At 35.8% G+C, this 132,832-nt stretch overlaps 4 protein-coding genes across 5 annotated transcripts; 2 read left to right on the plus strand and 2 right to left on the minus strand.

The window, feature by feature from the left end:
* Positions 1-34,428: 34,428 nt before the first annotated feature.
* On the minus strand, positions 34,429-39,812 carry LOC140148990 (uncharacterized). The gene is made up of 5 exons (XM_072171121.1): positions 39,629-39,812; positions 39,434-39,512; positions 37,842-37,893; positions 37,071-37,319; positions 34,429-35,914 (listed from the first exon to the last, which is right to left on the minus strand). Exons 1-5 carry the CDS (start codon positions 39,658-39,660, stop codon positions 35,850-35,852), a joined length of 477 nt encoding a protein of 158 aa, XP_072027222.1. The 5' UTR covers positions 39,661-39,812; the 3' UTR covers positions 34,429-35,849.
* A 16,862-nt stretch (positions 39,813-56,674) lies between these two features.
* LOC140148992 (uncharacterized) lies at positions 56,675-78,708 on the plus strand. The gene is made up of 15 exons (XM_072171124.1): positions 56,675-56,749; positions 57,596-57,683; positions 58,539-58,613; positions 58,997-59,159; positions 63,457-63,533; positions 64,500-64,583; positions 65,296-65,366; positions 73,598-73,675; positions 74,304-74,364; positions 74,558-74,633; positions 74,961-75,247; positions 75,851-76,057; positions 76,531-76,593; positions 77,038-77,172; positions 78,014-78,708. Exons 1-15 carry the CDS (start codon positions 56,706-56,708, stop codon positions 78,143-78,145), a joined length of 1,641 nt encoding a protein of 546 aa, XP_072027225.1. The 5' UTR covers positions 56,675-56,705; the 3' UTR covers positions 78,146-78,708.
* A 389-nt stretch (positions 78,709-79,097) lies between these two features.
* LOC140148991 (uncharacterized) lies at positions 79,098-94,334 on the minus strand. 2 transcript variants are annotated; one of them, XM_072171122.1, is made up of 18 exons: positions 93,467-94,334; positions 91,197-91,273; positions 90,392-90,512; positions 89,965-90,024; positions 88,169-88,243; positions 87,277-87,439; positions 86,584-86,657; positions 86,301-86,384; positions 85,622-85,692; positions 85,072-85,149; positions 84,806-84,866; positions 84,374-84,464; positions 83,474-83,862; positions 82,665-82,806; positions 82,267-82,325; positions 82,061-82,138; positions 80,504-80,641; positions 79,098-80,101 (listed from the first exon to the last, which is right to left on the minus strand). In XM_072171122.1, the coding sequence occupies exons 1-18, from the start codon at positions 94,070-94,072 to the stop codon at positions 79,931-79,933; spliced, it is 2,538 nt and encodes an 845-aa protein (XP_072027223.1). In that variant the 5' UTR covers positions 94,073-94,334; the 3' UTR covers positions 79,098-79,930. The 2 variants fall into 2 exon arrangements, with proteins under 2 accessions (XP_072027223.1, XP_072027224.1); XM_072171123.1 differs by lacking the exon at positions 89,965-90,024.
* Positions 94,335-117,199: 22,865 nt separating this feature from the next.
* On the plus strand, positions 117,200-122,144 carry LOC140147445 (uncharacterized). Its single transcript, XM_072169221.1, has one exon. It carries the CDS (start codon positions 117,759-117,761, stop codon positions 122,142-122,144), a length of 4,386 nt encoding a protein of 1,461 aa, XP_072025322.1. The 5' UTR covers positions 117,200-117,758.
* Positions 122,145-132,832: the final 10,688 nt, after the last annotated feature.

The following is a 132,832-nucleotide window of genomic DNA, read 5'->3' on the forward strand; positions in this document are numbered from 1 at the left end:
GTTGACTTTCCAACAAGGCTCACCAACACATTGGATTTGTTCCTGACAAATAAACCATCACTTGTCAATAAATGTATTCCCCTCGCCATATCCAATATTCGTGCGAAGCGGCAAAAACCAGTTTGCCGCCAAAGACTGCTTTGGAAAAAAGCTGACATGGACTGCATCAAGTCAAAGCTGAACGAGTTTGCCGACATGTTCCTCTTTTCAAACTCTGTTGACACACCAGTCAATGACTCATGGACTATGATCCCATCTAAGTTGTCCACCACCAGGTTTAGTCAACCTTGGATTAATCGTCACCTCAAAAGTTTGTCTAGAAGAAAAAAGAAAGCTTACAAAAAGGCCAGTAAGTCTAAAAAGCAGAGTGATTGGACTCAATACAAAGAACTGAAGAAAACAATGCAAAGAGAATGTAGATCAGCATACAATAATTACCTCATTGGTGAATGTTATGTGATGATGTGGACAGTAATTCAAAAAGATTTTAGTCCTTCATCAAAAGCAAGCGCTGTTATAGCTCTGGTGTAGCGCCCCTTATGAAGGATGGTACTCTTCAAAGTGATGGCACAGTTAAAGCAAACCTGCTAAACAACCAGTTTGTCTCAGTGTTCACTCACTGATGATGATACATCTTCCTTACCTGACCTTGGCAGAAGTCCTCACCCTCCTGTTCCATCCTTTGAAATCAAATGTGAAGGTGTGCAGAAGCTTCTGTCGCAGATTAAACCACACACAGCGTGTGGCCCAGATAACCTGCTAGCATACATGCTGAAAGAGCATGCAGAGGAGTTAGCTCCTGTTTTCACCCTGCTCTTCAAAGCCATGAGTGAGTAGAAGTCAGCCAATGTATAAAGTTTGATGACCTCTATGGTGGCCATATTGGACAAAATATTTTTGGCCCTCCCCCTAGAATTGTTCACCAGACTGAATACTACAGCTGAGCCAAATTTCACACTTTTCACAAAAATTTCACACTTTTCACAATTTTTTTGCTAGCCTATGATTCACCATTAATATGCCGCACTATTATATCAGTGATTATTTAGATGATTTTTTGATGTGTTCTCAAAATTGGGCAAGTGGATGTAAGGGGTTTTGAAACTAAGCTCTTCATAATCATATATATATTGACAACATTTTAAAAGAAATTTTTCAAATCTCTAACCGGCGTAGGCCTATCGTATCTGCGCAAATCGTTTAGTGTGGACATACAAAATGGCGTGAGCCAGTCCCAAATAAACATAGGTACGGCGTATATAGGACTGGTAGCGAGTCTAGTGTAGCACATCTGCAGCTATTTATCATTTTTAATAAGCTTACCATGTGATGTCCATACTGCATGCAGTGGACTGTCGATCGGCAGGACCAGACGGTATAAAATATCCAGAATTCCGGTTATAATAATATCTGCATGCCAGGACCGACTTACAAGAAGAAGAAGAAGAAGAATGCCCTGGCCTTTCACTCTTGGTTGAATTTTTTATCAAAAGACGGAAGTTTTAACTTGGAAGAAAATGTTTGATAAAAAAAAGTCTTTCGACTTTCAATTTATTTGTGATTGGCACTGATTGCACTCTGCGCATGCGCAACGTAGCCTGTAGTCCTCCGATAATGTGTGTGGACAGCTTGTGTGACTGTAATTGATTGTAGCGCCATCGGTTGGTTGATTATGTTTATAATGAACTATGAAGTCCTAATTTTCGATCTCAAAGTGGAGGATCAAACAAAATCAGTCTTTAATATGGGGGAGGGTCAAAATGCACAATTCCAAAGATGGATTCAATTGTGTACTCTCAAGCTTCATATCAATAAAATTTGCGCACTTTACAATTTGGATGTAACACTACAGATATACCGGTATATCTCCAACGGTCATTTGTAGCTAATGAGTTAATATATATGTTGGGTTTCTTTTTTAGGACATGAAGGACATAATTGTAAGTCAATATCAATAAGTCTAACGTAATGATTTTTAATAAGGGCGGTAGATTAATTCGTCAACATAGTTTTAAATATGGTAATTGTAGGCTACTGAACATTAATGTTACTAATGAATACATGTATTGTTATCTTGGAATTATTTTTGTACCTTCTGCTCACTTACAAAAGCAAAGAGCCGACTTTAAGAAAAGGCTTTGAAAGCCTACTTTAAAATACGTCGTAATTTATTTGATAACTCAACAAAATGTGGTTTTAAGTTATTCCAAACATTAGTGAATTGGGTATGGCTGTGAGTTCATTGGCTCCATTTCTGTTAAATAAACTTAATATTAGTAATTTTCTTTCATTATGTGATAAACTACCAGGTGAATCTCTTCATATTAAAAATATAATAATCATGCTGTTAGAGATGAACTTTGTAGTTTCCCTTTACTTATTCATATGATTAGTTTATCAATTAAATATTGGTGGAAATGAAATGTTAAATGCCATAAACGCAGTAATGACTTTTGACAGATGCATTAATTGATAATAGAAGGCTTCACTCATCAGGTATATTTTCATGGTCATCTGGTATCTTTAATAGTTTTAAAATGATTAATAGGCTGGATATATGGGATAAACCCAATGTTATTACTTTATCTAATTTTGATGATATTGTACATTGTGTTATTAAAGATGTATAAAGTGATTTATGGGTTAAACAAATCACTTGTTACCAGGCTAAACTTAGGACTTTTTGTCTTTTCAAAAAACCATTTTCTTTAGAAAATTATGTCATGATGATGAACCGTTCCTCTCGTGTGTCATTTTGTAAATTAAGAATTAGCGCACATCAGCTAATAATTGAAAAAGTTCGTCATTTTAATATTAAACCTGAAGACAGGATTTGTAAGTTATATGATAGTAATGATGTTGAAGATGAGTTCCACTTTGTTATGAAGTGTTCTTTTTACAATGACTTGCGGATAAGATTGCTTGATAATCTTAGAAGCATCTATGACTTGGACAGTCTATCTGATAGAGATATATTTATACTTATTATTATTCATCAGGTTATGCAGTTTGTAAACTCATCTTTTGATAAACGTACAAGGTGTCCCATAAGAAGGTTACATGCAGAAAATGAAGCGCATTTTGTGATGGTGCAACAAAACAATGTCATTTTTTCAGATATTATTTATTGATCCTTCTTGTAACTGTTTGCTAAGTTTCAATTCCATATCTTTAAAAAAAATGAACTTATGAGTGCAAGATGACAGGGTGCAAGTGTCTAACCATCAAAATATCGCACAACGAAAGTTGAACACAAGCACAACTTTGTTTTCAGATTTTTTCTTTATTACCTTCTATGTTTCTCTTATTTTTCATTGTTGAACTTATTGAACAAAAGAAACATTGAAAAATAAAATATTGTACACTGAAAATAACTCAGTTTTAGAACTTCTTGACTCTTGGTGGTTACAAATAAAGGAAGGGGGTCATTAGAGAAGACCACGTTTTTGGTGAAAGCAGTTCTGCACGCTGTATTCATCAACATAGTGAAATGAATAACAATCTTTTGGATTTTGTTAACCTGAAATCGCTGCTGTTTGTTTTTACATTTCTGACTTTTCATTCTTTGTTTATCAGAATAAAATACTGCATCTGCCATGCTATGGCTTGGCCCGTACTCAAGTGTCCCGCCAAATGCACGGTGGCTCTGACGGTGGTATAATGAACCTTGTGTTGCATTATGTCACGTAAAGAGCTTGCTCAGGAATGCGGATTAAGTACGTAGTTTGTGAACTTGACATTCACAGGGGTACTAGTAGAGGGTATATACATAGAGTATGTCATGAAAATAATATTTATATTTGTTAAGATTAACTTAGATTATTTTCAAAAATCTACACGTAACCTTTTTTGGGACACCCGGTATTATATGATATTTAATCATTTTGTTGTAGTTTAATTATATTGTTTATTTTTACCTATTTGTATCCGTTACGATGTATTTGATTATATCTTATTGTAAGATGAATATCAAATAAATAAATCTTGAATCTTGAAGGGAGATCAAACAAATTTCAGACCATAAAACCTTTTTTAGGGGGATCCAAAAAAATTGATGTCGGAGGTTTAACTTTTCCACCCCTCCCTCAACCAAAGTGAACACTTCCTAAATGAGTTTGGTTAATTTGTATCTAATTTTTTGGCATATTTGTAATGTTTACACATGTCCTAACTTTCAGCCAAATTCATTGTGTTTTTAGGACAACAAAGCAAGTTTGAATGATTTTATATGCCTAATTATGACCCATAGGCTATAGAGCCTCGGTTAAATATGAGCTTTCATTTTACCACATTTGGAGCTATTTGGCAAAGAAAGAATAACCTAATTAATTTCTTTCTTTCTTTCTTTCTTTCTTTCTTTCTTTCTTTCTTTCTTTCTTTCTTTCTTTCTTTTAAAAGCGAAATGTAGATATCCAACTAGTTAATTTGCCCGACAGGACTACAAAGATTATTATTATTATTATTATTATTATTATTATTATTATTATTATTATTATTATTATTATTATTATTATTATTATTATTATTATTATTATTATTATTATTATTATTATTATTATTATTATTATTATTATTATTATTATTAAAGAAAGACAAGATACGCATGTTGAAGTTGCTCTATATAGCCAACTTCATATATCCGGATTTTATCAAAAAGTTCAAATATACCTTCCTGCGGAAACAATTGTACCAAGAAGCCACATCCTCATTTCCGACATTTAACACCAAATTATACATGTGACACAGAAAATGCATTCGTCGTTTTCCAGATTGTAATTGTTATGGAATACTTAGGCATTATGAGAAAGTTAATATTTATATGACTTGCTCTACTTATCAAACACAATTTTTTTCTTATATACTGTATATATCCTATACTAACACTGTATCCCAGCACCTTACCCGGGGTAGGACCGGCAATTAATTAAACTACAGCCCTTATAAAATTATTCCAAGAGCTACTGACTTTTTACTTGTAAGGGAGGTTGAAATAGTCATTTTCTTTTATATTTAGGAGAAAATTTGGTGAAAATCGGATTTTCGTAGAATTTTTAGCCGAAAATCAATTTTGGTATATCGATGGGTGGGTTTTCAGTGTAGACCAATGCGCCTAATTGGGGGGCATTTGGGCAAACACATATGCTCAGCGTGCTTCAAGAATAAAGGCAAAAGACAAAACATGATAATGTAAAAGCCTGTAATACAGAAGAGACATTTTTAGAATTACTTAGTATCAATATACAAAATGCAATACAAAATAATTAATATACAAAATTCTAAAATATAAAATAATTTTAATAATTTTATATTTTAGAATTTTGTAAATACCGTTATACAAAAGCCAATAGTAGTTCTGTTATGGTGTGTGAGATGTGGATGCAACAGAAACGCAGAGTGTGTAGAATAATCACCCATTTAAAAGTTAATCAGAACAACATACCGTAGTCTAGCATTATTAACTTGGTTACATGTACTTGTAAAACAGAGACATGCAGTGAAAGTCGAGAAGCACTAAATAATTTAAAAAAAACTAAATGCAATTAACCATAGTAATGGATGCGATTGAAGGAAAAATATTGAATTCCATGACGATATCTACTCTTTTGTTACAGATTAATTCAAATTGCAAATTTATTTCCAGGATAATTATGCATAATTTAGATAAAACATGTATAATTATATATCTTGAACCTGGAAGTTTTCAGTATATAAAGTATCAGAACAAACATCCTTGACCACATGGTCATGTAGAGAATATATTAAAGGGAACACTGACCTGGCAAGTTTTTTAGTGCAACTTTTGAATCTCCATCTTTTTTAATTTTTTTACCAATTTTGAGCTATCCAGACAAACGACGTATCAAACTTTGCTGAACTCATAATGAGCTTCTTTTTGCTAATTTTGAGTAAAGAGGGGGGGGGGTAATTATTTTAAGTGGTGTGTTTATTATTGGTCCTTAAATATAAATGGTCCCCGCTTCTACTCCCGTCCAATTTCAGCTATAATGTTGGGATGCACAATAATATGCTCATCATCAGCATGATCACTAAAAATGTTCTCCCAACATTGATTGCGGTGGCAGTGCCGCCGAGAGCCATTACGGACCCGGGGCAATGTGAACGCACGGGCCTCTCAGTGATGACGGTGCAGGACTTCATAAGTGTGTGTGTGTCTGAGGGGCATGGGGGGGGGCAGCAGTGGCGTAAATTTCTTTGTGACATAGGGGATGGAGGTTGGTGTAATATCTCCTAGCTGCCAATAATCAAATATGAACATTGAACTGAAGGGCACAAATGCGCGCGAAAGTGGCATTTTGCTCCCAGATTAAGTTTCTCTTAACAACTTTCACGCGAAGTGCAAAAACTTTGCCAATTTGAAGCTAAAATGATCCAATTATGAACCGTTGAATTGGGCAAATGCGCGCGAAGCGCGCGAAAATTTGCAATTCGAATTCGCGACTTTTATTCCCATATTGAACTTTAAACAAACTCCGTGCGAAGCGCGGAAAAAATGCCAATTTTAAGGTAAATGATCAAATAATAATCTGAAGGGCACAATGCGCGCGAAAATTTGCAATTTGTGTTCCCACGATTAAGCTGCATTTCCCTGATTTCTCGAAGATTTCATTATATCGAGGATGATCATTTTGGCAAAAGCAAACAGTAAATTCAAGTGAAATATTTATTAGATTGTGTGCTTCAAACTGCTATCTTGTACTTTATTTTTAAATGCACGTCTCTTTTCTTTGTTTTTTACGGGCCAGGCCCGCTATTTTTAATTGCTTCGGGCTGTAAAAGAGCAAAGAAAACATACCGGTACCTTATAATGGACCCGTAAAGGCAAAGAAAAGAGACCGTAGTGGGCCCGCAAAAAGCAAAGAAAAGATACCATAGGCCCGCGCACGTAAAGGAAAGAAAAGAAGAGACCTTAGTGAGTATTTAAAAAAGCTTAATAAGCACTGAAAAGATACCTTAATGGACCCATAAAAAGAAAAAAAGAGACCTCGGAGGGCCCTTAAAAATCAAAGATGAGATACCTTTGGCCTAATGGACAAGAAAAGAGACCTTTATTGGCCCGTATAGTAGGTTAAAGCAAAGAAAATATGCCTTAATTACAATGTATCTTTTCTTTACCTTTTACGGGCCCCTGAAGTACCTTTTTGCTTTTACTTACCCATAGTAAAGTATGTTTTCTTCACTTTTACGGCCCCCTAGGACCCCGAGCCCTGGGGTAACGTACCCAGTTACCCCCCCCTTGTCGGTGGCACTGTGCGGTGGGGAAAGGCAGTGGCGTAACCAGGACTTTTTTTTTTCAGGTGGAGGGGTTCAAGGGGTAAGGCAACTTTACAAAGGTTTATGAAACTTGGTCAAAAATCTTTTATCAGGGCGGCCACCATCCCACAGAGAGGGTGGGGAGAATGCTCACAAGGGGCAGCTGCCCCCTCTTTTTTACCCCTGGGCTGCGCTGTGGAAGAGGAACATTTGAGCAATTCTTAGTTTCAAGTCACGCAAATAGTCGCATAGTCAAACACATTTTTCTGGAAACTTACCGCCTGAGCCTTCTGCGTTCCCAGCTCCGGGTCCAAAACCTGTCACAAACCCCTGTCCATCAACAGTTATTACTCCTGTTGGATAAACTCTTAAACTATGTGCCTCTAGAATCACATGGCCTGAATCTGAAGACTTCAAAATCAACGTTCCTCTGACATCGATATTACTCAGTGTCCCGCCCAATCCTGGAAGATCAATCTGGCACGACGTACCATCAGGGATGATCAGATCACCTCCAGAGACAGGATCAGGAACAGAGCAAGTTGTTTGGCATGAGACGCACTGCAGAAGAGCGATCAGCAATAAACAAACCACAACATGTTTTGATAATAATTGCTCTATATCAACAGAAATTGTATTCGAATTGAAGCGCTGTTGTCGGTCTCCGAATCTCACTTTCTTTCGCATTGTGATTTGTCAAAGTCCTCATCCAGTACAGGACTAATCGGTGATATTAATCATCATGGTGGAGAAAACTTGAACTCGTTTGCACTATTTCCTTTTATTCGTCGATCAATGTGTGTTGCCTTTACGAAGCGCTGTTAAAAAGTGTCGAGTTTCAAAACAATTTTTAGTTAATACCGTGCACTTCCTTACATACTTTGGCGTCGAGTACCATGGTAACTGCATGCTATCCTAATGATAACCGAATAATTAATAAGATAAGATATATTCAGTGTGAAGTATAATAGACTGGGTAAATACTACAAGACACGTGATATTAATATATATTGGCCTAATCATTGGTAATAGCTTGTATTATTACACAATCTCCAGGATAAGGAGTCAATTTGAGTTAACCAGACCACCAGGTAAATAGAGTATATCACTGGTTCCGGTAACCGTTATTATGTATGTCAGGCTAACTTTTTATCTGACAATTGTCGACTAGTGTTTGCTAATGCATAAGAAGTATATCTGTATAGTCTGTAATTTTATGGTTGAGTGAGTACTATATTAAGATCAGGCCTGTTAAAAAATGGGGAAAATGACTCAATTTTATATAGCTGTAGTTTTCCATTCTTTCCATCCCAGGGCAGTCTTCTCTGTCTCCTTTTATAGTATGTTTACAAAATGTAGTTCAGTGAACTTTGTCGAAAGAAAATCATTTTAGTATTTTTTTTTTCATTTTAAGTGGAAATTAACAAACGGTACGTATATAGAACTTTATGATATCCTCAACAAAAAAGATCGACCCTAAAATTTCCGTTTAATATTTTGCTGTGTGTTACCCAGTAAGATATATAGTATTACTATTTAGATATATTGCAAACATTTTGTTACTAATTTTTATAATAAACAATTACTGAGTCGGAGTCGGAATAAGTTTTTGACCAGTTGGGCCGTTTTACTTACACTCTAAAAAATATAGGTTCTAGATAGAACCTTTTTTTTCCTCTCTGGAGAACCCTCCGTCTTGAAAATCTAAAAAGGTTTCTTTAATTTTGGAGAAACCTTAAAGGTTCTCTAAGAACCGAAAACTGTTCTTGTTACATTTCGGGGGCCATTTCGATGGTTTTGTAACCATTTATGGTTCTTTAGAGGACCTCTAAGTGTTCTCCTGAGAGGAAACTTTAGATCCTATTTAGAACCTTTATTTCTTAAAATGTATTTTAGAACGGCATGTTGCAGGTAAGTGAAACTATACTTTTTCTGAATCTTTACGATGGATGAAGAGAAGTACATGGATGGTTTCAAACAAAGTTTGAGCAACTTTGAAATGTTTGACCTTTGAACTTTTTCAATTGTTGTTCTGTGGAATCCAAATAATGACATTTGACCTTCTCCCCCATAACTCAAGAAATGTATATCGGAGATAGGTCAAACTATACTTTTTCTGAATGACGAAAGGAATACATTGGTATTGATCTTTAACAACAATTGAACAAATTTGACATTTCACCCCTGCATAAGCGGCCATTTTGGATTTATGCAAATTAGGCACTGTTCCACTACTTGGACTGTTGGGGACTTTTAATACTAGTAATTATGTTCTTTAATACACTTTTCTGAATGGTTTTTAATTGGTTTCTGTTACAATTAGCGGTGGGTGATTATTTGATTCACAATTGATTGGCCTATAGCTAGTCCTGGCCTACATTTAAATGTTGCACTGGAATGTAATGATAATGTTTAGTTCCGTATTTGTTCACGATCAACACGGTGACAAGAATTTACGCCATGCACGTGACAATGCAAATGCAATCATGCAAGTGGCATTCCCACAAAACCCGGACATAAATCCATGGATAATGTCAGAAGGCCTAAAAGTAATTATATGTACTCAGGCCCGTACGCAGGATTTTTTTAGGGGGGGGGCTGATTTGGAAAAAGTGGACTTTTTTCCAAGGGGGGGGGGGCAATTTTGTGAAAAGTGGACTTTCTTCCCCAAATTTGGACCTTTTTTGACGAAAAAAGTGTAAAAAACCTGATTTTTTTACTCGCTTCGCTCGCAAATTCTGAAATTTTGGGACTTTTTATATACTTTTGCAAATTTGGGGAGGTGCGGTCGCACCCCCCGCACCCCCCCTGCGTACGGGCCTGTATGTACTTAAAGTGTATGTATAGCTAGGATGAAAAGCCGATGATCAATTGAAAATGTTAACCTGTATTGACGATATGGATTTTTTTCTCAAAACACCAAAACATTTTTAGGTCTTTTGGGGAAAAAATATATTTTCAATATTAAAGGTCAAAATTTTCAATTGATCGTCGGCTTTTCATTAAATTTATAAAGTTTACTTCGAGGACTGTTAAACATTTTTTTTTAAATTAAATATTAAATTTTAATAAATTTGTCATAAAATTTGGATTTTATCGCGAATTTAAAAAAAAATCAAAATTATTTGATATCGGAAGGACATTCCTCGTATTCAGAATGCAATACTCTCAGCATCCACAAAAAATACGTGAAAACGTCGCTAAACGTGTATAATTATGTTGCCTTTATTATGACTTTGATGAAATTACAGGATTTACACGTAGCTCCTTTACCTATACCTTGATTTCCCTGCTTATATTTCACGAGTATTTCCGTGGGATGTTCCGATGAGTTCCTGGCAGTGGTGATAGTGCATGGTCAATGATGATAGTGGTATGATGATATACAGATAAAACGTATTATTAATTTATGCCAAAAAAAACCTCAGATTAAGATCATGCAGAAATCAAAACCTGTTTTAGCCGGCAAAGTGGCAAAAGCTGACAAAACCTGTTTTCGCAAAATATGGCAAAAACTCATTCACTCAAATATTAAAAAGTAACACAAGAAGCTCATAAACAGTAACACAAAACTTTTAATGCATCATTCAACATATATTTTTTGTCTCATCAAGTCCTTAAAACGTGATGTACCACATTTCAGTTAAAAGAAGAACATGGTGCCAACTCAATCTGGGCTGAAATGCCTCAATTGGCACTGGCCGATATACTCTCAAAAAGGGGGTTATCTAAACACCGCAAATGTGACCTGCGTATATGGAACTGAACCACAAACCACTAGAAGCACCTAATATTGCGATGTTCCCTATTGGAGCAAGAATGCAAATTTGAGGACCTACAGGTCTTGGAAAAAAAGCAGGCCTACTTGGAACACTTGACACATCTCGCGAAATTCTGTACGAAATTTGTTGATTTTGCTCCCCCCTGAAATTCACTTTGCCCCCCCCCCCTGGCCGCCAAGCCCCTCCCCCTCCCCCCGAAAAAACTCCTGACATCGCCACTGATCATGGAAATGACGTATAATATTATAGTGTATTTGGGAACATGACATTGACATCTGCAACAATGATTCACCCTTCCCCTCCCCATCAATCACTGTTGGAACACATTTGGAAAACGCTGGAGACATTGACATTTCTCAACCCCACTCTCAACATTGTACGCGGGAGTAAAGACACGCAAGCGTTCCAAGACTTATTTCCAATATTGTAGCAGGCAAAGAACAATAATATTGCTAATAGTTGTGCCCACCTTTGGCTGAAGCACAATCTAGCATGTGGACACGATAAAAACTAAGAAGTTAAATGCACTTAAGTGAGCAATTAAAATCCATGTCTTAAATTTCTTAATAATGTTGCTTATAATTACAAAATCTGACCTTACTCAGGAAATTGTTTTTGTAATTTAATCATTTGTTTTGAGATGAAAAAAAGGTGAATTATTTATCACTTTTTTAGTTTTTGCCATTTTTGCTGGCAAAAACTGTTTATTACCAAACGGTAAAAACCGCGGTTTTTACCACCTGCGGCAAAAACGTGCAAACCCTGCTACCATGCCTATATGCCTATGCAAATTCTCTATGGAATGATAGGGATATTGATATGACATGAAACCCTATCAGCAAAAGACTCTGCTTTTCTGATCATGGAACCCGAGACCATAAAGCCATAATGTACAATCAATAAAATGAGTTTGGTCAATTTTGTTTGAATCCGGGTTTTTTTTGGGGGAGGGGGCACATTTGTAATGTTTACACATGTCCTAACTTTCACCTAAATCAGGCAAATTCATTGTATTTTAGAACAACAGATCAAGTTTGAATTAAAGTCATAATTATGACTTTAAATCCCCCATAATAGTTATTCCACAAGTGGCCTTCAGGCCACGAGTGAAATAAGTTACTTGTACCAGCCCAAAGTGAGACATGGAAAAAGAGACCATCGTCTGGCCAACACCTGATAATCATATACGGTAGTGAGGTTTCTTTCATTTTACCTCATTAGTTTGGCTTCAAATGACCAGAAAACTTTCCTGGCAGTTGTTCGAAATATTTTTTGCAACATTTGGTAAAGAATAATTAATATTTTACCGAGATCGTATATTAAGGTTCTAATTCGCTCCTAAAATTTGATATATATCGCCTCAATTTTGAATATAGATCTATAGATTATTGTCAATGATCGCGCTTGTAATGAGAAAAATATTTTGACTACATAAATAACAAAACGTGGTCAAATGAAGACTGCGATAGAAAAATACTGAAGTGTTCAGAAATAGTATTTGAATAAACAGGTCAACTTTCTCATTTTGTGTTCTAATTTTCACATTTCAATTTCCTAATTATTTGTATAGGCATATGATGGCACAAGAACTGTTAACACCATAACTAAATCCTTTCAAAATAGAGCCTACAATGTAATTCGCAGAACTGTTTTTAAACGTTTTTTTTGGTCCAGAGTTAAAATTAAGACTTATAGATTAAAATAGGTAGAACTCGTTTTTTAAAATTTTTGTCGTGAATTCTGACCAACTTTGATGGTTGAAAAATGCTCGATTTAAAAAAAATCACAAAAAGCCCGATTTTGCCCAAATTTCAACCATTGGGTGCAAATTTCTCAAAGTTGGTCAAAATTCAAAAGAAAAAAACCCAGGTTGTCCTAGATGTTTTATCTGGTTTTTAAAATTGGGCTTTTTTACTCATGAATTTTTTGTTACGTGGCCCGAAAAAATTTGAAAAAACAACAACACGGTTTGGGGATTTTCTCCAAAATGAGTATTTTTGCCCAAATTTGACTTCACAGAGGAATTTATCAAGTCTTTCACCTTTTCGAAAAAATGATACCCCGATTTCATAGGGCACAGGCAAACATTTCGTCAAATTGTGTAAAATTCTGGCCCCGAGATACAAATATGGGCCCAAAAATGTGTCAAATTTGCTTAGAATAGGAGGCCTATTGGTATAAATATGGGTCCACCGTCCTTCAGATTCTCTGAGGCACATCCCATACCCAAACCAAATTGTAGTTCCACGTCCTATATTGCCCCTACATGATGTTTGATTTCAGTCATATGCAATAGACAAGTAAGTCTACCTGGATTTTTGCATATCGAAAGAACTTTTTTGCACTCTTTTCGTTTACTCGTCGATCAATGTGTGTTGTACGGTGTCTGATCTCCATAAATGCCCCCTTTATTATTAATTCCCCGATTTTTACTTACCCCCCCCACCTTTTTACAAATAATTCCCCCCTTTTAATTTCCCTGTTTGCAAATAGTTCCCCTTTTTTGTAAATAGTTCCCCTTTTTATTTTTACCCATTTTGTAAATAGTTCCCCCTTTTAACAAATAATTCCCCGTTTTAAATTTCCCCCTTTTTACTTTCACCCGTTTTGTAAATATCCCCCTTTTTTCTTTCACCCGTTTTGTAAATATCCCCCTTTTTACTTTCACCGTTTTGTAAATATCCCCCTTTTACTTTCACCCGTTTTGTAAATATCCCCTTTTACTTTCACCCGTTTTGTAAATATCCCCTTTTACTTTCACCCGTTTTGTAAATATCCTCCTTTTTACTTTCGAGCTAAATAAAATGAATAAAATGATACTTATTGTGTAATTTATGAATTCTATAGGATATAGATCTACATTTAAGAAACATCATAATCTGAATTATATCATGCAACTAAATATAGACCCAGGAAAAGGCCAGGAGCCCGGGGCCAGGAGTTTGGAATTCGAATCAATTCGATTGGCTTATTAATCGTTATTATTTTGGACTTGTCTCGACTTTAAAAAAAGACTAGGCTTAATTGCTACTTAATTCTCCATCTAACATAATAGGGCCTACTAATTCTTTTTTGGATTTTTGAGGCGTGCACCACTGACCGAAGTCCCTGGTTCATTTGTCTGGTCAATTGAATATACGCCATAGAGCCTTTGATTAGAAAGCACATTTTTATTGTTAACGGAATTGTTGACAAACAAAGAATAGCGAAAATTACTCGGAACTGGCTTAAAAATAAAGTTGCATAAAATCACACTGCCACACTTGTCATAAATATGCAATGCCCATTTTGTCCAGGCCCGTTTTATAAATGTATGCTTTTATTGTCATTTCACTGTTAAGACCGCTTGTTTTAAACTTTGGTGCTAACTTAAAAAAACCTTTTGAATAATATAGCACAAACAATTCTTATTATCTAGGCTTCTGTAACAATGGCAGCCAGTTGTTTGTTGTCTCTGACATATCCCTGTTTATAGACAAGTTCTTCACAGACTTTCAAACATCATTGCTATGAATTTGACCAGCATAAATATTTATGCATGCCAGTTTCACCCGTTTAACATTCTGAACATCATTTGGTTTATCAATCATATCGGATTTGCTCTTTGTACAGCCCCTCTATAAACGTCCATAAAAGTTGACGGATCCCTAACCCATTGAATTTAGCGGCGCTTGCACAACAGGCTATAAATCTACCCAAATTCATATAGAACGCCTTTCCAATAATGGATGTAGCGAAATGAGCTGTAGTGAGTGCACGGTACTCTCCAGGGTCCAGGCTTACTGGTAAAGCCTACGCACGGAAAACGGGGAGTACCAAACAAAAGGGAGTATTAAAAACAAAAAGGAGTATTATTTAAAAGGGATAAACTATTTAAAATGGGAACCTATTTGTGAAAAGCGGAGGAAAGTTAAAGGGATTATTTGTAAAAAGGGGAACTATTTACAAAATGGGTGAAAATAAAAGGGTATTATTTGTAAAGGGGTAATTCGAAAACGGGGAAACTATTTGAAAAGGGGAAATTAAAAAGGGGGAAACTATTTGAAAAGGGGGCAAGTCGAAAAGGGGGAAACTATATGAAAAGGGGAAAGTTGAAAAGGGGAAAACTATTTGAAAAGGGGGGGAGTCGAAAAGGAGAAACTATTTGAAAAGGGGGCAAGTCGAAAAGGGGGAAACTATTTGAAAAGGGAGAAAGTCGAAAAGGGGGAAACTATTTGAAAAGGGGGAAACTATGTGAAAAGGGGGTAAGTCGACAAGGGGGAAACTATTTGAAAAGGGGAAGGTCGAAAAAGGGGAACTATTTGAAAAGTGGGAAAGTCGAAAAGGGGAACTATTTGAAAAGGGGGAAAGTCGAAAAGGGGGAACTATTTGAAAAGGGAAAGTCGAAAAGGGGGAACTATTTGAAAAGGGGAAAGTCGAAAAGGGGAACTATTTGAAAAGGGGAAAGTCGAAAAGGGGAACTATTTGAAAAGGGGAAAGGAAAAGGGGGAACTATTTGAAAAGGGGGGAAAGTCGAAAAGGGGGGAAAGTCGAAAAGGGGGGAACTATTTGAAAAGGGGGAAAGTCGAAAAGGGGGAACTATTTGAAAAGGGGGAAACTATTTGAAAAGGGGAAAGTTAAACGGGGAAATATTTGAAAAAGGGGAAAGCATTTCGCAAAAGGGGGAAACTGAAAATTTGGGAGATGAATTATAAAAGGGGAGTTTGGCGGAGATCAGACACCGTAGTGTTGCCTTTACGAAGTGCTGTCAAAAAGTGTCGAGTTTCAAAATTGATGTTTTATATACTGTGCGTTTCCTTACACACTTGATGGCGAGAAGCTGCGAGAGCCATGGTAACTGAATTTATATGAAGAGCTTATTTCCAAACCGTGATAAGTCCACAACCCCATGTGTCTCATTTACTTGTGTGATACAATCACAATTACTTTGACAAGTTTGACATTAGCAACAAAATGTTGTACTGTCAACAAACTATTATTTACCATAACAATGCGGCATAACAATATGCAGACTGTTGTTCTCATTTGGGAAACAAAGGCCTACACAGTATTTACACAGTATTGTTACTGTGCGTTTGCTTTATAATAGTGCTGCAGCCAACTAAACTTATAATACCTATAGCATTGCAATATCGCACAGGAAAATCAGATACATGGGTTTGTGGACTTAACACAGTTTGGAAATAAGCTCTTCATATTGTGATATTATTAACCGTATAGCCGTAGATAATTAAGACAAATCTGTGTGGAGGATTCGAATTGCCAGTGGCGTAGATTTCCTTTTGACATTGGGAGGGGGGAGGGGTGGATGGGATTGGAAAACAATTCTTAAAGTATAGTGAATCCAGACTTGTAGTGACTCGACTCGACTCGACTCGAGTTTTGGTGACTCGATGACTCGACTCGAGGCAAGGTGACTCGACGACTCGACTCGACTCGAGGGTTGATGAATCGATGACTCGACTCGACTCGAAATTTAATGACTCGACTCGATGACTCGAGGCTTGTGACTCGAGTCACTGTGGCTGAATCGACTTTTTAAAAATGACTCGAAAATATAAATTATACCTTACTTCTAATAATGCCTGCACGTTTTCTTCCACACATCTCAGTGTATTGTGATTCTTATTGGGCTTACTATCTCTCAGCATCTTTATAATAACCTATATATAAATTATATGTATGTGTGTACAATGTACATGTATGATTGCCTGTGGATCTGGCTAAAGGATCCACCATTTTTTTTACATGCTTCAAACTTGGCATGGTGGAAAAGTCCATTGTCCATCATTGCTGATTACCAGACTTATAATAGTGTTCGTACCCGTACTCGAGTCCCAATTTCCATACCCGTACCCGTACTTGTACCCATGGCTTTGGACCCGTACTCGTACTCATGCCATATTTTGTCTTCGGACTCATGGACTGGGACCCGTACCCGTACTCATGGCCTGGGACCCGGACCCATACTCATGGCATGGGACCCGTACCCGTATTCATGGTCCGGGACACGTACCCGTACCCATGGGTACCAGTATGGCTACACAAATGCAGGAAATCCCACTGTGAGTCCTCTGATCATAATCAAAACAAATAGGTATGGATGGGGTTGGGTGGGGAGTCACGCATGGATCCAGATAGCAAGCTATAGCAAGTGCCCTTAATTTTATTTTAGCCTGGTCCTGGGCCCTGAAACAGGTAAATCCAGCCGTGGCTACACAAAATGTACATGAATGCTCTGATGAATGCTACACACATGTCATTGTAACAGCCTGTGCACACACACCTACATGTATGCTGCATGTCTCATTCACACAATGACTGATCAATACAGAAAAAAAAGCAGCAAACTGGGAAAACATTTTGAGATACTTTCTTTTTTGTGGTGACTTTCAAGTTATCATGTTAAAATATCATTATTATAGCTTTTATTAATCATTTTGATTATTCCCCATCCAAATACACTCCTCTACATGCTGCACACTAGTCTCCTCCGCAGCCAGTTTGGTTACGCTCCCTCCACACAAACAGTCTGCCAATTGCCACTTATAACGCCGTTTCTGATTGGCTACACGATTGTAGCCGTAGAGCTGTACATACGGGAACTTGATTGACCTCACTCAGCTGGCGAGATGGCAGGTCAAAATTGCTCATGAATAATAAAGTAGCCGTCTACCCGATCGACCAATTGAAAGCTTTGTTTGACGTCAAGCTGGATGACGTCGGCAGAAAACCGTTAGCGAATCAAAAAGGACCAGTTCGTGATCATTGGCAGACTGTTTGTGTGGAGGGAGCGGAACCAAACTGGCTGCTGTGGAGACTAGCTGCACACATGCAGAACTACATTGCAATGTGTTGAATCAAGGTGTTGAATCAAGGCGTTGAATCAAGGTGTGAATAAGACTGTGAAAAAAGCCGTGCCTCCAGAAAATGTTAAAATCAATTTGCCTTCAAACCACAGTGAAGCTGCCACAACCAGTCAAGATGAGTTTAAGACTAACAACACTGATGTATCTGGCGTTGACGTCGTCAAGCTGCCTACAAGCTACAGTGATCAAGTCACCGTGTTGAATCAAGGTGTGAATAAGACTGTGAAAAAAGCCGTGCCTCCAGAAAATGTCAAAATCAATTTGCCTTCAAACCACAGTGAAGCTGCCACAACCAATCAAGATGAGTTTAAGACTAACAGTAACAACACTGATGCGCTGGGCGTTGATGTCAACCAGCTGTCCGCAAGCTACAGTGAAGTCACCGTGTTGAATCAAGGTGTGAGTAAGACCGTGAGAAAAGCTGTGCCTCCAGACAATATTAAAACCAATTTACTTTCTAACCACAGTGAAGCTGCCACAACCAATCAAGATGAGTTTAAGACTAACAGTAACAACACTGATGCGCTGGGCGTTGATGTCAACCAGCTGTCCGCAAGCTACAGTGAAGTCACCGTGTTGAATCAAGGTGTGAGTAAGACCATGAGAAAAGGTGTGCCTCCAAACAATATTAAAACCGATTTACTTTCTAACCACAGTGAAGCTGCAACAACCAATCAAGATGAGTTTAAGACTAACAACACTGATGCATCTGGCATTGACGTCATCAAGCTGCCTACAAGCCACAGTGATCAGGTCACCGTGTTGAATCAAGGTGTGAGTAAGACTGTGAGAAAAGTTGTGTCTCTAGACAATGTTAAAACCAATCTCCCTTCAAGCGACAGTGAAGCTACCATGACCAATCAAGTTGAGTTTAAGACTAACAACACTGACGCGCCTGGCGTTGTTGTCAACAAGCTGTCTGCAAGCTACAGTGAAGTCACCGTGCTGAGTCAAGGTGTGAGTAAGACCGTGAGAAAAGCTGTGCCTCCAGACAATATTAAAACAGATTTGCCCTCCAACCACAGTGAAGCTGCCACAACAATTCAAGATGAGTTTAAGACTAACAATACTGATGCATCTGGCATTGCACCTGATATAGCTCTTGATATTTCTGAAGACGATAGCTTCTATGATGGAGTAGTATCACCAGCAAAGGCAACAATACTAAATACACATCCAGACCACCATCATTTTTTATGGATGACAAGCCTCTGCAAGGACCGCTGGAAAGAACAAGGGGCGCGACCCAAGATGCATCGCATATCAGAATTGCAACAATAAATATCCAAAATGTCATCAGCAACATGGTCTGCCTTATTGATCTGTTTGGGGAGCATGATGTGGTGTGTGTACAGGAGCACTGGCAATTTGAGTTTGAAGCTGCCTCAATGAACAATATCTCGAAATCCCATAAGTGTTTTGCAAAATGTGTTGACAGCAATGATCCTATTGACCCCTCAAAACGTCCTAGGGGACATGGTGGTGTGGCCATCTACTGGCCATCTGCATGGGATAGCATAGTAACAAAGCAACCTGATGGTGACTGGAGGTTTTCTGTGATTACAATCAAAGGTAAAAGATCAAACCTCTGTATAATCTGTGCATACATGCCCTGCAGAGGAAAAGGCCATGCAAGTGCTGAATATGAACACTACCTTGATATGCTGTGGGCAATCATCAGCAAGTACAGCTCCAAATACATTGTCATTGTCTGTGGAGATCTTAATGCAAATCCTGTCAACCCTAAGGACTCGCGTGATAAGGCCCTTGCTGGCTTCTGCGGTGATCATGGCTTGGTTACCACCAAGGACTCGCGTGAAGAGATTATGAAAGCACAGTAGCAGTGTCGTCGCCTATCTCAGACATATATTTTTGGTGCTTTGGTCAGCATATATATATTTATATTTATTTCTCGTCAAGCAGATGAACTTTTTTTGTTGTTGATGGACTTTTATGTTTGATGTTTCTTCGCCCAATTCCCCCCCATCTACCATGGCAACATGGGTGCGTCTACAATAGACGGGATCTACGTGAAGAATTGAATTGTGACTGACTGGTGTGAGCATTTCCACCAGCCACATGTACTTCCCAGGCTTGGGCTTGTGCATCTGAGTCAAATGAATAGAGAGGTTCTTACCATATACAGAAATTTGGGATGTATATGAATTTTAAAATATTAATAAAACATGGATATAATTATCCAGATGTGCATAATAAGACTCGAAAGCTACATAATTGCTAAATATATGTTGAAATTAGTATTGCACAGTCTGGCTGTCCATACTGTACATAGACATAGTTTTTTCACTTGCATCCCAAAATATGCCACCTTTAGGCTAGTTTCACTATGACCACGAATATTTGATCTCTTTTGTACTTGATTAATTAATTTGTTTATACCCATACCCATAATAGGACCCATACAAGTACTTGAAGTCCCAATTTCCATACCACTACTGGACCAGAACCCGTACTCGAGTCCCAATATCCGTACCCATACTCGCACCCGTACCCATGGCTCCGTACCCGTACTCGCACCCTATTTGGGACCCGTACTGAATACTCATGGCTAGGGATCCGTACCCGTACCCTTACCCATGACCTGAAATCCGTACCCATGGCCTGGGACCCGTACCCGTACAAGTACTCGTGGTCCGGGACACGCACCCGTACCCATACTCATCATAGGGCCTGCACTTTGGCTCGTTTTTTGCAGGTTTACATGGTCCAATAATCACAAGATGACTGACATGTGGTAACAAAGGAAGCAGTCACTGCAATTTGATTATGTCCCATATGATTGGCCATTCAAGACACCCCTGTGAATATACTATAGCGGCCTTTTCAAAATATAATACCTGTTTGCTTGACTGCATTGACAATACCTGGGAACAATACACACAGTATATGCATTGGACAAACTTTTTACAATAAGCATGATAAGTGATGATGTGACCTCCAGATTTATACATCGTTCGTCTCGCACACTGACGACATTTGATTGAATGGACTGCGCCGTGATTACGGTGAAGGACACCGGTTCAAATCCTTTGTTTGGAGCCAATCGATAAAAGCATGCAGGGCCTCTATACCCTATACCCATGTACAGTTTATCCCTTACATAACCTATGTCTTGAATACGCTGGCAAAGTTATGTAATAATCGGATTAATACTATATAGCAGTAGGTAAAAACAAGTTTTGAATAATCCGCGCTACAAAGTCCCATTCAGTGATCCCAGCGAAAGTGAAAAAAAAATCAAATTGTTACGTGTATAAATTTTTAATGAAAAACAAATGGCAAAAAAAAAAAACAGGAAAACGACAGTATTGACGAAGTTGAAGCCCCATTCAAATACATGTAGCTAATTTATATACTGTCAGTACCGGTATATAAATTACAGACTCACGTAAATGCATTTTTTTTTTGTCTTAGACACACGGCTTTCGGCTGAACCACTACACTAGCAAGCTATGTTAGCACATCTATGACAATGACGAAACGTACAAAATCAGCATGTAGGCCTTTTATGACCTTTGACATTCTTTTGTGGCGAGTGACATGGTCTTTCAATTCACGCCGAGTGTCCTTGACAGGTTCGACTATGCTTCAGTGGTCATGAAAGAATTCAAAAGATAACCTCTGCCTCAATAATCCCAGGCAATTATCTGAAACTGCTCCTCGGATCATAAGAACTCAGTCCTCAAATGATAGTCATAATAATGTCCAAAATATAAAAATTACTGACTATCATTGAAGACTGAGTTCCGCAGTCTAGTATCCAAAAGCTGAATTTTGATGATTTTTACGATCGTCGGGATGAAAAAAAAATCAAAAAATCACTGAATGGGCCTTTAGTTCCCTACTCTCCTTACCCTGGCAATATAAATCAAAGAAAAAAAAAGAAAAAAAAAGAAAACAAGGAAAAAAAAAAAAAAAAAGACAAAGAAAACGCATTCTGAATACGAAGAATGTCTTTCTGATATCAAATAAATTTCATTGTTTGGAATTCACGATATAATACAAATTTTATGACAAATTATTAATAAAATTTGATATTTTTCACATTTTTGATATATAACAGTCCTCGAAGTAAATATCATAAATCTAATGATATATTCGTAAACAGTCCCTGGCATACCATACATGTATAGGCCTATGTCTAGTACATTAGTCTGCTTTATCTGTTTTGTGCTGTTTAAGCAAATTTAAACATAATTTCCATAAAATGTAAGCTTTTACTGTCAGATATGTCCCCTTTTAATTTTGAGCAGAACAAGTGAGGTAAAGCAAAGAAAATTGGAATTTACTACTACTAGCGCCAATGAATGTTATACGATTGTAAAGCGGTACGATCCTCTGGGTGTGTGTGTGTGTGGGGGGGGTGCGTATGTGTGTCCTGCACGCGTATTTTTCTGCAACTATAACGGGACGCAATACGATACCGGTATGTTATAAGAATCAAACTTACAAGAAAGATGGCTCTTGTCAAATCCTACAATTCTGTCAGAGAAAATATGCATATTTGCATTAAATTGTTTATTAATTGACATAATTGATTAATTAATAAATATTTTATTTAATGATTTACCATAATTCCAAACATGTCAAACAATATGTCAAATTAAAGCTAATGAAATGCTTTATAAATTGGTAAGAGCACATTTTGCAGAATGCATTTAGTATTTTAGTTACATGATTCCAAACCATTACTCGTTGACTGTCGATAAAACGCGCCGGCCAGTTAAAGTACATGCCCTATCACACCACTCCACACCATACATAAATTCTCCCAGTCACATTTCCCAAATATGAAATTAAAAAAGTCAAATTTTAATTTACTTCTTTTAAAGTTTGGCAGAGGCGGGGTTCGAACTCACGGCGCAACGCTTAGTACTCTATGAGCCTAGCGCCTTAGAGCACTCGGCCACTTGTCTTGTTGTTATTCATTTGAAACTTATTTAAAAATATAATCGCTACCACGTGACAAACAAAGACAGAAAACGTATTATATTTTGGAATTTTATCATTAATGTGTATTATAATAGAGCTACCATTATTTATATTGTTGAATTCTCAAGCGCATCATTTCGAATTGGGTTTTTATTCCTAAAGCCCGATACTGACTCCACCTGTACATTTTAATTTCATCGCGGGATGCTGAGATGTTTGAAAAGCATCGCAGCATCGCATACCGCTGCGAAGTGGAGTCAGGATCGGGCTTAATTCGAACCACCAGCATCCATGGTTCGATGTAGAGAGTCTTTCCTATTCAGAGGAAATATTGCAATTACACACCTTATTGCCTTTTAACAATAACCAATGACACTAGCACGTAATTCCAGTCAAGCACCAATCATTAATCCTATTGTTGAAGAGGATAATAAGCTTATACTTATGTATAGCATTCATAAAAAAGCTTAAGTCTTTGTTTGCTTTGGTTAATTTGAAATTTTTACCCCCGTATAATCCTATGGGGTCATTTTTAACCCACCCCCTCCCTATGCATTTATTTGGGAATGGGTAGGCACTGCAGCTTGATTCACCATCCACAACATGATGATGTGTGCACATGCTACATTATAATTTATATACACTTGTAGGCCTATGTTGTTGTTGGTATATAAGTAATGGGCCTTGCAATTGAAATGCCTCAAGCTTTTAATCCGATATGCAGATTATCTATTTGTTTTCATGAATTGGAAGACATTCTTTGATGTATTACTGAGCTCAATGATCTGAAATTACTGGAGTGTGAGGTCAGCATAGTATTTTATTAACAGAAAGTATAGAGGCCCTGCATGAAATTATCGATTGGCTCCAAACAAAGGATTTGAGCCGGTGTCCTTCACCGTAGTTATGGCGGAGTGCAGTCCATTCAATCAAATGTTGTCATCAACCTATTTGATTGCAATCATGCTTTTGTTGAATGCATTTGAGTAGTCCGCCATATTTACGGGATGATATGTCACATGCAAGGCCTCTATTCTCCAACTTTTCCTAATGTATGTGAGAATGATACAACAATGACATGATGAACATAGTCATTGATGCATCAGTTTTAAAATAGACTAGGCGGTTACCATATTTGGCGGTTCTCGGCTGGGCGCGATTACCAGGCTGATGGTGACATGTCCATATGACAGTTTTTACTCATTTGACCTCAGATGACCCCTGGCGACCCCAAAATGACCTTCCAAAAATTTGGGTCTAAATGTTGACTGTACCCACCAAGTTTCATGCCCATATATGAGTTTTTACTAATTTGACCTCAGATGACCCGTGGTGACCTTGGATGACCCCAAAATGACCTTCAAAAATGTTGTTTTAAATGTTGACTGTACCTACCAAGTTTCATGCCCATACGACACTTTTTAGTAATTTGACCTCAGATGACCCCTGGGAGCGGACCCCGGTGTCAGATGACTTTAAAACGAACATAAACATCTTCTTGACAGGACAGAACTACACCCACCCACCGAGTTTGAGCCCCGTACGACCTAGTTTCATGCCCATATGACAGTTTTTAGTCATTTTACCTCAAATGACCCCTGGGAGGGGGCCCCGGGGTCGGATGACTTAACGAACATGAACATCTTCTTGCCAGGACAGAACTACACCCACCCACCGAGTTTGAGTCCCGTAGTACCTAGTTTCATGCCCATATGGCAGTTTTTAGTCATTTGACCCCGGGGTCGGATGACTTAACGAACATAAACATCTTCTTGCCAGGACAGAACTACACCCACCCACCGAGTTTGAGTCCCGTAGTACCTAGTTTCATGCCCATATGGCAGTTTTTAGTCATTTTACCTCAAATGACCCCTTGGAGGGGGCCCCGGGGTCGGATGACTTAACGAACATAAACTTCTTCTTGCCAGGACAGAACTACACCCACCCACCGAGTTTGAGCCCCGTGCGACCTACGACGGCCTCACATTAGCAGTCACAGACTAAACCTAAATCTACAGAATATATCCATTACTCGTCTCGAAAGAGCTCAAAATAAATAACTTAGAAAATTTTCTTGATGTCCTTTAACATGTTTCCATAGTTAACCATCGTTAGCCATGGATATCTATGCTGTAGAACTGACCGGTGACTAAGTCCGATTTATTGGGACGTTTATCGACCATCAACGAGTAATGCATTCTATTCCAATTTTTTGCTACACACGCATAGGAGCTGTACTTTTAGAATCCGCGCCTAATCAATAATAATAGTCTTTCACTCCATTGTCAAAGTACTGTGCTCCCTGTAGCATTATAGTGACCAGGTCGCGATATTTTTTTTCCTAGTCAACATTTGCATCACATAATACATTTACATGATACAGGCCTATATGAGGCTGGATTGAGCTGTGTTCAGTTTTATTCGCCACTTGCACGGTTCCGCCATTATGCACTATGTGCGGGAGAGCCTCGAACTGGCAGCATACATGAAAGGAAGAATTATGTAACCTTACACAGAACGTTATGACTAGTTCAATTCCCATTCATGTATGCTGCCAGTTCGAGGCTCTCCCCGCACATAGTGCATAATGGCGGAACCGTGCAAGTAGCGAATACGGCGGATTTATTGCCATAATTATTACCTCTTACTTAAGGGATCTAAAATGAGCGTTTATTGCGTTTCGACAGTATTTTTTGTAGGACATGAGAGCACCTCAGACCTATCGAATTGCATTCTGAATACGAAGCATGTCTTTCTGACATCAAATAATTTTCATTTTTGAAAATCACAATATAATACAAATTTTATGACAAATTATAAAAATTGATATTTTTCAAGTTTTTGATATATAACAGTCCTCGAAGTAAATTATATAAATCTAATGATATATTCTTAAAGTGTATGTAGCAGGGAGGAAAAGCCGACGGTCAATTGAAAATTTTGACCTTTCATATTGAAGATATGGATTTTTGGTGTTTTGGGAAAAAAAATCCATATCTTCAATACGAAAGGTCAAAATTTTCAATTGATCGTCGGCTTTTCATCCCACCTACATACACTTTAAGTATAAATCATCAGATTTATAAAGTTTACTTCAAGTACTGTTAAATATCAAAAATATAAATTTTAATGATTTGCCATAAAATGTGTATTAAATTGCGAATTTCAAAAATCAAAATTATTTGATATCAGAATGACATTCTTCGTATTCAGAATGCAATTCGATATGTCTGATGTGCTCTGATGTCCCAAAATAAATACTGTCCAAACGTTCATACCCCAGCCCTTAACAAAAGAAAAACAAATTTATTCCAATTAAAATTCTACCAGGTTTCGAACCCACAACCTTTTATTTAATAGGGGAGATCGAATACCACTACGCTGTGAGTGCTTCTGCCAGAAATGCGTTTGTTCATCATACTTATTGATTACGGAATAAATCGCAAACACACGATATATATATATATATATATTACTTGTCTATTAGTAATAAATACGTATATAATCTCCAATCAATAATGAACCTTGCCTCCGACTATGCGGTTCCTATGCAAATGTTGACCAGTAAATTAATATAGGCGACCAGGTCCTAGAGTGTGGTGGTTTTGTAGCAGATGACAGTGCTCATTCAAGCCTGTCAAGGTCAGTTAGTAGCCACTTGCTGAATGGATGGCCATTATCAGCTATCAAAGAGATGCCTTGTGCAGCTGCCAATCACAGTAGAGGTTTGATAACATTTTGTTAAAAACCCAAATGTGATATAAGGACAAAGCTGTGCATGTTGGTACTTAATTGTTTTGATTCTTATGTTGAAATTCCCTTGTATTAGTATTTTTATGTGTAGTGTATATTGTTCATAAATTATATAGCTTTTAAATTTTGGGCATTTTTGCTCTGTTGCACTGTACCATTATGGAATTTGAGCAAATCAATTACCGACACAAGCAGGTATACAGTGTATTATTTTATTTTTATTTCGTATCTCAGGAGCACAGCTCACTTGGTAAGGCGTCAGAATTTGGTACACGAGCGCTTCGAACTTTAAATCGGAAGGTGGTGAGTTCGAGCCTCATCACGGTCACATTAATTTTATAAACCAAATATTGTTCCAACTTTTCATATTTGTTTTTCTTTTATTGTTTCTTTTTCTTTGTCTTTTTTTCTTCTTGTTTTATTTAATTTTTTCTTTATTTTCTTTGATTCATATTGCCAGGGTAAGGAGTGGAGGGAACTAACGGCCCATTCAGTGATTTTTTTCATCTGGACGATCGTAAAAATCATCAAAATTCAGATTTTGTACAATGATATAGTCAGTAATAATCTTTTGATCATTATATGACTATCATCATCCGAAGAGCAGTTTCAGACAATTGCTTGGGATTGTTGGGGCAGAGGTTATCTTTTGAATTCTTTCATGACCGCTGAAGCAGAGTCAAACCTGTCAAGGACACTCGGCGTGAATTGAACTGATTTAATTTATATACTGACAGTATATATAAATTAGCTACATGTAGGCCTATTTGAATGGGGCTTCAACTTCGTCGATACTGCCGTTTTCTTGGGTTTTTTTGCCATTTTTTTCATTAAAAAATTTTATAAAAGTAACAATTTGATTTTTTTTTCACTTTCGCTGGGATCACTGAATGGGGCTTTGCAACGCGATATATTCAAAACTTGTATTCACCTACTGTTATAGCATTAATCCGATTATTACACAACTTCGCCAGCGTATTCAAGACATCCAATGCAAATAATCACCTAGATTATGACGTTCATACCGTAAATATGGCGGAGTACTCAAATTCATTCAACAAAAGCATGATTACAAGCTATTGCAATCTACCGCGACAGCTCGTCTCACACACATAACAAATGCACTATAGGATCAAATAGGTTGACGACAACGTTTGATTGAATGCACTGCATTGCGCCATGATTACGGTGAAGGACACCGGTTCAAATTCTTTGTATGGAGCTAATCAATAATTTCACGCACATCCTCTATTATTGCCCAATTATTGCCCGGGATGATTGCACACTGTAAAAGAGCTATTGTTATAATGTTTGATGAAATCGTGTTTAACTATTTGCTTAAGAAAGGCACAATACAGATAAAGCAGACAGATTTACTACATGTGGTACATGTATATACATATAGGGAATGTGTTCGAGTATTACCTAATTATAATAGGGGCGTATCCAAAAATGAATTCACACCCCTTTCAAATGTCGAGCCAAAGTGCAGGCCCTATGTGGCGGGTCCTAATGGCAATACTACAAGTCTGACTGATTACTGATTTCCACAATGCACTGGATGGAGCACATAGATTCATAAATCAATATTATGTACTCTCACTGGGATTTTAATTTCAAACAAGTACAAATTCATGCAAATTGGGCTATCAAATTGACAGCTGGTATCATGAGCATATAAAACGTGAAGTGACTCGAAATGACTCGACAAAATATATCCGCCTCGACTCGACAGAATGGCCTGACTCGACTCGACTCGACTCGACTGACAACTTCAAATGACTCGACTCGACTCGGACTCGAAGGCTTCATGACTCGCCTCGACTCGAGACTCGAGGGCTCGATGACTCGACTCGACTCGGACTCGACTTTCAGTGACTCGACTACAAGTCTGAGTGAATCCAGCCAGCTCTTTTGGGGACCCAATAAGTATATGCTACACATGCGCGCGAAAAATGTTGCCATATTGAAACTAAAATGATGAAATATGGTGCAAAAGTAATATTCGCGCGAAGCGCGCAAAAACTGGCACTTTGGGGGGTAAAATTACCAAAATGAAGTTAATTTGGTCAAAAACCTACATACAGGCGTCAACATTGGAGGGGATGATTGTATGGACCACTCCCTGGCAAAATATTGGGGGGATTTACCCCCCCGATCTACGCCTATGCGAATTGCATCATTTAAATGACATGTGCACATTATCCTATTACCTGTTTTACTTTTAGCTTACAGGTAAAAAATAAGATACATATTTCATTTTATATATTTTCTCTGGTTTATTTACATAATAGCGAATCTTCGTCTATGTCAAACTCAAATAGCAAAGTATATTCATGAGCATGAAATAAAATAAACGAGTCAGCAGTAAATGTTTCTTACAACTATACAGGTTTCAGGCACGGACTAAGACTCAAATACAGGGCGAGTCAGAACAAAAGTGCAATAGGGCAAAGAATCGATATTTACGTGACAACCAAGTTGAACTTTCCCATTATTGAAAGTTGTTATAAACATGATAAATGCCACACTCAATAATCACCTTTTGTGAAAAAAAGGAAGTGAATTGCAACTGCCGTTGAATTTTTATGAATCTTTTTACTGCAATACCTAATTTACCTTTTTGTCTTTTTGAAATGTATTTTGAAAGAGAACACACACATTGTGTGATGCGCAATAAAGACACCAGATCTGAAGCTGACTTTAAACCAAATCAAGGTTGATTTTTGCGTTCTTTCAATTCCTTTTTCAGTTCAAACACACTTTCTAACATTACTCTCAAGTCCTTCATACCTCCCCCGACTCCATTTTTTTTATTCCCAATATGTCCACTTACTGGATATTTTGTAAGTCACTCCACTTCAATTTCACGTTTTTCCTTTCGACATTTGAAAATCCCGCCCAAAAATTGTATGTTTCTTTTATAGAGAATGAACATATTTAAAATAAAGGTAAATAAGAAAATAACAACAGGCAATGATTCTTCTACTTAAGGGGTTGTTTGGAATGACAGGTGAGTCAGGGGTCAAAAACAAAATTTTTACCTTTTTGACCTCAGCACATGTGTATGTATGATCTGCCATACAAAAATTAAAAAACAATACCTCAAAGTATCATTTTTAATGTTTTTGTCATAATCACGCTTTTCTACAAATTTCATCTGTTTGTACCGGGGGCGTGTCTGTTGCCAGGTAGGCCTACATGACAGCATAGACACACGTTACAACCTTGAATAATAATACAGAATTGTGACGTTATATTCTTCTTAACCTATCTTAGAACTGCCTATTATTTCAATTGTTATACTGTTCTGGTTGGTTTATTGCATATACTGTATAGAAATTATGCAATATGACGTCGAGCATGACAGAGTCATCTTCATTCAAATAAAATTCAGGTACCCGTAAGGTACCACGGAGCAATTCGCACGATAATACAATAAAACAGATGAAAGGTATGAATGGTTGTGGAATCGAATTGCAGACCTGTCCCTCTGTCACCTTAGAACTGCATCTCGTAGGCAATGGTAGGTAATAAACCAACCGGAACGATATAACAATTGAAATAACAGCATGTCTTGGTCTCAATTCAAGATGTGCAATTTGGACACACCTACTCGTTGGCTGATTTATACTTCAACAGTTCCTCAAAGTGATATCAAAAAGCCACTATCTCATTGTTCATTGGCCCGCAGTATGCGCTCGCCCCGGGGCACTCAACTTTAGAATTGATGAGTATATGTGCCTACATTTTGTACAAGCGTCGCGAAGTAGGCGCATATCAGTACAAAACGTTGGGGTGTTTTTTTATATAAAAAAAAGGGTCATTATGTACAATCAAAATGAAAAAGGGTCATTGGGTATAATATTTTGAAAACTGAAGGTGCCTGGTCATCGGGTATAGTCGGCTTCAAAAGAGGGGCATATATTGACAGGCACATACCGTCACCTCTAAAGTTGATGCCCCCCGGGTGCTCGCATTATATTTTGTTCATGGCTCGGCTTTTAAAACTCCCACACATCACAATAAGGCTATTGAAAAGTGTATAGAATAGCTAATGATAGACCGGTACCTGCGATTAGTCGCGGACCCGAGCGACAATATAGTAAACACATCGAGTTTATAACACAAGTGACAGTAGTCGTGAATTATGGAGGGTTTCATTGAACTTCTACCAGCAAAATATGGAATAATACTAACACAAGACACCAATCGAGATGATGATACCAGCCATAATGGAAGGCTTGTATTTGACCTTCTTAGGAATCCAATTTCGTGGCGAGAAGTTAAAAAGGTAATGTATATTTCAAGAAATTTGGGTTCAAAAATTCCGTATCAGCTCGTATCATCAATTCCGTAAATATGGCGTATAGAGGCACAACTTGACAATAAACTGAACTATTTAAACGTAAAGGACGCACTGGATACACATAAATTTGTGTTTCCTTGCTGGCGGAATAGTTGTAAAACTCTTTTTGTCAAAAAGTTGGACAATTTATGAATTATGATTGGCAAAATAGCGAAAGGAAATAGACTTTTCCAACCATGTAAAACTACACTGGGTTGTTGACATGGTCGACATACATTAAGACATACGCATGTTCCTAAAGTAGGAGGTAAGTACTATAATTAATTGTTTAAAGTGCTCAACATACCAGCAAAAAGTCATACGGTCATCAGAGTACAGGGACTTTGTGAAATACTGGGTACAAAAAAAAAGTGCGTGAGCCGATATGCAACATCAAATATAAAAGCCGATTTACATAATTTTTCATGACTTTACAGAAGTGATCGTGCTCAAATATAAAACTATAGAGTTTGGTCCTTGATATGCACCATCAATTGTGTACTTGTGATCAATATTGCTAGGCAAACAATCACAGCAAACATGCCAAAATCCTCCCATTTCTCCTCCATTTACACACATATAAACCCATCCCTTAAACAGGACCTGGGACAATAATACTTTGGGTGCTCCATTCTACTTCAATGCCAATGAGGATAGCCGTTGTTCCAAACATACATGTGCTGACATTCAAAATTTAGATGTCAACAAATGTGGACAAAGTTACTACGTATCGCTTTAAACTGTGTCATAAAAACAGAACGGTAAGTGCTAATTACTTAATTTTTTTCACACAAGGTCACTACTGGATATATCATTTATATAACGTTATAAAACTGACAAGTGTTTAAGGTGGTATTGGAGGCATTTTGGAATTAATTGAGTAGAGCAAAGCACACTTATCAATATGCCTTTTGTTTGAAGCAAATCGGACATACGGTTTTCAAAATGTATCAATTTATATTTGCTTTGTATCTTATTGGTTTTTTTAATAATCTATCAAGTTAATCACCTCAAATGACCGGAGAAGCTCATTAATATGTAATTTTTGTCAATATTTTGCTTTAAAATCCATGCATAAATGTTCAGGGTAGGGGCCTACTTTTATTTTGCATATATTGCCTTACAACTTGGTCAAAGTGTTTCTAATATGTTCTAATGTATTATATAGTGAAGCCGACCTCTAATTTGCATATTTGCATAATTAATTAAAATTTATGCAAATTAGCTCATTAATTATGCAATTGTGCAAATTAGAGGGCTGCTTCACTAGGCCTATAATACATTCAAACATATTACAAACACTTTGACCAAGTTTCAAGGCAATTTATGCAAAATAAATGTACGCTGAACATTTATGTATGGATCTTTAGCAAAATATTGGCAAACAATACATATTAATAAGCCTTTACAGTTATTTTAGCTCATTAACTACATCGATTATTGATAAAAACAATAAGGTAAAAAGAAAATATAAATTGATATATTTTGTAAACGGTATGTTCAATTTGCTTCAAACAAAAGGCATAGCCTATTGGTCAGTGTGCTTTTTAAAACATGCTCAGACCATTTTCAGAAAATGCCTCCAATACCACCTTAATCTGTTTCTAAAATAAAGATGGATTCGTTGCTTTATTGCACTTTTTTTTACTCATCCTATTATTCTACTTGCATTTCACTGAATTTGTATACGAATAAGTGAATTTTCTTTTCATTCTTAATTCTACCAGATTCTTAATAAAAAACATCAACCGATAAACTGAGCTTGTTCAACACTGGCAGACTTGGTGATAGAACCATTATATTAATTATGAGAAAGGTTTTTAACACAAGTCTCCACATATACATAAATGACACTGACATTTTTTCACAGCCAATGAACAAATTTCACTGACCAAAAGTTATACAAAAGTTTAGCGAATTCGCCGAATTATTTTTTGCACAAAATCACACAGCTAAACATTTTTGAAAACTTGCTGAAAACCATTCCAACGTAATGTTATTTACGTGTTGACAAAATATTTTGCTGAAAAATATTTTATAATAACATTTTGGCACCATTTTAAAAATGTTGTTGTAGTGGTTTTTTGTTCCATAAAATCATTTAAAAAAACGTTTTCATGACCTCTATATAACCCGACATTAATGTTATTAAAACGTTTTGACCAAAACAAAAACACATAACGTTTTAACAACATTTTTGTGTTTGCTGGGATGAGGCGCCCAAATTTCCTTTTTTATACACTTGTCCCACAGCAGGGTATTTACAACATTCATGACAAATAACATCATTATATAATTATGGCAATAATAATAACACTGATCCCGCAGTTTATCGTCATATATCACTACATTTGTTTTTGATTTATTTAAAGAAAGAGGGTTCGATCAACAGCCTCATCCCCACTTTTTCTCCATCAGTATTGAGATATCAGAGTGGGTTCTGCCTAATGGTGGAAGGTGTACGGGATGTGCCACGGTTGGGGGGGGGTATCGATGGGTGGGTTTTCACTGGGTTAAAGTGCCCTTATAAGCACCAATGTGGGCGCTATTTGGGCTATTTGGGTGCTTTTTGCGAAAAATTGGTAGGCTAATCGCCATGGGTTGCAAAACAGCAAAAAGTAAGTAGCCCCAGGGTCCCTCGCTACACCTACAGTATAATGTTAAACAAGCTTCCCCCTGAAAGAATTCAAAAATTCTGGGAAGATATCTTTGAAGATTTTTGTGATAAGGGGAATGTAGGGTGGGAAGAAATTCATATCCGGAATTTCAAATGTACCATTGAGACTCAATTAAGATCATTTTATTTTAAACTATTCCATAAGGCAATTGCTTTCAACAGCTTTCTCCACAAAATTGGAAGAAAAGATTCTCCTCTTTGTTTCTTTTGTGACAAATTTCCCGAAACTGTGGTTCATGTTTTTTGTGAATGTGATAAAGTTAAATGTATCTGGAATGAGTTATTTAACATGTTAAATGACAAACTTCACCTGAATATTCAGTTTGATAGTTTTGACCTTATGTTTGGTATTGCCAATGATAATTTACTTTCCTTTTTAATATTATGCAGTAAATACTACATTTACAGATGTAGATTTCAGGAAGTGAACCCAAACTTTACTGCTTTGAAAAACTTCATTTTGATGAAAAGAAAAATGGAATATGATATTGCTTATAAAAAGGGTAAATTAAGTAATCACTTTAAAAAGTGGTGCTTTGACATTTGATGCACAAGGTGCATCAGCACTGTAATATTGGTTTGCCATTATGTCACATGTACATGTATGTTGACTCTGTATGATATACTAATTGTATCTCATTATTCATTATTTGTGCATTATGTAGTACACTATGCCATGTATGTATACACACATTTGCAGCTGTAATTGTGATTCTCTGTGATTATATTATTCTTATGTTTGCTTTTTCCAATAAAAAATATAATGACAAAAAAAAAAAAGTAAGTAGCCTATATATAGCGACCTGGGTATAGAAAGTCAACATCCGAAACTCTGAGCTGTTGCACATCGCCGTACACATTTTTTGAAGAACCTCGCCCGTTGAGATTTTGGCATCAATGGAAAGCCATATTTTCTCATTAACCATGTGAGCTCATGACTCATGTGAAATATTAGGGCTGATAGGTTGTTTGGAGTTTGTAAGCCAAATCGTGTCCAAAGTGGGCTTACCTATGGAGCTTCCAAATGTATACATTATTGGCTCTCATATCATTAAAGTGATCAAAATACCAGCATGAAATTCCACAGGTGAGGGTTAAAGTCATTTAAATAGCATTTGATGAAATCGAACCATCCTTCTTTAAGATTACGTTTCAATAGTTACATACCATACTATCTTAACCTGCAGTCATCAAAAGAAAATAATAAGAATAATACAATATTCGACTCAATCATGACTCGTCGTGAAAATCGCATACTGTCTAAACCATAAACCATCCCCGATAACTGCTGATGTGCCATGTGCGATTCGCCGAGTGTGAGATACAGCAATGGCAAAAACGGCTTTGTATTCGATATCGTCGCGTCGCCCTCTATAATAGCCCGTTGAATACAAAATGACCGGTATATAGTTGTCTTGGATTCATCACTATGCGATGATCACGACGATACACTATACGCTTTGTTACTTCACTGATCACGTGCCGATTGGCTTTCCTTTGCCAAGAATAAGATTAGCAGCTCCAATTCCAACATTGCCAACTGCAAGAAGGTCAAAACAGATACAACAAGTCATAGACGACATGAGATGGCAAAATGCAAATTTGGCAATGAAAATCGGACATGAATAAACATGCCATGAGTTAGAGGCTATATTGTCTATATCGTTATTTTTTTATAAAGTAATAATCAGGAATATACTTAGTGATCTAGTACTGCTAAAATTACACTTTCTTGTAGAAACAGACGGAACATATCGTAAAGAACACTCATTGCGGCTAATACTTCCCGTCAATTTTCTCCGTTCAATAAGCTTCCCAGATGTTAACTTTTAGTTTTCTTCGTTAATTCAAGTTTCCTCCATTTGCAAAATTTTGGTCGATTCCAATTTGACCATTCATACAAACGAAATGTCATGACAGACAACATCATTTAACAGTAATAAAATACACTTAATGTGCATTAACAATTAGTTTAAATACAATTCGTCTTCACAGCGCAAGTAAATTGAATATCACAATGTAATGAAACTGTGGTCGAATAACATTTGCCGCATCGAGGGTTCAGACCCGGTAACGTCACCATGATGGTCATGTAGACAAATCACATTTACTGCAATCACCACTGCAAAAGTATTGCTAATGTTTAGACTATAGAGTGGAGTCAGAGTAGGGAAGTGCCAGCACTTCAGAGGTGATCATGTCCTTATGGAATTGCCAAGTCCAAGTACAGTGTTAGCTGATCCAATGCCGTATCTGCCGACTGCATAATTAAAAAAGACCAGAAAAGTGCAGAAAAGTAGAGTGTTTAGGATTAAAATGTGATATTGTGAATTATGATGATGACAGCAAAATCACACCATGATTAGAACACTGCAAACCGTGTGTGCTGTTTTGCCTAAATTTAAGAAATCTTACCTTTCTAATCAATTAGGATATACATTTATCGTTAAGTCATCCAGTTTTTGAAAATACAACAGCAGCAATCGAGTAAATTCTTTGATCAAAACAAACCCCTTACATTTCCTCACATCACGTCCAAGCTCACGTTGGGCGCCCCATTCCTTTTTAAAGGTATTTTTATTTCAAGATAAACTGGCATCAAAAAGAAACTTTTTTCACAAGGTCATATCTTACAATCCTGTCCATAAAAATGAACCAAAATTACACACAGGATTGTGACTCTACTCTAAACACATGTTAGTAACCAAGCAGTTGTCCAACTGACACAACAGCAAAATGCACTGACACTGAACAGCTTCCTGGACCACATTCACAGGCAAATAATTGGCACCAAGCAAAAGAAATTTGTGAGAATGCGTAAAAGATCCTTACAGACATGATTATTTCTAAAGAGTAAGTGGAATAGAACGGAACGGGCTGCTTCTGCCTATCACACACTTTCTTCAAGAAACAGGTCTTGTTCCACGCTATTCCACTTACTCACAGATTTTTTTTTTTGTTGGGTGCTAATTATTGGGCTGTGAATGTGGTCCAGGAAGCTGTTCCATGTCAGTGCACTTTGCTGTTGTGTCAGTTGGACAACTGTTTGTAGAGTAGAGTATTGAAGTAAAGCTGTGTGCAATTTTAATTCATTTTTATGGACAGGATTTTAAGATATGACCTTGTGAAAAATTGTAAGTTTCTTTTTGAGCATAGTTTATCATTTGGGCCTTACAGCTCCTTACATACAACACATGGTCTTGCAAAAATTACTTAAAATTAGTAATATTCTTAAATAAAAGATTCAAAGTATTTTAGAACAGGTTTAGTGAGTATGGTGAGTGTATTTTTACGATGTGCGTGCTACGAATTACAAGGTGCTTTAAGAAATATATAACATTCACAACGTCATGAATGTGTCAGATCAGGGATGTGAGAGTCACATCCCTGGTCAGATGCAGAGATTCTGAACTTACATTTAGTGGGTTTTGGTCTATCCATCGACCAGTATTTGAACCCCGTCTTAGCTCGTTCATTGTATGATGTTCTCAGAGATCTGCTGTTACTAGCACTTTGACTTCTGTAAGTTCCCGGTAGGTTAGCGTGTAGCTGCCGTGCTATTAGTTCATTGAATGTTTTGTCGGGAATTTGAGACAGAGTACCATTCTTGTTGAACTGAAAAGTGGCAACTTCCTGTCCTTTAGGTACCTGGGTTGCTTTATGACCTGTGTATGGCAGGAATCAAACACAAATCATGATGGTTATGATGAATGAAGCGCATCGAAAAACTGCTCATCAGCTACTTTTATCATCAGCAGAAAGTTGATCAGAATCAATTATACACTTGCAACCTTCTATTTAAGAAATAAAGGGTATTGTTACGGCGCTCGACCCATTATTGCAGAATAATGGGCTCTCACGTGACGCGTTTCAACAAATCACAGTGCGCGATTTTGAATAATGGGTCGTGGGGGAAATAGAATGAGCAATAATTGCCTGGATTGATTCAAAATGTGGCAACTTACGCCAGTTAAGTTATAGTTACCGTTTCCCAGATTTACGTAGATCTGACACTTCATGGAAATTACAGATTCATTTTAAGAGCGTATTGTTGTGCTCTTTTAATGCGGTGCTCGTGTTTCTTTTACAAATGTGGTTGTTGACCATAGACTCTGAAGACATGGAAGACATGCATGTTTTCAAAATCGGAGACTAATGAGTTGACATAATACAAGCTACACACTTACCTGCATGAGACACAACTTGGCCTGATGGCAAGGCTATCTCCATTGTTGTTGACTGAAAAGACAAATAGAAATTAGTACAGACTGCATGCAATTGGATTCTTTCACACAATATGCAAAGATACAGCAAGGAAAAGACTCTGGTTGACTTATTGGTATGGGGGAATCATGCTGACAGGGACCTTTCCCAGTGACCGTTACCTTACGCCAGTTACCAGGCCCTCTCGCCGTAATAATACAAAAAGCTTTATTCATCACCAAACTCGCATCCAGTGCCACAAAAACTAATTTTCCCCCGAACCATTACCGACTGGAAGTTGAACAGTCTAAAAGAAACCACCGTTCAAGCAAGCAGCCTACAAGTATTCAAGTCGCAACTACAAAACCAATAAGCAGCTTTACCCCCGCACAAGCTTGGCTTCTATACTCTTCGAGTCCAGCCAATATATGAATTGATGTTGATGTTGAGGGATTCTTTAAGAAAGTTGCTTTAAAAGACCTTCATCTTTCTAGCTGTGGCTCTACATATCTGTACAGAGTGTCTTAGATACCCATGACATAGCAAAGTACATCACATTGTCATGTAACTCATGTTTTCTATGGCTTACAAGGTACCAATAACTATTGTGTGTAATGTAAATACCATTAATGGTGTTTTCATTTAATTTACACTGTTTGTTACAGATTCTTATGGTTAGTTTTATACTCGGACAGTTGATTAAGATGCTTGTTGATGCCTCAGTATGGTAACAATGTAACAAACACTCGTAATATCTGGGAATACTTTTTGAATTTGGGTTTATGTTTAATTGGGACACTTTGAATATATAAGGAAAGCGATTATGGGAAAAGGAAAGGTAAGGTCTAATTATGTTCATTGACTTGTCCACGTAAATTAATGACAAATAATTCAATTCTTCTGTAAATAAGAGTTGTTATTCAAAAGAACCAATACATTTGCCAGTTCTTGGACTCGAGTCATTTGACCTTGAGTTCTTAATGTGTATCACTTCCGAATTTTAAGATTCGTACAATTTCGTGCTTGGCTCTACCTGCAGCAGTGATTGATTCGATAAATCAGATTTTTGCACTGATGATTTTTGTAAAGACTATTATAAAGTGCTACCATACTCTGCAAGCGCAAACAACAAAAGCGATCTTAATGATACAGCTTGACAGTTCCAGTATTGGAGGATCAAACAGTACAGAATACGGACACTTATACAAAGTTATGGACATGATGGAAGAAGAGCTAAGAAATATCTACACAGAATACACACAAATTTTCGAATGAAAACGGTAGGCCATGGCCCTGCTGACATTCATTTTAGGAGACACTTAACGCCATTTTATCTTAACAAAATACAAGTCGTACATTTGTAAACGTACCGATATGCTTGGCCCGATGCCGGGCCTTAAGGCTCATCATTAGTTTTACAAAACACGCACTTCCTAAATCAGAATTCGATGCGAAAAGTAAATACAATTTGATACATGACAAAACAATCATTGGCTTAGATGAGAAAAAAAAGACATGGTCTCGTATTCTCTCTGCTTTAGATCTAAAATATGATAGCTTATGATAGGTCACTCACCGTGTTTTTCATCTTTGGCCAATAATCCGTGTTACCCTGTCTCATCATCACCGGATCATGTCTGGACCAAAACGTCATCCTGTAAACGCCAACAAAATGAAGACAATTAATATATGATTTGATAGTAGCAATGTACAACTTCTCCCGAGAAATATATGAATTTGTTATAAGAATTCAGGCAAACATTATACTTACGACGATTTGAGATTCGGAGTGTTTGACGGCATTTTCAATGTGCCCTAAATCATCGGTGTACTGATGAAAAAAAGTAGAGTTAAAGTCTCATAAATGTTTCACAAAACCATTAAAATACATGTGTATACGTGTACGGTATGTGAACAACACCAAAACAGTCAGGACAGGAATGGCCTTCACGAAGTTGTGATCGATATCGTCTATGATCGATTTATTTTATTGTTAATATACAAGTTCTGGAGATTAGGCTGGGCAATCGACGTTAGTTGATGTTGCTACAGCAACAGGGGTATTGACCCAGGGGTATTGATCTTGGAAGAAGGGAGGTATGTGAGATTGCATTTATGGCCAATTGGACGTGGCAAATGGACGCGCGTCCGTTTTGAAACAGACGCCAAAAATGTCCAAATGGACGTGAGAAATGATCAAATGGACGCAATGTCACTACTCGTAGCTACTCGTGTCCATTTCCAAAACGGACGCGAGATTAGGACAAACAGACGCGGATTGAGAACTCAATATAACAGTGCTGTCACTGGCACTGCACTGCACCGTACTATCGTAACATCAAGTTCACCGTCATATTTTAGTATTAGAAAATTAGTATATGCCTACTGTAAGAAAAAGTAACATTGTAAAACTTAATTTGTTTATTTCTTCTCATTCTTCCTGTTATTTATGTATTTATTATGTATTGCTTAATTATTTATAGGTTGTTTATTTATTATTATTTATTTATTATCAATTATTTATTATCATTTAGGGCCTACTTAAAGTGTTAGTACTTTTTTGTGGAAACTATTTATCTGTTCATTGCATATTGATAGTAGGTTATAATAATAATAAAATAATGATAAAAGATAATAGCTTAAAATAGAAGGTGAGGATTGCGTAGGAAATGATATCATAGCAATATTTTTGTATTGTCCACTTTATAATAAGGTGATTAGCGCAATGCCACGTTATACAATAGGAACAATGGTCGAATAATGGTTAGGATATTGAATTCGTTGGTACTAATCAGTGTGCTATAAATAATCAATGGTATAAAGCGCTCCACAGACTCCGAGTATTAGACGTACAATATTCGATGTAACATATCTTCGTTATTTAATCTATTGCCATTCTATTTCCAGTAATGTTTAAGTTCTAACGAATGTTTGATGACGAAAAATCGATAATATGTTACATACAATATCTAGCAGAAATATATTATCAATTTTACGTCATCAAACATTCGATTTTTTAATCATAATGCAAGGTCATGTCATTACAAATCAAAGATTCAGTGTAATGAATGTAAGGGATTTGGTCACAAAGAAAAATACTGTGACTTCAAGTATAGTGCATATTATGATTAATGTGTTGGCCAGGTAAAGTGCGCCGATAAAACAGAGCCAATGAAAAATGATCTTTTGTTGACTACTCCATATAGATATGTAAATGACAGTCTTCATGCCATTGATAGTAAGTCTGATATTCATATATGTGAAAAAGATCATGTTAATGAATGTTCTGAAAATGAGCTAAAAGTGTCTGATATTAATGGTCATGTAAATTACACAGATGGAATTTGTGGTTTTCCAGGTGACATTTGTCATTGTGATTTGCCAATAAATAATGATGTTTTGTTGACTATTCCATATAGAAATGGTAGTTGTCATGCCATTGATAGTAAGTCTGATATTCATATATGTGAAAAAGAGTATGTTAATAAATGTTCTGAAAATGAGCTAAATGTGTTTGATATAATTAATGACCAGGCAAATGGCACAGATATAAATTGTGGTCTTCCAGGTGAGGTTTGTAATTGTGAATTGTGTAAAGGTGGCATTAAAAATCAAAATCAAATGTCTTGTTGTACATGTAATGTTGAAAAATGTTTTCATACAGTTATTAACTCGTGTAAAACAATTGATGCATTCTCAAATGATGTTTTTGATAAAAAAGGTTTTAGTTTTGCAAGTTTTAACATTGCCAGTCTACCAGGTAAGATTGATGAATTCAAGATTTTTATGAAGAATAATCCAGTTGATGTTATTGCTTTGAATGAAACTCAATTAGACAGTGCAATTCCTGATATGGAATATAATATTGATGGTTATGATTTTGTCAGAAATGATAGAAACAGAAATGGAGGGGGTGTAGCAATGTATGTGAAGTGTAACTCTGGTTTTACTTACAAGGTTCGTAAAGACCTAATGCCTTGTGATTTAGAGATTGTTGTTACTGAAGTGAAAAAACTAACACAAAACCTACTATTGTTATTGCATGGTATCGCCCACCAAACTCAGAGATGAAGCTTTTTTTACCAAGTTGAATCCATTCTTGAGCAAGTTGAATATGAAGGCAAATATGTTTTATTAATTGGTGATGTAAATTGTGACCTTCTAGCTGCAGATCCACATTGTTATACGAAGAAGATGAAAGAAGTTGCTGAGAATTTTCATCTCAAACAGGTTATCACTAAACCTACTAGAGTCACAAAAATAGCAAAACCCTTGTTGATCACATGTATACCTCCTGTCCCAACAATGTCAGTGAATGTGGTGTAATTCTTACAAGCATGAGTGATCACTTCTGTGTGTATACAATTATGGGTAAAGAGAACAAGGTGAAAAGCCAAAATCATAAGTACAGTGTGAATAGAAAATATAAAAATTTTGATGAAAACAAGTTTAGACTGGATATAGCTAATACAAATTGGTGTAATATTACTAATCAATCAAATATTGATGATGCTGTTTCTAATTTTGAAAATGTTTTTCTTGAAATTGCCAATAAGCATGCACCGTTAAAGAGAAAACGTATACGGCAGAAAAATTCTTCCCCTTGGCTTACTGATGAAATTTTGGCAGCTATGCGCGAACGGGACCAGATGAAGAAGCGCGCCAGCAAAGAAAATTGTTTGCTTCTTTGGGAAGATTTTCGCAAGCTGAGAAATAGAGTAAATTGCTTAATTAAAGAATCTAAAAGAATGTATCTTACAAATGCTCTTCAAACTAAAGATTCTAAGGAAATTTGGGCTAACATAAGGCATATTGTACCAGGTAAAAACAAGAAAACCGATGTTAGATGTATTAAAACTGAACATGGTGAATGTACAAATTCTAAAGATGTTGCTGATGTATTGAATGAATATTTTGCAAATGTTGGACCAAGTATAGCTGACAAGATTCCTGTTGTTAAAACTGAAAACCATCATGATGAAACAAATAATTTGTATAATGATATGCTTTTTATATTTAATAATGTTAATGAAGATTATGTTTTAAATCAACTATGTACACTCTCCGATAAGAAAGCTACTGGTGTTGATGATATTCCATCAAAGTTACTCAAGGTGTCAGCAATCGAAATTACTCCTATTGTGACATTTCTTGTTAATTTGTCCCTTAAATCAGGTACCTTTCCATGCAGATGGAAGAAAGCCCGAATTTGCCCAGTTTATAAAGGTGGTGATAATACAGATCCAGGTAATTACAGGCCAATATCAATTCTTCCCATTTTATCAAAAATCATCGAGCGTGCTGTATTTGACCAAATTTACCCTTTTCTAAACTCAAATGATATGTTGCATGATAGCCAGTCAGGTTTTCGGCCAGGTTTTTCAACATCTTCTGCATTATTAAACATTACAGAGGATTGGTTAAAATCAATTGATGATGGTGAGTACATTGGTCTTGTAATGTTAGATCTAAGAAAGGCTTTCGACACAGTGAATCACAATATTTTAATTGATAAATTGCCAAATTTTGGTATGGATGATCATGTTGTCAACTGGTTCAGAAGTTACCTTAGTGATAGATCTCATATAACTGGTGTAAATGGGTCAAAGTCTAATGACCAAAGAAGTTCTTGTGGAATTCCACAAGGCTCGATACTTGGGCCGTTATTGTTTATTTTATATGTTAATGAACTGCCTAAATATGTTAATGTAAAGGTGAGCATGTATGCTGACGATACAGCAATTTATTATTCTTCGAAAGATGTTAATGATATTGTTAGAATACTAAATAATGATTTAAATAATGTTGACAACTGGCTTGCAAGTAACAAATTAAGTCTTAATGTTGACAAAACCCATTTTATGTTAATTGGTACTCCACAAAAACTTGCAAATTTATGTAATGATGATCTTAATGTAAACATAAAAGGAACCCGTCTTCAAAGGGTTAATCATTGTAAACACCTTGGCATTGAAGTTGATGATAAACTGTTATGGAACAATCAGATTGACCAAGTGAGAAAGAAAGTTTTAACTGGTTTGTATTTTCTAAGGAGAGCCGCTAATTTTATCCCCAAACACCATCAGTGTCTACTTTATAAAAGCATTGTTGCCACTCACTTTGACTATTGCAATGTTGTTTGGGGAAGATGTAACAAAACCCTTAGTAATAAACTTCAAGTCTTACAAAACAGAGCAGCAAAAATTATTACAGGTGTAAGTAGATATGAGTCAAGTACAGAAGCTTTAAATGTTTTAAACTGGAAAAATCTTGAAGGAAAGTTATACATAAACGAAGCAGTTACAATGCATAAAATTGTAAACAATCAAGCACCAAAATATCTGTGCAATAGATTTGTTAAAAAAGAAACTTGTTATAACACCAGAAATAAAGATGTTTTTATCATGGATAAGCCAAATACTGAATATAAGAAGCGTAGCTTTAGTTATAGAGGTGCTCAACTGTGGAACTCGATTGATGACAATGCTAGAAGCATGTGCAATGTGAAACATTTTAAACAACTTATTTCTTAATATTTGTGAATAATTTATCATTTTGTATATTTTATATTGTTTAATATCTGTATTCTTTATGTAATAGTGATCTTGATGATGTGTTTTAATAAGTTAAATTTCATTTGTATATAAATCGTATATGATGTATGGATCTTGGGTATGGATGATGCGTGTTGAGGGGATGAAAGGGTTTAACAATATGCTTGGTGAGTTGGGGTGTGCGTGTATGTAAATGAGGGGTGAGTGGAGTGTATGTTGTTTCATAGTGGGAATATGTGTGCTTGTATGAAGATGAACGTAGGTGCTACTTTTATAGTATTTTATATTAATATGAAATTTCTGTATTTGTGCAATAGTGGGCCTGCAAATTATCACGATGTGTTTTAATAATTTATTTCCTAATAATATTTTTGAATAATTTATCATTTTGTATGTTTTTGTGCAATAGTGGTCTTGATGATGTATTTTAATAATTTAAATATAACTTGTACATAAATCATATTATAACGTTTTATTGTGAAAGATGTATGGAGGATGTGTGTTGAGAGGGTGAGAGAGGAGTGCATGTGAGAGAGTGACTGTATGAGGAAGAATGCAGGGTTACTATTTTATTTATTATATATATTTTGCCTTTTAGTAAAAGATCGTATTAATTTTAGTTTTTAGTCTATGTATACTAATATATTATATTTTAAATTAACTTGTGTTTGTTAGTAATATTTTTAATATCCACACGGACATGTGGAAGAACAATACTGTATTGAACATGTTTTTACCGTGTATAAATAAAGCTATTATTATTATTATTATTATTAGAACTTAAACATTACTGGAAATAGAATGGCAATAGATTAAACAACGTAGATATGTTACATACAATATTTTAATAAAAAGTCTGAATACTGCTTTATAGGCCTAGAATAGGCCCTACTACATGAACGTTACACCTCTAAAGACCTCATTTTGTCGTGTTTTCACACAAACGGCCCATTTTTGCTCCCAAGATCTTGTGGAAAAAGTCTGTTATAACAAATGAAACCAAAAGCCGCAAGTTTTAGAATAACCAGAAAGAACTAATTTGTTTGGTCTTCCCTTCTCGAAAAGTCACTTTTTAGCATCTGCCACCGAAAGATCCTATTTTTCGAGCGACCCCCCCTCCCCGAAAGACCCCATGTTGTATATAAAGTTGCTACGGCACATGCATGTGACTTTATTATTGGAGTGACCCCACCACCACCAGTTTGAACCATTTGATTGCTGACAGAGTTTACACTTGGCATGTGGTTCAGTTCATGGCCCCTAAAGACCGGGTTTTTCGCACGACCGCATATAACTGAGTCCTCTAAATTAATTTTCTAGATTATAATTTTTTTAAACTCAATTTCGTTTTGTTCAAATTTTAATGAGCATAATTTGTCAGTCGAATACTATTAGCATGATTATATAGTATACATGTGTATTTGTCCACCTGAAGACTGAGTGGTTACTTATTTTATTGTTTTTTTTTGTTTTTTTTGTTGTTGTTAATTGTTGTTAATTGTTGTTTTTTTAATTCATAATAACACATGACACAGAAAACAAAGGTATTATTATTTGCGCAAATTCACTCAACAAACAACATCTATTACTTTTAACAATAAAGGACTACTTGGAATAACTTCCAAATCTGGGTGTTTGATATACCTAGATTTGGAAGACGTGTGTTTGTTCAGCATATGCGTGTCGTATGTAAAGGCCTCTATACGGGTGTAACTGATAATTGATAATTTAGTTATTATCAAATTTACATTCTAAAGTTATTATTATGTACAGGCTAATGCCATGTTGAATTCGTGAAAATACTATCTTCCATCTTCAAACAGGGATTTCCTTTTAACAAAGGAGAACCGGCGCAGTACAATCGGCAAACTGTCAATCATCAGAATAGTTAGACTGTACCCTTTTTCATAAATAAGTACGTGATTAACATTATAATAAATATAGGTATGTTTGCTAGAAATCAGTAATTTACAACGAAAAAAAAGACAATCTTCCAAATGGGTGTGTGAAATACTCAGATTTGGAAGACAATATAAACTGTGCATTAGCGCATGTGCCGTGGTAGGAAAAACGAAACACTGATCTGCACGAAATAAGATAGAAATACAGAAAGAAAAACAAAGTAAAAAAACAGTTTTAGACCTTGCTATAATGTTCAACCTCTTACAGGTATACATTACAATATTCATAGCTAGCTATCACACAAGAAACTGTAATACGAGGGTTGGTCAATAATATCCCGCAACCATTATTTATCTCCGCTCATGCATGACTTAGATGACTGTTACTTACGATCAATAAAGTTTGTACTTTTGTCTTTCAAAACGCACAACAATTAGTATCAGAGTACCTTTAATTACGTAATCTCATTTGCATAAAGTCATTGCTATATGTACACTGACAATTGTCAACATTGGCGAGAAATTTGAATTGGCTTTGAGGAACGTGCAATAAAAAGAAGCAGAAGTAAGGACCAAAGCAGTTTACAAGCCTTATTTTTGGTATGAGGTAATCTGAGTATATTCGATTGATAATTGTGAAAGAAGAAATGTATCCGTCAACAGATGAGGAAAGGGACCATCTTTGAACTTCACCAAAAATAGGCCTATAACAACAAGCAAAAATGGTGTGAAAATCGCGAAAAAGAGCCCACACGGCAGAAGAAAGAATCCAAATTATCTGCAAAATAAAACAAAACCAAATATGGTTATTGGTATAGTATTAGAGATCATAGTCAAGACAATAGAATTTGTTGCAACAAAAATAGAAATATGCGCATGCGTTGATGGTATGCATGATTGAAAGTACCAAAAATGTATGAAAAAGTAAAAATTCATCAAAAACGCGCTAAAAATATGACTAATACAAGGTTTGCGGAACAGTAGCTGTGTGAGTGAATTGCTATACCAAGTCTAATGCTAAAATTAGACACACCTTTCGAAATTCAAATTTCTTATTCAATCCAGAGCCTTTCTATGGTGTGCTACTTTAATTACAAAAACAAGACCTTTTGAAATTAAGGGTTCATTAAGAAAGAAATGTTTATGGTATTACCACTGGGAACTCCCTTTTTTATAATCAGTAGATACCCAATCAAACCAGGTCCCATTGGTTAAATTTTGTCATCGATTAATCTTTCTATCTCTTATTATGTAAAGAACAATGGGTGATAAAGCCTACTCAAAATTGGAGATATTCAACACGATTTCTTTTCTTTAATAAAAATGGTATATGTCTAAAAAGAGTCCAGCATCATGCCTATGTTATCGGTTTATAAAGCTGCAAAAACCGTGCCAGATTCTATACTTTTATTCTCGAGATATTTGGAATTATGTAACAATACCTCAATTTGGCGCGAGATTTTCTTGACTACTTTTCACCATAAATCAGGCAGTGCCCATACGCTATTGTGTTTATGCTAATGTCATTACGTAATCAAGCATTCAGCATCGCTAATACATATTCGTTTTGAAAGACAAAAGTACAAACTTTAGCGTAAGTAACAGCCATCCAAGTCATGCATGAGCGGAGATACACCATAGTTGCGGGAACTTATTGACCAGCCCTCGTAAGTGTAATCAAAGCATTCACTGATCATTCAGGACTACATGCACATGAATTCCCTTAAGGGATGGGGTATGAGCGCTTGGACAGTATTTTTGTAGGCCACTATAGCACATCAGACATATCGAATTGCATTCTGAATACGAAGAATGTCCTTCTGATATCAAATCATTTTGGATTTTTGAAATTCGCGATATAATACAACTTTTATGACAAATTATTAAAATATTGATTTATAACAGTCCTCGAAGTAAACTTTATAAATTACTTTAAGTGTATGTAGCTGGGAGGAAAAGTCGATGATCAATTGAACATTTTGACCTTTCGTATTGAAGATATACATTTTTCCCCAAAAGACCTAATTTTGTTGGGTGTTTTTTAGAGGAAAATCCATATCTTCAATACGAAAGGTCAAAAGTTTCAATTGGTCGTCGGTTGTTCATCCCAGCTACATACACTTTAAGTAGGCCTATAAATCATCAGATTTATAAAGTTTACTTCGATGACTGTTAAATATCAAAAATATCAATTTTAATCATTTTCCATAAAATGTGTATTATACCGCGAAAAAAAACCCCAAAATTATTTTTTATCAGAAGGTCATTCTTCGTATTCAGAGTGCAATTCGATATGTCTGATGTGCCCTCATGTCCCACAAAAATACTGTCCAAGCGCTCATACCCCATAATAGTGCATGTGCCTGTAGTCCTGAATGATCAGTGAATACTTTCTTGTTTCTTGTTTGATTATACTTATTACAGTTTCTTGTGTGATAACTAGCTATGAATACTGTTATGAATACATGTAAGAGGTTGAACAAGTTCTTTAGCTAGTTTTTTACAATGAAGTTTCCTATGTCATAGCTTTTATCCTTATCAAAATTGTTGATTATCTTCAAGATCTCCGAAATTTTTTTTTGGCATTCTGCGTTCAAAAATCTTTTAAAGTCTGTCAATGATATGAGGTGCGTGTTTAGTGTTTGTTTATGTGTGTGGTGAGTATAGAAAAAGAGGGATCAGCTCAGTGGGTAAATATATAGGCCCTGTAGTTGATATGGTGAGGCGTTTGTGATGCCATTTATATGGGGAGCTCAAAAGCATTTTTTCGCATTTTGCGCTCAACATCTATCATGGTCCATAAAATGTATCGAGGTGGGTTGTATTAGTCCGCGTGATTTGGGTTTTACTCTTTTTTGTCTTCCTTGGTGGCTACTTATTTAATTTTTTTTTATTTCATAAGAACACATGACACGGACAGCAAAGGTATATAGGGCCTATTTTTAATTACGCCAATTCACCAATTCAAACAACATATATTTATTTATTGGTAACTGTAAAGGACCAATTTAATTTATTCATGCATATGAATGTCGTATGCTCTGTTTCATTCATGAAAATGCTATTATTCACCAAATAATTTGAATAAGCTCTTTCAGGGATTTCCCTTTTAATAAAGGAGCACCGATGCAGTACAACGCACTGCAGATGTCATTGGCATGTTCAAATAATCATTTACAAATCAGAATAGTCAGATTGCACATTTTTCATAAATAAGTATGATTAATGCTATTTATATAAGCTAATATAGGTGTGGTGTGTCCTACAAATCAGTAAAGAAATATGATGTGCAGTGTACCGCGGTATCATGCTTATGCTCAAAGTGAATATAAATTACTTTGAATTGAATTGAATTGAATGTACATGCTGGGATGCATGTATAACAGACAGAAAGGTATAAACATTAGCATGATAAATGAAAGAATCATAAAAGATAAATAGATATTTTATTTCGATGCCAAAATAATACATACATAACATTGCATACATTTCATAGATATATTTTTAGATTAATAACGAAATACTCCTTTAAATCAGTCTAATTTAATTTAGATTTAAGTGAGCTCTAAATCTTTATCATATGGCATTATTATAAAGTCCCAAATGTATTTGCGATATTCTGCATGGACTTTCAAAGTCCATGAATGATGTGGAGTGCTTATGTGCGTGTTTAATGTTTGTTGGGGTGTGTGTTGAGTGTACAACAGGGGGTGCTGGTTAGTTGATGTAAAGCGCTTTTGTGATGCTATTTTATATGGTGAGCTCAAAACGCATTTTTCCGCATTCTGCGCTCAACATCTATAATACCGCGTGCATGTTTGTAGGATCATGGGGGGGGGGTTGTGTAAGGCGGATGGGTGTGTATTTTGTATTGTAGTTTTGACATGAGTCTTGGAATTTGGCGGTATGGCCTATAATATGCCAGAAAGAACCATTTGTAGACATGAAAAAGGTTTTGTAAAGGTCAGAAAGAACCATTTTCTGATTTAAAAGGATATCGGTGTGTGAATGAATGCCGGTTTGTTTTTTATATATAGATACGAGAGTAAACATGTCCATGCCATGCCCATGGAGGAAGTTTGTAGGTCTACTTAAAGTATTTATAAATGTTTACCTCCCGGGACACTCATATGAAATTGGTAGCCTATGGGACTATAGGGCCGCATCGGACACTTTCAAATTGGATGAGGGCATGATCATGGCATTCGGTGAGAGCAAAAAGTACAATTTGGGTCATTGGGTGTGAGACGGGCCGTTTGGACCTAAGGCGGGCATGGGTGAATACATGATTTTTTTTTTTTCAAACAGTCTTTGGGTGAGAGCCAAAACAAACCCACAATAGGCCTAACCTCTAGTTTTCGCTTAATTACTTTGTTATTTCAAAAGAAGTTCCTAAGATTAAAATTTTGTTCCTATGGTGATAATGAATTTGCTGTTCAAAATAAGGGCCCTTGGGGCAATGAAAGAATAAATGGCAAATAATGGGTGCATGACAAAAAAAAGTGGTGGGGATGACAGCGATGCTGAAAAGGGGCGTCCTAACAACCTATAGGCTTATAGGCATACGCGTCACCTCCAAAGTTAAACACGTTCTTGCATATTATTCAATTCAATTTAAATTTTACCTATAGGCATACTCAGCCCTTGAGCTAGTCATTTTGAACATTCATGTGTCAACTTCCATAAACATATTGACCAAACATTCATCAAAATTCAATGGCTAAACATTTGACATAGTTAATAATGTTTCCACATATTATACAGGACCAAGTATTTATAGAAGCAAAAATGTGTACATCGAAAAAGTCTCAAATTGATAAACACAGATTTTTGCAGTGTAGGCCTATTATACCAGGAAAAGTTTGAAACGTTTTCAATAATAGTAATAATTAAATAATAATAATAATAATAACACATAACACTAACACTAATAATAATAATAATAATAATAATAACACTAATAGGCCTAATAATAATAAGAATAAGAATAATAATAAGAATAACAATAGGGCCTAAATGAGTGATGAATGATGATCAAACTTATCATAAGCGCCGGTTTCCACAGTCGGATGCAGGACTTATAATCAGCACTTCACCCTGGTTTCAATAATACAGAAATAAAACAAAATCTGCCGTGTTTTAAACATGATAGAATCTAATTTTCTGACACATAAGCACGACATTATTTAAAAATGTTGTCGAATATCGATCAGGCCTAAATTATTATTTTTGCAGCAAACTGTACGGGCAAAACACGCAGTAGGCCTATGCGGCCCGTCTCTACATAATAAAGCTTAATAAATACATGTATGTATAGTACTGAATGACTAATTTTATTCAATTAATAGGTATAGGCCGTAAACGGCTGGAGATAAAGACTATCACGTCCATTCCCCACGTCCATTAGGGCATTTTTGCCGCGTCCATTTGGCACGTCCATTTGGCCATTTTCCACGTCCATTTGGCCTTTATTGCAGACTGGACGCGCGTCCGTTTTCCACGTCTGTTTCGTGCTTTTTGCTCTGTTACATACCAGAAGAAGGTTAAAGAGTGAGCTATTATACATCCGGGCTATAATCAGGTGGGGCGTTCATTTAGGAGACACAAGTTACCCTTCTCTCTGCTCTTGCTCTCTATACCGATGTGTGCCAGGGCCCGGATGTGTGTCTCACTTCTCTGAATATATTAATTATAATGTCATTAAAATAAATCGGACACTGCTTGTACACAATTTTACTCCTGATTCCATTTATATGATTTTTATAAAATTTTGCGTCTAATATTTTTAAATCATAACTAACCGCACACATTTTAAATATAGTACTTATATATTTACCTTCAATTTGCAAGCAAAAACCAAACAAAACTTCAAAACAATTTCAGATTTGCCATGATACTAGCTAAAATACAACATAAGGTTGTGTTTCTAAGAATGAATTAATTCAACAGTTAAAGATTTTTAAATCTTAAAAGACACAATAGAATTGATAAAACAAGAAAATTCACCATTTAGTATTTCAATTAAATATAAATATAAACGTTTCACAAATTATAAAATAGTTAAAGATTTAACATTTTTAAATTGATAAACGTAGTAGGAAATTTCACCAATATTTCAACTATTTTAAATAACACATTTGAAAAACTAACATTTGATTTCAACTATTTAAGACCACATTCATACAATTTTATTACAGTGAATGAAAGATTTGCTACTTATTATAACCAGTGGTCATTATACAATGTAATATTGCTAATATTACCATGATTACACACCCAGCAAACACAAAACGTTTTCGATATCATTTGCAAAAAGGTTATAATAAAAATTCCCTTTAAAAGGGAAAGCCAGCCTCAATGTAGAAGAGGTCTTGTAATTAGTTTTAGTCAATGTGAAAGGCATTTTTAGGATCACGGCTTACTACATCCATGTTACATGACAGTCCACCAAACCATCAACGGTGAGAAGATGTACACTGAAACTGCAGAAAACATTAACTCCTAATCTCCTGTCAACTCTTTAATTCATTATTGTTCATTATTATTAATTCATTATTGTTCTCTAAATTGTTCTGTTCTGGTTTTATTTGTCTTTTCAGCTTTTTACCCACGATATTTCAATTTTCAATTTTTAATACCATAACTTACGAACTCAATTTCTTCGCTTAGGAATGTCCGATTTTATTGGGGAAAACGGCGTTGTGGAGCAAAATAGCTCTTTATGTGAAAGCCTCCAAATTTATAAGCTGTCCAAAAGATGTCTGTTTTTGACATGATACGCCACATTTCTTAAAGACCCATTCAGTGATCCCAGTGCAAGAGTAAAAAATTAAAATTGTTTATAAATTGCTTAAAAGAGAAGGATAGGCCTAAGTCATTCAAATTGTCATTTGGTATTTTTGATACTGTCAGTATCTAAAAATACAGATTCGTGTAAAATGTCTTATTTTGTCTTAAATAGGCCTACACGGCTTGCCAGAAAACGTTTAAATGTCGGGTTATATAAAAAGGGTATAAAACATTTTCATAACATTAAAAAAACATTTGTGTTCAGTGCTGGGCACTTAAATACCTGTTTTTGAAGATCGAAGTGCTGTTTGGTATTGCCTATTTCAGACCATATTCCAGACTATTCCCTATTCCATGCTTTGTCCTCCCCCTGAACAGGACGTCTTCCATTTTCAGTTCGGGTTTAAAATCGAGATCTAAATTCCCTTCAGCTACATTTGGTATTATGGCCCTGATTATTTCTAACAAGAGAAAAGCTCAAGAAGAAAGTCAAATTTTGATATTACTAATTTTAACACTTCCATTAAAATTTGAAGTGTTAAATCATAAACATTTGAACAATTAAAAATAGTGTGAAAGTAATGTTGTTACATGAGTGGTACATATATCTAACATGTTAAGGTTAAAATTAGTTAAAGACGTTAATAATAATTATTAAAATTTTGTCGGAAAACGTGTTTATAAAGTGTTGCTCAATAATATTATAATATTTTAAGTGTTAAAACAGTTGCGGGTATACGTACTTAGCATTTCAATGAAACATGGGCCTTTTTTGTTGTAAAACCGAAGTAAAATCAATCTAGTATAGTTTAAGGCGAGTGGGATGGCATTAACCATATTCTCCAAGGTTAGACAATGATCTTATAGGAGATGAGTCAAGGAAGCCAATAATCTCATGTATATTTGCTATCTTGCTGTTCAGGAGTTAAGGCCGATAATACATCACAACGAAATTTCCTCCTGAGAAAAAGCATGGTATGGGAAGGTATAAATACTCCATATATCAAAACTTTGGGATCTCCTATAGAACCCATACCATTCTTCACGTGTGTCACCTTTATTTGTCTCAATATTTGAGTGCAAACATTGCTAAGAACATGTACTAGTTCAACAGTTTAGGACGCCCTCCGTTTGTTTGAAACACCACTTGTTAGACACGGTAATCCATAACCCTAACCCTAACCCCAGCCCCTTACTCTAACTCTAACACTAACCCTGACTAAACTATTGAAAGTATTGAAATGAAAGTTGTATGTTAATCCGGTGTTTCTGTCGAGCAAGCAGAATGTCGAACAAGCGAAAAGTTTATTTTGTTTCATACCTACCCAAATATTTACTGGTGCTCTTATTAATGGACAATGGTTTCTAACAGTGCCTACTGGGCATTGCTCTGAGCAAATAATTTAAGAACAAACCAAAACAATTGTAGAAAAGAACATTTATTATATAGTGCCCTTCACTCATTTGCTTTGATTTACACACAATTTGGGAGTATTTACTATGGGAGTTTTTTTAAGTGTCTAAATAAAAGGAGTTTTGCCAAAAAGCTTTTAAACTTTTAATAATTTTGTCTTGCCAAAGTTAACTTTTATTGATATAAAATGAAATCGACATGAGCCCATATTTATTGGTCGAGCTATATGAGTTTTAAATATTGCCCCGTATCATGGTCCAGTCCAATATTTTAAAATTCAAAGTGAGACCAATAATATTGGGTGTAACGCATCCAATTTTATTATCATTATGTTTTGGAACCAATAATTTCACACTCTTGGATTCATCAAAATATAATAATGTAATATGGATGAAAAGGTGTCCACATTTTTGTAATGCATCCATATTTCAAAGCCTAAGTTTTTATTTTTTGCAAAAGTGTAAAACTAATCAGAATTACCTAAAGATTGTACTTTAGATATATATCATCAGATCAGAAGACAAATGTTAGAAGTTTGAGTTCTGTATATATATATCTTTATAGAAAGTAACTCGATGTGCAGAAACTCGGAGCTCATCGGTACCGGACTTTGCCAAAATTTGCTTGGAACATCTTGTGTCGAGTTTGAGAAAAAGGTTACTCAAACAAACGCTGCACCTGACACAAACAGAGCTGGTACGGCAATCTTAAGTATACTTTTCCGTTCTCGTTTTTTAACGATCAGCATCAAGACAAGATGTCATAATTACGATCAGATATTTCTTCTTTTTAAACAATTGGACAACAAAGTGCAAATTCATATTGAATTTATTCAGAAGCTTGAACTGAAAAAAAATCAACACTAAAAATACTGTAACGACCGTGACCAATTCAAAATGGTAGAGGGAAGATGCTATATCCATTCATCTTGGCAGCTACGAGTGGAAAGTCATAATTATTATTCATTGAAATAGTGGAGTAACAAAGTCAGATTGGAGTTTTACTGAGAACAGAGAACAATGGCAACTCTTACAGTACCAGACATTAAATTAAAGCCAGCTATTGTTGGCTCTAGAGGATCAAGAATAATTCATCGTTTAGAAGAAGAAAACCAGAGAAAATCACGTATGTTGAACACTTTGAAGCAGATGGGTCTTGATACACCACCAAGTGCCTCCGAAAGGAGACACTCTGTAAGTAGCGCAGAAAGTGGTCGTCGCTCAAGTGATCCGCAATCCACAACATCTAACAATGCATTAACACCGAATCAACGAGTAGGTAGGAGTGGTAGAAGAAGAAGCCTGATGATTGATAGTGTTGGGACATTGAATAACTTGGGATCAAGTCTTAATACAATTGCTGCTAGAAATTCACGTTCCAGAGCGGGTTCTATTACTGGCCTAGACTCAGATGATGATGACGATGTTAAAGATCATTCCAAAAGACTAGGCGCAACTCTTCCGGAGACACCATTCAGGAATCTCCGATCAGGAAGAAGAATGAGTTTGGCTCCTTCAGCAAGATTAAGAACTCCAAGGACTTCGATAGAAGGTGATCTCTTAGGTGGAGTAGGAGATTCTTTGCAGATCCCTGTTTCCAAGAGAAGATCTAGACGTAGTCAAAGGGCTTCAAAATCAAGAATTGGATATATAACAGGACAAGATGATATCACGATTGAAATAGTGTCATCTGACGGATTGGAAAGACAGAAAAAGGTCTGTTTAGTCATAGTTTCAATATTTCCACCAAAAATTATATTTCTACAAGAGATTTATGACAATCGGAGAACCGAATATGTAATGTATATATTTTGCTGTTGTTTCCATAATCGACTTTGTTAAATGGTCTCCATCAAAACTTAACTAGCGGACTTTGCACAATCATGACAATTCAAAGATGTGATTTGATATGATTTGTTTCATTTTCAGAAAAGCAGTCTCGACTGTTCTGGCAACGTTAGCGCAAATAACTTTTTCATGCTTCATTTCAAGTTAGAATTTGCCCTGTAATAATGATGCATTGGATGTATTCTCCTACGTTTAAAACTATGTCACATCTTATAACAAAAGAAACAAAGTTTTAAAATCTTGTAAATCATCCTGGAAAAAAATAAATACATGTAGTTATAGTACGTTTTTTATTTGTGTGTTACAGGAGAAAAGCGTGGGTCGGTTTCGGGCATATGTCCGGATGTTAATATGCTTCATGAGATTGTGTGAAAGTTATTTCTTGAGGTAAGATATATCATGTAACATTTATTTGATGTGTAACTAAGAAGAGAGTGAAGGAAAACAACAAAAATAGGTGGTCGAACCATTATTCTTAAAAAATTAATGAACTCCTCACAAATGAATAGAATCTATTAAAATTTGACAAGTATGACTTTCGAGGGGGATACAGCAGAATTCTTTTCAAAATTAACAGATTTCTCTTCAGAATGAATCGGATATTCTCACCAAAATGACTAGAAACTCATCAATTTTTATAAGATTGCCTTGTCATTTAAAAACAAATGAATATGTTCTTGTCAAAAATGAATAGGTTCTTATCAAATATTACCAACAAAATGAAATTTAAATAGTTTGTCTTGTCAGAGGGGGACTTAAATCAGAATCTTGTCAAAATGATGTCAGTATATCTTGTCAAATAATGAGTTGGAGATTTTGTCACTTTGAATAGTTGTTAAAACAAAATGGAAACTATTCATTTTGACAAGATTGTCAGTTCAAAGTGATAATATACGTACCTAATAAAAATGAACAGCATATCTTATCAAAACGAATAGCTACTGGATCAAAAATAAAGGAGTAGGGATTTAATATATTAATATTTAAAAAAATGAACAGTATGAAATTAGAGTTGTACAACTGTAACTTGAAAGTATATATCTTGTCCTTCTGTCATTTGGATGTGTTCAATTATAAAAGCGATACCTTTAGAGCTATATCGATGTAATCTGAAAAGATCTTTGTCTAATCTATAAAAAACCACCACTTGACCATAAAGAGTTAAATGTTGGACCTCCGGGTTGCAAGTTCAATGGTATAACTATGTCAATATTCCTATCATTTATCCGACAGTGCCAAAGACGACACTAATAAGGACGATTACCTGGATGATGAAGTCCAACTTATGTTTGACGTCAGATTTTTTAAAGCAATTAAGCAGGTAAAACCCGATCATTTACAAACCTAGTTCCTATATATAGTTAGTTTTAGTGTGAAAAGAGTCCCTCCATTGATCACTCGAATAGAGTAAAAGAAAAGAGTGAAAAAAGAGTGAAAGGCACTATTATAAAAATGATTTTTACTCTAAAAAGTGAATATGGCGTGCATGCAAATAGGCAATCCATATATAGTGATATTTTACTGCAATTGAATGACCATTACAGGCAATCCATAAAATGGTGAAATTTCACGTACGTTTAGAGGGATACAGTGCACTTGCTCTGTAATTAATACCGTAGATTTTCAACATTAAGGATTATATTAAAAAAATAACATAATTATCAACTTTAATGTAAAATGCCAATCTCGCACTTCATACACACGAACACACCCCACACCGGGACCCCACATCCCAAACACACCCCCACACACACCCCTTCCACTAATTAACCCCTACTGGTATTTATCTGCATATCGATGACGTATGTAATACACACAAACGAGGACGTTCATGTATACTGAAATTTTCCTCCTAACCGTGGACGTGTTTTTTCATACTTTTCATTATCCAAGCGAGTTCTCTATCCCCTATACCGGCGAATGTGGTCATGTTCTTAAATGGCGTTTTACGTGCTATGTCTCCCAACTCCTGGCAACCGCGGACGTCCTCGCTTGGAATGTGTCCGCATTTATGTGAAGTGTATTCTGGCCAACGTCTACGGTTGCAGGCCAATTTCCGCGCAGCCCTTCTACAACAAACACCCACATACACAAAAAGTAGCCCAGTAGCACCCCACACCCACATGCTACAAAACAGTACATCTCCTGACTTATAACTTGAATGATTTCCTTACAGTCTGATATATCTCAAGACTGCAGAAAGATTCTTGCTAAGCCACCACACCTAAGAACTGAGAAGGAATTATATCATGTAAGTATGGCCTGTTATAAAGGGTTACATTTTAGCCAGTTTCGTGCAAAAAATAATAAAATAACTATCAAAACTACAAGCATGAAAGACGATGTTGCAAACAAGGACAGTTAATTTTAGCATTTGGACAGTGATTGTATGTAGATGTATCTAGTATTCTATGTGTACCAAATTGGACCTCGATTTGGTCCTTGTGGGACTACACAAACGATACCGGTTTGTTTTAAGACTGATAAAAACGGAAGTAAAGATTAACGAAAATAAAAAATACTTAATTCATATTGAAATAATTGTTTTACAGAAGAGTGTCCGAACGATATACATTATATGTACCTTTCTTCGTCTTCTTTTAATGAATTGAAATTGATTAATGTTACTTGCAGGCCTTGATTGCTATGCGCAATTTTCCTGCATTTGCCGAGTACCCATTAACAATGCAACAAGAAATAGTGGCATGTGGTTGGTATGCTCGATACCAGGCCAAGAGAGTAATTCTAAGACAGGGACACATGCCACTCAATTTCTACTTCATCCTGTCTGGATCAGGTAACAAAACATTTCTACTTGTAAATTACACGCTGACAGTTTTGACAATTTTTGACTGACATTATTTACAAGTACGCAATGGATAGGCCTATATATAATGTGTAGTCTTTCCAGAGCCGGGTTCACCTTGGTTGAGCAATTTTTTTACATTGACTGACATTATTTACGAATACCATTGTAAATACAGAGTAGTCTTTCCAGAGCCGGGTTCACCTTGGTTGAGCAATTTTGTTACATTGACTGACATTATTTACGAATACCATTGTAAATACAGAGTAGTCTTTCCAGAGCCGGGTTCACCTTGGTTGAGCAATTTTGTTACATTGACTGACATTATTTACGAATACCATTGTAAATACAGAGTAGTCTTTCCAGAGCCGGGTTCACCTTGGTTGAGCAATTTTTTTACATTGACTGACATTATTTACGAATACCATTGTAAATACAGCGCAGTCTTTCCAGAGCCGGGTTCACCTTGGTTGAGCAATTTTGTTTCATTGACTGACATTATTTACGAATACCATTGTAAATACAGAGTAGTCTTTCCAGAGCCGGGTTCACCTTGGTTGAGCAATTTTTTTACATTGACTGACATTATTTACGAATACCATTGTAAATACAGAGTAGTCTTTCCAGAGCCGGGTTCACCTTGGTTGAGCAATTTTGTTGCATTGACTGACATTATTAACGAATACCAGTGTAAATACAGAGTAGTCTTTCCAGAGCCGGGCTCACCTTGGTTGAGTAATTCTTGTGCATTGACTGACATTATTTACGAATACCATTGTATATAATGATGTGTAATCTTTCCAGAGCCGGGTTCACCTTGGTTGAGCAATTTTGGTGCGTTGACTGACATTATTTACGAATACCAGTGTAAATACAGAGTAGTCTTTCCAGAGCCGGGTTCACCTTGGTTGAGTAATTTTTGTGCATTGACTGACATTATTTACGAATACCATTGTAAATACAGAGTAGTCTTTCCAGAGCCGGGCTCACCTTGGTTGAGCAATTTTTTTACATTGACTGACATTATTAACGAATACCAGTGTAAATACAGAGTAGTCTTTCCAGAGCCGGGTTCACCTTGGTTGAGTAATTTTTGTGCATTGACTGACATTATTTACGAATACCATTGTAAATACAGAGTAGTCTTTCCAGAGCCGGGCTCACCTTGGTTGAGTAATTCTTGTGCATTGACTGACATTATTTACGAATACCATTGTAAATACAGAGTGGTCTTTCCAGAGCCGGGTTCACCTTGGTTGAGCAATTTTGTTGCATTGACTGACATTATTTACGAATACCATTGTAAATACAGAGTAGTCTTTCCAGAGCCGGGCTCACCTTGGTTGAGTAATTCTTGTGCATTGACTGACATTATTTACGAATACCATTGTATATACAGAGTAGTCTTTCCAGAGCCGGGCTCACCTTGGTTGAGTAATTCTTGTGCATTGACTGACATTATTTACGAATACCATTGTAAATACAGAGTAGTCTTTCCAGAGCCGGGTTCACCTTGGTTGAGCAATTTTTTTACATTGACTGACATTATTAACGAATACCAGTGTAAATACAGAGTAGTCTTTCCAGAGCCGGGTTCACCTTGGTTGAGTAATTTTTGTGCATTGACTGACATTACGACGTATTTACGAATACCATTGTAAATACAGAGTGGTCTTTCCAGAGCCGGGTTCACCTTGGTTGAGCAATTTTGTTGCATTGACTGACATTATTTGCGAATACCATTGTAAATACAGAGTGGTCTTTCCAGAGCCGGGCTCACCTTGGTTGAGTAATTTTGTTGCATTGACTGACATTATTTACGAATACCATTGTAAATACAGAGTAGTCTTTCCAGAGCCGGGTTCACCTTGGTTGAGCAATTTTTTTACATTGACTGACATTATTTACGAATACCAGTGTAAATACAGAGTAGTCTTTCCAGCGCCGGGTTCACCTTGGTTGAGCAATTTTGTTACATTGACTGACATTATTTACGAATACCATTGTAAATACAGAGTAGTCTTTCCAGAGCCGGGTTCACCTTGGTTGAGCAATTTTTTACATTGACTGACATTATTTACGAATACCATTGTAAATACAGAGTAGTCTTTCCAGAGCCGGGCTCACCTTGGTTGAGTAATTCTTGTGCATTGACTGACATTATTTACGAATACCATTGTATATATAATGTGTAGTCTTTCCAGAGCCGGGTTCACCTTGGTCGAGCAATTTTGGTGCGTTGACTGACATTATTTACGCATACCAGTGTAAATACAGCGCAGTCTTTCCAGAGCCGGGTTCACCTTGGTCGAGCAATTTTGGTGCGTTGACTGACATTATTTACGCATACCAGTGTAAATACAGCGCAGTCTTTCCAGAGCCGGGCTCACCTTGGTTGAGTAATTCTTGTGCATTGACTGACATTATTTACGAATACCATTGTATATATAATGTGTAGTCTTTCCAGAGTCGGGTTCACCTTGGTTGAGTAATTTTGGTACATTCATTCATTCATTCATATTTATTCGGCAAAATCGACAAGAACAATAAATATAATCAATCACAAATTATCACAAATTTAGCATATATGAAATACATGGATACAAGCAAAGACACCAAAAAGCCGAAATGCCAGGATAACCCATAAAGTCTAGCTGCAAATGTGTAAACTTATTTCCAATGGGGTCCAACATAAAGACAAGACGGTGCCTGGGACGTACGGAGGACAAAACAAGCAAAAGGACAGAAAGGAACAGGTTACACAAATGCAGCTGACTCTTGGGTTAACGCACTTCTGGCAAGGTGTTTTTATGGCATATTTAAAAGTATTTTTGTCAATAATAGCTTTGATTTGGGATGGTAAATTATTCCAATCAAGTGTGGATTGATAGAAAAAAGACTTTTTGGTGTAAGATCCTACTCTTGGGACATGGAAATTTGAAGCACTAGACCTAGTGGAATAATTATGAACATGGGATATTTTTGTAAAGAATTGATCAAGATAAGACGGGGCCAGTGAGTGAAAAATATTAAACATGTGATTTAGCCTTAATTGTGTAGCCCTGTTTTGGGTATCAAGCAGTTTGACAGTGTCCAAATTGATTTGACCAACATGATCTCTCGAGGATAAGTTCAAAATAAAACGAACCATTTTGTTTTGAGTGATTTTAAGCTTACGTTGACTTTCCTTTGATAAACCAGTAAACCAGGAGGTGCTACAATAGTACATTGACTGACATTATTTACGAATACCATTGTATATATAATGAGTAGTCTTTCCAGAGCCGGGCTCACCTTGGTTGAGTAATTTTTGTGCATTGACTGACATTATTTACGAATACCATTGTAAATACAGAGTAGTCTTTCCAGAGCCGGGCTCACCTTGGTTGAGTAATTTTTGTGCATTGACTGACATTATTTACGAATACCAGTGTAAATACAGAGTAGTCGTTCCAAAGCCGGGCTCACCTTAATTGGTTGAGTAATTTTGGTACATTGACTGACATTATTTACGAATACCAGTGTAAATACGGAGTAGTCGTTCCAAAGCCGGGCTCACCTTGGTTGAGTAATTTTTGTGCATTGACTGACATTATTTACGAATACAGGTGGAAATACTGAGTATACCGTAAAACCCCGTCTACAAGCATATATAGTGTTTTTTTTTATAAAAGCTTAATTAATTCGAAGCAAGCGTTAATATACCAATACAATTGATCGGTCTTAAAATAATACTTGTTTGTATATGCTTGGATCCGTAATTTATTTGCTCAAACTCCATAATGGCGACTAGATTAATGTAGCTTTCATCAGAAGCACACTATATGCTTGTAGACGGGGTTTTACGGTAGTCTTTCTAGAGCCTGGCTCACCTCGGATGAACAATTATTGTGTTACTTGCATTTGACTGTTCTTATTTACGAATACTAAAGTACACAAGTAGGCCTACATAAGATCTAGAAGTATAGCCTTTCCAGAGGCTGTGCCACCTTGGTTGAGCAACTATGATGCACTGACTGTCATGGATCTAATGTATAGACGAATATCAAAGCCTTTTCCGCTTGACTCACTCATTTTAATTCACTTATCGTAAGTCTACATGTCACCCTTTTCGTTTCTATTTCACCAATACAATTACAATAATTTCATGAGGCGTCTAGACCTAATACATCACAAGGTAGGCAAGACCCACGTATTAAATGTATAAACTAACATTTGAGCCCCTTTGAACATATCAGACATGTTAGAAGTCTATAACATTTACCCAATTAATCACCTTTCTTTGCAGCGGTTGTTCGAGTTGTTGACAAATCTACTGGCATTTCTGTGACTGCAGTGTATCTAAACAAAGGAGAAACATTCGGTGTACGTAAGACACTTTCTGTAAAATTAAATGTGTTAGTCAAATAATTTAGGTTTAACAGCAAGTCACAGTGACGTGTAACGTAATGGTTCCCTTGTGTTATATCGTATTGCAATATGGATTGTGGATAGGATGTGAATTTTAGAGTTAGGGAAAAGGGTTATGGTTCGCATGAAGGGGAAAGTTATGATATGAAACTTAAGTAAAAGAATTAACGTCACCATGATATCTCAGAAAACCGAATGGGGATGTATTTTACTCTTCACGTGATTACGGCGTTGCGCTGTGTCGGCCGGAAGAATACGATCGGTGAGGGTTCGAGCCTTGGGCTTGCCTTTATAGGTGAGAATTCTCTTCTTCTCCCAAAATGTTCCCAAAGGTCGGAAAGAGAAGGGGGACCATTCCGTTCCTAGATCCTTTTGGAAGTAAATCACGGTGGTTTCAGCGATATCTATAGTCAATATTCATATAAAAGAATAACAGAGCGTGGCCCAAGAAGAACTAATCATAATAAGTAAGTTCTTATAAATAATACTACTTCCTACTTTTGGCATGTTATAATAATTACTGTCTTCTATAACATGTTTAACACAAATATATTATAGATGTTTATACTTGTTAAAATTATCAGTAATCCAAATAAACTGATAAAATTGTTGACTCAGACGACCTGGACCATTCCTATAGAGCTATTAAAATAGACAAAATTGCGTTATCGGTCCAAATTTAGCTTTGGGTAGATTTAAATTGATTATATCGTCGTACTTAAGTTCAAGTTGATTGACGTAAAGTTTGTTGATGTTTATTTGTACTTCCCGCTCAACAGATAATGTTTTCCGTCAATTTTTACATTTGGAATTTCTTTCATTGCAAATTATTACAGAAAATATTTACTTGTGCAATGAGTTTTACTCTTTTTGGACCATTATGTAGAATAAACTTTAAATAGTTCTTTAATTTTCCCTCAGGAACTTGGAATAGTAAATAGGGCAGCCAGACAGTCTACCGTGATAGCAAGAGAGATGATTGAACTACTGTGTATACCTGATGAGGTAATTCAGCTATAGATGAGGTGCCTGTGACGTTAAGCTATCGACAACTGACAGGCAACCTTGAGTACCCGTACTTTTAAAACTCGCGCCAAATCAAATTATATGCTGTATTACTCATTATAGATTGGTCATATATTATTACATCAAATCTACTTTGTGTTCGTAACATGTGTTTATAAACACTCTGGCACCTGATCTATAGTAACTTTACTCAAATATAAAAATACGTTAATATCGATTTTAATTCACAATACACTTTTGGTCAATCAGCTTATTGTTGATTATCCATTGTTTTTAGGTGCATTATAATCCACGAAATCGCTCACCAGCAATATTATCTGTAGTCGTGTTCACGGTAATAAGTCACTAATACCGGTTATAAGTTGCTTATTACCGGTAATAACTCACTTATATCCGACTGTGTGAACACGACTAATGGTTGGCATGCATTACTAATATCAACCTGCATTCTAAACAAAAGAATGTTGATAATGGCACACGGTGGTCTTTTTTGAGCCTGGATATTGATTGTATTATATCGCATTAACTATATGACGGATAATTACTTCGTACAAGTGCATTGACCTTTTGCAAAATTTGTGATTTCGATGTATTATCTGTACTGATGTATTTATGCTCTATAAATTATCAAAATAAATGAAGAGAATTTTTGTCTGTATTTAATTATTCTGTACGTTTTGCATGTCCTCAGGATTATACACGGATCTTTATGGCAGGTGGCCTGGCTATGCTACTGGATCCAGACCACAGTGACTTTGTCAAGTAAGTCATACAGTTGACAGCTTACAAATAGTTTTTTCTTTCGAGTTGCTAATTGTGAGTTGCTTGTCTACAAAGAGTAATGTGCAAAAATCTTAAATTCAACGGTCTATTGCCTTTTGGTCTAATACCATTTGGTCTAATTCACATTTAGTCTATATTCAATTGGTCTATTACCAGAAAAGCTAATTGCCACTTAGTCTAATAACCATATAGTCTAATGTCTATTTAGTCTAATATTGTTTGGTCTAATAACCGGTAAGTCTACTAACCATATAGTCTAATAACCATTTGGTCTAATATTTCTTCAATAACCGTTTGGTCTAATAACTGTTTGGTCTAATAACCGTTAGGTCTAATACTCGTATAGTCTAATAACCAGTTAGTCTAATACAATTTTGTCTATTTATTAATAAACTAAATGCTTGTAAGACTAAAATGTTTGTAGACCAAATGGGTATTAGACCAAATGGCTATTAGACCTATTGGTTATAGACCAAATGGGTATTAGACTAAATGGTTGTTAGACTAAATGGTTTTAGACTTAATGGTTATTAGACCAAATGGTTATCGGACCAAATGGTTATCGGACCAAATGGTTATAGGATCAAATGACTATTGGACGTAGTGGATATTCAAGTTCAAGTTCAATTTTATTAAATACAATCAGGCCTTTGGCCCATAGTATTACAAAATATTTTGCATTATAAAGCATCACAAATACACAAACAACACCACAAATTATTTTAAATAATTATATAACTTGTATGAGAAAAACAGTATACTGATGAATAATTTTTACATGTAAAGTATTACCATTAACATGATTAAGTTTTAACTACACTATTTCTTAGACTGAATGCATGATAAACAAATGCAGCTAAGCTTGCCAAAGTGTTCGAACCTTGAGTATTTATTAAAGAATAAAACTTTTGACGAGTTGGACGAGTCAAAACCCAAACAGGCAGGTATCTTAAACGCAAGCTGGTGAAAAATTGCAAATGAGAACAAAATGGAATTCGTCCTCGATATCCCCTGTTTCACAAAGGACACAAATGCGACATTCTCTATCAATATTTTGAATTCTACCCGTCTCAATAAATAATGAGTGACTCGAACACCTCAACCGGCTAAGGGCTTTTCTATGAGATGAAATTTCAACAGAAAACAAATATATTTCAGGATTAAGGAGAGTTTTGAATTCTCGGTATGTACATAATTTATCAAGTGTGCAAACATCGGCGAACCACTCTTGCCTGGCTGTGTCTCTTAACCTGGTGGAAAAGGATATTAAAAAGTTTTCAACAGAACCAATATCTTGAGTAATCCAGACAATACCAAACCCATAATTAAAAAGTAAATTTTTAATTTGAGTAACCCAAGTAATATGACCCTGGTTATCAAGTGCATACAACATTTTGTAACATTTGTATGGGTAACGGTGATTTGACATACATAATAGTTTACACCAATAATTAATACAACGGTAGGCATTCATTACAAAGAGTGGAAATCTGCCACATTCTCCTAAAACAGCAACAGTTGTTGTCTTGCTGCCGACACCCAGATATTTCTTACAAGCCTTTACATGAACCCTCTCGAGATGCGTATAAGACTTGTAGCCCCATAATTCTGATCCATAAAGAAGAACGGGCAATAAAGACGAATCAATTATATTAAAATAAGGAATAAAAGGCAGACCACCAACTTTATATGAAATCCCTCTGATTGCAGCAAGTGTTTTCTCACCTTGCTGGGCTAAAATTGAAGTTGCTTTACCCCATGAATTACCTGTGGAAAATGTTATACCAAGATACTTATATGAACTAACACATTCAATCTCATTACCATTCAAAAACCATTTTTCGTCACGCCTCAAACGCCCTCCTTTGCGAAAAACAATAACCTTTGTCTTATCCATATTTACAGACATTCCCCACTCTTTACAAAATGTTGAAAGTGCATATATGTGTTGTCTCAACCCACTGGGATCATCTGACAATAAAACAACATCATCGGCGAACATGAGAATTTTAATTTCTTCATCAGCAGACAGTTTAACTCCTTTACCTCTATACTGGAAAACTATATCTTTCAACAAAATGAAATAAAAATAGAAAATTGTAATGGGCTACACATACAACCTTGTCGAACACCCACAGGACAAACAAACATTTTACTAATACAATTACATGACTTTACGCACGCACAGACCGTCTTAAACATGCTTTTGATTATATTAAAAAATTTCCACGAATACCAATAGAAAAAGTTTGAATAAAAGTTTATCTCTTGGAAAAGAATCAAAAGCTTTTGAAAATCAACAAATAGGCAGTAACATTTACCCCGTTTTTTACTGAAACACTTTTGAATAATACTGTGAAGCACAAAACAATTATCAATGGTGGAATATCCTTTACGAAAACCTGCTTGACACTCGGGGATTTTATTGTTTACATCACACCATTCAGTTAACCTTTTGTTTAAAATACCTGTAAATATCTTACTAAATACATTTAACAAAGATATACCTCTGTAATTTCCTGGATCAGATGTAGGCCCTTTTTGTGCAATGGAATAATCATACCTGTTGACCATGCTTTTGGAAAATAGCCAGAAGATAAGATTGAATTGAATAATCTGGTTATGACAGGAAAAGTAGCATCAATAGAATGTTTAAAAAACTCAGAGGGAATACCATCAATACCGCATGCTTTATTACTTTTCAAACTACCAATCATATACTTAACCTCATCCTCTGTTATATCGTTATTTAATATATCACAATTAAGACCTTGTGCAGAAACATCAATATCTTTAAATAATTCAGTTACGTTATCATCAAATGAGAACATGTTCATATCAATATTACCTTGAAATACACTTTTAAAATAATCATACCATCTTTGCATAGAAATACACGGCTCAGTACGGGCGTCCTTTCTCAGATATTTCACAACAGCCCAAAATGATTTTTGATCTTTGCAATCATTAATAAGTTTATTTCTAAGAGCCTTTTGGTACTGATATTTCTTTATTTTACACATCTGTTTAAACGATTTCTTGCAAATAATGTACAAATTCAAGTGATCAACTCGCGCAGAATTTCTGAAAAGACGCAGAGCCATGATCTTTTTGGCCTTCGAAGTTTTACACTCGCTATCAAACCAAGGTTGTTGCACTTTAGCATTTAGGCGCTTGTTATTGTTTACACGCATAGCATCACCAGCACTTTGTAGTATTTCAACAAATTGATCAATAGTATTGTTAATAACAGTATCACTGGGATGAATAGATTGACACAAATCACGAAGTTTATCTGTCACGACCTGTGATGTAATAGTCTGAATGAATGTGTTAGCATGCTCATTGATCCATTTGAATCGTTTCACAGACTGATCTTCCTCACCTGTATTTTCACGCATATAATTATCAGCATCTACACTGGAATGTTTACAAGTTAACTGCCATGCAATGGGGAGATGATCAGAATCAGTTTTTACATCAACAGAAAAGTCATATATGAAATCAAATAAACAACTTGAGGATAATAAATAATCAACAACGCTTTTACCTTGATGACTGATAAAAGTAAAATTACCACAAACATCACCGGGTTTTCTACCATTGACTATGTGGACACATAATGTTTTACACATGTTCAACATCATTCTACCAAAATTATTGATTACCTTATCACATGAACTTCTCGGTAACCTAAACTCATCATAAGCATATCCAGCTAGGATATCAGGAGCAACATTTTCATTATCGTCATGAAGAATAAAATCCTCAACTGTTGACGTACGAGCGTTCAAGTCACCAGCAACGATAAGTTTTGCATCATGATGAGTTGAGAGTCTAACAAGTTCATCTTCTAAGTTTTCAAAGCTGTTTGAATCATCAATATCATGAATATACGTATTTTCTGGATGAATATAAACAAAAGCAAGAACAATATCACACGGTAAGATAAAGAAATCTTTCTTTAACAAGAATGTTATACAACCAAGATGGTTATTTTTAATATTTACAATACCAGGGACCAAATATTCTTTAATATACACTGAAATACCACCTGAATATCTGCCCCTACTACCTGGGCATGAAAATAGTGTATAACCAGGAAAACTTTCCTTAAAATCTAATTCATGTTTATTCCACGTTTCAAGCAAGGCAAAAATATCAAATGAGGTACAATAACTGAAAAAATCAGGATCACACAATTTAGATTCAAGTCCATTAATGTTCCATGTCATGCATGAAATTTTCTCAGTTTTAACCGATTTACCATGTTTATTGTCATTGTTTACATCAGTTTTATCCGAATAGGACCGGCCGAATCCCTATTTGTAAACAACTTGATCTGTACCTTTCTCAACTACATATGTTCGCGTTTCACCGGACTTTAGAGTTACATACAACTTCTTGTATTTCAACTTTGCTTTGCTCACCTCGGCTCCAATCTCTTTCTTTTTATCAAGCAGGAGTTTGCGGATCTTGCGTGTACCAGCTGAACAATCCTCATGAAGATAAAATCCGGTATCCTTCAATCTATATGCTTGGCCAAGAACGCGATCTTTATCTTTAAAGCGGGTGAAACTTGCAATAATAGGAGCAAAACCGTTAGTTTTGGTCCATTTGGGATGCGATGAACACGTTCAAAACCTTCACCAACAAGCGTGCCTAAGTTATGTTTTATGAAATGTTTGACTTTCAGTTCGGATTCGTCCCACTTTTCATTCGGATTACCTTCAATGCCACAGAACATCAAATTATTTCTACGGGATCTGTCTTCACTTTCATCAGATCTGTCGGTCATATCTTGTAATTTATCCTGAAATACCCTATTTTTGTCTCGTTCTGCCTTCAGCTCCGCTTCAAGATCATCGAGTTTTTTAAGTGTATCTGTGTTTACCTTTGTTTGTTCTTCTAGTCCTGTAATGCGATCAGCAAGGCCGGTCAGTTTATCATCGATACCCTTGATCAGGGTAGTCAACTAGTTCCAGTAACTGTAACTCGTCATACCTAGAGTTACAGTTCACTCTATTGCTATCTTTTCCACAAATAAGAAACATCACAATATGTGGGCTCATTTTGGGCTCTAAGGATGTAGCTGAGGAACTCTCTCAAGGACAGTTTGGGCATGCACTGATGATTTTAATCCCATTGTACCAGGGTTTGGGCGTGCCTGGATGATTTTAATCCCACTGTACTAGTCTATACTCACAAAGTTGAGGTAATTGATCTACATTGATCTCATCTTTTGGGTGGGTTCAAAATTCCCTGAGTTGGAAAAACGTGCAATCTTCATGGGAGTAATTTACTTAGTGCAAAAGTGGTCAAAATATTGCTCTGCAAAATGTCTTGATTTTCATGATTTGGATTTATAATATTGAGCAGCATTCTACTTGTGATGTTTCTACACTGTGTAGAGAGGGTCTACAGCATCTCTGAGGTAAAACTGACAAATACTTGGTACATTTCTTGATGCTTGAAGTTTGGATTTCTTAAACGTACAGTGCATCCCTATGTACCGCTGCATGACTTCAGGTCCGTAGATGTCATTATGATAAAGACCGAAGTCTTGCTGGCAGGACTAGGTAGTCAACATGTCAACTTGTTCCTTGGTAGCCAGTTGTGTTTCAGGTCCGGGGTTCAACTCCACGTCCCCTGACATCGTCAGAAGCAAGGGGACGAACGGAAACATACTTGTAGACATTCCAGCATGACAATTACTCACGACACAGTTCTGTTGTAAATTCATGTCATAGATTGTGGTGTTACCATAGAAGTATTCCATCATGTCCGGGAAAATGTCAACACCCCATAATAATCCATTGGCACCGTACACAACAACAGCAATCACAATAACACCGGCCACTAGTCCATAACATGAATCCCGTGGTTCGTATTTCCCGCCTGTACTGTACACACCAGGTAACGCTACATTTCGCCATGACATAGGTTGTACAAATCCACCAATTTTTCTGCGGTACGAGTCTAAAGAGACTCCCATTTTCACTTAAATCAGTCTTTTGCATAAAATACAAGCAGATGGTGTAGGTTTGGTGAATGAAACGTAGCTAAAACAACCCAAAAAGGCAGGATTTTGCGAGAGCTTTTTTTAGTGCTGTCTTGTTTCGGTGACGCCCTCTATCTAATAGGATATAGACCTAGTGGGTTTAGATGAAATGGATGTAGACCAAATGGATATTAGACCAAATGGTATTAGACCAAATGGCAAATCCCCAATTCAACAAAAGAGTTTGTAGTTTGGGTTATGTGTGGAGGTGTGGAAACAAACACATCTGAAGGCAACATGATGTTATCATCGGTTACATTAATGTCATTCATATGTCCGAATTTAATATCATATAATCTTTATATACACACACTTTTGAAGTGACAGAATGAAGTTCCTGTCAATAGGCCTCCCTTTTGAAGTGCCTGTCAATAGGCCCCCTTTCGAAGTCGAATATACCCTATGACCCCCCTTAAAATAGTCCTACCCGATGTGCAGCACGCTTATTTTTTTCTGCAACCATAACGGGACGCAAAATTTTTATAACCCATAGGAACACATAGGTACGGAGCCTCATGGGTGACATGTAACAAATATTTTTTTTGAAAATTATCCCGAGATAATCAGGTTATCTCGGGATAATTATCCTGAGATAATCATGTTATCCCGGATAATCAGTTTATCCCGGATAATTATCCCGAGATAATCATGTTATCCCGGATAATCATGTTATCCCGGATAATTATCCCGAGATAATCAGGTTATCCCGAGATAATCAGGTTATCTCGGGATAATTATCCCGAGATAATCATGTTATCCCGGGATAATTATCCCGAGATAATCAGGTTATCCCGGATAATCAGTTTATCCTGGGATCATTATCCCGAGATAATCATGTTATCCCGGGATAATCATGTTATCCCGGGATAAGTATCCCGAGATAATCAGGTTATCCCGAGATAATCAGGTTATCTCGGGATAATTATCCCGAGATAATCATGTTATCCCGGGATAATTATCCCGAGATAATCAGGTTATCCCGGATAATCAGTTTATCCCGGATCATTATCCCGAGATAATCATGTTATCTCTGGATAATCAGGTTATCCCGGGATAATTTGAGATAATCAGGTTATCCCGGGCTAATCAGATTATGCCGGGATAGTTATCCCGGGATACCCTGACTATCCCGGGATAACATGATTATCTCGGGATAATTATCCCGAGATAACCTGATTATCTCGGGATAATTTTCAAAAAAAAAATTTGTTACATGTCACCCATGAGGCTCCGTACATAGGAAAGGGTTAGGGTTAGGGTTATGATTTAATAAAATTTTGCGTCCCGTTATGGTTACAGAAAAATGTTACGCGTGCAGCACCCCTTTTTAGGCTTTTTTCTAGAATTGTATCAATTGCAAATTTGTATTGTAAATTTGACAAATTTTGAAAAAAAACTTGGAAAGTTTCTACCGATGACCCCTTTTTAAAAATTTGATACCAAATGACCCCTTGTTTCTAAGGTTTATATACCCAATGGCTCCTTTTTCATTTATTTATACCCAATGACCCCCTCATTTAAACAACATAGAGGCGACAGGCCCCTACTACACATACCCATCAATTCTAAAGTTGAGTTCCCCCGGATAAATTATGTTATACTTGATTGAATGTTCTTATAAACTCATCACTTCCAGATGTCAATATTTTGTCCAATCTGTCTTTTGATAAGAAAAGTAGTTCACAATTAGTGAATAATAAAGCCAACTTGAGACATATTTTGGCACAATCTTGGCGCGAGTTTCAGTTCAAATGATTATCTTTGCTCGGGACTTTGTTCTTCTTCTCGATGTTTATTGATGCGTAAACGCCGCGGAAATATTGTCGCTGCGTAGCCTGCGTTTGACGCAAGGGGCAGGGCAAAACGTATCAAACATCGAACTCAGCGAACTACATTTTAATCATTTTGAATTTCAAAATTTCGAGTCGGAGTCGAGCCGAGTCGATTGATGAGTTAAATCGTCCAAGTCTGCACACGATTGGTCAATGTCATAACATAGGGCCATGGATTGCGTGAATATATATTCATGTGAAATAATAATGCATTTTTTCAAGAAATGTGTAACCTTTTAATCTTTAAAATCTTTAATCTTCTAAATAATGATTATTCAACTCAAATAATTTGAAAACCGACTACCATTTTCCAACAGAAATCTAAAATTCTTGGACGGATGGCCCTTACCATTGCTTGCTCAGAGCTCAAAGAAATGTATATTTTCGTACTTCAAGTAAGTAAACTTAGATCATATTAATTATTAAATATACCAAATACTAAATGTTGTAAAGTTTATATCCTTTTACTTATGTCATCATTCAATGTGTTGTTACTTATGTCATCATTTAATGTATTCAATATAATGTAATAGCAACTTACATTATTGTGATATAAAACTTTTCCCAAAATTTGGCCGCCGATTTTGGTGGGACCTAAAATACAAATTTTATGACATTTGCGAAACTTCATGTATCTTCAATACGAAAGGTCAGTGGTCGGCTTCCCCCAGCTATACTCTAAGTAGGCATATAGATTTATAAAGTTTACTTCGAGGACTGTTAAAATGTCAAAAATATCAATTTTTAATAATTTGCCATGAAATTTGTGTCGCGAATTTCAAAAAAATGAAAAATATTTGATATCAGAAGGGTATTCCTCGTATTCAGAATGCAATTTGGTGTGTCTGATGTGCTCAAAATACTGTGCAAAGGTGCATGAGAGCCCTTAAAGTATTTTTTAATCAAATAATTTCGCAATCTAAGGTTTAATTCTCCGTATTTAATAGATGCAGATTTATAACGAATTAAGAAGACAGGATTTAGGGCAGATGTTTTTACTATGACTTTAAATTTGCTTTTCAGACGCAAAGATGTACTTGTAAAAGACAGTAAGAAGTCCGATTGGATAATCATCGTCAAATCCGTAAGTCCTGTACATTTTTTGCGGTTTTCAGCAACTTTTTGACAATTTTACAATTCAGGTCATGCCCCGTATTTTTCAAGACGGATTGACACCACTGGTTCTTTCTAAAATTGGTAAGCTATAATAATGGCGCAAATTGAGAATCGCGTGGATCAATTTCCTTTGTAAATTTACTGCTTTCTTTTATCAACAGGGAAGTTGTTCGGTAATGAAATTGTTGTACAAAGAAGTCAATGACGAAGATCCAATGAAACAAGGCAGCGGCAAACGTAAGTAATTAAAAACAAATTCGGGAATGGATTTGAAGGGTATTCCCATTTGCCCCTTTTCTAAAAAGATGTTAAACCAGCCTCTTCAAATTATATTTTAGAAAGATGTAAGTTAACAATATAATTTTCAATTCTTGAAAATTGTTTATGCTAATTTTTATCTTTATGTTTAAATTATTTGAGTCTTTAAAATAGGCCTATCTCCAATCAGGAATTCACTTTCATCAGCCAAAGATAGTAGGTCTATGATAGAGTAAAAATTTAATACGGTAAAGTCAAGCAACAATATTATGATAAGTAATAATTGGCATATATCATCTTTTTCAGCATTACCGACAATCAGAAATGCAACCAAAAAGAAGAAATCGTTAACAAGACCACGATTGTCTGTGGGCAATTTAGAAAACTTTGAACAACGTCAAAAACGAGAAGATTTTGAGGACTTCTTGAAGGACCTCGAGATTGAAGATCATCGTGAAAGCATTGAAAGTACCATGGTTAAAATGAACAGTCTTGCAAGCATTCCTGAGGAAGGGGGCAAAAGAACAGGTGGTGAGAAGACCAGTAAACAAACTAAAGGAAAGAAGGGCAGTGGTCCACAGTTATCCAGAACGGTTCGTTGAAGTCTATTGGTCTAATCTGTTGAATACGTTAATATAAGTGTGTGACAAGAAACACAGCATTATAACCTAAGGTATTTGTGCAACAAACGTATCTGCTGTGTTTCTACTTAGCATGCCTGCTCACAGGGCCAGATTTACCTTTTAAGGGCCCTGGGCCAGGCTAATATTTAGGCCTTTTGGCTATCATATCTGGTTCCACATCTCACCCACTCCATCACTATAACCTACCGGTACTTCTCATTCCAAACCAGTGACTTCTAAATGTTCACACTTTCCTTTCTGTTTCTTCTTTTTTAAAATAATTTTATGTGTTTTACCTCTCTAAATTTGAGGTCCCCTAGATTTTCAAGTTTGGCATGGGCTCTGTGGTAAACCCGGTCATGTGTAGCAATATTGAGCTTTGATATGCTGGTGCACCCTATGTCACTGTCGTCTTCTGGGTTAGGGCCTATATGTTTCCTTGCACCAACATATTATGTGAAAGAGCATGAGACTTTATACAATGATTAAAGTTCAATTTATATTATAGTTTTAATGGGACATGTTCTCAGTGCAACTTGAATTGTGTTTTTCTACTCATCATCATGAATTTAGGCGTATCTGGCAAGGAAGAAAGCACATGAACGGGTCTTCCAAGAGGTTGCTATCATTGCTGATGTCAAACCCACAGAAGATATCAAAGAAACAGAAGAATCTACTGAAAACGAAATGGAAGCAGAAGACGATATCACCATGGAGGAACCTGTAGGAAAGAGGAAAACATTGATAGATGAAATTATGGACACCGATTTAGTAGCAGAGGTAATCAGTGCAAAACCAATTCATTTTATTCAATAATAGCCTTAATAGGCGTATCAAATTGAGCCCGAATGATTGATTTCAAATTATGCAAACAAAATTTTGAAAAGTATAGCATAAACCTTTCATTGCACTGTATAGCATAAACCTTTCATTGCACTGTTTAAATGTATCAGAATGTAGCGCCACCTTGAGTTTTTTGTCCAGCGCAGTCAAGCGTACCAAGTCCACTAGCAACGTTGATTTTCCTGTCCTGGGATTTCCTCAAAAAAATGGCAATGGTACAAAGATGAATAAGATTCATTAAAACTCACACGCAATCTTGTAAAATTATCCGGAAATATTATTAAAAAATCATGTCATTGAAATCATTTAATGTGATATTTTGATGATGATGTTGTGTATGATAATAGTGTTTTCTCTTTTTATAATTCTGTAATGATTACTGGTAAATTCTTTTCTTTGCGTATTTTAAGATGGAGGAGGGCGTAGAACCCGTTTGGGTCACTGTACAGACGTTAACCAAGGGCTCAGTATTTGTGAGTACAATTATTTAATCCTACGTTGTATGCGGTATATGATTTTTTGAATACCAATTCAATTATTAAACTTCTTACAAGATCTAAATTAGGTAAGCAACAGAGAGACAATATTCGAATTACTTAAGGCAGGTCGGAAGCATGACCCAGTGTTTTTTGCATTCAAGTATTGGGATAAATAAAGCTGACACCCAAAAGGAATGGTATAATAAAGGAGATCCCAAAGTTTGATGTAAGGGGCGCCCTTTCCGCTGGATGTGTATGATTGTTCTCGGAGGAGGATTATGATTGGTACTGAAGAACTGCAATTTAAGATCTCTTCGTTTTGTTAACTTATTTTCTATAAAATAATAATTATTAAGAACATGAAAAATGTCTCTGGTCATCCCACTCGCCTTAAAGCAAAACTAACGATGTCAGATATTTTTATTTTGATCTCCATAGGGCTTAGCCGAGATGATGTTTGATGACCAGCCTAGCTTTGTTGTTGTAAGCAATGGCGCAGAATGTATTCTGTTGTCAAAGAAGTTCTACTTGGAACATGCGACATTGGCCATGCTTAGCAGACTGCGTGCAGAGGTAAGGATACCAGCAAACACAAATTTACTTTTTTCTATACACTCTAGAAATAAAGGTTCTAAATAGAACCTTTTTTGTCCTCTCAGGGGAACCCTCCCTCTTGAACCTCTACAAAGGGTTCTTTAATTTTGGAGAACCCTTAAAGGTTCTCTAACCCTTAAAGGTTCTCTAACCCTTAAAGGTTCTCTATAAATCCCAAAACGGTTCTGTATCACATTTTTGGGGCCATTTTCGAAACATTTCAGTTTGGTCCTTTGGTTCTCCTGAGAGGACAATTTGAGAACTTTAGAACCTTTTAAGAATATTTTTAGAACATTTAGAGTGTAAACGTTGCCAAAAAGTTGCCAAAAAGATTTTGACTCTAGCACAGGTTATATTTAAACATTTTTACAATATTTTCAGAATGCTATTTGAAAGTTTACAAAACATTTGTTAGTATATACTATAGTGGCAAAAATATTTTCCAATAACATTTCGACAACGTTGTAACATTTGTTGATAATAGCTATTTTAGAATGTTTTCCTAATCTTTCCTAGACTTGACATTATTATTTAAAACGTTATATGACTTTTTGGAGAACCGTTTTATAACATTTTAATCACCTTTTCACTGGGATAACATAATTTCCTCACATGATGAAAAATGTCTTCACTACACGGTACAATCATATTGATTGATCATATGCGATCATATAGTAAACATTTTCCCCAAAAGTTTCAATTTTGTTGGAATAGAATAGGCCAAATTATATATATCCAATTTAAAAAAAAAAAAAAAGAAACTGAAATTGATACCTTTTATCTCTGTCATGTCTGTTGCATCTGAAAACTTGATATTCAGGAAAATCGGTTTCCAACAGAGGATGAGTTGAAGTCAGGCTTGGAGATCAAATTACGATGGAATACATATAAGGAAGAACATTTACAGAATATGATTGAGAAGAGACAGAAACACAGAAGCCAGGACAGATAGACCTCCGGGAGATGGACAGGACATGGTATGACACGTCCGTATTGCTTGGACAGAGATTAAGAATTTAGGTGGGCACCTGTGCCTTTGTGGGGAGAGTTCTCTATGGTATATACGAGTATAGCAGATGGTATAATACACAAAGTATACTATTTTATAGGTAAAACTTGAGTGGACGCGAAGAAGAAAGCAAAGACATAAAGATCTTATACTAGTCAAACATGAACAGATCTGAAATCTGAACCTGAAGAAAAAAACCGAAGATCACCAAATATCCACAATTTGTCAGGGTATAACGATAGCCGCGGATAGGCCCAAAGGGTTGAATTTCTTATCATCCCGTGTACGGTAATACTTGAAACTGGTAAATCATCAAGAATATGTTCAAATTTCTGACAATATAATTAAGAACATGTTCAAATTGCTTATGAATTGGATTGATTTGAAAAAGATACCACTTACGTTAGATGCCAAGGTCGTTTAAATAAAAACAGTTCACATATTCTGATACATAGTGCGTCATGAATGGATTTGAACGTGTATATATATTTTGTTAATAAAGGTATACCTTCTGCATACAGTATGACAAACGTATGGTCTAAATGTTCAGTGTCACTTGTTCCTATGAAACTATTCTTACAGCACTAATTTCGAAGAATGTTTTCTTGACTTAGTGTATAGAATTTTATGCCTAAAAAGGGGACAACGTTAATGCTGCTCAAAGGTTTGTATAAACTGACTGAATTATGAAGGGAGGTAAGGAGGATTTATTATACTAACACAATAAACATGAAAGACACCTCTGATATATCGTGATATACTTTGTATAGAATTATTTTATTGTACATAACGTGCATATAAATAATCGAGACACATTTGGCATAATGTATGAAAGCTTTATTATGCTTATATTATGATGACATCGAAACCATGGATGCATCATATTATGTTATTTGTATCTGTCGAATTAAACTGTGTTATTGTGAAAAGGAAATATTGAGCTTGTGCAATTCGACTGAAACCTTTCCTTTCTTGAAGTACTTCCTGCTAAAATGCTGTTTTGGAAATTCGTTTGAGAAATGTCACAGAACACACCCCACCTCACACACTAATACAAACACACCCCGTGAACGCCAAGATTATACTTGTACCCAACCTTTGACGTCCAAAAAGGTTTATGTGTATACCCTTAGACTTGTCTTGACCGCCCATATGGCCAAGAGGCTCAAAACAATTGATACGCTTAAATATGATTGATTGTCTGTTTTCAGGTGATTTCTGGCCTTGTGTTTCATCGATTTTAGTTAACCGTGAAATTGTTTGACTTCTAAGATTCCCTCTTAGAAACAATATTGGCCGTCCAAGATTACATGTTGAACGTTGAAAACTGCATCTTGGACGTCCAAGATTAGGCGTATAATCTTAGTCGAGTTTTGAGCCACCCTTCACACATCCCTCTACACACTTCCGCTACACATCGTGCACACACCCCTCTCCACACACTCAACGTTAGTTTTTAATATGCATATTATTAACGAAAGACACCTAGTCTATGGAACTAACCCGGACGCTGAAAACCTGTATATCATTAATGTAGATTTTCCTTGCGCCGGTTGTCCGTGTTTGACCAAGGATTTGATTCACATCTCTGGTTTGAGTAATGTTTTTAGATTCATAATGTCTAGTAGTGATACACGATACCTCAGAACAAAATGATACTGTTTTTAGAATGTTTAGTAATATAAATTGGCAAGAACAATATGGGTTTCAAGACAGCAGTTAGTCTAATCATATGTCCGGGAGTAAACCTAGCCGTGGTAATCTTGGGTCGGCCAGCATTTTCTTGTATCGTTTGAACTGACGAGCTGTATTCTTCATCGTCGATTCTCGGTGGTCACTCCACGTTAGCTTTTCTTGAAGATCTTTTGTAAGGGTGTCTTCGGTAGCATACGGCCTCATCTATATCAATCAGATATTTTAAAAGTAATTTAGACATAAAAATAATGTTACATTGAAGCATAATTAAATTCAAATTGAGTTGTTGTTCCGTTAGTAAAGTAACTATTATATATCTTTGTTTTTGGCAGTGTCTTGACACTATACGGCTCTTGTAAAGTGCAAAATTCAACAGAGGCCGACAGTTCAAAATTCAAACGTGGTCATTGTGTTACTTTTACAATAGTAAATTACGCCACAAAAACATTAATAATCAAGAGCATGTGATAACTATTTGTCGTGTTATTTTATTTAGTATTTGTATAGGCAGAGAACTGTGATTGATTGATAAATAAATAAATAAATAAATAAATAAATAAATAAATAAATAAATAAATAAATAAATAAATAAATACTCATACTTACCTTATCAGTTATTTTCTGAGCGATGGATTCGTGAGCATGCTTCATGTAGAATCTTTTAGAGATTTCTATACACTCAACACCATTGCTGATTAGGCTCATACTAGAGAGTTGCTTTCCAAATGCAATATCCAATATACCCTAGAGTAGAGGAAAAGATCAAGAGTCCGTGATTAAGAACCTTTATGGAGTCAAGCAAGCGCTATACTTACTTGTTGAACATTACATTATAGTACCGTACGTCATTGCAACCGTCTATGGCACTTCATAGCTGTGATGTGCCCTGAGTAATTTAATTTAATTATTTAACTTTGTTTACAAGGTGAAAGTATTTCATGAGATGGGAAACCCCCTTGCATTTGCAAGAATTGGTGTTTTAAGTCATTTTGGGATTCCCCCAAATTATTGTAAACAAAGTCAGATCTATGTTTGAAACTTGGAAATCCCCAGTTCAGTGTATTGCACCATAGAAAAAAAAAACCAGGAAGTGATGTAATGTGAAAGGTGAATGTGTATAATTAATCTTGGGAAATCCCAAGCTTGCATCATCTGTGAAGATGTGAATGAAGTGATGGTTTATTAATAGATGATGGGTTTTGCACGAGTACTGGTATAAAAGCTGGAGGCTTGAGTTTGGACTTAAATGTCATGGGAGATTGTAAAACTCCATATGTGTGTGTTGGTCTTCGTGCTTCAAAAAAGAAGTACATTTTGACCAGTTTACATAGCCAATAATTGAGCAATTTTTAATACAGCAACGAAGGAGATTTCGAGTACACAAATGTGCTCATCAAAGAATTAAAGTTCTTCTGTCGAATTGCTGGAGTTTGCTGGGTTTATTAAACACAACACATCTGTCAAATACAGCGGAGCAGTGTTAAAGAAGCCTGTTCCCTGGAGAAAGAGTGATTGGTGAAAGAAACAACATTTTTGGAGAAAGCAGTGTAAGGAGATAAATGTTTGGAGAAAGCAGCGCAAGGAGATAATCGTTTGGAGAAAGCAGCGCAAGGAGATCATTGTTTGGAGTAAGCAGCACCATTTTTGTGTGAGGATTTTATACGCAAGGATATTTATAAGTGCAAGTGTACAAAGGACTTCGCTGATTTTCGCAGGACAAGTGATTAAGGATATTTATACATCAGCCGTCCAGAACATTGCAAGAACTAGATGTTATCTTCAAGAAGAAGAATGCTGGCTAAGTACTAATAAGTTAAAACATTATTGTGATTGTGTGATTATTTTTGTATGTGCATTTGTTGTCATATATTGTACCAATTTTGCTTTCAATTAAAGACTTAGATTTTGTTAGCTTAATCCAACAGTGTATTTGTGTTGTGCATTCGTGTGAGTTCGGGTAAGAGGTGATTTTGGCCTTGAGTCAGTACGACTCGTAACAATAGCTAATAAATGATATTTTGTCAGGAGTCAGCAGGGAGTTTACGGTTTTACACGTTAACTACTATCACCTACTCTGTGGCCACTTTCTCTTAAAGATTATCAGCTTCAAAATGGTGGAGTAGCACTAACGCTCAAAAAAGTTTTTAAAAAATGGTTACTTACAAAGATGTCTCCTTTCTCCAAGGTATCAATTTGCACATATGCTGGTTGTTTCTTGTTCTTCCTTGGTTTTGTTAGTTGCTGAAATAAAAGTAACATCATTATTAAAAACAACATATAGCTACACACATGATAATTCTTTGTGAGTTAATTGTGAACATTTCATGCAGATAGATGTATAAAAGAATAAAATCTATAGTAAGATATACCTTCTCTTCATAGTCATCGTATTCGTCACTCCGGTGTTCTTCTGTTTCACCTGATGCACCTAAATATCAAATTAAACAACGTAATATTATTATTATTGATTCTCGAAATAAGCACCGGGTCGGCACCATATTTTGAAAGAGCCGCGCAATTTCAATTAAAACGTTTGATAGAAAATTTCAATACTAAAGAAGAACCAAACATGATGGCTGCTTGCAGCACCGGTGATCTAACACTCTGCACAGATCCTGGCACTCAGCAACCCTGATTCTTTTACACACTAGAATGTGCTTGATCTTGATCATGAATTCGACAGTTAACCTCTTTGTCAAATACCATTTTTGCCCTTTCACTAGTAAATAGTAGATTTTGATTTTTTGAAATAATTTCTTTGTGTTACCTTTTGTAACTCCGTCCCGAGCGACATAATCTTTGTCTGCAGTTATAGTTGCTTCATTTGAATGCGTCTGTTTTTCCTGCTTCATTGGCGGGTTGCCTTCCTCATTCTGTGCACTTGCTTTTACATGCGTAAGATAGGGTCCCTGTGAATGAATGGAGATGCAATTAATTATGTTATATTTGATTTAGGGACCGTTCAAGATTTACGCGAGGGGGGTGGTGGGAGTTTTATGGGGGAATCCGATTTTTAGGAGGTCTTGATGGAGGATCTGAATTTTTTTACTTGAAAGGATGTTAAGTTTTAAATAGAGAAAAGGGGGAAAACAAGGGAGGGAGAGAACTCGACGCGAGAGGGAGTTTGTCGATTTTTTTTCAAAACTTCCACCGGCCGATATTGAAAGATCCTTTATATATAACTTTTTATGTTCTTCAAAATCAGTGGATGAAGAGCATAATGCTGTAGTCAGTGGTATAGAGGTACTACACCTGCCAATTTATGCCTATTTTTGCATTTTTTCAAAATTATAGCGAATTGGGACAAGTAAGATATGTTTATTATAGGGGCAAGGACTACAACTACATTACAGTAGTTGAAGAACTTGCCCCTATAATATACATATCTGACCCATCACCAATGTTCTATAATTTATGAGAAAAATGCAAAAATAGGCACAAAATTGGCCAGGGGTGTAGTACCCCCTTAATGAATATGTGAGTTTGTTTTTAATGTGACCGAAATGGCAATTACCATAAAATATTAATTAATTTGAATTCACGTATTCAAAATAAACATCAATATTGATATCCCACCTTTGCTAGCTTGATTCGTTGATAAGGCAATAATTTCCCGTTTTGTTCATTTGAGTTGACGACCTGATGCTCCCCACTTGTTTCGGCAGGCGACACCACCTCTTCGACGTCCACCTTCTTTTCACTTTTTCGCGGTGACATATCCTGTTTGTCTACATCATAGATACTGCTACAAGACACTATGTTAATTTGCTTAGTCTCTGCAGGAATATCGTGGTTGCCTTTGGAGTCTGCTAGTGGATCTTTGACCAGAGGAATGCGAAGAAGGTTAGGTCCCCATACATCTTGCCGCCACGATCCTTTCATCTTTTTGGCGCGCTTACGTTGGAGTTCCTGAAGTTTAAATGACAGCTTTTGTTCGTGGCTTACAACCTTACTGTATTTTTGGGCTGTGAAAGGTTTATAAAAAAGAAGAAAACAAAGGCGTTTTACTACAAAATAGTTTTGAACGTCTTACCCACCTTACCGTAGTTTTGACTTCTATGAGCACCACACATCGAAAATAATAATCAGTGGAAACAATCCATGAACATCCTGGGATTTATACTGCTCGACTGCTTGGTGTACATTTTGTGTTTTAGGACACGTTTAGAAGAACTTGTATGTGAAGAAGTTACTAAAAGGTGTGCACATACTATAGGATTCCATCCGATTTAGCAGGGTAATCAGTGCGAAAACCAATTCATTTCATTCAATATTTATTCTTTGAGCCCGAATTATGCAAACGAACAGTATATAGCATAAACCTTTCATTGTACTGTTTAAATATAGTAGCGCCACCTTGAGTTTTTAGTCCAGCGCAGCAGCGAAACGGCGTACCAAGTCCATTTGCAACGATGATTTTCTTGTCCCGGGATTTCCTCATAAAAATGCAATGGTACAACATAAAACTATGCTTACCATCTGCGATCTTTTTCCTTCTTTTAGCTGGAGTTGGTACTGTGTGTTTGTCTTTTTCTTGATGAAACCGTTTCATTACTGAACAGCTCCCCTGAAATTGAGTCAATGAATGTATAATCTTTAATGCTTAACTTGCTTACTTAATTCGAGTAGTTTCCTCAAACCATGATGGCTTTCCACAACTTTTGATAACATTACAAAAATATTATATAAAAACATAGTGGTAAACTGTAATGCAGTGGTATATTCTCGAACCTTTAAGGGATTGTTATATATGAACAATTATAACCACGTGCTAAGTTAGCCTATACCACTCCAATATTAAAATAAATGTTACTCCCGGTATACATGGTATAATCTTCAAAATAATTTGATTATTGCTATATGGTGAGTTGTAAATAGTGCATTGTTGAAAATTAATGTTTTACTTACAGATTTGACGATGTAAATCCATTCTGAACGATCGCTGTCTTCGACAATAACTGTACCTTGACTGAAATGAAATATTCAAAACAGACATTATTAACAATAAAGTTACACCTTCAGCGTACAAATTAATTGGTGTATTTCGTATAATCATGATAATATTGTATACCTGAAATTGATAAAAGATGACGACAGAGATGTGGTAGCAAGAAGCTTATAACTCAAGGTTTATTGATATTTTTCACAAAGTTTAAAAGATGAATACAACTTACGGGTAATAGTTGAACTTGACCATCTTTGGGTTGTCCTTCAACAAGTGAATCGGCCAATCGTCAAATATGAACAAAGACCTGTTGTATGTGTTTGAAAAGAATCATACATGGTAAAGTACATGTGAACATGATGTTGTAGTACTAATCAATTTAATAACCGTATTCAAGTAAACAATAGATCATATAGCTATGTGAAGGAAGCGGGGAGGGGGGGGGTTGTGGATACGTCCACTCTCTAAAATTCATAACAGAAAAGAAGTAAAGCCATATTTGCCTTGTACATTTGCCTTTTTAGTACGAACAAACACCGTGTTTTAGGCCAAAATAGGATAAAATTGCACAATTTTAAGCGCGCTTCGCACAAAATACCAAAACACACCTACCTCATTTGGACCTTAAATGATCTGTAATTTAAATTTTTGGCGCGCGTACATGAAGTCCCAGTAAAACCGGAGTAAAATATGCTCGTCCCCCGACCACCTAAATTTTAATACTTGTGCCGCCACTGATTTTACTATATCGTGAAACTATTTTTTACGCATAAATATACCTGATAAAACTGCCATCATCAACATCACTAAAGTTTTGAAGACCGCCAGCCAAGAATATCCTGGAATAATCCTGCAAAGGAAAGATTATTATTGTCTGATTTAGGGGAACTACAGAATATGTTTTACTTTTTTACGATCAGATAAATATGATTATTTCTAAACGTTAAGGGGGTACTACACCCCTGTGGTAAATTTGTGACTATTTTTGCATTTTTCTCAAAAAATAATAATACACTGATAATAAAAATTATGTATATTATTGGGGCAAGGAATCCAATTACTATACTAAAATTTCAGTGACTCAAGACAAGCGGTTCAGTAAATATGATAGGAAACGAGGTACATGTTAGCGGTACCTTATTTTTTATCATAAATAACAAACCACTTGTCTTGGGTCACTGAAATTCCAGTGTAGTAATTGGATTCCTTGCCTCTATAATATACATAACTTTTGTTATCAGTGTGTTAGTAGTTTTTGAGAAAAATGCAAAAATAGACACAAATTTATCGAGGGGTGTAGTACCCCTTAACAAATGGGTCTTTCTTTATACGTTCACTTTTAAGAAGGGCATTAGGGTGAGTCTTATTCAATCTTACTCGATGACTCTTCAGATCTACATTTGCCCCCGAAGTAAGCATTGTTCCTTCTGATGCTATTACGTATCACAGTATACTTACCTCAACCGAAAGACAAAGTAAGTGGATATGTTCTTTAGAAATAACAGAGAGTTTGTGTGTTGTTCTGCTGGCAATGGCGTCGTTCTGATGAAGAAATGAGCAGATACGAAAAATTAATACACTTTGACATATCATCTGCCAAGAGAAACGAGAGCTTATACATATATAAGTACAAGTTGGAGATTCATTTTGATCAATTAGTTCTATTAGAGTGAGTTCATTTGAGTTATACATGATACAATCAATCTGAGAAATATAACAAAGTGGAAAACAAAACACTTACACCAAATACATCACCCCTGTCTGCTGGCGTTGCTTCTCTTCCACTGTTATTAGGATCACCTTCCAGAACTAAAGCTGAAAGAAATGAGTAATAGCAATAGAAACATTAGTGGAGGTTTTGCTAATAAGGAGTCGTGTTGAAAAATATTTATTACCATGCATCATTGTCATATTTCAAGTAAATTGTATGTATTATTATAAAATTACAGTCTTAAACCAGCGTGGTCAAATTGACCCCGTTTAGTCAACTATGGACCTTACCCCTCAACTGTGGTCAAATTGTAACCACAAAAGGATCAAAATTTGACCACAATTTATAGGGGCAAGGTGCATAGTTGACTACTTAAGGTGTCAATTTGACCACGCTGTTTTAAAGAGTGTAAGAATTCAGTATGTTATTTAATATTCGCATTCCATTGGGCATTGAGTAGCACGTGACTATTCTTCATATTACTGGGAAGAAAACAATTGGGAATTCTAATAGGCCTACGAAACATCAATTTCATCTGGTCATCAATATATATACGAGACTACAAGAAGGGTCTTAATGCCCTAGGACATTCAAACTATCCAAATACAATAACGGTGTTTTGTTATTATTGAAACAATGTGTTTATCTTACCCGTTGTGTCCAATGAATATGTTCAAATTAAAAGTAAACTCTATTACATGTACACGTTTTGTTTTCATTTACCTGAGCCACCAAGGATGAGATAGAAGGCTGCTGGTGTCTTCCCGTATCGTGTAATGACCCTTCCAGGTGTATATTCTTCATACCAGCCAGCCTGGATCATGCTTCGTTGCATGGCCACAGGATAACGTTTCACAAATTTGAGTGGTTGTAACTCAACTTGCACCTGTATCGGAAATTGAGAAATAAATGTGTTCACAGGGTGGAAAGAAAAGAACAGCATGTTTGTTTTCACTGTCATTGTATGCATAACATCTCATATATTATATATCTTAAATTTTCCGATGGAATATTCAATAAAAAAAAGATTGATTTCAATCTGTTGCCGTTTGCAGTTAGAGACAAATCGTTTTTCGACTGTATTTTATCAATTATGAATCTCTATCTTTTAGCGATTAAATGTTAGGGGCAAAGTTGTTTCGATTGAATTTTCAGTAGAGAGGATTGATTTTCATTGTTTTAATCTTTCACCGACTTTAATTAGGGACAAATCCTTTCCAACTGAAAAAAAAAAAGATTGAATATGTTCACTCAAAAAAGGTTTGAAATCTCATTCCAACCATATGCAACACATGCAATTTACCAGTAGCTGGGGGTAACACATGATTGGATGATGATGAAATCAGAAAACAGAAAGCGTAAGAGTCAGTCCAAAAATCTATTTCAATCTATTCTTCAATTTATTTAGATGATTCCTATCTGCAATCGTTAAAAAGATTGAACTATTTCAATTGGTCAATTAAGACAGATATTCAAAAAATTCATGTCCGGATGTAGCACCATCAGAAACGCTATACAATAATAACTGTCAGTGATGGGTTAGCCATTTTTCCATTAAAAGTGCTTGTAATTAAATAAGAATTTGCATGTCTTTTATTTAATAGCATATACTTACATGAGTTATTTCCTTCTCTGTTTTTTTCTCTGGTGGTTTTCCCAATATTCGTTTGGTGTCATTTGATATTCGATACTGCAAATGGAAATACATGTGATAATTGGACATCATTTAACAACGTTTTAAATTTTCACAGTTATTATGTTATACAGTCGTTTATGATTTATAGAACAATTCCATTAAAATGGAGGAAAAGTGATAATGTATATGGGCTGATGGGATATAGCATTATTAATATGACGGATTTGCAAATTAAGTAATTCCAAATTTTGCACCCAACAATTTGCGAGGAAATGAGGAACACTTCATAGTCTTCATTATTTAACGATGGTTGTGATTATACAAATTAACGGAGTTCAAATGTATAGAAGTCACGGGACATACAAATTTATGGTCAAAAGTTGCAATCAAATTAAAATGCAAATAGGCCTAATGCAAGAAGTAAACGTAAAACTCAGATACTATTAAATGAGCAGAAGAAGGGATGGAACCCGTGGATAAAGGGTAGCAATATAGAGTAAGAAATGTGTCAAGAGCGATGTAGATGAAGGATACGTGTACAGACGATAATGTAGTTTTACCACTTCCTGGAGAACCAATAAAATAATATACATTTACGATTCCACATTTCCAAAGTCCTTATACAATAATAGCTATAGAGAAGGGAATAGAAATATAGATGGTAACAAATCAAGGGTAAGAGGGTAAGAGAGAGCGAGAGCGAGAGAGGGAGTGTTATATCATGATCACGGATATAAGTAAAGGAAGAAGCCCATCTATAAACTCGAACAGTAATCTGTGAACGAGTTTGAAAACAAAACCTTCAAAAGTGAAACGTTCACTTAGCGGTCAAAAAACAAACTGATACACAAAATAAAACGGCATGCATCAAGTATGGGAGGATTATGATGTACAACATTTAATGAATGAGCTTATATGAGACTAATGTTAAGATGTTAAGGTGGTACTACACCCCTTGATAAATTTGTGACTATTTTTGCATTTTTTCAAAAAATAATAATACACTGGTAACAAAAGTTATGTATATTATAGGGGAAAGGAATCCAGTTACTACACTGGAATTTCAGTGACACAAGACAAGCGGTGCGTTATTTATGATAAGAAAAGAGGTACCGCTATAATGTACCTCATTTCTTAACACATAATTATAATGAACCACTTGTTTGGAATCACAGAAATATCAGTGAAGTAATTGGATTCATTGCCCCTATAATATACATAACTTTTGTTACCAGTGTGTAGTTATTTTTTTTGAGAAAATGCAATATTAGTCACAAAATTTATCAGGGTGTTGTACCACCTTAAGGGGTACTACACCCTGGCCAATTTTGTGCCTATTTTGCATTTTTCTCAAAAATTATAGCACATTGGTGACAAGTAAAATATGTATATTATAGGGCAAGGACTACAACTACTGCACTGAAAATTCAGCAACTCAAGGCAAGTAGTTATTGATTTATTGATCAAATATTGGTTTTCCTAATTTTTTACTGTAACTCCACAATTGTTGTCTGTGCTGAAATAAAATTTCCAGTGCAGTGGTTGTAGTCCTTGCCCCTATATTATACATATCTTTCTTGTCACCAATGCGCTATAATTTTTGAGACAAATGCAAAAATAGGCATAAAATTGGGCAGGGGTGTAGTACCCCCTTAAGTAAATGTGGGTAAAGAAAATACGAACAATTAATGTGATGGATGAGCAGCATGAAATAATGAAAGCATTGCCATGGGAATAGAAAGCCAAACATCACGCACCCATCTTCCAATGCTTACCTCATCAAATGAAAATGATAATGGTATTCGGCGATGGTTGGTATCATCATGATCATGCAACTTTTAAATTTATCAACAAAAGTATAGAAATACATGATGTAATGTATTTATTTCAGGGCTATACTGGGGTAATTATATCATTCTAATACGGGTTCATAAATTTAGTTCAGATTATAGTCATAGTCCTGTTAACGTGTTCGAAAAAGTGAGACTTATATTTAACATTTCTTAACATGTATTTGTCCGAGTTCAAAGACCACTTTGAAAAAATTGTATACATTAAATGATTGAACATACCTAAAATTTGGTGTGGATTACATAATACTTGTCTAAAACTTGTACTAAATACAGTATCTGACCCAAACTGGTTCAATAATGCATTTTGTGTATATTAACAGTATGTTATAAAAGAAATCAATTTCCTTACCTGCTTATTTGCTTTGAATTGCGTTACATCAAAAATAAGATCACTTTTGATTTTATACTGATCCCCTGCTTGAGCTGCATCTATTGCACTAAATAAACGTATCATCTTCGCATCATTCTCTCTGCAAAGAAATAGTAGGAAATTGACAATAATATTATTATTACTCCTTTTCCCAGAAAAATGCCGCATTCTTTTTTTTTTCTTTTTTTTTTATTTAAAAAACACATACATGTTTTACCAAATGAAACATAGCAAAGTCCTAATCCTTAGTTCGTTCTAACTGGCAATGAAAGTCAGCTTTTAGTATTTGGCCAATTTTTGGAAATCAGAGCCAAAACATGCTATGACAATCAAGCCCCAAGACTTGCACAAAGTTTAATATCTAGTCATGCATTCTAATTGTTGGAAAACATATTTTCTAATCTTTTTCATAACCAATTATAAAAATGACAAACTATTGAAATCATGAGCTAACTCTTTGTCTATATTCTGAGATATTGAATGCTTAGACTTGTGCTAAGTCTTAGAATTTTGTGAGTACAATTGTAAGAAAATATGCAAAAAGTGTATGTTTTTGGTCCATTGCCTTGCAAATTACAAAAAGATTAAAATTGCATGGAGTTTATTTCCAGCTAGAACTTTTTTCTAATAAACAGTAAAGAGACTTTTGGTACACCCTGTATTATCGCATTATCGTATGTTAACCTAATGAACCTGAAAATTACTATGTAAATTACATAATAATTTCATGCATAATTCTTATTTGATGATTATGCTATAGATATACCTATCTCAAAATACTCACGTTAATATGTAAGTCCGACCAAAACGGATCAATAAAACAATCAGTTTGGCAACGACACGAAATTTTCCACCTCGGATCTATATATAAAATAAAATAGTAATCAAAATAAGATCTCACTAAATAATTGGACAGATATGAGATCTGTTTAGAGAAATATTGATGTATTATATTATTGATTTATTGTTATTGTTGTTGTTATTATTATCTTCAAAATATATTCAACAACAACAACAATAATAACAACATCAACAACAACAAAACTTGACATCATCATAATCAGCATCCTCCTCCTCATCAACAACAGCAGCAGTAGAAAATGGTTTGGATAAAACATTTATTAGACCCTAATTTTGTTAGCACTTGGAAATTTTTGGAGGTTAATGTTCTTTCTCATTTCAACCATGACACTTCAATTTTGTTCAAAACTAATGCCCCTAACTGTGTTTTGAATTCCTTGACAAATTCACAGCTTGCGGAAACCATAAAGAATTGGTATCTGTATAGAGACAAAGTAAAGGAAAATATGGGTTATGGAAATTACCACTTGCAGGATCCAATCTGGTGGAACAAAATGTCCGGCTGAAAACAAAACAGTTTTTCTTTTTATCCCGAGTGGAGTAATCTTGGTATTTCTACTCTTTCTGATCTTAATAGAGGTTACAATTTAGTTAAGACTTTTGAGGATCTTGTCATTGAGTATGAAATTCCAATTAGAGATAGACGGAAATACAATTCCCTCATGAATGGAACTCTGATTGAATGGTTTGAAAATCCCATGAATGTTGATGTGAACATTTTTGATAAAATTGTGGAAACTTTGTTTGAAACAAATAAAGTGACAAAATTTGCATACAACATTTTAAAGACTCAGGATAGACCAGAAAATACAGAGGTTTATTGGATTGACACTTTGGGAGTTGAAGAGGAAATTGACTGGATATCCATTCATGAAAATAATTTTAAATGTACCATCGAAACACACCTCAGGGCATTTTACTTTAAAGTTTTTCATAGAACTATCTGCACAAATAATTTCCTTTATAAAATTGGTAGAACAGATTCGCCTTTGTGTTTCTTTTGTAAGAAATCAAATGAATCTTTAGCTCACATATTCTGTGAGTGCGATTGTGTGTCTCCTTTGTGGAACAAACTTACAACTCTATTTTATAATAAAACTGGTGAAAATTTTATTTTTCTAATTTTGAAAAATGTTTGGGACCGATACCACTAGTACAAAGCATTACACATGCTTGAACTTTTGTATTCTCTGTCTCAAGTTTTATGTTTACAGGTGTAAGTTTCAACAAATTATTCCAAATTTTCAAGCCTTTTTAAATTTGGTCAAAACTAAGTTTAAAACTGAATATAAAATTGCAGAAAAAAATGGTAAATTGGGAAAACACTTTAAAAAATTTTCATTTGACATCTCAGGAGAGTGAATATCTATTTAGTATTATTCATTTTGCTTTTTTACTTTTGTTTTTCCTGATTTTACTGCTCCCATTTATTTTTCATGCTACACATATTCATGTAATCAGCCAACCTGCATAATGTTGACTGTATTATTCACCATGTTCCATGTTTATGTGCCCATTTTTGCCCATTTATACAGCTAATAGTACATGTAATACAAGTAATCATGAATACCATCATGCATGTTGTCTTTGTCCTCTGTCTTTGTCTCTTTTGTCTCTCTCTGTACCTGTTGCTTTTATAAGTATGGATTATAGCCTAATATTAAAAGTATAGAAATTAATATGATTGTAAATTTATATAAATGTAATTGTTCATGATAGTTGGGAACTGGTGGTTCTTTGTGTATGTTTTTTCTCCCTCCACCAGTTCCAAGCACAGGGAATAAAAAAAAAAAACAAAACAAAAAACAAAAAACAACAGCAGCAGTATCAGAACAATGAAACTCATACCTCTGCACCCCTGCTGATGATTTGCATAGGGGTAAATTTTGGCGAGCTGAAAAGGGGGGAGGGGCAAGCAATTTTTGGCAAGAGGGGGGTAAGCGATTTGGCAGGCCGTGCGGGGGGGGGGCAAGCAATATTTGACAGGCCGTGGGGGGGAAGCAATTTTGGCACTCCATTTGGAAATTTTACCCCGGCTCATAATTATTGCACAGCCCCTTAATTTTCTAAAACACTAAATAAAAATAAAGGTGATGACGGGCTAAGGTTTTCTATATTCACTCATGATATTCGTTACATAAGTTTGATAAAATGTTTGTCGTATCGACACTGTAAAGATCATGGTGCACTTACCTTAACTTTAGGCTTGCGTTTGTTACTGTTTTCTATAATTTTCTTGGCTTCTTCTTCAGCAGCAACTTCAGGAAAACTCCTCACAGGTAAATGTCCTGTCAAAATAGCCCCCCTTCTGCCTCTATCCGACGACTGGGTAGAATCCGACACTACTGACATCTCTCTGGTGATGGAGGCTTTATTTGATCGTTTTGATTTATTTGGGTTAAGATTTGATATGGTTAACATAGATGTAGATTTAGGTTCATGTTGTTTCAATTCACTTAATGTATCATCAGCTTCTCCTTGTGAGGCAGACGAATCTTGTTTCAGTCTACTTCGACGATTTCTTACTCCTTTATTACTCCCCATCATGGCCAAAACAGCTCGTAACTTTTCCCGTCGTCGAGCCTCATTTGAAGTCGAAGTAAAATCCAACTTTGACTGAGATTTTAAAGAACTTTCCAAAATTCTTGATCCTTTAAATCCAGAAGCCATTGGGATAGACCTAGTGACAGGAGCCCGAATCAACGGTGCCATATGACGTGACTGAGCTCCATTTTGCGTCGCAACTCCACTAACTGTATGACGTGTTATCATGGTTGTAGTCCCTGTTTGGAAACTCATGATTATATTTTGGTTGTTTTACAATCAAAAAGAGTCCATGAATAGAAACAATTTTCTGGTTGAATCGTAATAAGGTCAACAAATGCCGCGTATCTTTGCAGGGGATACTACCCCCTTCTGATCAATTGTCTGGAGTCATCAGTACTGGATGCATTGAGACAAGGCATCAAAACATTCCATTTTGTTTTTGTAGCTTTGTTCAGAACTTTCGTGTGAAATACAATCCTTCCATTTTGACAAACCTATGATGACATGTAGGCCTATTCAATAATTGTTAAACAATTGTTCGATACAGTACATGTATAAAATAAAATCATATGTTCCAAGCCTCATAGTTACCATTCTGGTTACCATGGTATATTGCAGCTACTCCATTCTCCGTACAAAAACAGTGAAATAAACGCTGGAGGCCAACTATATCTTGCCCTTTCCACATCACTTATTTATGAAGCGTCCCGTTGCCATGGTTTCAACCCAGGTTTCACTGTTTTTCAGTTCAGTGGGTTACTTTACGTGATACAAAATGGCAATTTTTGGAGTATGTTTACGTGAGTAGTACTCGCTGTCTTTTAAGTTATAAAAATTACAATGCGTTTTACTTGTAAATGCACTGGCATTGCATTCAATATTTATCGATTTATTCTGTGTGGATCGAAAGTTTAATCGTGCTATGTATAGAAACATCACATTATTTTGTTCATAATATTCCTTCGAAGCCTTGACAAGTTTCAAAGATTTCAACCTTGTTATTTTAGTCGTTTCTTATTTAAAAAAAAAATTATCATGAGCATGTTAAACATCGATTTATGTTGTTAAGGGGTCTCATAGTGAACTATATTCAGGTTAGCCTCTATTGAAAAGTAAACATGACCTACATCACCACCGTAGGTTGTAGGGTCTATGCCCCCCAGTCAGAACTCTTTCGCCCAGTTGGCCCCAGTAAAAACCCAAAATTACAAAATGTCCTACTTTTTGCGGCAATTTTGTGGAAAATTGGTTGATTTTGCCACCTGAAATTCACTATTCCCCCCAATGCCCCCCCCCCCCTGAAAAAAAAAATTAACCCAAGAAGTGCCAGACATATATTGCAGATTACGGAAATTGATGTTTTATTGTTTGTTACATACTGTATTGAATGCAAACGTTGGTACCAACCAAAATACACCATAACATAACATAACATAACATAACATAACATAACATAACATAACATAACATAACATAACATAACATAACATAACATAACATAACATAACATAACATAACATAACATAACATAACATAACATAACAACGGCGCTTGATATAGCGCAATTAACCAAAAATATGAACTTTACAAATATACAAAAATAACAACAGCAAAATACATTAGAAAATATACGTTTTAAGACCCTTTTTAAAAGATTCAACTGTGAGAGCAGTGCGAAGTGTAGCCGGTAACTGGTTCCAGAGGGTTGGACCAGACACACTAAATGAACCATCACCAATTTTTCTCTTCTCTTCAGAAGACTGACTTGAACGAAATGCGGATCTAATCTGCATATTCTTGAGAAGAATTTGCCGACCATAAATTTGGTTATGCCATTGCAAAACACTATGATTTTTATTGTCAGTGCATAAAATGTAAACCCGATGATAAACAGTAAAATGAGGGACCATGGAGGTATCAAATAACAGTAATTGAGAATTCGCTGGTAGCTAAAACCATCGGGAAATTATTGTAGTATAACAAATATTCAACAGTGATTGTTTATTTTGCCGTTAAATACTGATTTTTCAGTAATTTGCCCCAAAAATCTTACCAATATAAAATTTCGTAAACAAATAACATATGACATGTACTGACCCGTGGGATTTCTCACAAAGAGTTCAGTTGGTGTAGTTAATGTTTACTTTACAACAAGGGCTAACCTGCATGGGAAAGGTCGCTATGAGACCCCTTAAGACGTTATCACTATACAATAATCATCAACAGGCCTATTAGGTTTATTCGCATAGCCCTGACTGATGTCCCACAACCAAAGTATTGCCACAACTATTATGGATATTTTCCGGGATAACTTATTAATTATTAAGATTTCAATGTGCATACACAGAAAATATTGTAGGACAACAATCATAATTCAATTCGCTGGAGTGGCGCAGCAAATCGATAAAAACATATTGATTTGTGTGGCTGTAAGGGCCGCTACAGACTTTTTGGTTGATGTAGAATATTCGATGCAACACGTCTTCGTTATTTACCCATTTCCAGCTATGTTTAACTAACGAATGTTTGATGACCAAAACTCGATTATCACCCAGGCCCGTAACACCCCCCCCCCCCAAATCGCCAAAGGTCCAAAAAGTCCCATATGCGAGCGGAGCGAGCGAAAAAATACTGGTTTAATGATCAAAAAAAGTTCCAAATTTTGGAAAAAAGACCACTTTTTCAAAATCCGCCCAGTCCAAAAAGGTCAAAATTTGGTAAAAAAGGTCCACCTTTTCAAAATCAGCCCCTCCCCAATAAATCCGTAAGAAGATGAAAATGAATTGAAAAGATTGAATAACGAATACTTCAGTGTTGAACGATTATTCATCGGAATATTCGGAGTCTGTATGGCCCTTAAAGTTAAAGTTTTCTATGATTTGGGAATTGATTATCTGGTTCAACTGGTTGCGATGGTTGTTGTCGATGAGCAGGGTGTCGATGAGCATTGTATACATAACTCCCTCATTCGTATAACTGCGTCTCATGTAACTACTAATTTCACGGTGGCGCTAGACAGGTTGGTTGATACTGCCTTGCCTTTTTTCTTTCCCTTTGCCCTCCAGATTTTCTCTGTCATTTTTCAGAGAGCATTTTTCTTTCAATTTTGTCACCCCCCTGCCCCCCCCTGCTAGCTACAATACTGGATAAACCCTTTGCGTTTTTACTCGGGAAAGCCAATAATATGAGTATAATGACACCTTATGACTGAGCCAAGTGTCTGAAACATTTCACTCTTCAGCATGTCAGTATAATCATGGAAAAATGCAAAACGCTTTTGTGAGCAGCCGGTTGAAGGAAAGATCATAACCTTACTGGCACTTTTGCAACAATTAAATCAGGGACCGTGTATTGAAGGGACTTGACACTTATTAGGCCTAATGTTATCAGATTATCTTTTACGACCTTCGATACTATGCAAATTGCGCCGAGGGCGCGATGTTTAATTTCTTATTGGCTCAGCATTTACTCATGCAGCTTTTCACTATACCGAAAAATCATCAAAATATTCCAATATTTCTAAAATTATGTCCAATTGTGTATAATTTTTATTTCTTTGTAGCGTTGGGAATCATTATTTTACACAGGACTTTGGGGACAAAAACATCAGACTTTGATAATTTTGTGGAATGCTATGCTGGATAATGTTGTTAGAATTCTAGAACAAACAAATTTAAATATTTCAACTTAATTGGATACATAAATAACTTTGATAATGTTCTTTGATGATTATTTATGTTGGCGTTTCTAGAGTCTTTCAAAAGCCTGATTTGAATATTTCGATGTGTTATGAATTCAAAGACCAGTTGTCCTCATGTTCATGCTATCTTTGGTGCTATACAAATAATATAATTTTATCTATTATTTCAAAACGAAATATGCCAGATAATGTGAACAAAAATCCACTTGATCTAAAGCAGTGAATATATTCAGCACATGTATGTATTCTTGCTCTATTTATCACCTTATACCCTGCTGACGTTTGTAACCTACACAAGCCAAAGGCTGCATTTGACAGTTTATTTTCAGAGATAACAATCACTGCTTATAACATTTGACAATGAATAGAATGTAATACCCGTCCATTTCCCCAAGGTCAATGCTGTGTTTGGAAACCGTCTATACAACATTGTCATCAGCAGCAATAGCTGCAACTATCTTTGAAAAGATATCCTGGACAACGAACGGGCTACATTTATGCCTTTTAAGACATTGTATAAGTACCTGGATACTAATGCATGATATTGGATCATGGCTATTTCTACATCCACAATAATTCATATATTTATGCATTATATTGTGTTGTTTTCATTTCTTTTTCTTTAAGCTTCTTTAGTAATAACACAAGAAAACAACACCTCATTAAATATTATATAATATAATATAATATAATATAATATAATATAATATAATATAATATAATATAATATAATATCAACATTGATTGTACTTCATTTATTTAGTTTAAATTCAGTTACACATCAAAAGACACAGTTCAGATAGCCAAATTAGCAAAAGCTGTAATTACAGAGGGACAATATAAGTGATTACAAATAAATTGACAAATATTGACACAGAAATTACAATTAACATAATAAAATATACAACTTCGGTTTTACAGGGCAAACTTCCTGAACAGTGGACAAAAGCTGTAACTGTCCCCACCTCCAAACAACAGCCACCCACCATTAACATCTGAGACCCCGGGTCTGAGACCTGCTGTTTTTGCAAAATTGCTGAAGTTTTTGTTACAAAGTGGGCCTTAGAAGATGTGGAGCATAAGTGGCAGTTTGGAAATGTGAACATCACATAATATTTGGTGAACCTATATTTCATCTCAGGAAGTTAAATCACCACATCTAGTTTGGTCCTATAACACTATTGGTGCCCGGATTAAATGGCGATGATTCTTTCTAACATACCCTGGTGATGTGATAAATTGCATCAAGCATAATGATTAACATTTGCACAGTGTTATCGTTTTTCATTTAATTTGATAATTTTGTGGAATACTTAGAGAATAAATGATAGGATTTTGTCGTTGGCCTATCCAATATCGTGTCATAATGGATGGACTGGCCAATATTTTGAGTAGTGGATGCCGGCGCAGCCGGTATCCACTACGATAAAAATACTGGCCAGCCCATCCATTATGACACGATATTGGATAGGCAAAAGACAAAATCCTATCATTTATTCTCATTCTTATTCAGTTTTAATGTAATTTTTGCACGAAAACTGCCTTTTTCAGAAAAAATAAAGTTACTTTTGTGAGGACATCCCCGTTGTTTTAAATGAACGAAACCATCACGAACATCTAAGCCGCCGAATCGCGTTCTTAGTTCTCGCACGTGTATTACGCGAACGCATTATCGCGCAATCATTGAGGAGCAACAAGCGTGCCGCCGTTGCGTGGCGGCGCGCGCCCTGACTAATATCACTATCAACTATTGTGAGATATTATACACCAGAAAACCAATCAAATTACGTGAATTCTTTACAAGACGCACCCATTGAATAAGAATAGATAATGTTGTTAGAATGCTAGAACAAACAAATTTTAATATTTCAACTTATTTGGATACATACATAACTTTGATAATGTTCTTTAATGATTTATGTTGGCGTTTCTAAAGTCTTTCAAAAGCCTGATTTGAATATTTCGATGTACTATAAATTCAAAGACCAGTTGTCCTCACGTGCCCATGCTATCTTTGGTGCTATAAAAATGATATAATTTTATCTATTATTTCAAAACGAAATATGCCAGATAATGTGAACAAAAACGCACTTGATCTAAAGCAGTGAATATATTCAGCACATGTATGTATTCTTGCTCTATTTATCACCTTATACCCTGCTGACGTTTGTACCCTACACAAGCCAAAGGCTGCATTTGACAGTTTATTTTCAGAGATAACAATCACTGCTTATAACAGTTGACAATGAATAGAATGTAATACCCGTCCATTTCCCCAAGGTCAATGCTGTGTTTGGAAACCGTCTATACAACATTGTCATCAGCAGCAATAGCTGCAACTATCTTTCAAAAGATCTCATGGACAACGAACGGGCTACTATTGTGCTTTTTAAGACATTATATAAGTACCTGGATACTATTTTGCTTTTTAAGACATAAGTACATGGATACTTTTGGATCATGGCTATTTCCACATCTAAAATGTTCTCCTTTTCTTTAAGGGAAGTGGAATGAGCGTATATGGCGTTTCGACAGTATTTTTTATGGGCCATGAGAGCACCTCAGACGTATCGAATTGCACTCTGAATACGAAGCATGTCTTTCTGATATCAAATAGTTTTCATTTTTTGAAAATCATGATATAATACAAATTTTATGGCAAATTATAAAAATTTGATATTTGTCAGATTTTTGATATATAACAGTCCTCGAAGTAAATTTTATAAATCTAATGATATATTCTTAAAGTGTATGTAGCTGGGAGGAAAAGCCGACGATCAATTGAAAATTTTGACCTTTCATATTAAAGATATGGATTTTTTTCCCAAAAAGACCTAATTTTTGTTTGGTGTTTTGGGAAAAAAATCCATATCTTCGATACGAAAGGTCAAAATTTTAAATTGATTGTCGGCTTTTCATCCCACCTACATACACTTTAAGTATAAATCATGAGATTTACAAAGTTTACTTCGAGTACTGTTAAATATCAAAAATACCAATTTTAATGATTTGCCATAAAATGTGTATTACATTGCGAATTTCAAAAATCAAAATTATTTGATATCAGAAGGACATTCTTCGTATTCAGAATGCAATTCGATATGTCTGATGTGCTCTAATGTCCCACAATAAATATTGTCCAAACGTTCATACCCCTTCCCTTAAGCTTCTTTAGTAATAACACAAGAAAACGGCACCTTGTTAAATACACAATATATATCAACATTGACTGTACTTCATTTATTTAGTTTAAATTCAGTTACACATCAAAAGACATAGTTCAGATAGCCAAATTAGCAAAAGCTGTAATTACAGAGGGACAATCCTTACAATATAGACCTAAGTGATTACAAATAAATTTACAAATATTGACACAGATATTGAGATTAACATAATAAAATACACAACTTCGGTTTTACAGGGCAAACTTCCCGAACAGTGGGCAAAAGCTATAACTGTCCCCATCCGCAAACAACAGCCATCAACCATTAACATCTGAGACCCCGGGTCTGAGACCTGCTGTTTTAAAATGGCTGATGGTTTTGTTACAAAGTGTTACAAAGATGTGGAGCATAAGCGGCAGTTTGGAAATGTGAACATCACTAATATTTGGCAAGCCTATATTTCATCTCAGGAAGTTAAAGCACCACATCAAATTTGGTCCTATAACACTATCGGTGCCCGTTATGTGGTGATGACTCTTTCTAACATACCCTGTTGATGTAATAAATTATATCACGCATAATAATTAATATTTGCAGAGTGTTATCGTTTTTCATTTGACAATTTTGTGGAATGCTAGATAATGTTGTTAGAATGCTAGAACAAACAAATTTAAATATTTCAACTTATTTGGATACATAAATAACTTTGATAATGTTCTTTAATGATTTATGTTGGTGTTTCTAAAGTCTTTAAAAAGCCTGATTTAAATATTTCGATGTGCTATAAATTCAAAGACCAGTTGTCCTCATGTGCCATGCAAATAATATAATTTTATCTATTCAATTTCAAAAAGAAATATGCTACAGATGTAAACAAAAATCCACTGGCGTAAAGAGATTCATTTGGTAGGATTGTTGAGATCATAAACTGATATTTTTGATAGCCAAATCCAAGTAATAAATACTACTCACGAATCTGAGCTTTCGCCATCTTGCCTGATGGCTTGATCACAGATGAACTGGTTGCTAACGACGCATCCCCGTTACCCGGAAGTGATATTGATTTTAGAAGTGGGTCATGATCTAGAAAGTGTGCACCTTCGTCACGGTTGAGTGAGTTCTTGCCCCTCCTTCTGATTTGGATGGCCTCCCTGACTCTCCTTGTGAAAGCATTAGAGTCTCTGTCGAGTAATTTGGCCCCATCCCAGTCGATGACATGATTATGTTCCGCTATGTGGTCTGTTATTGCAGATTTGTGCTGCTCTGTGGTGGAAAGCTTTCTGCTGGCTGTAGTAAAGTTTTTAGTAGCAATCTTGTCGGCGTCTTTATTTCTGATGTTCTTTCTTTCGTACCACAAATGGCCTTCCAGTCTCTCCTATATAGGATTTATTACAACCTTTGCATGGGATGTCATACACGACTTCGCTGGTTTGGTCAATGTCCTTTTTGTCTTTGGGGTGGACAAGAATGCTTTTGAGAGTGTTAGTTGGTTTCATGGCCGTTGTAAACCCATGTTTACGGAAGACTCTTTGGAGTTTCTCAGATGTACCCTCCACATAGGGTATTACAACCATGCCTTTTATTGGGTTCTCGTTTGTCTTTTTCTGTGGTTTTGTTGCTGTTGCTTTGTCCTTCATCGGTTGTTTCACCTTGTCCACTGCCCATCTGGGGGTATAGCCAGTGCCATAATGATTCTTTGCTCCTCCTCTTTCTTGTCTTCTTCCTCTGTCACAATCGTATCTTTTCTATCCATTAACGTCCTGATTACACCCAGTTTCTGGTGTAGTGGGTGTTGAGATTTGAAACTTAAATATTGGTCGGTGTGGTTTTTTTTGCGATACACCAGCAGTCTGACCGTACCATCTTGTTTACAAATGAGCAATGTGTCCAGGAATGGTATTTGGCACCCTTCTCTTCTTCGTAGGTAAACTTTATGTTTCCTGATTGATCGGTGGTGTTGAGGTGGTCAGTGAGCTTTTGTGTAGAGTCTTTATTGATAATTTCCAAAATGTCATCGACATATCTCCTCCATAGCTTGGGCTTGCAGTCTAGGGGCGCTGTTGTTATAGCCTCCTGCTCCAACCACTCCATGAATAGGTTTGCTACAATTTGGACTGACGGGACTACCCATCGCTGCCCCGAAAACCTGGCGATATATCGATCCACGGAAGCTGAAGTATGTCGTAGTTAAAACAAATTGGAGAAGCTGTATAATGTCGTCGAGGGTGAGATTTGTTCGTGAATTGAGCGTAGTGTCTTTTTCTAGCCTGTCTTTGATAACTTTGAGCGACTTTTCAATGGGCGTGTTCGTAAATAATAACACCACGTCATAGTTATTGAAGATGTCATTTCCCTCAATAAGTACACCTGTCATCTCTTCTGCCAGCTGCTTAGAATTAACAACATGGTGCTCTGTGTTACCAATTATACAGCGAGAGCTTTAGATGTTTGGTAGCCCAACGACCCCGTATAATCCACAATAGGCCTGATGGGATTTCCTTCCTTGTGGATTTTAGTAGTACAGTACAGTCTGTCACATTTTTTAAAAAATCCACTGGATCTAAAGCAGTGAATATAGTCATCACATGTATGTATTCTTGCTTTTTATTCCTATGGATTTTTCACCTTATACCCTGCTGACGTTTGTACCTACACAAGCCAAAGGCTGCATTTGACAGTTTATTTTCAGAGATAACAATCACTGCTTATAACATTTGACAATGAATAGAATGTAATACCCGTCCATTTCCCCAAGGTCAATGCTGTGTTTGGAAACCGTCTGTACAACATTGTCATCAGCAGCAATAGATGCAACTATCTTTGAAAAGATATCCTGGACAACAAACTGGCTACTTTATGTACCTGGATACTAATGCATGATATTGGATCATGGCTTTGTCCACATCTAAAATGTTCTATTTCTACATCCACATATATTTATGCATTATTGTGTTGTTTTCATTTCTTTTCTTTAAGCTTCTTTAGTAATAACAAAAGAAAACGGCATCGCGGCACCTCATTAAATATACACATTATAATGTCAATATTGATTGTACTTCATTTATTTAGTTTACATTCAGTTACACATCAAAAGACACGGCTCAGATAGCCTAATTAGCAAAACCTCGGTTTTACAGGGCAAACTTCCCGAACAATGGACAAAAGCTATAACTGTCCCATCCTCAAACAACAGCCAACATCTGAGACCTGCTGTTTTTGCAAAAATTGCTGCCATGGTTTTGTTACGAAGTGGGCCTTAGAAGATGTGGAGCATAAGCGGCAGCTAGGCAATGTGAACATCCCATAATATTTCGTGAGCTTATGTTCATCTCAGGAAGTTAAAGTACCACGTCTAATTTGGTCCTAAAGCACTATTGGTGCCCGGTTTAAGTGGCGATGATTCTTTCTAACATACCCTGTTGATGTGATAAATAATGTACCAAGTATAACAATTAACATTTGCATATCGTTTTTCATTTAATTTAGGGAGCAGCGTGGCACACTAGTTAAGGTCTTTGACTCTGATGCGAGAGGTCGAGGTCCCGAGTTAATATCTCTGCCGGATAAAATCAAATCTACTCTTCCCGCGGCTCATCTGCTAAAGCCCTCGTTACAGTCGGTTCTGATCAGGTTGATTAGCGAACCTAGTACAAATAACCATTGATATGCAAGGATCATGAAAATAAATCAGTTTGAGGTCATCAGAGGTGAAAGGTCAAATAGGGCCAAATTTTAACTTTGCCCGATTCGGACAAATGAGGTCAATCAGAATCCACTGCCTGTATTAGTGGCTATTGAGTCACAGTAGCTATAGTTTTTGTAGCAGTACAAAAATGTTGATTAATGTTGGACTAGCAGATCGGCCTTCAATCTTGAATTTATTAAACTATACTATAGCAGTAATTTTTTGTGGCGTATATTTTTAGCCACATGAAATTCAGAAGTTTTAATAGTCTATAAGAAGCATTTTAATACTTTATACAAAGACCTGTATGCAAAATACAAATGTCAAGTATGCTGGTTGGAAAAACAATATAGCACGCAATTAAGTCTGCCCATAGCAACGACAGAGAGTACGGTACAAACAAATGAAACCAAGTGAAACCTTTGGAAATCTGGCTTATTGGAAAAAATAGGGTTTTTGTACTCAGAATTTGTAAATCCATAAATGAAACTTTGATTGGGTTGCTGGAAAGGACAAAGTGTGTTCCAATATATGTGATCACCAATTCACAAAGGAGCTTAATAATCCTGATTCATACACGTATGCTCTTGTTACTGTTAGTCGTGAACTTGATTCTCTGTCTGGAAGGAGGGAAGATAATTGTATTAGGCTCGCTGAAGGGCTACCTATTTATTCGGATTCAATCTCTTATCCTCCTTCCAGTCTGATATGAGATCCATGGTCGCGCATTGCCAATTTCCGGTTAGGACTAAACGTTTCCAACGAAGTCCTATTTTATCCATATTTCATTGAACATCTTAAACAATTGTTCCTCCTTGGATTGTTTAGATAGCTTTGTATTTCTGAACCAGTCTCTCCCTCAGATGGATTTTTCTTAGCTTTGTAGTTTTAGATCATTTTGAGTTCTGGTATTCTCAAAACCATAACTATGCCCCTCGACTTCGTCTGGGGGCATACTCGCATATAGTCATGGTTTTGAGATCACCATGGGCCTTTAATTTTAACCATGCCCCTCATAGCAGTCAATATTTGTATACTATACAACTTAATTAAGAAGACACTGTAAAAAGGCAAGCACCGTCCATTATGTATTAACGTTTGGTTGAGTATTAATTTATGCTTTCTTTAGTGTTCAGTTTCAGGGTAGGCATATAATTCAAAATCATCATCACTTTGCCTTTGAGTAATGCTTTCTCCATGTTCTCCAAATCTTCCACCGACATTCTGATATGAAGATGATTCCAAATTAAGTGCTGTGTAATCTCCTGATGATACATCATGGCGATTCAACTCTGCATAGTTTTCGTCATGTCTCGTATTTCCGGCATTATGACGATTATCGGGTTTTGGTGATGTCTCTACAACATCCTCATTTCTGGTACGCTTTTTACAAAAGAAAACATTTAACGCAATAGAAACTATCGTAATAATGATAAGTGAAGCAAATGCAGCTGTCCAGCTGTTAACAACTGTCTGGCTCACCATGTCACTTGTAACTGGTAAAAGTGAGTCTTCTGCTTGGACGATAATGTTTAGAGAACATTTATGAGAGAAAGAAAGTTCAGAACTGATGATTGTGCAAGTAAACATGTCCATGTTTCTGATTTTTGACTTCCTGATGGTAACTGTCGATATCACCAATAATCCATTTGGATTCACACCTTCCACAAGACTGAGTGCAGGGTTGCTTTCCAAATTCCAGACAAGAGATACGGTAGGATTTCCTTGTTCTGATGTGCATGACAATGACAACATATCTGGATTGTCAAGGTCAGAGAATTGGTCAATTGAACAGATAGGATAGTCACTATCGGGATAGAACAAGACATCGATGATAACGTGTCCTTTACCTGTAGAAAGGTCTTCATCATCAGAATAATCAGAGTAGTCCCCGGAGGAGTCCCCGGAGAAGTCATATGAGGAGGAGTATGGGTGGCTTTGATGCCAGCTGCATTTGTAGCTGCCACTGTCGTTTCTGGAGACCTCAGCAATGGTAAGTGTAATTTTGTCCAGACTAGATTCTACTCTTGTATCTTTACGGCTCTCAAACTCCTTGTTAGTAAAATATCCATTCCTGATAAGAATCTTGCCATCTTTGCTCAATATTAGGTCATAAATCCCTTCGTCTATGTATCGTATATATAAGGATAGGCACGTGATAGATATATAACTACCTTCTTTAGGTCGAGACGAAGGGAAAGTAGTAATGCTAGGTTTGTCAAAAGTGACTACACCTTGGCAAATAGTTGAAGTTGCAACTAAAATCCACCCAATCACTCCCAGTAACTTCATCATGTTCATTATGATAACTAATTCACAATGTGGTAGAATATAAACGACGGAATATGGGTCTATTGCATGTTATTAGTTCATTATGTCATCATGGTCGTACGTGTTCTGAACTAGGAAATTGTCCTCATAAAAGACTGGGTATGGTTCTGGTTTCGTTCAAGTAATTTCCTGCCCTTTGTTTTTGCACTTTCATAATAGAACTCGATACTTTGTATTTCTGACTTTCTATTTGGATATTATCCTTGGAGGTAAGCAAAGAAACTCAAACTATCTCTAGCAGCAATCTTTCAGAAACACTCTGTATAATTATGAAGTTCACATTTCCTTTGTTTGATGTTGTTCCTCATAAAATAGCAATTATTAGTTTAGTATCTTTGCCACATATAGTTTCAATGATTGCACATATTGTACAGTACAGCAAAGGCAACAGTAACAATGCAATATCCCGGGATGGTAAAGACAAAAATAATAATTATCCGTACACTTGAAACAAAAGCAATATCTTCAAAAAACTTATTACTAAATAAAGTAGTCAATAGACAGAGAAGTTTGTTCTGCGTATTTTGACACCTTATTTCGCACGATGCGACTTTATTTTCCCAACTTGAACTAATTTGAATTAAAAAGAAAAGCATTTCAAAGTGGCAAAAGTTAAAATAGACTTTTCTCTCAAAACACGCCAATTATGCGAGTGTTGTTAAACCGTTACAAAAGCCAATAGGAATCGCCAAAAGGAGGAAATATCACAAATTTGTCACTTTTTGAAATCCTCTGCTTTTTCATCCATTCAAATTGATATAACTTGGGAGAATAAAGTCGCATTGTGCAGGATGAGGTTTCAAAATACGCAGAATAAAATCTAATTTATTATTTCATTTGGTAATTTTGGTTTTCATTGCTTTTGATTTTAGTGAACGGATACTCTTTTTGTGCGCAGTATATGCATGAGAAACATCTGGGAAGTTATAAATTCAATCATCCAACCCAAGCCATTTATGTTTTGATGAATCCAAGTGTGTAAAAATATTGGATCCAACACATAATATAAATGATAAAATTGGATGCTTTACACCCAATATTTATTGGTCTCGCTATGTGTTTTAAAATATTCAATATTTTAAAACTCATAGCTTGACCATGGGTTCAATCGATTCAATTTTATATCAAAAACGTGTTCTGAAAAAATTGTTTCGGGAAATGCAACCTTTACATGTCCAGTACAATTAGCATGTTTGCTGTAGAATTGAAAGTACAATTAAAAGTACAATTGAAAGGAGATTTGAAAATTGTATTTTGTAAACATTGGGCCTGGGCTAGCTTCCACTATTCATCATTTAGGCAAAGGTTTTCTTTCCACCTTACCTCACCTTACCTAGACTGTTTCATCCTCTGTAGTATGAAGTCTCTTCAAGAATATTCCCTTTCTGTCTGTCTTGCGCATCCCTTGTCCAAATGGTACCTCTATATGCTGTTAAGTCGTCTCGCCATCTTCGTCTTTGCCTTCTTCTACGTTTTCCTGTTCTTGGTTGCCACTCGGTGACTCTTTTTGTCCATCTGTTGTTGTTTTTTCTTGCCACATGTCCTGCCCATCTTCATTTTGCTTCACTAATCCTTTCCATGATGCCTTTGACTCCAGTTTTACTTCTTATGTCACTATTCCTGATTCTGTCACGTAAAGTTATGTTTAGCATGCGTCTTTCCATGGCTCGCTGTGTCGTGGTGAGTTTATGTTCCAGATGTTTAGTTGTCGACCAGGTTTCAGCGCCGTAAGTCATGGTGCAGGTAACACACATTGCACACATTGATCGTACATACGCCTCCTCAATGTCATTGGTAGCTTTTTATCACAAAGGATGTCTTTGTATCTGCCAAAACAACACAAGCCAGCCTTGATTCTCAGTAAGACTTCCTCTCTTGTGTTGTCTTCCATTTTGACTGTCTTGCCCAGATATTTGTAATATCTACTTTTTCTATCGGTTCATTGTCAATTTCAATGGACTCTCTAATGTCAAAGTTGGTCATGTATTTCGTTTTCCCTTTGTGTATTTTTAGTCCAAACTTGCTTGATTTATTGTTGTTAATGAGTTATGTACGTTTTACAAAAGTGTTGCTATTTCAGCCCTCTTAACAACATAACTCAAGAATAGTATATCTGTGATATTTGAATCCTTCTATACACTTGCTATGAAATGATCAATGCAATTTTTGCCAAAGCTCACCACCATTCACAAGATGCTGTGAACTACCAAATCGCAATAGTTTAACATAGTTGCTAACCTAAGCACCAATGTAACGTGTCAAGGTATTGCTCCTACTTGTCCTCTATAATCTCTTGGGATGGAGTCCATAAGGCCGGGCTTGCCCTTTGAAGAAAGCGTAAGTACCGTTCAAGGCCAGTGACACAGGATCCTAGCCTTCAGGCACTGTTGGAATATCCTCCTGTTCTTCTTCAAAAGGAGATTCACAACTACCAAACGTCTTTGTGAACTGTTATAGTCTGTATACCAGGTGCACGTCCTACACCCCATGACAACCCGGATGTCATGGGGTGTAGGACATGCACCAGATTGTAGGTTTTAGACAAGTGTCCCCAATTGACACACAAAAATGTCCCCAATTGACACACAAATGCCCCAATTGGTGGATTTTAGGCTAGAATTGTGTGCCCCCTTTTGGCGGTTTTACGCAAGTGTCCCCAATCGACACACGGTACAGGAGGGTTGTTATAGGTTGTGTGGGGGATGCAACAATTGTCAGGTGTTTCTTTGCTTTTACCTGCACCTCCCCCGTCTGTTTTGCCGTATTTATTTGATTTTGTTGTTGTGTTTTTTACGATGGAAATAAAATGAATATGAACAATAATCCAACATAGGTATACATGAAATTTGTTGATATTTTTGTATTCTTCTTTTATATAATTTACTTTATTTCTTATGTTGTTTTTATCTGCGTCAACTCAGTGTATCTTTTCACATGCCTTGCAGCTATGATGGCCGTGCAGATTTGTACAGTTTGTAGATTTGTACGGTCTATGATTTGCCCATGGTATGCTAATCACACAACTAGGAGTCACATTTTGTCTCTTTCATCGGGCGATGTCAAATCCAATAAAGAGATAATCATTGCCGATTGCCATCTTTCCGAGACTGCTGGAAGTAAATGCACTACTTATATTGGTCGCTATAGGAAATAGCTTGACGAGCCACCACTTTATACATCACAACAATTATGAATATAATTATCAAAGTATGCGAGCAGAAATTGTTTAATTTCTCAAGGAGTATTCGGCATGAGTGTACAGTGCAGTGATATTTGGTAAATATTTCAAATGAGGCATATTGTATAATGACAGACAGATGTACAGAAAAACAGACAAGGCAAGAGGAAGTGAAAGAGGAAGAAAGAGTGAGACAAGAGATGCAGCATTTAGAGCGAAAGAGTGAGAGGGGGAGGGATGACCATCAGACGGAGAGAGGGGCAGAGGGCCAGCGATAGAGGAGAGGATAGTAGATGAGAAGTCTGATGCCAAACCAAATTATTTATATGAAAGATTTGATTCATTATTTCAATATGTAAATAACTTTATAGTGAACACACTTAAAACATATATAAACACTGACATTGTCACATAATTTCTCTACTCTTGTTTTCGTTTCATTGTAGATGTAAAATTCTTTGATTTTAGCTACTTATTTTCCCTATAGCATGTTCAGGTTCTATAAACATGGATGAATAATATTGAATTTCCAATAATCAACTCATTGAAGCCACGGAATAAAATTTGATCCAGTTATGGCAACAAGTTGGCTTGCTCGTCTCGTAACCGATTGGCAGAATAAATACTGGGATTTCCGCGATTCCAATCCGGTTAAATAGGAGATGAAATGAATCCAAATAGGCATTTCGTAGGAAAGCTGCCATTTGGAATAACTATTGTATTATCTTATTGTTCATATGAATCTTGAGCACTTGCAATTGAGAGGCTTGATAAAACAATAGCAATAATTATACATTCATTATTTTCTAATATTCATGGTTTATACACTGGTGTCGAAGCAGCCAAAATATAGATTTTCATTATCTAAATCAAGATATTGTTGAAAAATAACGCTTTGATGTTTTGTAAAAATTCAATCTACAAATCATATACTTTGAAAGGTTGCTTGATTTATTGTTGTTATTGAGTTATGTACGTTTTACAGCCCTCTTTACAACATAACTCAAGAACCACAGGACAAAAGTACATCTGTGATATTTGAATTCTTTTACACACTCGCTATGAAATGATCAATGCAATTTTTTTTTTTTTTTTCACTACCATTCCCAAGATGCTGTGAACTACCAAATCGCAACAGTTTAAAATAGTTGCTAACCTTAAATCGACATTCAAATTGTATTGATTGGTTGATTCTGATATCACGAGACACAAATAACCTTTAAAATATCACACAACCTCACATGCTTTTGGAGATACCGTAGGGCCTACTGATTCATGCTTGTCGACTAAGTGAATGGTAGTGAATAGTATTCCCGGGATAGTATTCTTAAAACACGCAGCAGGTATTGTATTTGCGAGCTTCTTTGACTCACAAGTCTTATTTCAGTCGCTAGGTATGTTGATTGCTTTAACGATCTTGACTTTACAGGGTAAACTCTGCGCGGACTATTTTGGACTGATTATTAGTTTGCCTCACGAAAGCAAGAAAAGGCGATAAGGCTTGCCTTTTATTTTAATCTTTAAAAAGCATTTAAAAAAGAAATTGTAATTTTTCTAGTTCGTTGCAACAACCAACCCCAGACATCGTATCGCATTAAAGTTAACTAAAGAATCCTGTGTTGTTTTAATTTTTTGCATTACATTATGTATATAAATTATGAACAGGGAAATGTGACAGATTAAAAAATAATATCCAGAGGTTGTCGTAGAAAGAACCTTATTTTGAAACATAAATTTGGAACTGGTTGATAATGTCAGTCAGTGGCATTGGTGAGATTGTTTTTGTTTTGTGTTTTACCTTTTCAATTTGTTAGAATTGCGCACTAAGCATTATTTTTTTTATCACAATCGGAATCAAATGGTTGTTTTCCTTCCAGGGTCTAGCCAACATCAGATATTGTTTATGGGCTGTGCAGTTTGATTTCCCTATAATTCTTCGGTTATTTTAAAAGGCGGAGCGTTCCGAAACATTAAGAATGTTTCATTGTTTTGTAAGATAACTAAAAATAAAACACGTCAGTACTCAGTAGTTGCATGAATACAATGTGGCGTAGAAATCACAATTTGATCCAATTCAGGATCAAATAAACTTTTTTCAACAATTCTTCCTATATTCTTTCTTTCTCGTGGCAGATCTGAGTCAGAGAGTGGTCGTAGGCTTTCTAATGTGTTTCTAAGCCTTTGTGCCTTCAAAGTAAGGTGCCTGTGAGCCAGCCAATTTGCATAGCCAATAATGTGCTGTTATTTCAGCAATTCATTACGAAGGAGATTTCGAGCGCAACAAAGTGCTCTTCTCTTCCCAAAAGGGGAATATATTCTTTTGTCGACTTGCTTAAATCTGGTTTATGAAACAACACACCTGTCAATATATAAAGTGGAACTATGCAGAAAAAGCTTGTTTCCTGGAGTAATCGAGTGATTGGTGAAAGCGGCACCATTTTGGAAATTGTCATCTGTGCGAGGATTTTATACGCAAAGGATATATAAATGCAAGTCTACAGTAGACTTCGCTGAACAATTTTGAATCAATAATAATTAAACAAACAATTAAATGAATTGCATGAGACATGAAATTACATCTTCACTGTCTGTACTATTTTCAGCGTTAATTACATTGATTAGATTTCAACTGTAGGTTTAAACAAACTTCCCCAAGTCTTGTGTTTCTTTGAATATTCATTCATAAAATGCAACAATTTACACAAATATTTTGTTGTATAATACATTTCTTGCTCTGTATAGCTCGATAACAATGAATATAATGAACCTCTCTGGGGACATATTATAAACACCGCTTCAGGAATTTATAATTACAATTCAGACTTCCCCCCAGGTTTTACCGTAAATTTAAAACACAGCTATACAAAAAGGAATATAGGGTTGCTTTTTACCCCGAGGATGTATGAAAGCAACATATAATATAATGGCTATATCAATCTGAGTAAACACACCTGACACATGATTTGTCTTAAATTCGATTTACGCTCTGCTATGTCTGCTATTGTATTCTAAACTATAGCTATGGGAGGAACTGGCTTGAAACAAGTTTCAGCAAACTTACTATGTAACAAGGTTGGTTTCTTATTAATAATGTAGGTGGAGGGGGAAAGGAAAGCTCACGGGGATTACGTAAGTAATACTGGATTTCCTTATTGCATTATTGTGCAATATGGCAGTTTCATCAATTCCATTTCAAGCAAATTAACGTCTCATTTGAGACAGGCAACAAGTTGTATAAAGTCATCACTAACAGCTTGGAATTGCATACAAGATTCTATTTATTCTATCAAGAAAATTGCCAATGTACAACCAAAAGGTTTTAATGACCAAAAGATGGTTCTTATTGTTTCAGTCTCAAGGTTTATTTCAGTGCTATAAATTTTTACTTGAGTAAATTAGGTGTAATTCAAAGGTAATGTTAAAGTGCCGCTCAATCTTTCATACATTTGAAAGATATTCAATACCCCTTTTATTGCATAGGTAAAGTGTCAATAGTCCAAATATCTCAGGCAAAACACGCAAAAACAAATTTGTTTCCGGTCTTGTGGTGCACTGGCCAAACTGCCCAAGAAGGACAAAATTGTAACATTGTCCCAATAACACACTTAGTTACTATTTTCGCCTGTTTTGTCATACGGTTGTAAATTCAATAAACTATGACTTTGCTAAAGAGTGCTTACAAATTGACATGATCTTGGATGTTCCCATATGTCTCAATGCGACCATTGTATTGCATCATGTAGGGAAAATCATAGCTGGAAATTTACAGTTTTACTACTTTGGTATAAAAATAGAAGCAATTGTTTCTCGTGGCAGATCTGAGTGGCCGAAAGTGGTCGTAGGCTTTCTAATGTGTTTCTTGCTTTTGTGCCTTCAAAGTTAGGTGTCTGTGAGCCAGCCAATTTGCATAGCCAATAATGTGCTGTTATTTCAGCAATTTATAACGAAGAAGATTTCGAGTGCAACAAAGTGCTCTTCTCTTCCCAAAAGGGGAATATATTCTTCTGTCGACTTGCTTAAATCTGGTTTATGAAACAACACATCTGTCAATATATAAAGTGAAACTATGCAGAAAAAGCTTGTTTCCTGGAGTAATCGAGTGATTGGTGAAAGCGGCACCATTTTGGAAATTGTCATCTGTGCGAGGATTTTATACGCAAAGGATATATAAATGCAAGTCTACAGTAGACTTCGGTGAACAATTTTGAATCAATAATAATTAAACAAACAATTAAATGAATTGCATGAGACACGAAGTTACATCTTCACTGTCTGTACTATTTTCAGCGTTAATTACATTGATTAGATATCAACTGTAGGTTTAAACAAACTTCCCCAAAACATTTCACATTATTACTATTTATTTGACTTGCTTGTGACCATGCAGAAGTCTTGTGTTTCTTTGAATAATCATTCATAAAATAGAACAATTTACACAAATATTTTGTTGTATAATACATTTCTTGCTCTGTATAGCTCGATAACAATGAATATAATGAACCTCTCTGGGGCCATTATAAACACCGCTTCAGGAATTGATAATTACAATTCAGACTTCCCCTCAGGTTTTACCGTTATTTAAAACACAGCTATACAAAACGGAATATAGGGTTGCTTTTTACCCCGAGGATGTATGAAAGCAACATCTGTAATAAATTACTGAGTTTTTCGAATTTTCTACGTTTTACATTATTTCGGAAAACGAATTTTTGCGTTGCGTAGAGTAAAGTTGTCCGCACCCCAATAAAACGTCCAATTTTGTTTTTGTTTACGTTAAGGGTGTCAAATTATGTTAATTAGTTTCAAAGGCACTGGCAGCGCACTGCATGCTAAAACCTTTCACGCCCACACAATACACTAATGTTGACATAGCCTGAAATAGCCTGAAATTGGCCTTCTGTTTTGGCATTGGTGTGAAGATACTATGCCTGTAGTCATTGAATTACCTATTATACAATCACACAGTATTATATAATACCAGGGACTGTGTATGAACACCTAATTAGTCACACATCAATAAAGTCAACATTTCCTTAAAAGGATGAAATGTCCTTTTTGGAAGATTGTCAACATCTCATAATGTCCTTTTTGTAGGTCAAGATTGCCATCATGAACATCTCATACCTATTTTTAATTTCATGCATTTATACACAGTTAGGTGGGGAAAGGGTTTTTTTTTGTGTTGGTGGGGAAAGTTTCTTTTTTTGCTCATGCTGTTGTTGTAGCAAAGTGAGGAGGGTATTATAGTTTAATTGTGCTAATTATAATATGGTGCAATTGCCTATTTGCCTCTCAAACCACTGAATTTTATTTACCATTAAATAGGCCTACTCTGCTCTTTGTGGTAATGCTATGTTATCAGCATTATATGATCATAACTTAATAATATGAAACAGTGTGTAAGGAAATGTGAATAAAATTGTTTCAGCTACACAGTGGTGTATCCAGGACTTTTTCAGAGAGAGAGAGAGAGAGAGAGAGAGGGGGGGTGTCAGTTCAGATACCAAAATTAAACTTTCATTTATTTTTTTGTGATTTGGAAAACTTTAGCTTAGTGCATTATTTGGTCAACCAGCTGAGAGTTGCCAGTTGATAGGCCTGTGATTTACCTGTTTATTAAAATGGATCAGTCTTATTCTGTTCATCTTTTGTTATTTTATGTCAAGTGTAATAATACAATAGAACACTATCAAATATGCATAAGGTTAAACTAATTGTAGGCAAGCATACATTGTGAAGAGGGAGTCCTCACTTCCAGACAAGACTTGGTCAAGTGAACACTCAAAATATTTTGTGTGTGTGTGTTGCAAAATTGATCGCATCATCAGTATATTTTGTGAGAACAAAATTGTTCTTGTTTTATATCAGTATAAGACCTATCCAAGCCAAAGATAGGCTTTGCAATTGTTTTATTGTACCCAGGCAGAGGGTGGTATAAGTTGGCATAATTATTATCATCACACTATGGAGTTGTGAAGATAGAGCTGTTGGAGTCACACAGAGGTGTGAGTTTGAAATGCGATCTGCAACTGAATTGGAAGTCACCAAAACTGAAGAACAAAGAAGTTTAAGATTTCCCGCCAAAATTGGAGAACAAAGAACTTGCATGTTTACATGATTGTTAATTGGAGATATACTCATGCACTTATACATGTAATATGAATAGAATGGAATGAGTATCATGTGTAATTATATATTATTTTAATGTCATTAAAAAATGAGTCTGATAAAAATTATCCCAAGATTTACTTTGGTACTTGTATTATCACCACTTGGGTAATTTTATTAAATGTTTCAGTTCTCGACCGATACATCCAACCATGAACCAGACTATGTTTGCCGTTACCAAATCCCTGTGAATTAATCAGCTGTAATCAGTGACGGTTTGGCCACCCTAACTAAGAAAACCAATCTGTAGAGATTCGGGGTCAGCACACCATCAACCAATTCCAGGACGGCTGCATACGAACCATGGTTCCAACTAAATATGTTTAAAAATGTCGGTATTGATTTTTTTTTCAAATTAAATAATGGACTTGAACTGAAATGAAATGAGAACTCTAATATTCAACTCAACTCAGGTACTCATTGAACGAAGCAGTTGAATTTTGTACATCATTATCAAAGATATTTAATTATTATGTGAAATTGTTATTCGTGTATGTTATCTATTTAATATTGAAAGACACGAATAAGTTACTCATCAAAACGAAGCATTTGTATTTTGGTCTAGGACCTTTAATTTATTTTAAATTGTTATATGTGTGGATATTAATATGTGATTTTGAATTACACAACATTGATTGAAGATTTGATGTATTGATCACAATACTTCAACTGAAATTTATTTTTGAGTGAATTACTTCAAAAATAGGTCAGTGTATTATTTGATATTTTCGGCTATCATTTTTTTTATTGAAATAAATTGCTTTGTGAATCAGTCAATGTTACCCATTCAGATAAGTTGCAATTATTGAATTATCTGAAAACATCAATTTGTTTTCAATTAAGCATTTATCAGTCGTTGTAAAATACAATTAGGGTAAAAAGAGCTGATTGATTCCTTACACCTTACCTATTATATTGTTGCATGTGAGTTGAGATTAAGTATAAGGAATAATCACCTCTTACCCACTTTAACGTTTGATCATTTGAACAATAATACTTTGTTTAAATTGTTTGATTTTATGATTGGATCTAATCAATTAAGTCAGATTATTGAAAGAAGTTGTATGTATGTAGTTTAAAATGTTATAATGTAAATGCACTTTTGTTAATATAAAAGAACAACAGAAGATATACTATTCTAAGAACATATTAAATGAAATAATCATTTAAAGATTTAAATTACTGTTGTCTTGTGTTCCTAATTCTTATTGGTGTGAACAGTACCGCTGTTTTTAATTATAATCCAACATGTTCATCCTTCGGGTGTGACATTTTCTGGGGGCTCGTCCGGGATTTTAAAACAGCATATGGTATGTAAGACACAATAAGAGTGGAGAACACAAGTTATTTTATATTGTGTGCAAAGTTACTAATTTTGTGATTCAATTGAATTTTTCAACAGTTGCAGAGAGCGTTCCAAACTTCAATACTCATCTGTGGACCAAGACAGGCTAGCTTCACAACAACAAAGTGTGATGTGGTAGGTTTGGGTTAAGTAAAATTATTCCCAGTTTCTTCACCTGTGGGAACAAAGGAAAACCACCTTGTTTCCTTGTTGTTGGAACTAAAAGTAAATACCAGTGCTTGGAATTACAATTATGTATTGAGCGAGGGTAAAAGTAATTACCACTTGTTTCTTTACTTGTAAATTTTATGCCATTTTTGATAGTGTTTTGTTAAATTATTGTTGTGATCCATCCAAAACCATTGCCATGGCAGGAACAACTTTAGAAATTGAAAAACTTACAAAAATAGGTGTTCAATATGGGTATGAAGGAAAAGACCTACAGCATTTTGTGGCTACAGAGCGCGAGCGAATTAAGCAGCAAAATGATATGGAACGAGAGGCTAGATTGAAACAAAGAGAGTTTGAAAAGACAGTTTTAGAGAAAGAGGAAATCGCAAAACAAAAAGAGCATGCTATGAAAGAAAAAGAGCTTGCAATGGAAATGCAAAAACAAGAAATGGAAATGAAAAAGGTTCAATTGTTGTTGCAGTTAGAACATGTAAAGAAAGAGAATGAAGGTAATAGTAATGGGTCAACTCCTACACATCATGAAAAAGCCAAGGCTCCAAAATTGCCTTCTTTTCAGGAAGGGAAAGATGACATGGATGCATATTTGCATCGTTTTGAGAGATACGCAACAGCAAAAAGTTGGAAAAAAGATGAGTGGGCAATTAATTTGAGTACTCTTTTAACAGGAAAGGGGTTGGAATTGTATGCAACTCTAAGCGATACTGATGCAAATAATTATGATATGTTGAAAGAGGCCATATTAAAAAGGTATGAATTAACTGAGGAAGGTTTTAGAGTGAAGTTCAGGTCAGCAAAACCAGACACAAGTGAAACGCCAGCACAGTTTATCACAAGGGTAAGAAACTACCTAAACAGATGGATAGAATTGTCAGGAACCAACAAGAACTATGAAGGTTTGGTAGATTTGTTACTAAAGGAGCAGTTTATAAAAAGTGTTAATATAGAGTTGTCCACCTTCTTAAAAGAAAGAAAGCCAAAAGACCCACAAGAGATGGCAAGAATGGCAGAGCAGTATATCGAAGCACATGGTGGATGGCAACTTGTAAGTAATAAGCCAAAGAGTAACAAACACCAGAGTCAAATGTCCAAAAATGAACATATACAAAAACGGATTCCTACAGTAAATGTACGTAAATGCTTTATTTGTGACAAGCCAGGTCATGTGGCAAAGGAATGTACCAAAAGAAGGAAAAACATTGTAGCTGGATGTCAACCTGTAGGCAAAGGTACAGTTTATAAGAAAGCACCTGCTACTCCAGGAACCAAGGATAAGGTGACAGGTAATGGAGAGTGTAAAAAGTGTGACACATGTAAGGGCACAGGTAAAACACAAGTAGCTTGTTGTATGGTACCCATGATAGACAGAGATCCACATGTGAAAATGGTGGATGGACAACCTTATGTAACTCTAGATTGTGGACATAAGTTGCCAGTGTTATCAGCAGCATGCAACTTGAATTTGAGTGATTTAGCAATTGGAGAAGGACTAGTAGGAGGATTAACCAAGGTACAAGTATTAAGAGATTCTGGATGTGGTGGTATAGTTATTAAGTCCAGCTTAGTGTCAGAAGAACAATACACTGGTGAAACAGAAAAGTGTTATCTAATAGATATGACAGTCAGAGAGTTTCCTTTAGCCAGGATAAGTATTCATACTCCGTGGTATACAGGTATTGTAAACGCTATGGTGACAGCAACTCCTGTATGTGAGTTGGTAGTTGGAAGTATAAAAGGTGCAAGAGGAGAAAATGATCCAGATCCAGATTTCAAATTAAATAGTAGTGAAGAGGAAGATACAACACAGAGACAATTCTCAGTTGAGAAGAAGGAAGTGCAGAAAACTGAAGTAAGTTGTGCAGTAGAAACTAGAAGTCAGACTCTAAAGAAAGGGAAACCTTTTAAAGGACTTAAGGTAGTGGAACCAGACGGTGAAGAGGTAACTGTAGAAAAGTTAAAAAGAGCACAACAAGAAGACCTCACATTAAACAGATGTAGAGCATTAGCTGAAGAGAGAATCGAGAAGGTAGGAAGAAATGATAGTAAGCAAATGTTCATTATCGAGAAGGGAGTTCTGTATAGACAATTTCAGGCACCCAATGTTGAGTTTGGAGATACATTCAAGCAAGTTGTAGTTCCGCAGACATTTCGAACTCAAGTAATGAAACTTGCACATGAATCCATATTAGGTGGACACCAAGGGCCATCGAAGACTTCAGATAAGGTATTGTCAAACTTTTATTGGCCTGGAGCACAAGCTGATATTAGAAGGTATTGTCACTCATGTGATATTTGTCAGCGTACTATCCCAAAGGGACGTGTAACCAAGGTACCATTAGGAGAGATGCCAGTGATTGATACACCATTTGAGCGAGTTGCAGTTGACTTGGTAGGTCCAATTCATCCTTGTTCAGATAGAGGGCATCGTTACATAATAGTCCTTGTAGATTATGCTACAAGGTATCCAGAGGCAAGTCCCATGAAGTCAATAGAAGCAGAGAAAGTGGCAGAAGAGTTGGTGGTCATGTTTACTAGATTAGGATTTCCAAGGGAAGTACTAACTGACATGGGAGCTCAATTCACATCAAATGTGATGAAAGAAGTAAGTAGGCTCTTATCAATTAAGCAATTGACCACAACTCCATACCATCCAGCTTGCAATGGTCTTGTTGAGCGGTTCAATGGAACACTTAAAGCTCTGTTAAAGAAGATATGTGAAGAGAGACCCAAGGACTGGGACAGGTATGTAGCCCCACTTCTCTTTGCATATAGAGAAACTCCTCAGGACAGTACCGGATTTGCTCCATTTGAGTTACTTTATGGAAGGACTGTCAGAGGACCCATGAGCATATTACGACAATTGTGGACAGGGGAAGTAGAACCCCCGGAGACCAAATCAGTTTATCAATATGTAATTGATCTGAAGGAGAGACTTGAAGAGACATGTAAATTGGCCAGGGCAGAATTGCTGAAATCAAAGGCAAGGTATAGGAAGATCTATAATAGGAAAGCCAGGTCAAGAAAATTTGCAGTGGGCGATGAAGTTCTGTTACTCCTTCCTACAGATCACAATAAGCTGATCATGCACTGGAAAGGTCCATTTCCAGTTGTGGAAAAGGTAAGTCAGTTAGATTACAAGATAGATCTAGGCACTCGTCAGCAGACTTTCCATGCCAACCTACTCAAATATTATCAAAGCCGAAAAGGTGAGATAGCCTCCTCATGCATACAGGAGGAGCAAGGTATTTTTCAGGTAGTATGTACATCGGTGATAGAAGCGGAACCATTGGAGAAGGATGAGGTACTCAAGGATACCTTGGTACTTAAACCCATGTCAAATGAGGAGCTATTGCATTTGCCTCCTTTGGAACCCAAGGAATCGGTGAGTGATGTACATATAGGTGAAAACTTAGATGAGACACAAACAAATGCAGTAAAAAGACTACTAGGAAGTTATCACGAAGTCTTAACTGATCTTCCAGGAAAGACAAACTTAGGTGAGCATGAAATTAAGCTAATAGATGAGGAACCAGTGAAGAGAAAACCCTATCCTATACCCCATGCTTTGAGGGACAAGGTAAAGGAAGAAGTGCAATCTATGTTGAAAATGGGAATCATAGAACGAAGCAACAGTCCATATGCTAGTCCATTAGTTATTTGCAAGAAATCAGATGGTTCAGATCGTTATTGTATTGACATGCGTCTTATAAATCAGAAAACGATTTTTGATGCTGAACCTATTGCTGATCAGGAGGAAATTTTTGCCAAGTTGGCAACAGATCATTATTTCACGAAAATTGATCTAAGTAAGGGATATTGGCAAATCCCTATGGCTGAGAGTTCAAAGAAATACACAGCCTTTGTGACGCCCAATGGACTGTATAGCTTCAAGATGATGCCATTTGGTTTAGTAAATACCCCAGCCACTTTTAGCAGAATCATGAGAATTCTATTGGAGGGTGTAACTAAAGTAGACAATTATATAGACGACATTCTGATCCATACCGAGACTTGGGAAGAACACATGAGTAAGGTAAAAGAGGTATTTAGTAGGCTAAGAAGAGCTAAACTCACAGCTAGGCCCACAAAGTGCTTTGTAGGGTATGAGGAAATTGAATTCCTAGGTCATGTGGTAGGTCATGGATGTGTGAAGCCAAAACGTGACAAAATTGAAGCCATTCAGGATACAAAATGTCCAGTGACAAAAAAACAGTTGAGGTCATTTTTGGGATTGATAGGATTCTATAGGAAATACATCCCAAATTTCGCTGCTGTTGCATCTCCTCTCACAGACAAAACCAAGAAAGGTTTGCCAAACAAAATTGAATGGGGAGAAAGTCAGGACATAGCATTTCGGACACTCAAGAGCAAACTGATACAATCACCAATTTTGCATTTGCCCGTCCTGAACCAGCAATTTACTTTGCGGACAGACGCGTCAGATACAGGAGTTGGGGCAGTACTTTTGCAAGACTTTGACAGTGAGAAATTTCAATTGCTTTTGCAAGCAAGAAGCTTACAAAATGTCAGAAGGCATACTCCGTCATGGAACGAGAGTGTTTAGCTGTGATATGGGCAGTTAGGAAATTTGAACCATATTTGTACGGTCGAGAATTCATTCTAGAAACAGACCATCAGCCCTTCGGTGCATCCAAAAATCGATTGTGGCAAATGGTCGTATCATGAGATGGGCATTGGCTCTACAGCCCTATAGATATAGAATTGTGTCCATCAAAGGTCAGGACAACGTAGGCGCAGACTACATGAGTAGGTGTATAGTCGCAGGATAAGAACCATGCAGAAATCCAGAGCCAAAATTTTAGCGAAGCTATTTTCCATTTTAGACGAAAATTTTATTTTGTTTTATCTGTTGAAGCAAAATGTGTAGGCACATTTTCTTTTAAGGGGGGAGTTATTTGTCAGTTCAGATACCAAAATTAAACTTTCATTTATTTTTTTGTGATTTGGAAAACTTTAGCTTAGTGCATTATTTGGTCAACCAGCTGAGAGTTGCCAGTTGATAGGCCTGTGATTTACCTGTTTATTAAAATGGATCAGTCTTATTCTGTTCATCTTTTTGTTATTTTATGTCAAGTGTAATAATACAATAGAACACTATCAAATATGCATAAGGTTAAACTAATTGTAGGCAAGCATACATTGTGAAGAGGGAGTCCTCACTTCCAGACAAGACTTGGTCAAGTGAACACTCAAAATATTTTGTGTGTGTGTGTTGCAAAATTGATCGCATCATCAGTATATTTTGTGAGAACAAAATTGTTCTTGTTTTATATCAGTATAAGACCTATCCAAGCCAAAGATAGGCTTTGCAATTGTTTTATTGTACCCAGGCAGAGGGTGGTATAAGTTGGCATAATTATTATCATCACACTATGGAGTTGTGAAGATAGAGTTGTTGGAGTCACACAGAGGTGTGAGTTTGAAATGCGATCTGCAACTGAATTGGAAGTCACCAAAACTGACGGATGAAGTAAGTTTATAAAACTCTTAATTGTTATTGCTATTGTGTTAAATTATATGCATGCTTGATACTGTATGTTGTTATTCTTAATGTGTTATTTTAAAGTTTAAAAAAAACAAACTGGTGGAAATTGATTGTATTTGAAGAACAAAGAAGTTTAAGATTTCCCGCCAAAATTGGAGAACAAAGAACTTGCATGTTTACATGATTGTTAATTGGAGATATACTCATGCACTTATACATGTAATATGAATAGAATGGAATGAGTATCATGTGTAATTATATATTATTTTAATGTCATTAAAAAATGAGTCTGATAAAAATTATCCCAAGATTTACTTTGGTACTTGTATTATCACCACTTGGGTAATTTTATTAAATGTTTCAGTTCTCGACCGATACATCCAACCATGAACCAGACTATGTTTGCCGTTACCAAATCCCTGTGAATTAATCAGCTGTAATCAGTGACGGTTTGGCCACCCTAACTAAGAAAACCAATCTGTAGAGATTCGGGGTCAGCACACCATCAACCAATTCCAGGACGGCTGCATACGAACCATGGTTCCAACTAAATATGTTTAAAAATGTCGGTATTGATTTTTTTTTCAAATTAAATAATGGACTTGAACTGAAATGAAATGAGAACTCTAATATTCAACTCAACTCAGGTACTCATTGAACGAAGCAGTTGAATTTTGTACATCATTATCAAAGATATTTAATTATTATGTGAAATTGTTATTCGTGTATGTTATCTATTTAATATTGAAAGACACGAATAAGTTACTCATCAAAACGAAGCATTTGTATTTTGGTCTAGGACCTTTAATTTATTTTAAATTGTTATATGTGTGGATATTAATATGTGATTTTGAATTACACAACATTGATTGAAGATTTGATGTATTGATCACAATACTTCAACTGAAATTTATTTTTGAGTGAATTACTTCAAAAATAGGTCAGTGTATTATTTGATATTTTCGGCTATCATTTTTTTTAATTGAAATAAATTGCTTTGTGAATCAGTCAATGTTACCCATTCAGATAAGTTGCAATTATTGAATTATCTGAAAACATCAATTTGTTTTCAATTAAGCATTTATCAGTCGTTGTAAAATACAATCAGGGTAAAAAGAGCTGATTGATTCCTTACACCTTACCTATTATATTGTTGCATGTGAGTTGAGATTAAGTATAAGGAATAATCACCTCTTACCCACTTTAACGTTTGATCATTTGAACAATAATACTTTGTTTAAATTGTTTGATTTTATGATTGGATCTAATCAATTAAGTCAGATTATTGAAAGAAGTTGTATGTATGTAGTTTAAAATGTTATAATGTAAATGCACTTTTGTTAATATAAAAGAACAACAGAAGATATACTATTCTAAGAACATATTAAATGAAATAATCATTTAAAGATTTAAATTACTGTTGTCTTGTGTTCCTAATTCTTATTGGTGTGAACAGTACCGCTGTTTTTAATTATAATCCAACATGTTCATCCTTCGGGTGTGACAGGGGGAACAAGGCAGATTTCATGGGGGGGGGGGGCAAATTGTCACAAATGGGCTAAAAAGTACAACAAGTTTATCCAAAATGGGCTAACAAATAAAAAGTACAACAAGTACGTGCATACAAATCTTAAATATCAGGTCAGCCAGCATACCACAGGGGGCCAACAGGGATTTGAATAAAATTGTGTTCATCTGCTCAGTGATGTAGCCAGAACTTTTGCAGGATGCAGCAAGATACATTTCAAGGTGGGGGACACACTTGGACAAAAAAGGTAAAAAATGGCCAAAAGGTACAACAAATTTGTCCAAAATGGGCTAAAAAGTACTGTAAATGCATACAAATCTTAAATATCAGGGCGGCCAGCATCAAACAGGGGCAAGACTTCTCACGGTGGATATGATATGGTGGCAAGAAGACTTGCTTCGATCACGATCTAATTGCAATTTCAAGGCATTGATTTATATGGAAAGGATACTACATATTATATTTCTAAATGATAATCTCCTCTCATACCATTAATCACATTAAATAAAACATTTACATGTTCACAAAATATAAAAAATTTACAAACCGCGAAAGACTCTGACCGCGCAAGACGGGTGATCGCTAGTATAATATAATGGCTATATCAATCTGAGTAAACACACCTGACACATGATTTGTCTTAAATTCGATTTACGCTCTGCTATGTCTGCTATTGTATTCTAAACTATAGCTATGGGAGGAACTGGATTGAAACAAGTTTCAGCAAACTTACTATGTAACAAAGTTGGTTTCCTATTAATAATGTAGGTGGAGGGGGAAAGGAAAGCTCACGGGGATTACGTAAGTAATACTGGATTTCCTTATTGCATTATTGTGCAATATGGCAGTTTCATCAATTCCATTTCAAGCAAATCAACGTCTCATTTGAGAGAGGCAACAAGTTGTATAAAGTCATCACTAACAGCTTGAAATTGCATACACGATTCTTTTTTATTCTGTCAAGAAAATTGCCAATGTACAACCAAAAGGTTATTGTTTCAGTCTCAAGGTTTATTTCAGTGCTATAAATTTCTACTTGAGTAAATTAGGTGTAATTCAAAGATAATGTTAAAATGACGCTCAATCTTTCATACATTTGAAAGATATTCAATACCTTTTTATTGCATAGGTAAAGTGTCAATAGTCCAAATATCTCAGGCAAAACACGCAAAAACAAATTTGTTTCCGGTCTCGTGGTGCACTGGTCAAACTGCCCAAGAAGGACAAAATTGTAACATTGTCCCAATAACACACTTAGTTACTATTTTCGCCTGTTTTGTCATACGGTTGTAAATTCAATAAACTATGACTTTGCTAAACAGTGCTTACAAATTGACATGATCTTGAACGTTCCCATATGTCTCAATGCGACCATTGTATTGCATCATGTAGGGAAAATCATAGCTGGAAATTTACAGTTTTACTACTTGTAAGCAATTGTTTCTCGTGGCAGATCTGAGTCAGAAAGTGGTCGTAGGCTTTCTAATGTGTTTCTTGCCTTTGTGTCTTCAAAGTTAGGTGCCTGTGAGCCAGCCAATTTGCATAGCCAATAATGTGCTGTTATTTCAGCAATTTATTACGAAGAAGATTTCCAGTGCAACAAAGTGATCTTCTCTTCCCAAAAGGGGAATATATTCTTCTGTCGACTTGCTTAAATCTGGTTTATGAAACAACACATCTGTCAATATTTAAAGTGGAACTATGCAGAAAAAGCTTTTTTCCTGGAGAAATTGAGTGATTGGTGAAAGCAGCACCATTTTGGAAATGTCATCTGTACAAGTCTTCAGTGGACTTCACTGAACAGTGATCTTCGCAGGACAATTGTGAATCAGTAATGATTAAACAAACAATTAAATGAATTGCATGAGACACGAAGTCTTCACTGTGTGTACAATTTTCAGCGTTAATTATATTGATTAGATTTCAATTGTAGGTTAAAACAAACAAATTTCCCCAAAACACTTCACAAGTCTTGTGTATCTTGTATGTTCATTCATAAAATACAACAATTTATACACATATTGTATTGTAATACTATAATACATTTCTTGATTTCTTTCTCTGTGTAGCTCGATAACAATGAATATAATGAACTCTCCGGGGACATTATGAAGGCTTCAGTAATTGATAATTGCAATTCAAACTTCCACCAGGTTTTACCGTAATTTTGAAACAAAGCTATACAAAACGGAATAGGCATATAGGGTTACTTTTTACCCCGAGGATGTAACGACAGCAACATATAATATAATGGCTATATCAATCTGAGTAAACACACCTGACACATGATTTGTCTTACATTTGATTTAAGCTCTGCTATGTCTGCTATTGTATTCTAAACTATAGCTATGGGAAGAACTGGCTTGAAACAAGTTTCAGCAAACTTACTATGTATCAAGGTTGGTATCTTATTAATAATGTAGGTGGAGGGGGGAAGGAAAGCTCACGGGGATTACGTGAGTAATACTGGATTTCCGTTTTTGCATTATTGTGCAATCTGACAGTTTCATCTCCACGTCGATTATTGACAAGAATCAGTATAAGCATATATCATTTATTTGTAACATCAATGATCCGAACTCTAAAACTTAAGATTTTACGAACAATTATTGATTTTAGCAATAAACTGTGTGATTATTTAGAGATGCTATTAATATTAGTGCTGATAGATTTGATTAGTCTCATTCTAGTCATGCTCGTGGCGGAAAGAGAATAAAGCTATAAGAACCATGCGTAAAATCACCAAAATTCGAGCTATGTAAAAATTATTGTCACTTGGAGATACTTTTTTTTAAATTTTGGAACAGATTTAGAGCAGTAATGATAAACACAGACATTGTAAGGGTTAAGATCACCCTATATCTTGCATAAGCGCAATAACATTGAGCATAGAAAGTAATAAAACTTGTTTCGGTAATATAAAACTGTTCAAACGAACTTGCATCTACAGTTTATTAATGGTCAAACAATGTCAAGTTACAAATCAGACAAGTGTTTGCGTCTATGGTTATTTCATAGGTGATATTCTTGTCTGATGATCTGTTAGAAATTCCGATTTCGTCCTGGTCATATACCTGTAAGTTCTTAGCAGCAACCGAAGAATGTCACTTGTTTTGGATGTATCACGCATATCGATAGCCACATTTGCGATGTACATCCAGTATTAACATGATTAACCTAAAATTAACGCGATGTTATCATTTTGTAAATTTTACTGTTTTAATGTTTGTGTGATATATTTTAGTTTTAATGTGTGCAAACTTCGCAGAGGAACACTCACTCAGATTATAGGAAGAATCGGTTTTTCTCAGCTTGCTTGCGACTTTTTTGCTAACAATATTACTTATTGTCTATTGCCTATAGCTACTAACGCTTCTAAAACTAATTCCTCTTAACCCAGACCGATTGCTTCGTAAACCTAATAACTGTTACTTCTTTTTTTCCTTCATTAGTCTAGTTTGCTGTTAGATCGCTTTCATTTACTTATGCTGTACAAGCCGATTGGGAACAGGAAAACACATTTTGCACCAACCTTTTCCTGATGAATTAAAAAGTGACAATGAAATATTTGTTTTTCCTTTTTCCTCTTCACTTTCAGCTTGGCCTGATAAATTGTAATAAGAAACATTATCACAGACGCAGTTTATACAATATAGAAATTTGATAGCAAAGAGGAAGATAGATGGTTTCATTTTACTAAATGAGAATTGCTATGAATTCCATAAAATTAGCATTGCTTAAGAAAAAAAACCGTATTGCTAATCATGGTGCTCTTACAGTGTATGTGCAATGTATGATTCATGGAGTGTTCCATTACTTGATTACATCGTGTAATGACCTACACACAGAAAAAAGTGTTGAAGTGTTCTTTTAAAAGAGTCTATATGTTTGTCCTGGAGACGACTTCCAATTTGGAACAACTTGACACTAATAAAAGAATCTACCCACATGACTTCTTCAAGAGTCCAATTATAGGGAACTCTCTTTTGGAGTCGTCTGGAGGACAAACTCCTGACACCTAAGAAAGCATTTACATGACTCCTTATTAGATTCCACTTATCTGACGATTTGAGGGATCCACCATCCAGGACACCCTCTCCTAGAGTCGTCTCGAGGGCAAACTCCTGACACCTAAAAAAGCGTTTACATGACTACTTATTAGATTAAACGTATCTGACTCTTTGAGGGGTCCACCATCCAGGACTTTCTGCGAGAGTCGTCTTCAGTCACTGGACAGATTTTGAAACTAAGCCCTACACACGTGCCAACTGCAAATCCTCTATCACAGACATTCAGAAGTCAGCTATCTCTGATAATGTTGCCTCTACAAATCATACTATCAATTGGGAAGACTCTAAAGTCATCGACAGTGAAGCTGACAAGACCACTAGGTGGCTGAAAGAAGGCTTTTGGATCCATCGAAAAGGGGAAAAAACACTCTAAACAAGGACGAGGGGGCCTGCTCCCTCAACAACATCTTTGAGCAACTCATCACGCCCTCAATTGTGTTTTTTATAGCCTATAAAAGGAAAGAGTCAGATGTGATGAGTTGCCAGTCTGATGAAACCATTAGTGTAGTGGTGAAACGTCACTAAAATGTAAGTTTCACATTTCATTATTTTTGGAAAAGAACTATGTTAACAGAAAAACAGAAATATATTCAAAAATGTAGTGCTGCTAAACAACCTCAAAGTAGTCGAATGCCATGACTAAAAATACATTAAAATGCCTTACACGTAAACACGCAGTACAAACGTGATTAATATATAAACATATTGGTGTACTTTACACAAGGATTATTTGATTTAGAAAAGTCAAGTAGTACTCATAAAATGTCAAAATATTACAAGATGCTGAAAATTGCATATACAATTTGAGAAGAGCGGACAAACGTAATGGAATATTCTCATTAGAAGGTTAAATCAGTCCAGTGTCTTGAAAGTTCACAACATTGACCATTACAAAGATGATGGGAAACATTTCGCTTCATCTCTGTTATGGAACATTTAATATTGATGTGTCCTAATCCGATAGCTTGTTATAGCATATATTTGGATTGTATACACCGAGTGCAAATGATGATAGTTTTGATGTCAGTACTAGCTGGTTTCATTTGAGACAGTCAACAGGTTGTATAGAAATAAAGTCATCACTAACAGCTTGGAATTGCATACAAGATTCTATTTATTCTATCAAGAAAATTGCCTATATACAACCAAAACGTTTGCTAATGCAAGATGAATTTACATTACACATCTCTCAAAATGTTTCTTATTGTTTCAGTCCCAAGGTTTCTCTAATTCATTTCAGTGCTAAAGATAATGTTAAAGTGACGCTCATTGAAAATACATTTGAAAGATATTCAATACTTTTTATTGCATAAGGTAAAGTGTCAATTATCCCCAGACACTGAAATGACGAAAACACTTACACCAAAATTTGGGCCTCTGGTCAGCCATTCAGAAAGAACGCATAATTTATTCAAGCAATGTTTTTAGAAAATTCCCTGGAATCAGCCAAATAATAATGATTTCTGGACAACTTTTTCGAACGGAGTAAATACCCGACCGAGCCTCCCAACAATTACTGGGAAGCTTGTTGCGCCTATAACCCAAGAGTTCCCCTTAACACACTGGGAACTATTTTGCTAGGCACTCATCTAGCGATCAACTCCTTATCGAGGAGGAAAAGCTCCATATACCAATGGACAAATATTTCGCTAGGCAATCCTCTACACGATCATCTCCTCGGAGGAGGAAATAAAAAGCTCCATAATACCAATGGAGAGAATATAAAATGCCGCGGACTTACATGAATTCGCTAGGCAGTCATCTAGCGCGTCAACAGAAATTAAATGGCTGATACCTTTCTCATTTTCCTATTATATTCATATTCAGATTACATAGTGGACATCGGTAAATATACCCATGCCAAATACCCAGTAGGTAGATACCTCCGGATATTGGAACTACTAAATCGAATTTATTAATGTAGTACATGTATAATTCTGTACATTAAATCGATCATTTTAGAAAAATGATCCAAAACTGCCACCCAAGTTCCTTGTCATCACATGCAAGGAAATTGCCAAACCACCCCCCCTGCCCCTCGAGATTTTTATGCTTTACAAATAAGGCGAGCTCTTGGCTGTCTTTCCCTTCCTTGTTTATGATCTCCTTATAGTGTTCTTAAAATAGTTTGTCCCAACTTATAAACCTGCCATTGTTGGTGGTGACGAATGTTGGTGCTAAAAAGTTTAGGATTTAACTTGACTGATTGGATCAACAGTCCTACCTAGTGAGCATTCTTATGCAGTACTAGTGGAAAAGAATGCCTGCCAATGCTTTGTTTTGGCCATCTGGTACATCCACGTACGAGAAAACCCCGAAAAGAAAACAACAAAACCCACTGACTATTATAACTTCACAAGGATTGTTTTGAATTATTTGAATTTCCTTCCTTCTGAACATGTGAGATGAGATAATTATGCTACTGTCGAGTGAGTGTCTACTTCTCATCTTTTGACCACTGTCAATTATCATGAATGAGTGTTTTAGTAGCTTAATAGGCCTACTATTACTTATTAACGAGTTACCATTGTAAAATTGTGAATTTCCTTCTGCTTCAGGAGTAACAACTAGGTGATAACCTATTTAAAACACTGACATACCGAAAAACATTACTATAATCTATGAATTTCCGTCTGTTTCGGACTACACATAGCCTATTTGTACATACCAACTAGGACAAATGTTTTAGTGACCAATTTACCGATAAATGAAACTATAAGGTCAATTTGCCATACATGGTGAACGAATCTGTCCTACAGTACGTTTAAAATCATAACTTTGATTTACCAAAGTTAATAATAATGAAGAATTGTTCTTTGTTTGATAGATACAAAAAGAAAACCATTTGTTTTACCAAACTTGATAACACTCTTATAGCAATGTACATTAATTATGTTATATGAAATTCTTTTTGCTTCTTTACATGACTACCCCTGGTCTATCAGTGAATATCTACTAGGACAAAAGGTGCTTAATTTAACTGCAATTTAATAATAATACATGGGATTTATAAAGCGCCCCACGATGTAAAAAACACCCTCAAAGCGCGGCGCTGCACAGAATCTTAAAATACACCCACTAAAAAATATAAAAAAATAGGGCCTACATGCTGAACAAAATAGTATATATAAAAAAATACGCATGATAGAACTCATATACACACCTTAATATACTAAAACCATGAAAACATAATACTAATGTACAAGAGTTCTGGACTTCGTTTGATAGATACGAATAAGAAATCATTTACCATGAATTTGTTTTGATAATTTCATAATAATCCTCTACTCAATGTAGCCATTAACTATATGTAATATGTTATATGCATATCCTTATGCCTCTGATAGTAACTACCTACAGTCTATAAGCGAAACTTACGAGGCGGTGAAATTATAAGTATGCCATAATAGATGAAACTGTAATTCAATTAATGACAAATTATTCTCTTTGTTTGATAGATACAATTATTACAACATTTAATCACACACATGCTTAACTTGATGATAATGAAGATCCAGTCTTTGTTTGATAGATACAGAAAAATTTGGTAATAACCGCTCGACTAGCCATTAACAATAGGTAATATATTATATGCATTTCCTTCTGCCTATGTTAACAGACTACCCCCAACCTGTGTCGGAGAATAGTAAAAAAAAAAAAAGTATAGTGTAAAAGGTAATTTGATTGAAAGCATTGCCAATTTGCAATAATTTACTTGATGAATAATTTTTCCCCAGTAAATAAGTTTTATTCGGACTCTGCACCTGCGCACCCTATCTGCAAATACACAAATTTCCCTTGTTTTATTAATATGAACATCTATAAAAGTTTGATATGATGAGCAATATTTCACTTCAATTTGAATTCTACCCCATAGAATTTGGGGTTCTTTCTCCAACTAGCAAAAGTTTGCCGTTATTTCTCCAACTAGCAAAAGTCAAGTTGTCTGATGTGCTATGACACCTAAAAGATAATTCATGCAGCAACGAGTTTGGTTAATTAGCTACTCCGAGATAAATCCACTTACTTCAATTGCCTTCAGATCGCTTCAGCATTTAATGTATGACATTTTATCACTAAAATGATCCATTGATGACACCAAGATAATTCTGCAGTTTCCTGCATCCGCTTCCTTCATCTGTTTCTTG

The sequence above is a fragment of the Amphiura filiformis genome, chromosome 3, assembly GCF_039555335.1.
Source record: "Amphiura filiformis chromosome 3, Afil_fr2py, whole genome shotgun sequence".
NCBI classification, from domain to species: domain Eukaryota; kingdom Metazoa; phylum Echinodermata; class Ophiuroidea; order Amphilepidida; family Amphiuridae; genus Amphiura; species Amphiura filiformis.

Coding starts and splice junctions, on each gene's coding strand:
- LOC140148990 (XM_072171121.1), bottom strand. CDS start 39,660: ATGCCGTCAAACACTCCGAATCTCAAATCGTC. Junction 39,513..39,628: donor ACTCCGAATCTCAAATCGTC/GTAAGTATAATG, acceptor TGGCGTTTACAG/GATGACGTTTTGGTCCAGAC. Junction 37,320..37,841: donor CCAAGTTGTGTCTCATGCAG/GTAAGTGTGTAG, acceptor TGCCATACACAG/GTCATAAAGCAACCCAGGTA.
- LOC140148992 (XM_072171124.1), top strand. CDS start 56,706: ATGTTAATATGCTTCATGAGATTGTGTGAAAGTTATTTCTTGAG. Junction 74,365..74,557: donor GGATAATCATCGTCAAATCC/GTAAGTCCTGTA, acceptor TTTTATCAACAG/GGAAGTTGTTCGGTAATGAA. Junction 77,173..78,013: donor TTAGCAGACTGCGTGCAGAG/GTAAGGATACCA, acceptor CTTGATATTCAG/GAAAATCGGTTTCCAACAGA.
- LOC140148991 (XM_072171122.1), bottom strand. CDS start 94,072: ATGAGTTTCCAAACAGGGACTACAACCATGATAACACGTCATACAGTT. Junction 88,244..89,964: donor TATCATTTTCATTTGATGAG/GTAAGCATTGGA, acceptor TTCCATTTGCAG/TATCGAATATCAAATGACAC. Junction 86,658..87,276: donor TCTCATCCTTGGTGGCTCAG/GTAAATGAAAAC, acceptor CATTTCTTTCAG/CTTTAGTTCTGGAAGGTGAT.
- LOC140147445 (XM_072169221.1), top strand. CDS start 117,759: ATGGCAGGAACAACTTTAGAAATTGAAAAACTTACAAAAATAGGTGTT.